Consider the following 141,834-nt stretch of genomic DNA (forward strand, 5'->3'; position numbering starts at 1 on the left):
ATCGTTGTATATATTAGGTGTATAAATTAATTCATTAATCATTTTTTGGAGGGTTGATTCGTCAACTGTCCCAGAAATGGCGTAAATGTGTAGAAAGTAGGACTGTTACGAATAATCGAATAATTCTAATCCTCGTACTATTTGAATACCTATAGTTCTAGCAAAAAGTGATGGGGAATATTTTCAAGATTAGACTGTATTTCCGTTTTTTATAAGTAAACAAAAAATCAATGAAAAGAAAGCCAGCAATTTGCACACCAAATACTTTACATCGATCTTAAAATTCAAAGTCAGCCACCTGGAAACCGCGTGGCACCTGGCAAAACCCCACAGAGGCCCGTACAGTATTTTAAAGCACAAAGAGAAAGAGAGAGAAGGAGCAACACAATGAACCGATTGTACGATCCACGAGCACCACAGAATGTGCCCACGGAAATGTGCATCTTATCGTCCGCGTTGCAACACCGCGCGCGTATTGACCCTGTCGTGAGGGCCCTCGTACCGCTAAAAATAATCCTACCCTTTAAGACTGCCGTCATAACCGCCCATCAATCTGTCGAATAAAACACAGCCGTACGTATCAAACGACTGGACGCATTGAAACGCTGGATTCAGCGAATCTGACCAGCAAAAAAACTGATAGATCCTCTTTAAGTGTTCAACTACAATGATAAAACACAGTGAAAGATACGGATAGCTGGAGGGAATCGTTCGCAATTTTTGTTTCATCGATCTTGATACCGATCGAATCGGATTTGGTCGTTGTCGGGCCTGAAAGAAAAAGGGCAGAAACGGGAAAGCGACCCCGGTGGGATCGTTCTGCGATAAAGAAACGGTGAATAAATAAAAAGCGAGCGGTGTCATAACCGGTCGAGAGTACGATGAACCACTCGCGACACACGGTCCCCTTCCCACCCCCTTCTTGGAACGACAAGAGGAATGGGACATTCCTTCGGTGCGCGTCGTTAATTACCACTTTCACCCGGGGACTCACGCGCGGCCATTCGCATGGGGCCCCGCGTAGCGTATGCAACCGAAAGAGACGGAGGGGTCATCTCGATCGATTTCGGGCACTGGCTGCTGCCGGCTAAGTCGACGGGGCCTTATTGTCGGACCCTTTTGGTTGGCCGACGTTGTTCCACGCAGCGGCACAGGGAACGCCTTCCTCGCCAAACTAGACGGGCAGACTGGTTTTTGCCCAATTTAGATCCCCCATTGTTCGGCCTGGGCTTGGAATGAAAATAGAGAATATATATCCTACCTACGGGTGTAGTCTGGCCGTGTGTCGCATAGGAAAACGCGGATGGAATGAATCTACTGGTAGTCCGAATAAAATCAAGTGGTTTCTCAAGGCCATTGAACGCGTCTGACAAACTACCCGGTGGATCCTCTTACCCGAATCTTGCCTTTGGTTAAATTTTGAAATTAAATCGCTGATTTTCAACAAAAAAATTATATATAGTCAGGTTATAAACTTGGCCAATTAAAAAGTGTCTTTTGTGTCTAATCGATGTATCGATGCATCGTATAAATTGTGTTTGAATGGAACATTGCGCAGGAATTTAAAAATGTACTTGGAATTATCGAGCTATCGACTGCGGGATGTCGGAAGTCGGCTTACCGACAGCAGAAATCTGTCTTTCCGGTGCAGGGAACACTGAATCAACTACCTTCCCAATGGCGGATCACGTCGTATTCGCACCTGTTCTGTACTGTTCAGGTACTTCTCGATTTTTCGTGGCTTCGTGATTAGTAAACCGTCTGTGACAATTAATCGTGACGCCTAGTTTCAGTTTCTAGTTAGATTCAGCGGATATTGTACGAAAGGCTGAACAATGAATGATTTAAACGGGTTACGTCGAAGTACGGTAAATTGATTTAAATTATAATATATTCTGTTCCACGATCCGATCGGGATAATGAGACGATTTTCATTCTATTATTCCCATCCCGGATGAGTTGCTTGACCGAGTAATTTCATGGACACTTGCCCAAGGGGGGCTGCTCCGTTATACACAGAAATGCAATTTTAATTCTCCACGCGGCGTGTGTTGCAACGCGGACAAGCCTCGTGTGTCTCACAAACTTTGAGCGACTAGAAAAAAGGTGCGCCCGTGTTACGTGAGGTCAATGGGTAAACAGAGAGTTTGCCCCCCTCGAAATTACACCCTCGGCGGAATTCTAATCGAAACCTTGAAAAAATTCATTGAAACAGGTCGGAGGAACAATTCAGATCTGTGACGAACAGATCCAGGCTCGAGATTTATCATTCGTTTTTCAGTAACGAATAAGGTAGCATAGTCGATTTATTTCAGCGTGCAGTAAGATCACGATGCAACCCTCCAGGGGCATCGTTCCGAAGATCAATGCTGCCCGATCAATCGGAGGGAGGGCAGCAAGTCCCGCGCATTCCAGCCTGGTTTTACCATACAGAGAAACAAGAAGTAGGAAGAGAAGTAGAAAATGAAGGGTCGAGGGGAGCTGGGTAACTACGCGGGAACATTACACACAGAGGCCATGAACGAACGATCGAGACGTTCCAGCGAAACTCCTTTTTCCGCGAGACTAATACCGGTTGAACTTTAATCAGCCAACTACTCTCTCATTAAATCGATGGTAATAGTTCTTTCCTGATTTTCCTACGCTTTTTCGAACGAAGACCTTTCAATAGGGTACACCATCCGTGTTAACATTGGAATACAATGAGTTCTAGAAATTCAGGGAATGCAGCGACAAGGAACAAATGTACAGGATGAAACAAAACAAGGGTTCATGACTGTACTAAGGATCAAAAGCAAACCTAAAGAAGATCCAACGAACGTTTTCCACAAGAACACTGAGTATGTTCTCCAGGGTCTGGGTTGATCCTTAGATCCTTGTAAAAGTAACAACCAAGTTATGGTCATTTTAAATTTCCAACATTACCAAGAGGGTCAGTGAGATTTGGAGTCGATCAATTCCCGATGCTTGCGCGTTCTGCCCCTAGAATCCCGTTAACCTGCATCGTGCACGCGCTTTCGTACGAGTACTTTTGCACAATTACCCGCATATCCACCAAGCCAATCGTGGAAAAATCCGTTGTCCGTGATTTCCACCGTGGAAAAATCCGTTTCCCTTTCGCGACAGGAAGCCTCGGAAAACGAAGGGAAAAAAAACAGTAAGCGGAGCGTACCGATGGATACCGTGCGCGGCTACAACGATGGCACAGGTGGACACGCTTCGCTGTAGAAACTGCAGGTCGGACAGAGAGAAATGGCGAGCCACGAAGCAGCAACAGCTACTATTACTGTGTCACAAACGGGACGAAAAAGAAGTTTGGGAAGTGATCGGAGAATCCCGAAAGGTAGGTCGAGGTAAAGCTTTGCCAGTCAAAACGGACTTGAAGCAGACATGGACAAGGAGGAACGAGTTCGTCGGGTAGGAGAGATGAAAAGAGAGGAAAAGAGACAGGGAGAGAAATTTTGAGGAAGAGAGGGGAGAAACAGGAGAGTCGAGTCGGACGACGGTAGAGCCTCAGCATGGTGGAAAGCGAGCCACGAAGACGTGACGTATAACCACCTCGCAGAGAATCGTAGTGTATAGTGCACCATGGCATAGTTAAAGTGGGAGAAACCGTGTATGACCGTCCTCATCGTGGTGAGCCAGTCCCGTGTGAACGACCGTGAAGCACGAACCTCGAACGAAATTCGATCGCGAGCCTTGAAGGTTTTCGTTTCTCATCCGAGTTTATTCCTTCCTTCTGGCGTACCGGTTCGATCGGGCCCCGAATCCGTTCGACCAGCGAGGTATTGTCGCGAGAATCCTGTCGTAGGAACAGAGAAATTTTACCGTAATCCAAGTCGCTAGAAAGTTTGATGTCCCATCTGCGAGGTGTTAATTCTGTGCTACACATCGGGTTCTAATCATGGGTGCGATTTATTATCGATAGTGTACGAAAAAAGTCAGTGTGATTCTGGTGTCCAGTGATTCACAAGTAGAACTACTCGGAAATCATGTAAAGGATGTCTCAGAAGTCGGTAGATAGACCAGAGTGGAAATTTAGATTTAATACGAGAACAACCGAAATCGCGTAGGACTGGCCTATCGCCTTTGCTCATGTCGTGACCGTTTCGAAACTCTTGTCCCAAGTGAAACTCTTTCTAATAAGGACACCCGGAGGTGTCTACGCGCGACATCGACCCGCATCGCGAGCCACGGTGAAACTAAGCCGATCGTTTGGGGGACTGGAAAGTTGAAGAATTTAACGAACGAACATTTGGAAAAACGCGAGGAAAAGGTGAGAAAACCATACACAGCGTTGTCGGCCGAAAAGCTGACACGCACGTACACACACACACACACACACCGGACCTGTACGCAGGTCCCAAGTAGGTCAACCGGCGTGCGCGAGAGTGCGAGACCGAATAAAAGAGACGAAGAAAAAAGGCCCCTACACGTACGGGAGGGAAGGATAGGAGGTGAGAAAGAATGGCGAGCAGCCAGGGGGGGCATCAAAGTTTCCACGATGCTCGGCGTTTTTAACACGGCATAGGCTTGCGATCCAAAATGGCGGCGATCGGTTGGCACCGTGGCACGTTTCAAACGAACGATAAAGATTGGTCCAGCCACTGCCGGCACTCCTGAGGTGATTTCCTTCGACGTGTCCTTGACATTAGCCTGGCCTTGTTCCAAGAGCAAACGCGCGGGGGGAAGGTCCCCAACGATCGACCGCAACGCGCCGAGGGAACCAGGATGGCGAGGCTCCACACGGATGGACCGAAGGTCCTGCTGACCTTTTACCTTCTGATGTTTATAGGTAAGATCACGAATCTTGCGAATTTCAAGGTATAGTAAATCCTTCGTGAGTGTTCGAAGGCATCTCCGCACTGACAACAAGAGGTCTCAAGGTATAACGCTGACTTTTTAAGGAGATTTAGCACAATGATAGAGCTTGCAATTCTGAAGCCAATTATATTTCTTTCAGCTGCATATAGCGATTAGTTTATGAAATGTTTTATGTTCAGTGCCGGGGAGCCTTCGAACATTCATCGAGGAGCTATTGTATTTTTGGAGTACATGGAATATGTTACAATTAAGCGCAGACAGTTCTGCAATCACAGGGACCATTTCCAAGTCCTCGTAGGTGTTTTGCTTGAGGGGTATTTAGTCCATCTTTACCACATTTAATTTCCTGTAAGGACTCCCCTGATCCGTGGCTGAGAGATATGTACATACATTTGGAATTCCTCTGGCGAGAGATCATTCGAGGCACACTTTCCAAGCCGACTCTCGCATATGGCCTGTGGTGCTAATGATCGTCACGGATCACAGTCTGATGGGAAACTCGACGATAGATCCTGGGGGTCTGAACGATTGTCCTTTATCCAACCAAGGCCACAAACGAGCGTTGAACGAATTATTGCCTGAACCTGTTCGATAGGTGTTTAAACCAGCTACACGGTCGAATCTTAAACCGGTATCTTGACCTCTGTCGAAAATTTCATGTCGTTCGGCGAGTTTCAAGCTGGACAAGGGGAAAAAACGAAGCAACTATGTCTCGTTCGTGGCTGCCAGAGATCTGGTAGTAATAGCAAATCGGTATACCATGTGAACGTTTTTGCGTCCCTAGTACAGAAATAGTGACTCAAGCGACGAGAGAGTAATTAAAGAGATCGAGTAATTGAATACTCGTAATTGCAGTGGGAAACTGATAACAGCCGATGATGTACCATTTCTGCGATACGGATACGTAAGTAGGTACGCATCCGGTTCCGGACAGGTTGCCCCGCGGCGGGCGCCCACCCGCTCGAGAGATAAACAATTTCCTATGAGAATCTCACGAATGCAACCGTAAAGTTTTAACCAGCACTAGATATCGTGGAATCGTGAAAAAGGGAGGGTTCGTCGAACCGCGAGAAGCTGACCTGCGTATAAATATTTAAAAGTGGAGTAAAGCTCCTCGCGATAATCATTTTTTCGCAACCATGCGCGAAGTCCATTCGGTTCTACATTGAACACACGGCCGTCGAGACACTGTTGGAGGAAAAACCTGGTGAAATTTTTAGGCGACTCGTATTATTTAACGTTTAAGCAGATACGTCATAGGGACGTTCGAGAAACGACAGAGGAGAAAGCTGACGGCATGACGTGCATTCGAGTACTGGCACGTACCTGTTACTTCGAGATTTTCACATCTCCCTCCGCTAAAAACGTATCTACGAGAGTGTCGATGATGTTAAACACATTTGTATCATTTGACAAAAATGAATAATAGGCCCTTGACAGGAAATTTTCATTTTGGTAAATTTAATTACATCTCAGGGAGTACTAGAAAGTTAATAGTTTTTTGATTTGAGCAATCTAGACTAATTCTTTTGTACAATATGAATGCGCGTATATATATACGATTTACGTGCCAGGGAGATCTACAGGCGAATTTCGACTTCGCCAGTTCGTTGACTTATGTAAATTGAACGTATCCTTGGGATCTAGGTGCGATTCGGTCCTCAAGGTTCAGTCATCAACCGGTATATCCCCTATACGGCGAAACGAAAACCTATCGAATTTTGATCAGCTATGTTCCCCGCCTAATTTCATCTCCAGTACCGATGTCTCTTTTACGCAACGGAATGAAATCTGCATAATACGGATCGCGTCATCGTTAATACCGACGAGGAACTGACGCAAAGTAACGTATACCTACACACACCGAGAGTTTCGTCACTCGACTTTCGCCGAACCGTGCGTTAGTTCGTGAAAGTGTCACGAAATCGTCGTAAGCTACAGAACGGTAAGTCGATTGGTTCACCGGGCAGGATTTTATTTGCTCCAGAATGACGCAGGATGGGATTCCCCGAAGTAAACGTCACAGGTAAACGATCAAAATTCGATGAACGATACTTTCTCACGAAAGCAATCAACTTTCGAAACCGTTCGGTCGAGTGGACACACTATGTTCACTTAAAACTCGATAGATCCTGAAGCTTCCTGGGAGCACGTGTCGATGAAGAGTGGCTAACACCTGTCGAATCTCAAAGGAGACACTTCGAATGTCGCGCATTCACCGGCGAAAAGAATAAATATTGGGCTGGAATGACGTACCGTTAACTCTGCCGTTACCGCCTCGAGAGACGGCGCATAGCTCTCGGGTCTACGGCTTCCACGGATCCAAACCCCTTCGACGTTTCTTTCTTCTTGCCTCGTGTTCGCGCTAGACGCTGTTAGAATTGCGTCACGAGGTCATACGAACCCACCTTGTGCCGTGCTCTAGACGAATATTAAATTCACGACGATAGAGCGAGATTTGCGACTTATGTTGTATTAAAGGTAGGGATCTTCGATTCTAATTTGATTCAGAAGAATGTCCAGAAGAAATAAAAGAATAGAAGAATCCCTAATCGTACAGCCCTAGTTGAGGGAGAAAATCTTGTTTCCTTACAACGCGAAGGTGACAATTCGAACAGGTCCAAGATGGCACGGTGTCAACGATATATTGGGAACAGAGGGAGCAGCTAAACGCAACGGAACAAGGAAACCCGGTCATTAATATCGTACACGCGAGATTCCATTAGCGGAATCCAGAGGCTGGTAAATATCATCGTCGTCTACATATCTCGGCCGGGAATCGATGGTATCCCCAGAGAACCGGTAATCATTTTTACGGACGCTTTGTACACAAGTTACTACACACAACTATGTTACCTCGTTACCTCGTCAGACGCGGTGTTTACCGTGAACCTCACGCGATGTCTCGTATTTTCTCGAACTCGCTCGCCTATGAAGCGGAAAACAGTTTTCCCCGCCAAGGGGAATGAAAAATCCGATAACTGGTGTACAGGGTACCACGACAGGCTAGGAATAAAAAGGATTAACCAGTGGTAGGAATGATACTCTTGCGTTAACAAAATTCGAAAGAATCGACTAAAAAGATTCCCAGGTCGTGAGATTTTTCGACGGTCGGTTAGGTTCGAGTAATTATCTCGTAAGTATTTTAAACGAAAAATCGGTAGTTTGCGAACGATTCAGGACACAACGAAGTTTCGAGGCTGGTCAGGAGGAGGCTGCATTCCTTACACGGTGCGACAGAATCAACCATGCAATTCACCTACATTCTCACGGCGGCCCTATATACGATTGCTCTCACGTTGAGAAGGTTATAGTGTGTTCAGGTGAACACCGTTATTCGTTCACCAGCAACCGCCTTGTAATTATTACCTCTACGACACCGAGAGACCGAATTCGAAACGAAAGTCCTCGTACAGAAGGTAATCCGACTGGTTCTACACGGAATCTATCGAATGGAACCTCCTGTCGTCACGCAATCTCAACGACGTGAACGATTAATTAAGGCTGCTTGGAACGATAAATTTCCGAAGGATAATTCGATATAATTTCAAGCACGATCGATGTCGTCGACACACGGAATACATCTGATAGAACTTATTGTCAATTTCGTCGTCGTTACGGTATCAACCACTAATTTACCTAGATTCTCACGCTACCGATCTTTCAGAGCTTCGAGTACTAGGTACGCACGTACTTTAGGAAACCAATGTTCTCCACGTTCTCTCTAATGTCAGGCACAACTGAAACCGTAATCTCGACCGGCGATAATAACGTGTCCTCGACGCCGTAACAACAATACCCCTGTATTTCCATAATGGAACGAGGAAAACTGAATTAAAGTAAGCGTACGCGTATCGGTACGCAAAGATAGCTGTACATAATCCAAGCTCCGTTTGAATTTTATCGTCGATGAATTGTTGGATGTTTATAATGAACCAAGATGGGTTTCTATACCCGAACGACTATCTTATTATATGTTAAAAAGTAAGGATGGGTTTTTCGAAACGTCGAAATCTAAGAAAGTTTCGAAATCTTACAAAATTTCGGATTCGAGAATTTACAAGAGGTCCCAAAAGCTCAACTATTAAAAAGTCGGAGGCGTCGACGAAAGAACAATTTCAAAATGTTATGACGGTGTATCGACGAAACGTTTCTGCTGTTTCCACGCGGGAATCGGAGAGGGAGTATCGAGAGCATGATGCTCGGCGAGTAGAACGAAGCAGCGGTTAACTTAATTGTAATAGCGAGCGGGGCAATTCGCTGAAAATCATGTCGCTTCGTGCACCGCCTAACGAGCAATTAGCGATAGATTTAGGAAAATGAAAATCGTTGCTTCGCGGTAAAACCTTGCCAGCCGTGTTGAATAACCATCTCGCGGTTCTTTCGATTTATCAAGAAATTTGAATATATATTACCGTAGCTAAAAAAAAGGCAGGAAAGTTACGTAACGTTCATGCTTCTTACTCGATCCATCCGGTATAATCGTTAATGAATAATTAATTATCGACGAGATACTGTAGCGAACGCAGCGAGCCATAGTAATATAAATTATACAAAAGCTGCTTGTATCTTTGCCGCGAAGAAGATATAACGAGCAAAGGAAAACAATTAATTCTTGACTCGGCCAAGGGGATAACTTTTTGGAGTCAAACAGGGGGGCTTTGAAGTAAATCGAAGGAGTCTCGTTAGTCAGAGACGTACATGTTATCTCGTTAACGACAGAAACTGTCTCTCGAGGCAAAGTATTCTCGGGATGGGTCGGTCGAAGACGGTGAAAGGTCTGAAAAGGAAAAAGTCCGACAGGAAAATGATACTATAATATGCACGCACTTTCTAAGAAACAAAGTATAGTCGTCGTACCACGGCCGGCTAACTTTCGACAAGATCGAAACACGTCCGTTCGTCTGGTGTCTTCTCCGGCGATCGAACCGATTAAAATCATCTCGGTTAGTATTCCAGGTTTCTACGCTGATATTTGGGACAGCAGATTGTTTATTATCGAATCGCGATCATCTGTAGAACCACAATTGTAGTTTCACTCAAATTGCTTCGCGCGTCGCTGAATTGCTGCACGGAAAGCCCCCGTCCATTGTTTCTATCCCCGTTCGGCCGCGGAATTTTAATGCTGAAACTGTACACGAAGACCGCCGTATAATATTTTTGCGCACGCGTCGTCTCTAACCAGTTGGAATAAAAGTGATATCGAGGTAATTGCAAATACCCAGATCGCGTGATGCAGAGACTGGGCTGTCAGAGATAGAAGGTAGAGAATTCGAAACTTTTCGAAATGGCGAAACTAATCCTGGAAAGAAGTTAAAGATCGCGAATTCCTCACGAGCGATCGAGAAGAATCTACGCGATGTCGACGAACCTTTTTCCTTCGTGAAAGGGCGGAACGGGGCGATGAACGAGAAAGAATACAGAGAAACGAGCAGAGAGAAAGAGAGAGAGAGAGAGAGAGAGTAGTAATTTCATACACGTCACGTCCACGGTTGGTCAAACCACTCGATACCGGCTTCGAGAGAATGTCAACCGTTCGAGTACCGTTTTCATTCCCGATCGGCCATGGATCTCGATTTTTTGCGACTCTCGATCGCGACCCTTCCACGGCCGTCTTCTCCAACGCGACGTTTCTTGCGGATCACCGTCGATGATTTAAGTAAACGATCCGATACACACTTGTCAAATCCGAATAAAAATATGTAGTCCCATTAAAAAAACAAACATAAAGCAACAAGAGAATCGGCCTTCCGTGGAATCGAATCGGAATGAAACATCCCTAATCCGAATCACGTGGCACTCTCTTGTCGATTCTGTGCCACGGAGAGAGAGAATTATGAGTCCGAGAGAAGATATGCTTTCGATCGATCCGCAAAAATGAACGAACGCGAAACGGGACGAGGGGAACGTTCGAAAGTACCGTTCGAGGGGAAATCGTGTTCGTCTCCGTTGAATCGAGCCGGTCGACGGGTTACTCACACGGACGTCGTCGAATGTCTCATTACCGCCATTTAATCACGATACAATTATCTACCCCGCTTGTAGGGCAATTACGGGTCTCGGTGCGCGATGAGGCGCGCGCGCTTCTTTCTTAAACTACGCCGCTTATCCCGTAAGGCGTCCGTCGTTTTCCGTGCACGAGCTCGTTTGCAAATTTATGCAAAGCAGACGAACAACACGCCTTTTCTGAATTGCCTTGTCTAACCTGTACACAGGTGTGTCGGCTATCCAAAACGATCCGACGTCATCGCGTTCCTCCCAAGAAGACATAATTCTCAGCGGCAGCGCGTACACGGGACCGGAAAGGACATCGAACGTGTACCACCGTGATGGATCGCCGACGTTCCAGAGGACTGTTCCAGCATTTCAGCTGGAAAGCTCGAAGAGTGTCCACGGTTTCGATAAAAACGACGTCAGGTTCGAAGATAATACCGGGCAAGAAGAAGCTATCGACGAACTGACGACATCCTCGAAACACGTCGATCATATCGACGGTAACAACATAGAGGTGAAACCGGGGGAATATTATCGGTAAGTCCGTCAATCTTCTTTTCGTCCTGTCATTATATTTTTGTACTATTATTTATTTATTTATTTAACGGGCAACAAGCCGTTTGGTATACATGTATAGAGAGGGGAAATGGGATTACGAAATTATAAAATCAAGGAAAAAGAAAACGAAAGTTGTTATCCGAGGTGTGGAAAGAACCATAAAAGTCTAGCTGATCGGTATACAGGTTAATATAGAGTTCTGTGAAATTCCGCAATACCATTTAGTATCTTGTGAGCAAAACTAACATCATCTGCATTCAAGAGAGTAGATTTCAGCGATTGTCAAGTCATCGATCGTCGTAGATCATTGAGCAGAATACCATTTATTGCACGTGGCTTACAAATCTCCACCGATGCTTCATACGTTTCTCTATGTCTGTACCAACAGTATAGCCCCGACGACAAGCGAATCCATGTCGGGGGAAGGACAAGGGGCTCCGCAGGGACCAAAACTCTTGTCGGAGCCCCATCAGCTGGTTGGAGTGTCGCACCAACGGGCACAGTACCTGCAGGCGATAGATCAACAAAGACAAGCTCGCCAAGAGACACCGAGGATCTATAGCGAACACGCTCCGCCGCCCATCCTGCAAACCGCCACTGCAGGACAACGTCAGGCGAATCCTGATATACAGGACATCATCACGGGGATCGTGAAACTCCTGAATGGGAACGTGAATGTGGCTGCCAACACGGTCAGACCTCTGCGTCCGATTCAAGCAACCAGGCAAGTGAATATACAAGTTCCACAACTTACTACAGTAAATCATCGATGACTGTTCAGACGTCATCTCCACAACTGGAGGAGGTTCCCCGTAGAACCAGTCAAGCATCTAGTGGTGGGGATGACGTCTGAACGCTCAAAGCTTGTATTTCCTTGTTTTTTTAATAATGAGAGCGTAAATTTCCTTTTCGCAGGATAAATAACAGAGGTCCACCAAGAATTTCAGACGTTCCACCTCTACCACCAGATTTTGACACTCCTGGTATGAATCCTCCTCCTCCGCCAGATCATCCTTATCCGTTTGAGAAACCACCAGCTCCGGAAAGACCCGTTGTTAATCAACTACCACCGGAACGACCTATTAGACCGTTCGTGAACGGAATACCGCTACCAGAACAGATTGTGCCCCAAGGAAATCGCCCGTGGAACTGGAATCGTCCTGGTAATGATACTAATTTCGTTTGCTTTTCTTTCTTAGGTTTGTTTCTTGATCAGTTGAATATCAATTTGTCCCTGTTACGTGTGTTCAGGCGGCAATAGACGACCTATCCCACCGTATAAACCATTACCACCATCCCTGGATTCTACCTTCCATCGGGATAAGGATCAGAACGACAAACATCCAGATAAATCTCACTTCGGTCTGAAATACGAAGAGGAACAGCCAGAGGAATCTTCAACGAAAAAGGAAGAGAACGATCAGAACGAGGCCACTACGAACAGTTTAGAGGATGCCATTAAGATCCTCGAGGAAAATAACAATCAAAAGGATAAGGAAAACTCGAAGATCCCTGATGCTCAGGTGTCGAATAAACATCAAAATCCGCCGAAGGACAATCGAATAAGCAACGAGAAGACGTCGACGGTTGGGTCAGAACATAGTCAGCCTAATCATGTGACTGACACGAAGAACGAAGATTCTCCGAAGCCTGTGATACCATTGGACATCAAACCCACGAAATCGTCGAAGATCAACGACTATGGAGATCCTAGTTCGGATGTAAATAACGATAAACCTAACGTCGTATCGACGTTCTCCAAAACATCGACGAAATCCTTTTCCACGTCAACGTTGAACATCGAAACCAGCTCTTCAGTTCACGTAATTGAACCGACAACGACGAAAACTGTTGTTCAGCCAACGGTAGCTTCTACGGACACCACTGCAAATAATTCACCGAGTTCATCGATTACGACAGCTTTGCAACCAAGCACGTCGACTGATTTCGACAGCTCGACGAGTTCATCGAGCGTTCCAACCCCGACAGAAAATTTGCCTTCGACTTTTACAAAGTCCCCATCGATCGTCGAGAAAACTATAATTCACACTCCTGCATCCAACACATTCACAAAGAATTCAGGTAAGGGTATTCGTTCAAGAATCAATTTTTCCCATTCGCCGTGGCAACAATAATTCGATCTATAATGAATTTCTCCCAGTGGCCTCCGCCAATATGTATGGTTAATTGGTTTTCTTTGTACACCCCGCCTGACAGAACCGTCATGGTCAATTAATTCACTTTGTAGCCCCGACGGATCGGTATGCTTACCGACCCCGACCTGGAATCGTCCTCGACGACACCTTGGATTACACAGGATCCCAAGGACTGGCTACTCAACGACCGTACCCGCCGCCGAGGCATCCACCTCTCGGTGATATTTTTGATGTCACGGTCTCGGCTATCCAAGGTCCCGGCGGTGGAGGCTCCGGTAAACATTTACACGTTCAATTACACAAACCCCCTCTGCGTCAACAGTTTTCCTGTATTTCTTGCTTTTTTTTTTCTTCTTTGATCAGGGGAAGGTGTCAGGGTGCCGATAAACGCGGGAAGCGCGGATGTGATACTAACGTCTGCGGTCGAAGGTCAGGGATTCGTCAGCATTGACGGGAAAAGAACGTACTTGAATCTCTTCGAAAATTCCGACAGAACTTCGACACATGTACAACCGCAACCTCAGCCTACGAGGACCCAGCCACCAGCCGTGGTTGGTACAGGGTTCGTGTCTCTTGAAAGTTATACAGTAAATCCTCGATGAGTGTTCTAAGGTGATCATAACACTGTTATAATTGTTTTTTATGTAGATTTGCAGTTCCGCAACCTGATCCACCGACAGTCAGTCCAAGACCGACTGGACCAATTCGACGACTGACCTTTCATCGAAGACCGACTCAACCCCCAGTTCGAATCGACACCTGTATTGTAGGTGACACGAGCACCTGCGACGTCAGTCAACACGAGGCTTGTGCCACTGTTCAAGGAGTGTCCGCCTGTCACTGCAAGCCAGGATACGCCAGACTACAGCATTCGTTGCCTTGCAAGAGTTCGTAGAACCCTTAGATCCATCGCAATTAATCTTACTTTCGCAGACGTATATTAAACTGGGAATTTTTGTCGACAGAAATTATCAGTATCGTGGTGTCTATGAGAGTGGACAAGATCTACGACAGGAAGGTCGTTTGGGATCGAGGATTCACCGATAAGGACTCCGAAGCCTATCAGACTTTAGCCTACGAGGCGAATCGAGCTGTGAGTGAACGCAATTCTAGATAACAGGACGATGGAAATGGAGGTTTCAGGGAATTTCTTTATGTTTCTCAGATCGAATCAGCTATGTCGATGACACCGTTCTCGGACGAGTACATGGGCTCTTTGGTGAACGGCGTGTACCAGGGTGACGTGAGCCAAGGGCAAGGGGGTGTCTTTGTTAATGCAACTCTGAAACTCACTTACGAGCCGAGAACAATTAGGCCGAGCTTAGCAGGGGAATTACAAAGACACCTGCTCGGCGTTATTCACAGGAGGAGCAATAATATCGGGAACAGTGCCCTGTACGTCGACAGTCCACCTGGATCTATATCAAACTTGCAAGGTATGCATGAAAACAACTGTACATATATCACCTCGATTCTCAACTATGTACTGATTCTATGATACATCGTGTTCAAAGACTTGGACGAATGTGTTTCGTCGGAGTTGAACGACTGCCATTCGTCAGCCAGTTGTACGAACACTTGGGGCGGATTTACGTGCGCCTGTAACCCAGGATTAAAGGATCCCCACAAGGACGATCCCAACGAGTCTGGTAGGACTTGTATATCGTGTCCCTCGACGTACTGTAATAATCGAGGGTCGTGCTCGTATCAGGGCGATCACATGCAATGCACGTAAGTATACCAATAACCAATAAAGGTCGTGCAAGGGTTTCCAAGACCCTTCCAATGGTTTTTTAAATGATCACTAATGGCCCTCCAAGAGTTTAACGGTCAATTAATTTTGTTCACAGGTGCACTGGAAATTATTACGGTGCTCAGTGCGAGGTCGACGGAGAGGTTCTGGGTGTAGCTATAGGAGCCTCTGTAGCAGCTTTAATAATTATAGTTTTAACGCTCGTGTGTCTGGTCATGTGGAGGTACGAATAATCATCTCTAGCGCGTCCTGTTTTAGTTAATCAACACATTTTTATATGACCGTTAATCTGTGATACAGTCGAAGATGGTCGAGAGAACAAAAATCGGTTGGCTCACCGGTTTACGGATATATTCAGGGCGGTATTCCTGGTACACTACCAGGAACTCTGGCGAGGGTGGGATCTGTCGGTACACTGGCTTCCGTAAAGCAAGGACCACCGACCAATTTGCCACCCTATATGTGGGCACACTTCGGGGATCACATGGCAACTGCCAATGTATACGCGGTAAGTGGTCTCGATTAATGGATAAAAATCGTCAGAATTATTGATATTTCGAAACTATTGAATTCTTCTCTAATTATAGACGGAGCCCATGGGACCAACTAGACCGAGTTCAGCCATGTTCGGCTATCCACCCATTAACGTCCATGGAACGTTACCACCTGTCCCCCTGCCAAGACTACAGGCACCGCCAAGATCAAGACAGAGACACCAACCAGATCCAGACAGCTCGGATTCCGAGCCGCAGGACAAGGACAGAGCTGATCTGATCCCCCAAAGTAGCGGCTTTCACGTTCCCAGGCCAAAATCTAGGTCATCTTTAGCCGTAAGTATTGTCGACTCATTTTTTAAAATGCTATTCGAAAGACAGCCTCGAGAACAGAGATTGCTTCTGTTTTTCAGAATCAAAGCGGAATCTACAATGACGTGGAGTACGACCAAGGTGACGTGCACCATTTATCGAAAAACAATATCCCGATGTCCACTTACAGGCCGTACTATCGAACCTGAGGATCGAGGAAAAGTTAATTTAGTTATTAATTGTGACTTGCACCGGTTACTCGAATGAAACGAAAAGAACTGATAACCGTGGACTATGAATGTCTTAACTGCTGTTTAATTTGCTACTTTCGACTAAGCTTCTAATCTAAATAAGCGCATGGAAGTCTTTTATTGTTGTGTTTATAGTAATTCGCATCGTTGTATTGTAAGTCAGTCTTAGCATTTACTTAAAGCCTAGTTACTTATTTGTTATTGACTAGATATTTATTATTCTAGCTCTATCCTGAAAATAACGTACGACTTAAAACCCCCCAAAAAAAGATATTGTGGCTGTTTTATGAGAACTTATCAAACGAAGGGTGCATACTGACAGACTAGTATTAAAACTATTGCTCCTTTTAATTTTAATTTAGTTGAATACTCGTATTGCAGATAGTTATTTATATCGTATGGATCAGCGACAAGTACCTTCGAACACCTGATGTAATTTGACAAGCTGAATGGCTTTGGTTTCTATTTCCATGGCAAACTTTCCGTTACATTTTAAACGTCATGTGGCTGTCATAATATTCTCGACAACCAACAACAATTCAGCATACACGTCATATTACATATGCTACGCAAACTTTAAGAATTTACCGCTAACTAAGGATCCTCAAGTGCAAAGGATCGTTTGTGGGACGTCGAAGTATTGTAATTCACCATTATAACTTCTGTAATTGTACATTATATATTTTTGCAAATTGAATACAATATACATTTGAAAATCCATGCGCGTCATTGCTTCTCTCTTTTTTTTCAACTCTCCGATGCCTAAGGTACGATTTGAACCAGTGTTGAATTGGATCGAACGCCGAAATTCTGTGCGCGTAATGAGCAAAAATGTTAAAACCACTTTGTGATTATCGTTATAACTTCAACAGACATCGAGTTATATCTCGTTACGAAGTCGAACGGATATGATAGAAAAATCGACTGTGCGGTGTAGAAAGTATCGGTCAACGCTTAGTAATTCCACAACATTAACATTCAACGAACGGAACTTTTCACATCGCGTCGAAGGAAGAAACGAAAGTGCACGCCTTAACATTTGATCACCATCTCGGAAGTATGTATCTCATTCTCGTATTTTTTTTCTCATTTTCATTCGTCGCGCTCACTGTATCAACGATAATGGTGGCACCTGATCGAGGAAGAGGAGAGAGGATCTCTGAGTACATGACGATTCCTTCGTATAAAGTCTGAAAAAGTACATTCATAAGATTTCAAGCTGAGACAAATGGAGCGCATCCATTTTAGTTTTTATAATAGCTTATCGTATACTCGAAAGACGAAGTTCATAAAGAGGCTTTTTTCCACCGTTTTATATGTATATTCTCTCGTGAACATGCGGGTATCGTGACGAAATATCCGTGATCCTCAAAGTTATTTCGCAGAATCAGAATGACAAGAGAAATATGTCACCGTACGTCGACAAATATAGTATGTGTATAATAAAACATTGTATAATTCAACATTCTCGGCTAAAATCTCTTACTCGTCGTATTGAAATCGATATAATATATAATGAAATATATCAATATAATAAATATGCAATATTGATAAATATATACTATATACGTATGTATGTGTATACAATAATAATAATTTCTGACATATTTAGCAATATTTTGAACGATAGAGAGAGATTAGTTCTTTTTTCCCCGTTTTTACTATTCCGGTGATCAAAGATATTATTATAATCTAGAAAGATCGGTCCCAAGTTTATTCGTATATATTGTACGACGCCGGTGTTCATGCGAAAGCGACGAGGACTTGTTCCGTGTCGTGATTTATGTCCGATTATGCAAGAAGTATACAAGATGGTATATATGCGAATCGGAGAGAAACACATTTCGATGATAAAAAGACAAAGAGAACTAGTGAGAAGATTCTGGAAGGCAAAGAGTGGACGAAATCTTAAACTATCGACAACGACCGACGGTTCTTTCTATTCTTTAATGATTCATCCTTCTCCCCGTTGAAACGACGAACCGACGGTCTCGATTGCGTTCGCTCGTCGAACAAACTTGTACAATAACCTCTCACTGTAACAGTTTCAAGGAATATAATATCGCGTAACAGAGACGAATAAGTCACTTTCTTCTCCAAGTTTTCGTTGTTCACCTGGAATCCAAAGGATACACGCATTCGTTGACTCAAAAACGATCCTTCGATGTGGACAATTGGTCGTGCAGGAGGCTTTTACGATCCCCGAAAATAATTCCCGTCGACGAGCGAACGCACGGTCGTTAAGAATCAGTTGTATTTTCTTTTTCTTAGTACAAACAGTAGACAAGTATAGCTTGTAGGTATTCAAAGTAGAAAGTGTAAAGTATCACAAGAATTACAATAATCGTAATAATTACAGTATTTCGCAAAGACAAAGTTCTTGCCCTTACTATATCGACTGCGTAATAATTAACGAGCGCATTCGGTCGCGTCTGTGCCTAGAACGCGCGCCAATAGATATCTGTATCATTGAAAAACGGTATGCTTTTCCTCGAAATTCGAAGAATTATCCGCTACAAATACAATCAGTCTTTGACGCAATAATGATAACGATATAAATACCATCGATAGAGCAAAGTCGTGACAAAGATTCATTACGAATGGGATGATAGAACGTACGAAGACGAGGACGCTTATTGAACCACAACTCAAAACTTGGAATACGGTTGATCGTAACGTGCTGGCACGAAGACGGAAAGGTCTCCGCGACGGTGTCTGCAAAAGAGACTTTTTAACAAGATGGGAAACAACCATATTTTCAGCATAGCCTAGAAATACAACAGGGTAATACTTATTTTAAGATTATTCGGAAAGAAAGCAGCGCAGCACACGTGATCCGCCGAAATTACGTAATCGCGAGCTTGCGTATCGACACTGACGACACGAACTATTTTCTTTTTCTAGCGATAGATTTGTAAGATTTTGATTTCCATAGAATTACGAACGTTTTCTTCTGGTATCGAATTTTGTGCGTAGCACTCAAGACAATAGTTAAACAGGGTTGTTGGGTCTCGACTAAAAATTCTAGGATTACAATTCGAAGACAAGAACGAAATATGGAAAAAAGTATACGATTAAAAGTGAACGCGAGTATTCGTAATCAGGAATGTCTCGGAGAAATTAAGCGATCCGGTTCCAGTGTATTTTTGCCGGTACGATAGAAACGCGGCTGCGGATCTTGAGCGATTAGCAACAATTAAACGTGAATATTATTATCAACTTTTGACCCCGGTGATTTCAGCTCGCAAAAAGTGCATGCACACCCGCCAATTCCCTTAGGCCATACAATTGATTTTGAGACAATGGAAATCGAAGCGAAACAATCATTTTTACCCTGCAAAACTTACTTATCCGTATACACTTAAGTCGGTGTCGCTTGTGGCTGAGGTGAACGAGGAGCCGTTGTGTTCGCGATCGGCCTATGAAATCGGTCGAATAATTGCTCTAATGTCAACACCACCCCGAACCCAGTTCCTGGATCCATGTTAATAAAGGAATCCAAGTTGTCCTTGCACGCTAGAAGAGTTGCAAAATATGTCATGTAGACTGCATGTTTTTTGTTTTTTTTTTTTTGCACCCTTATCCAGGGTCAAAAAAATCGGCTAGCCTAAGTCCATTGAACATACTTGGTATTGAGATCGGCGGATAATCCGGCGGCGTCTTGATCCATGTGCCATCCTCGCGTTTCATATGATGCCGATCGGACGCGAACTCTCGCAAATACACGCTGGCCGGGATCACTCGGAATCTTCTGTGAAGCTTCGGTTGCACCACCTCGTCCGATCTAAACGTTTCCATCGCGTATTTCCAGAAATGCGTGGGAAACGGCAACGCGCTATCTAAATCGTACACGACCGCCCTTTCGTCGGGTGCGTAGATAAGGATTACGTGGAAGTCCTACGGGATACAACAAATAAACACGTTGTTTTTTCTTTCCCCCTTGGAAAGACGTTTCAATGAAACAAGAAAAGCTAAGATTAATGGAGACACTCTGCGGCTTCTTGGAGTGCCTTTTTTGTTGTTTTTTAGTACACACACACACACACACACACACAAACTAACCCAAAGTACAAGCTTATCGTCGTCCCTTCCTGCCCGTTGTCGCCAAAGCGGTACCCTACGCCAAGGGTTGCTCACGAAAGCAACATAGCAATGCTGTAATTCCGATCCGTGTCTCGTGGCTACATCCTGACACAGCTTCCACACATTTTCCTCACTAGAATAACATAGTTGATTCTTGCACGAGTTCGAGAAAACGGTTCACTTAAACAACGGAAATACGATGCAACGATATGAGCGGAGATGAAAGAGGAATATAGAATAACCCAAGAATCATCCTTCCCTGATGGAATAAATTGAAAATTTCGACAAATTCGATATTTTCAAGTTATCCACCCGATGAGCAGAAAATTTAAACAGAACAGTGTATAGAAGTGGAGAACGCAGGTGTGCGAATGAGTCGAAGCGAAGAACGTTAGTGAAACGTGTATGCAGGCAAATACATGGAAAGTTTACGAAATTAAGCATGGCGTGAAAAGATTGGTTAATACACAGAGACGATGGATGATTCGATTGATAACATGAAACTGACTGAAAGCTTTGTGGAAACAGCTGATGGAAATGAGGGACCTGGTTAAAAAAAAAAAAAAAAGAGGTTGATTAAGGCTGGTATATGCCGGCGTATATTTGTTATTAAACAAAAACCGTCGTATAGGTATACTCGCGTTAGGCGAAGCACGCTGGTATGCGAATTATCTGCTGATAGCGTGCATGCGTTATCGATCGAAGTAACGTGTACATTCATGTATTTCCTTCGCTGAACAGAGGGGTAAAATCGTGTGAATTTTAGGTAAGAAGCAGAACACGAAACGCGCGGGACTTTTTCAAAAGCCGAGCAGCAGACGGTGCACTGTGATTCGTGAGTGTTTCATACATATTAAAGATGGCGGCAGCATATCGCACTGCCGTCTCTGTGCCACTGCAACGTATCGATCCGTCACGGGTTATACCGCAATACGACACGTTTATTTGTTCAAATCGATAATTTCTCGTGGTTCTAGAAAAGTCGGCCTGTATCTGGCTGTACACTTACCAATAACAACTCGTGTATACGCATTCTGATGCGTTTGGGAAAAGCTGGACCAGCGGCTTCGTGTGCCCGGCCTCACGAGGCCCCAGGGCCATTCTTTGTTTATAAACTCGGCTGCTCGCTCAAACTAGCACAGACCCGATGAATTCTTGAACGAAAATACGGGGCTCTCGTGATATTAAAGATCGTTAGAATGTCTGCGATTTCGGACCCGATGAACCGTACGCGTGCATCATTACTGATTCACCGGAATAACCTGATCGAGCTTTACCAACTCAAAACGAACCCGTACATCCGACCAGCCGGAACAACATTGTTTGACTACCGATATGCTCGCTGCTGCCGCTCTATGTGGCCTTCCTAAACCCGACTCGAGTCGTACCTGGGACACGCGGATAGCAACGCGCACGCGTCAAATGAGTCGATTTAAACGACTGAACTGTACTCCACGGAAAACTTGCAGGAAAATGTATGCGTTTTATAAACTCTTCCCGTTGCTGTACGCAATCATTTCACCGTGTAAATCTCCTCCGTGGGGACTAAAATATAGGACATAAAAACTACACAATTACGTTCATTTCTTCAAACATTTTTAGCTCATCGCAATTGGTAGTAATTTCTAAATACTACATCTAAATACTCATACTAGTACCTCGGTTACTCTATGTAGGTACACGCGTCTTGCTTGTGTTTGAAATGTTCTTTTTTGAAAGCATTAAGTTGTATCTAATCTCACAGAACATACATGTATATACGCTGTATGATTTCATGTAGAACCTCATGTACCGGTGCTACTGAGTTATCATTTGTTGCTCTAAACTCTAAACAAATAAACAATTATCGCTATGCCCCGATACGCACAATTATATTGCTTGCGCATCAAGAGGGTTCAGTCAAAATCGATTAAGTGCAACATATCTAAACTTAGTAATGCCAAGACTGACCATGAACTTTGAATATCGCAGAAATACATCACGTGCGTCACGACATGGGACCAAGTAACTCAGAGGGTTGAAATTCGTAGACATTGCGATAGTGACCTCCTTGACTGATTTTCTGTGAGACAAACGAACACTATTTTGAATTCTACCTTAATTTTTTTACGCATTACTGTCGAAAAATGGTAATGAACGCTGCCAGAGCAATCCTCAAACAGGGGAAAAGCGCTTTGCTAATATGCGACGTCCAAGAAAAGTTTGCTAAGGCTATGCTCGAATTTGATAAGGTCACGCAAAACTCGGTAAAACTGGTAAATATACAAAAATATCATATGCAGTATAACTTAAACCTTCTCAACCTTCGTATACTTCTATTTATACTTAATATTCAAGGTTATGTATAAAAGTTTATACACATATAATTTCGATTTTCCAATTAATCATAAAAATATCTAAAATTTGTTTGGACAATTATTTGTATATTTTTGAAAAAAATGAACGTTTATAAGATAGGCATCCTATATGCAACATTTCGCTGTGAAACTACCTACGCATAGGTTAAGTTGTACTTAATGTGCGCAGATTGACGCATTAAAGCTCTTAGAGGTCCCGATATTAGTTTCTGAACAAAATCCAAATGCTTTGGGTAAAACAATTCCTGCATTCGATATTTCTGGTGCCAAAGGACCGTTCCCAAAAACTCAATTTAGCATGTGCACACCTGAAGTAAGTATAATATGTCCGTCACTTCACGAAAATTGTGACATTTTCAATTGTTTTCGTGCTACATGTTGAATATTTCAGATAACTAAAGAACTTTGTACAATTTGTTCCGGTCAAAAACCAGAAGCAATTATCCTAATTGGTCTTGAGACCCATGTATGCATAGAGAATACTGCAATTGACTTAAGACAGAATGGATATGAAGTGCATACTGTTGCAGATTGTTGTACTTCACGTACTCAAGAGGATAGATTATTGGCTTTAGAGGTAACAAGAATGTCAGAAGTTGGTGTGACCTTCAAAAATGGACTCAAATTTAAGATATATTATTTTTACAGAGGATGAGAGGAATTGGGTGTCATATAACTACCTCAGAGAATGTTATTTTTAAATTACTGGCAGATGCCAATCATAAAGAGTTCAAAAATATTCAGCGTTTAGTAAAGACACCAACCTTGCCTACAGGCCTTACCTCAAAAATATGAATTACTATGACAATACTTTATTATGCCATAGTTAAGTCTTTACATAATAATTGAATATTACATAAAACTATTCTGTTTTTGTGATATTTTGTACGAATTTTGTTATTAAATTTTTAGGTAAAGACACACATAAAGAAAGAATTAATTCAGTTATTTCGAATTAAATTAAATTCCCTAGCTTCCTCTTTATATCCTGATAATTCTTTCGGAAGACCAACCGGTAACAGCCGCGTCTCTCAGCATCTTGAACAACATTGTCTTCGTAGTTCCTAGATTCCGACAATGCAAGAGCATCTTCAGCTTCTAGACTTCGTCTATCCTTTTTGCTTTACATTCATAATCAAGGGGATTTCTTTCCACTAAATTTAAGTTTCATTCAAGAAACCGATGCTTCTTATTAGAGAATGACTGACCGACACTTTTCGATAAGAGCTCCGCGAAGGTCACAGGTTTATATCTTATTTGGTCAGATCAAAGTTGCATTCGAGTGACTAAGAAAACGTGTTTAACTCGGTAAGTACAATCTTCATGTTGGTCCAACGCAGTATAATTAGCAAGGACGTAAACATTCGTTTCGAAACTGGTTTAACGTCGGCCGTAAAACAGATTGTAATTTATCTTCGCTTGAAACACGAAAAGTCTTTTCGGTAAACTATCATCTTCTTCAGGAATACGTAGTTTTACAAAGGATTCATTTCACTTAAAGGAGGATCACTCAGCTGTCTTTTAGACTTTGGTAATTTCCATGTTTGAACGAGAGTGTAAATTATCAGGTATGTAAATGAACCAATGTTTAATATTCTAAACATATGATAACAATCTCTGATAGTAAAACCGCGTCAACTATTACCACGAAATTGAAAAAATCTTATGCATTACTGCAGAAAAATGGCAATAAACCCTGCAAAAGCAATTCTTAAAGAAGGGAAATGCGCTTTGTTAATATGCGACGTCCAAGTAATGTTCGCTAAGGATATGCTAGAGTTTAATAAGATTGTACAAAACTCAATAAAACTGGTAAATATAAAAAGTATCCTATGCAATATAAATACGTGTATGGTTTACATACCTTAATAGAGTATAGATCTCTTCAAGCATTGTATAGTTTTACACTTCACATTAAAGGTTATATGTACAGTTCATGCACATATGTTGACTTTTTAATTAAAAATATATTTAATATGCACAGATGAATGCATTAAAGCTCTTAGAGGTTCCTATGTTAGTTTCTGAACATACTGGGTGGGGTAAAACAATTCCTGAATTCGACATTTCTGGTGCCAAAGGACCATTCGCAAAGACTCAATTTAGCATGTGCACACCTGAAGTAAATATATCATGTTTTTTCACCGAACGAATAATTATGACATACTTAATTATTTTCATGCTATATATTGACTATTTCAGATAACTAATGAACTTTCTACAATTTGTTCTGGTAAAAAACCAGAAGCAATTATCCTGATTGGTGTTGAGACCCATGTGTGTATAGAAAGTACTGCAATTGATTTAAGAGTGAGTGGATATGAAGTGCATGTTGTTGCAGACTGCTGTACTACACGTACCCAGGAGGATAGATTACTTGCTTTTGAAGTAAGTAGATGTTAAAATTCGTTTTGCAGAACAATTCAATAATAGATTTAAAGTTTAACTTATACTATTTTGACAGAGGATGAGAGATATTGGGTGTCATATAACTACTTCTGAAAATGTCATTTTTAAAATATTGGGAAATACCACTCGTAAGGAGTTCACAGACATTGACCGTTTAGTACAGACGCCAACATTGGATACAGGACTTACCTCAAAAAAATGAATTACAACGAATAAATTCTTTATTGTGTGATGCGTTGCTCCCAATATCAGTAAAAAAATATTGTTATAGAAACTATTAATCAGACTAATAATTAAATATCACATAAAGCTATTATGCCTTTGGAATATTTTGTATAATTTTTTCATTAAATTAATACTCTGCGGGTAAAGAAATAAATATAAAAAAAAATGAACTTAGTTCTTTCCTGTTGAACCAAACCCTCCATCTCCTCTTTCTGTATCATCTAAACATTCTAGTGCCTGTAGCTCTGGATAAATAATTTGTTCACAAATTAATTGTGCTACACGGTCACCAGGTGAGATTTTGAAGTCCTCATTACTGTGATTAAATAGCACTACCCCCACGTTACCCCTGCATTTAAAAAAAAAAAAATTTCAATATCCTTGATATAAATGTATCGCCGCATGCGTGCACGATATAACCCTTTCAAACCAACACAATAAGAATTTCTTCTCTTTCACACAATGGCTGTTTAAAAGTTTAAAACAACTATATTCGTTCAACGTTCAGTACTATATTCTGATAATTCTTTTGAAAGACTCACCGATAATCAGCATCAATAACGCCGGCACCAACATCAATATGATTTTTCCATGCTAGACCGGAACGTGGAGCGATCCTGCCGTAAGTGCCTTCAGGAACTGCGACTTGTAAGTCAGTTTTGACTAATTCTTTACCACGTGCTGGCACGGTATATTCATAGGCACTGTTAGAGAAAAAAAAAACAAAATATTGATACCATTGATTTGCAAAAATTTGAACCTATTGGTGTACCTCTTTAAATCGTATCCAGCAGCATGTTCCGATGCTTTTAAAGGAGGAAAAGCTTTATCAGTCAATTTTGCATACTTCAACAGATTTTTACTATTTATAATACGCATGATGAACTTTATTCAACAACGTTTCAACCAGATGACCGTATGTAATAAGACTGTGAAGACGAGCGGCAACGGAACTACTGTATACATGATTTTACCGCGCTTTTGGTAACGGAAATGCTACTACGCAACTCATAAAAATAATTCGAACTTCCGGCGTATTAAAATAAAATTCTATATTACAAATTTTTCAGCAAACATTTGTTACAATTATGTCGTTATTGTAAATTTTTATTTGTAAATAATAATACTAGAGATAATACTCTACAAGTTCTCATAAGTAATCGTAAATATTTCGACATCTAAACTGATATTTGACTAGTCTCAAAACATGTATATCAAACTAAAGTTGGTATATTATTATTATTTTTCGTAAAATTAATACGTAATTTATAATAAGTTTAATTGAATCCTTACCACCATAGGCAAAATATAGAATAGACTTATTATCTTATGAGACTTTGTGTCTCATATTCAGAAATACCGATTGTGCAGTCAGAGATTTTGCGCTGCCCTCTACGTTATGAGAATGGTGAATTTGGGAATTACATTGAATCTATTCGCGCTATTATTTTTAATATGCTATGTATCTGCGTAGTAATTCAATACTTTTAATCGACAATAGTAAGAGGGATCCACAGCATTTTGATCATGTTACAAAAATCATATTGGATTTCAGTTCTATCGAATACCTCGTCTATGGTCGTATGGAACCGCGAAAATTAAACTGAAGGACCATAAAATTAACACTTTCCTTAATGTATTCATCATCATGAATTACATATTCAAAAAATTCCAATCTTCACAGTAGCCCAGTATAACATGTGCGTCACAGTCATGATTTTACACCTTCCGTGTAAAGAACCGGACGAAATTCATCGAAATACCTTCATTGAAAGCATTATATATGCAATATCTTTCAAGGAATAATTTGTACCCGTATCTTGTACATTTTGATGTTCAGCCGAGAAGTTACAATTTATTAAATAAAATGTTGACGATCGACCGTGATACACGGAGAATAGTTTTCGAAACAAACGGTGCCTAGTAAACGGGTTAATTCGACGCCAGGTATTTCATAGAGGGCGTTATCGTGAACACCTGTTTAGCGTAGACAGTTACAGCACACAGGTGCCTCCTTAAAAATTTCTTCAAAATTTCTTGCACTAAAAGATGGTGGATCTCAGCGATGGTCCGTTCGAGCATGGCTTTAACAATATCGTCTTCGTAGTTCCTGGGATTATTGTCGTCGGACTTGCCGGTAAGATTTATCCGTGCAAAGCGCGGCACTTAATATCTCGCACACGAATAACGGCTTCTTTGAAACGTATGGTTTGCTATCCGAGTTCAACAATTCAGGCACATCTTCTGCTTCTAAGCTTTATCTACCCTTTCTTGATTCACATTGACAGTCGCGCATCTTTCTTTCCGCTAAATTTAATTTATGTTTCATTTACGAATACGATGGATCACGTTAGAGAATAACTGACCGGCACTTTCCGATTACAAGTGCTTTCTTCGAAGGCAACAGGTTTATACCTCATTTGGCCAGGTCAAAGACCTGAAGCTGCTGCACGTGAACCAGTTCACGAGTGTAGCGTGACGTGACAGACAAATTCAGATAATGTACTGTTAGGATCATTTAATCGACTTAATTTTACGAGTCAACAATTCACTAACGATTCGCTTAAGAAACACAGACGGAAATCTTGGACGTTCAGTCATTATAATGTATCGAATATTGAAAGCGATGGAAGTGTTTTCTCTAACAATAGAATCACTTATTTTATCGGATATTACAAGGATGTAAAGTAAGACATTGGAGTGTCGATTAGTTCATAGAACTTCTAATTAATAAATCATCAAACAGGACGCTGTCGTTCAGTGTACTCGAGACCTACGTAAGCTAGACACGTAGGAGTTACTGGGACATAAGAAGTATTTGTACAACTGAATCACCGATTAGCGTACATACCTTCTAATTCCCTTCGACACACGCAACACAACATGTTGTGTTCGAGTTACGAGAGCAAGGCACGTATTAATCTACATGTTGTAAAGGTCAGGTCATATCGAGTAGGTTAACTCGAGATTCGTGGCTTCTCGGCGAACACGTTGGAAGCGGCCACGTTGGCTCGACACGATAGAACCACCAATAAGATAAGAATTCTCTTCTGGGCCGGCCAATCGTCGGCCGTACGTCAGATCGTAGCTTATCCTCGCGGCAAACACAAGTGATCATTCCAGTGAAGCATCTTCTTCGGGAACACCTAGTTTTCTAAAGGTTTAATTTGACTTTACGACTGCGCAACTCGAAGAACGTTTGATCGTATTTGACTTGGGGTGTCTCTTGGTCTTCGCTAAACTCCTTCTTCGAACGAAAGTATCATTTATCAGGTATGTCTATGAGTCATCGTTTGATATCGTAAACATCTGATAACAATCCTTAACAGTAAAGAAAACGCTGCGACATTAAGAAACAGACAGAGTATAGAATTCGATTTACTATTTATACGTACTTGTCCGTAAATTGTTCCTCTTCCGACGATGAAACATATGGTGATTTACGTCTCGTCCATTGTTGGGCATAATGTCTGTGTAAAAATAGCGTTATCTAAGTTTTGATTAGACAGTCTGCCGATATAACCAGACGATATTTTTATATAGAATGTGGATGACATTCGTAAGTGGCCTTCAGGCTGTTGCATCTGCATCCGCGGATGATGCGGCTAAAGCTGCGACGGAAGGAGACTCTACTCTGCCTCCTGACACTATTCCTAATTTCGAGGGAAAGCTCCCGACGACACAGGAGCTCCTCGAGATGCTAGAGTCCATGACCGACATATCGGACGAGGAAAAGACTACTCTTAGGGAAGATTTGCTGAAAAATATCCGAGGTATCGGCGAAGCTGCCGACAATGGCTGGACTATGGAGGCTATGATCCTTTTGTCCCTACTGAGCGTTGTTGCTCTCATTTTCGGTAAATATCATGTTCTACCCGTGAAACAATAGATCTTCATGGATGTTCGATAAAGATGGATTTATGATATTATCCGTATCCGACACGTAACGGTTCCGTATCGGCATTGTTCAGACACAGACACGAGTACTTATATTATACATTCGTCGGACGGTGGCATCGGATCAGTTAGTCAACACAAAGTCACTTGACGATAAAAATGTGACAATTACAGAACTACCAAACAGTGGTTCATTATACTTCAGTAACAAAAAAAAAAAACATTTTCCGTTGTGTTATGCCGGTACGTGTTTGTGCCGATACGATACGGTACGTATACAAACCTATGTTCAAATGCATTGAAGAATATAGTTGTTCGGTCGGATACGTTCCGTGTCTATGCGAATAAATCGACTAGTCTGATGAAAGGTCCGATACCATTTCCGTTCAACTTCGAATTGCGTTAGGAATTATAATTTACTGTTTCTTTGAAAGCCTTGGAGTCGAAGTGGGCCATATTTTTTCTGTTTTGTCAGCAGCATTGCACAATTATCCACTTGCAGACTGATCGTTTGGATGCCACGTATGGACACTGTTCGATTTATCGTGCTACCTGTTATCTAATCGTCCACTTAACTGCCACCCGTGAACAATCATTTAATAAGTTTAACGCTCCCTTACGATGAAATTAGTATGATTACGGCATAACGCCTGACCTGTATGTCTTCGTAGTTGATAGAAAGTTTCGTGATTTCGCTCGATATTTGTGCATAAACGGCGAGGCATGGCGGAAAATCTTCTGAACGTCCTGAAAAGCAAAGGTTTGGTTACTGAAGGCTTGCAAGAGAAGTTGTACAATTTTCTACCGGAGAATGCTAGGGACAAGTTGTCTAATATCTTCGAACAGTATCAAACGTTGGACGACGAGGAGAAACGGGAATTCGTGGACACTGTGTTCGGAAAGCTTAAAGAAAGTTTGCAGGAGAAAATGAAAGAGGAGACGAGCTCGTACACCCATCTTTTGTACATTCATTCGTACACTGTTTTCTTTTTTGCAGTACTGTTAATAGTTCTTGTTCTTGGTTAGTGGACTGAGTGCTTCGAATTATTCTATGTTCGGTCTCGAATAGAAAATCATCTTATTCGCGCTGCCTTCCGATAAACTTGCAATATTTTCTCCTTATGATTCCAGTTTTCTTCGTCTACAAGCTCTTCAAATGTCTGTCGGAACGGGAGATGAAGAAGCAAAAGAAAAAGAATCTTAAAGAGAAGAGGAAGTAACGCGATTTAATGTCAGAGACGCGCTACACGGTCGTACGAGGTGCAAGGAAATATAATATGCAACGTGTATCGCGACTTACAGAGACACGTTGCGTTGTTTCGTGGATGATGCATCGTATTATATGTCCGACGCAAGGAGGATCTACATTCTATTACGATGTATTCTATTTTGTTAAATAAAATGATATATTTATGAGTAAAATCCTGTTTATTCTCGTTGGATAGTCTATAAATACGCACGGTTTGGCATCGGAGCATTATTTATTGTGCTGTTTTTGTGACATACAATGACATGCGTGAAAGTTTCTAACGGAGTATACAGCATGCAGTTTACCGATATTGCACACGAGCTTCTGTGTGTCAAAAGTCTCGATTAAAATACATTAAAAATTAGACAGTTCCTTTGCATGTGCCGCGCGTAAAATCTTTCAGATTGTTACGCGATTCAGCCCAGTTGCATATGATGTAAACTAATACGCGTTTCACACGTTACATTGAGAGTACTCGGCATGCCATTACAGTTCGATCGTAATTAAAATATATATATATATATATATATGTATATATAAAAAGAACTGTTCACGACCCTATCCTGAATCCTGACACCTAACGAGTGATTCGTATCTATCTGTGGCTCATCCTGGAATCGATTGGTTCTCCACAAAATATCTAACTTATAAGTTAGCATTTGGTAGATACGTTATAATACTTCATACGATTTCCCAAGACCCTCGAAGACATTCAAGGAATAATTTCATCCCCCATTTGCAATTTGTACTACGGAACAGAATAAACATTTTCTTTTCTTCATCTCGACAAAAGCAATCATTATTTTTATAAATTGTCAAGCCCTTATTAAATAAATTCTAATTATTCGCTATTAACGATAAGGAAATAAGGCACTTACAGTTCTTCTATGGACGCACTTTGTAAATATCGAAGAACTGGTTCCTCGCGTACTCTTCTAATTCTTATATTTTTTTCATCGATTAGCAACCTCGTTCCTTCTAGGAGCGATTTATTCACTTTATACGTTCCCTCTCTCTCTCTCTCTCTCTCAGACTTATATGTCTACGTAACATTGTTTATAATTTGTCGAAATAAAGAATATTTTACACCTTGTGTAAATAGAGATCGGTATTCACCAGCAACGTCAGCGATCAACGACACGTCAACTTGTAATAACACCAGACTCGATGCTGATGAATAATAGTAACAACAACAATAATTCGTAAACTAGATCTGCGGTGTCGCTATGTGGCACAAGAATTGAGTAATTGCGGTTCTCGCCGCGACGTAAATATTTCCTACGTATCTTTGAAACTAAGGATTTACTTAAATTCTAGAAACAAAAAGAAACAAAAAGAAAGTTACTTGAGTTTCGTGTAAAGTAATACATATAAAATATATACCTGATATATCTGTATACATAAATAATCGTGATATTTTCAGTCTCATAAAAAATACGTACGTATATATGTTATTATATTTACACGTCTTTTTTATAAGGCTGAAAATGACACATTTATTTAACGTCAGAAGAATTGATAATCTTCGAAATATAATTGTACTGAAAGCGTCTAATGAGTATTAGGTGTATTGTAAGATTTCCATGTTTTTCCTCGTTTCAATTGAATTCTCAACGCGGACTCAATCTACAGTAAAAAAAGAAAATAATTTTGATATGTTTCTAGAGAATATTTCCCAATTGTACCAAATTCAGAAGCGTGCTTTTAAATGTTCTAAATGGTAAATGTTGTAAACCTCAAAAATAGGTTTAAAGTAAAAAAATTTCCATGCACTTGATACAATTCGTTACGCGAAAGTTTGTTATCGAATCACAGATACATTTGGCAATCGAAGACTCGTGGGAGATTTCGTTCACCACATTTTCTGAATTAATTCGTCAATTGCAGTTAGTCGATGTGCTTTTTAGGAACGCGACGTGGGCTTTAGAAGGAGCTTGTAACGCTCGCTCGCGTTATCTGGAACAAATAACAGATTATAATTCCTTAAAATCAGTTTAGTAGCAATAAAAAAACACCGAGTTTTGCACGAACTACGTTCCATCTTACCTTTGATGGTTTCGACAAAGTACATGCTCTCATCTTTCATGTTCACTACCAACTCGTCGGTAACCAAAACGTGGATACCTTGAGGACCGAGAAAGAGCACAGAGTGCAGTCGTTCGTGAGGTAAGTTCAATGTGTTCAATAATTTATTCATCAGGGCGCTGCTGGTCAAGTTGTCCAGGTAGGCGACTCTCCAAAGCGAACCGTTGTCCTCCATCGAGAAATAGAGGGTGAGTTTCGGACCGGGGGCTTTCGAATGTAACGCGTTGAACAGTCGAATCCCGTCGACCAGACCGCAGATTTGGATCAGGTCGTCCCTGGAGAGTCGCAAAATGTCGGAGGCAGAGAAGCTCGCGAATGTTGATTCGAAGGCACCGAAACGACCGGCACGTAGCCACGTGCTCATCTGAGTAGCATTTGCGTCAGGTGACAATTGGGCCAAACACGATGATCCCTATGTAATCAAAGGAGAAGTGTTATGTCACGAATCCAAAGCGGAATGATGCTTAATCCTTAAGGAGCAGAGGAATCTTGAAGCGAGGTGTTGAAACGCACGTGGTAAGAGCATGTTAGATTTCAGAGTTAATTCTGGATATCCTTAGGTTCTTGTTAATTGCTAACGAAGGGGATAAAGGTAACAAGGCAATTGCTTCGGGCTAACAAAATTCTTCGCAAGTAAACTAACTTCGTTTTCGATGCAGGACTGATCCGGTAATATAGCCGCGGGCGATGGTAAAGCAGGTGCGATTCCCACGTTCTCTTTGACTGCATCTGAGGCTGGAACTAGTGGTATGATACCAGGATTGGAAACTGAAAGTGCCAAGGGGGCAACGACGGGCGAAGTGTTGCCGCTTATGGTCGACCGAGATTGGGGTGATCTACAAGAACAGACCAACCGTAAGTCAACATTGCCTGACAGAGTACCAACACTGTCAGATATAGTCCTTAGTCCAAGTACACTCTTAACGGAATTAATCCTGACATGCTGTAATCTACGAATAAATGAACAAAAACAACCATATAACGTTTTCTTCTTATGTAAATGTGTTCATTGAAGCTCATTAACAATAAGGACCCTATTAAAAAATATAATATTCGACAGAACAGAAAACAGAAACTAAGTTGAGCCTAGAAATTTTTATATATTGCACTCGGTAATAATAATCCCAATGGGAAGTTTGATATCCTTTTGTTGTAATAACTTTGGAAAAGGTTAGGAATGCTAGTTAGCAATTTTTCTTAAAATAACAAGTAATACTATACTGATACAGTAAGTGAAATCAAAGAGCGACGATTCGAAACGAAATAACGTGAATTTTTAAAGGTCGGTGCCGTCGACATAAATACCGAGATGAATATTCTCTTCGATTCGACTGGTCTCGATTACGACACTGTTGCAGTTTAAATGAATCTAATGCCCCGGGGGTATTCTTGTATTCGTTAACGGGACACACTGCAAAGTAGACGCGTTACGGAAGACCGATGCATAGTGTGAATTAACGGGTTTATCCACAATGAAAGCAAACACGGTTTAATCGTCGATACTGCGGCCTATTGTGGCGAGCGCGCGAATAGTTAAGTTGTGTAAGGGGCTATCAGAGAACCGGGGTACTATTACTCATAATGAGCGTGTTCGTTTCAAAACGAAGCTCGGAAACGAATAATTAATTCTGTTGAATCGTGGACCTTAAAGTCATCCAACTTATTCGAGTGTTACATAAGCACGAGATCATGAAAAATATGCGATCGAATCCTACGTAATATTCGTTCCTATTCTTTTCGTATTTTCAATAGGGCGAAGTTTCGTCATTCATATTACATGGATCGTCCCTTCGGCCGGAATATCAGCTTCGAGTGTTCCCTCCCGTCGATCCTTTTGTTCTTACGGCCTTTTCTTATTGTGAGGCTGACTAATCCGCCACGCATGAGATTACCTCTTCTCGCTCTGGATTCCGAAATAGAATGAATAAACTTGGCCACCACTTCCACTTGCATGGGACCACCGCTGACCGTTACCTCGTGTTCCAGAAGGTAATCGGTGACATTACTTCGATACTCGGGCATGAATCGAATGGCCCAGCAGCTTTTCAACTTCCACATCGGAGAGCCTTTTGGCATCTCGAGTACACGTCTCTTGAATTCCATCTATGTTTCGGAAAGATTCTCCTTCTCGTATCTCGTCTCTCTATTATCAGGAGCTCGCGTTTCCCTCGAAACCTTTCTTTCGTCTTTTCAGCCGTTCTTTCATGTATGCAGACAATTCGACCGTACAGACGCAGGAATAATCTTTAATCATCTTTCCACCCATTCGTATCGAGTTGTCCCCGTCGATTCACATTCAAACTCGAACGACCACATTTCGAATGGACGATCTTTCGAGGGTTTTCGAATTCTCGACAGCAACTCAGAGTTTCACCTGTTTCCAAGTACTGGCTCGAAGAATGGTTAGTTTTGTAACTGATTCGCGACTGAGCGAATCGATTGTCTGAAAGTCACGTTTCACGAAATAAAAGGTCGATCGTCGGATAAAATCGGTATGAATCAGATCGCTATTGGTACACGCGAGCGACTGCTCCGAACCGGATATCTCCAGTCACGGCTCCCGTCCGTAATTGTCGCGCTAAATTTAAAAAATAGACGATCCCCTCGCGATGATAACGTACTACGTCCTTTTCTCTATGTCTTATCTCTCTTCTTCTTATCGATCCCTTCGATACTCCATGTCTCTTGTTCCAGATTAGTCCAAGACTTCAACAAGTGTCTTCGATGCAGCAGCTGTCTACTGATTTACATTCGTAAAATTGACTTCAATAAGATCGTAGCACGTCTGTGTCTCGTAATATGTTCGTACCCACGAACCAGCCGACAAAATTATTCAATTTTTTGGCAAATCTGTGGAACGCATTATTGGTATCCGTTCCATATTTTTTCAATTGCATCCGTGTTTCCTTGTGTCGCACGTCCTATGCTCTTTTAGTATTCTCAACGCGGCGAAGTTTTATCGTTCGAGAACAATTGGAAACCGTAGCCAGCCTCGTAAGCAAGAGTCCAATCCTTGTTTTGCTCGAATTAGCTGAAAAGCCGTGGAGCAAATCAGTTTACTTTCCCCAATCGTGACACGTTGGATAACGATTCTGCCTCACTTTTACTCGAAAGCTGCTGGGTGTCCGAATGGAGACGCGTACCCTAAATACCCGGAAGAAAATCCAGGTGATTCCTGGCCCCAGGAAGGCCCGTGGGGTGTAATCGGAGGAAAAAAAGAAGGAAAGAAGCGGAAGTTCCTCTCGTTAGACGTTCAGTTCAAGGCTGAATCGAACCGCCCTGGCATCAGCTTTCCGGCGGCCAGGCTGCTCGTCATCTGAGGAAGTGATCCTGCCGCGACAGGAGCACCTGGCTGGCCAGGATCACAAGCGCGTGCATGCGTTGATCGTTCACGTCCGACAACGACACTTCGTGATCAAGGATGGTCGACTCGGGAGGAAAATACGGACGAATAGCCGGAAATCGTGTTTCTACACCGGACGAGGGCATTCCAACGGCGTGCAGATGCTTCACTCTTGATTCGATACTCGATCGATAATACGAAACTTTCGCCAGTCCTGCTGTACGATGATTCTTCGTTCGTGTCGGACGCAGTGTGGCCCCGTATTGGAAAGCCAGAGACGTGTTCTACAGAGAAAGATAGAGGACGCAGGCGGGCGAGCCTCGCGGGCAGAAAAAAAAAAAATTATCGTCTTCGCGATTCTTGACACATCACACGGTTCGGTTCAAAGTACGACGATTTTTAATCGACTCTCGGTCGATCTCTCTTTCTTTTTTACCGGGGTCAGCACCGAGCGAACCGCTAGTGAAACGTAGAACGCTAACAACGGTGTGTTCCGGATTCCGATTTATTTTTAAATTCACGGCCGATGCAGCGCACCCCGTGTCTGTATGTTTCTTCCTGTCGGTGGCTTTATTCGTCGATGAACGCGTACCAAAATCAACGAGAAACTCTCCTCTCTGATCCTCCTGTAGATTATTTCACAAGGCGGAAATGATTGCACTCATTCCCGTGCATTGTGCACGAGAGTCGACGAGGATTCACTTCGGACACGCGTCTCACCGATTTGTCCACGTGGGAATCAATATATTCCCGTTCAGAGCGACGAAACACGTTCACCGTGGTCAGGTCACCGTCGACGTCAGACCGCAAGAAATGCTTTTATCGCGCGGTACTGTATTAAGTTCTGACTCGTGTAGAAACCAGCGTGAACCAGACGGTGTTATCGATTCGCTCTGCGGAGGGACGTTGCTGTAGAAAGGAACTGAACACGGTGGTAACACGTATGGTCCGATCTCTGTTGAAATCTCACTCGAGACAGGTCACCGATCACCGGGTTTATTTATAAACATGCGTCTTCAGCGGTAGATCATGTCTGCGACTCTCACTTGGTCACCCGTTTCACGTGTGGAGACTCTATACGTATCTCTCTCGTTCACTGTGTGTCTGTGACGACTGGTGGCTCCGTGGGCCGCGATCGCGCCCGCGAGCAATCGAACGTGAGACTGAAGTGGAGAGAAGGGATGAAGACGAAACGATAAAAAAAAAAAAACAAAAAAAAAATTAAACGCAGGCAGTAGAATCGCAAGGTTTCGGCCAGTATATATATCCTCGCGTAAAATAACGAACGGACCACGGACTCGTAAGAGGCGGCTGATGGACAAACGAGAGAACCGAAGCGGCTGCGCGGCGACGCGTGTATCGTGTGGCGTTCTGAATTTATTTGTCGTCGAGAGTGTCTCTCTCTTTCTCTGGGAAGCATCGTTGTTGGCTCTACCAGACGCCGGCTTGTGCCAGTTCGAGCCAGTTTCTCTGTTCCCCCGTGCCGGGGGCAGCTCCCTCCTCCTATGCCCAGCGAGCCTTTACCCACAAGTCCCCACGGTATCGTCCATTGCCATTACCATCGCCACCACGCTTCAGCCGCCACCTCCACATCGCGAATCGCTTCCACCTCCATCGACTTCGATTCATCCGCGGATCCCCTACCTCTTCAATTACAGAGAGAGGGGCAGAGAGAGATGGCGATGCAGCCAGTGCATTTCTACTTTGCCCGTTGGATCATGCAGTCCCATTCCTCTTGTACTTATGTCTATAGTTGGTGCGTACGGATACGTGGCTCATTACGAACTGTAGGCGGATCTTTTTTACTCTTTAGCTGTCTTTTTAGAGAATGTATGTTTCTTAAGGGGGGACAGAGAAACCTGATGGTAGCGAAAGCGTGATTAATGTAAGGTAACTCCAAATTCTTGGGAGATTCTGCCCTGACACTCCCTGGTTTCGCAAGTTTTGGTCCTTGGAACAGGTTCAACTGCGTATCTTTGCACGATCCACACGGTGCAAAGACTAAAAGTTTCCTTTACGCATGTACTCCATGGTACTAAAGACGTGGCTTAAGTCGTGAAAGGGATTGGAACCAATTTTAGATGGGCAGTTGTTTTACTTCAATTATGGAACCTTAATGTTTTTCTGTTGCACGACAGCGCGAAGGACACGCGATTTCTCACTCGTTGTTTGCGATGTCTATTAATATCTTGATGTTGGAGGAAAAACATTGGTTCTGCGACGGTAACAATTTCACGAGCATTTAGAATTATCGATGACGAAAGGTGTCGGGCATTGAAACGAAAACGAAACATTCAAGCGAGTAAGTCGGATTGCTCGTTCGAATGTTTTGGCTTGCAACTAAATGGATAAGGTGTGGATAACAACTATCATTTTGTTAAATGGTGCGATACGACCGAAACTTGTCGCATCCGGACTGGGCCGGTTAAAGTTTACGCGACGAAGGATTTATCGAAACACCTGATGTGTTTGAAAAAGATTTAATAATCATACTCGGTATAAAAATTCACCGTAACGAAAAACAAGTAATCTTACCAAGAGATAAAAGTATTAATGACGCGAGTAAAGAGCTAAAAGTCTTCGCGATTCCTGAAAAATCACGAATCTATATCGTAACAATCGGCCGTAAAAACGAAGACACAAAAATCCGTGATAGCGCGTAAGAACGTACCATTGTTATTCAGTGATAAGAAATTACGAGACTTTTTGACCTCCCGTTGAATTCGATGTTTCGTACATAAAACAGAAATTTATTAATACAATAGTACTTACACTGCCTCTGTCGGAGCGTAGGGGCTTCCTCCGTTTTGCGGTATTAAACTGGACGACGATAAAGACTCTAGAGGAATCTGTAATCATATCCAAGAAATTTTTTTCAGATCTCCGTGACGAAACCGTCGTCACGTTGTTTTACTTACGTCGGAGAGAACCGTGCAGTCGTAGCTCGGCTGATATTTGTCCTGCTCGTGGGGCGGTCGTCGTAAAATTTTATCACGATCCTGCTTGTGTTTGCGATCGGCACCTTTCAGCTTGAACACCTTCACCTGGCAAGAGGCTGCGTGTAGACGGGGTCCTCCTGGTAATCGAGTCTCCACTTGAATACGAAACGGTACGCCTTTCTCGCCACCGTGTTTCTTCGGCGTGAATTCAGTACTGATACAGTTCACCTGAAATCCAAACGGGGATTGCACTATGTTATTCAAGAAATAATCCGTAGGGTCAGAACCTGGGGGGTTTAGTGAAAGAGGGGTATACATGCCACAATACTATAAATTTACATAAAAACTACTTTTAGAAGAAATAAGATTAGATTTAAATGTTGCATGTGCCCCTTTCCCATTGAACCCCTCAATTGCCTTGGGCATTGAAAGGTCCTTCGTACCTTTATGTAAACACCGACTTCTTTGGTGGGATCCCACATGAATTCCACGCTATTATTGGACGGGGATGGTTGACAAACGTCCACCATCCCGTAACTCAGCGGAACATCGACCTCCAACAGTCTTTCGCCGGGTCTAGCTCGTTGCCAAGCCAGCATCTGTTCCCGTTCCGTGTACTGAAGTCGCCTCTCGTGGAAGCATATGCGTATCGTCGACTGAAACAAAAAGGTCGGATGTCCCTTCAGAGACGTTGTAGCACCGTTTGGGTGACTCACATCTTTCGAACGTCGAGGACCTATGAGCTCACGCCGAACCTAAGGATTTCTCGAGCTAACGAATTTACGAGATACGATTAACGGTATACCGGGCTCGATAAGCGTTTTTAAGAGATCTTTTAAGAATACCCCAGCTGGCCATATCGGGCGCCTAGTGTCACGTGATTTTAGTCCCGGCTTCTAATTACGTTCCTAGAGTATTTGGGCTAAATTTCGTCTCCACGATTACGACACACCGCTCCTTTCACCTGAAAGGAAGACTAGCTATTCTTTCAACGATCACACGCTGCGACCAGCATGAGCTCGCTTGATTCCGTCGTGAGAGACTAGCACGTTTTTTAAGATGTCGCTACCCAAACATCGAGAGCCGCCTGACCGTGTTCTCGTGGACGGATTGAATGTGCGACCAAGTACCTTCAGAATCTTCCCCCGATAGGCGGAGAGATCGCCGAGTTTCTTCAGTTTGATCTCGTAAGATTGACCCTGGTTCAGATAGGTAAGTGTCTCCTCGTTGACCTTCGTCGCGATGCTCGTCGCCGCGGCGAGAACGTACTGAAAGCTGAGGAGTAATTTCCTACGTGTTAGCTGTCATAAAATTCTACTTTCTGATCGACCGGAATCGTCAGTTTCTACGTAATTCGAGACATATGTCGAGAGATATCAATGACGTACCGGCAATCCTCGTTGAGCTCGTTTCCATGCTGGGAGGAAGAAACGTGATTCCCCGAGGACGATGTCGGTGGATATTCCTCGTTGGAAGAGTAGAGTAACTGATGAAGACTAGCCGCCGTTTGCCCATTATTGTTACTGTCAGCATCGACGGTGCCGTTCGTGTTGTTCGGTAGGGCCGAATTGATCGTTCTTTGTGACACGTGGTTCAAACTGAAGCAAAGATCGAACAAAAAGGATCAATGTTACTGGGTAGTTGAATATAAATCAAGACCAGTCACTTGTTCAACTATACTTACTATAAATTAAACAACACCGACGGGGGAACGACTAGATCCGGGGGAGTTCTCATTTTGTAAGCTTTCGCGTAGAATGCAGGTTCGTACGTTAATACATTTGAAATGAAATTCAAACAAAACGATAATCGATCGAGGCCACGTGGTACACGACGAGTATTCACTGATTCGACGAAACGATTAATGCGGTTACTCGCGCGTGGGTTGCATTTATCACCAAGTTCCTAATTGGCGGCAATTTCTAGAGGAACAATTTATCTATTACTCGCGACGGCTTTCGGCGTACCCGAGTCCTCGGTCTTCGCATGTCTTTCTTCGGGAGAACAATTTCCGGAAACGTTGCCTGTAAACGGAACGTTCTAAATTTCGTCGAAAAGATTGTTCGTTCAGCGAGCAGAAAATAGAAGGATGCACAAAGACGATTCCCGGCAAACGAATAAAGTCTCGGTTAGAGTAAATATAGAACCAATTGTCAAAACATTTAAAAATAGTTCGCGTTCCCCGGCTATCATTCGAAGCTGTATACTCGAAACTCGCGTTTCAACAGTGTACTGTGGAGTCTCGATAATCCCTGTTCAGTTAATACATGAATCCCACTTACACCGTGGTCATGACGCGATGGAAACTTTACCAACGTATGCAAAACATTTCCCCCCGGAGAAGCAGGGCACTTTACTACGAGAGATGTATCAGTATTGCAGATTACTCTTGTTATGATTTGCCTTGGATTATCGAACCTCTAACCGTACTCTCGATCCCGAACTGGCGCCAGTATTTTTTAAGGTTTGGTACCGCGGTTAAGATAAGGAGAGAATCGAAACAGCGTACGAACTGCCACACACGCGTCACGGTCCCTGAGTATCGCTGGGATTATTGAAGGGGAATCATGTTTTTCCGCAACGGTCGATCGTTCTCGGACGACCAACTGGCATTTAACACTGACTGAATGACGCCGCGCGATAACTGCAATGGGATCCTCGGTAAGAGTAAAGGTCTGACCTCTGTGCCATTTTACAGATAGTTCTCGCGAAGAAATGGCACGATATAGCGTTATCAGACGCGAGTCTCTGCGGGGGAGTCTCGCGGCAAATTCCGCTCACGCTTTTGTTTTCTTCCTTCGCGAACGGCCTCCTTTCCTAGATCTATCGCGACCGACCGTATCGTTTTCTGTCGATCGACCTACGATGACGACACGGCACAGAAAACCGTGGTGTTGATTCTCTGCCAAACCTGTGTCCATACCTTTGAAGGTGGACGACGAATGGGAAAAGGAGAGAAAAAGATGGATACTACGTGTCGTTTCTTCAATGTACCATCGCCGACTGCTGTACACTGACGAGCAAACTCGGCATCCGTTAGGGGAAAAAGCAGCGTAGGGCCTCCTACTCATACCACATCGTCGATCTAGTTGTTAAGTGTTCTATCTCCACTAGTTTCTAAACTGAGAAAACTGAGGTTAAAGTTTACAAACTTGAAATATCTTATTATCTACATAAATTTTTAAAAATTCAGTTAGAACAGTTAAGAACTCGGGCGACGAGTTGGTGAATTTCTTTCAAGTACTAGAATAAATGTTAAACGCGAATTTGGCAAAAATTTGAGTAATTCCCGAGACCAAGTAGTAGGAGGCCCTTCTGTACTTTGGAAGCCGAGTTTTCTCGTGAGTGTACATACACCGTACCAGCGGAATACAGAGATCTCCAACAAGTATGCGATTACAAAATTTTCACGCTATGTTAGCCTCGAATAGCTGAACTTACATTGGAGAACTTACTTGGAATTTTGTTGGTTTTCGGGCGATGGTGCTTCTTGCTTGAAGACCGTCAGCGATGGCAGGGCGAGCAAGGCTTCGCTGCAAGTAAACGAGATTCTCGTTACAATTACGATTCACCGATGATAGATTTCTCATGCGTTCTTAAACTTCGTCTTCCGAGAAGGATGATCGTTTTACGATTATCCGATAGATCCTATTCAGAACAGTTGCATTCACTCTCACGATTTTTATTCGAGAACAACGAGAGATCGAAGATGATTTGGGTCTTCGATCGGAGGATGTTTCAACCGATAATAACCGTTAGATTCCGGTTTTCGTTATCGACGTTTATTGATTAGAGTCTGGTGACGCAACCAACGATCAAGAATAATCTATTCGGAGCACTTGTGAACGTGCGTTTTTGTTCGACGATGTCGCGATTTAATGGTATATCGCGAGCAAAAAAAAAGAAAAAAAAAAGAAAAATACGATTCCGAAACGTCGTATCGTCAAGTACCTTTGAACATACGCATTAATAATTGATGATACAATATTTTTTGTTTCTCATGAAATGTGTTTGTGCAGCATAACAAAACACGATATGGAATGTATGCATACGTCGCCAGATTTGTGTAAATACATACTTACTACGCGTAATTTACGTAAAGATAAAACTGGACGTAAAAACCGACGTGTACCAGAATAAGATTACATAAACCATATTTTTACGCAAACGACTAAGAAAAAGAAACACTTATCGTATGTTTTCTTCGTTACGTAAAGAAAACTTTATTTAGATAAGAGTCTACAAAAACAATCGAAGTAACGAAACAGCATGAGATGAATTAAACAGCCAGGTAACTCGCGAAGATTACGATGTCGTTTATTTGCTAAGACGTTGGAACGTGGAAAATAGTTTGAGAACCGCTTTGATAAGGATTGAGTCACTAAGGTCAACCGTAACCGGAACGTACCGGTTCACCAGTGCAGCGAAATTAATATCAGCCACACTCGAAACACCGGGGATAAGACGTGATCGTAAATATGTCTTTCAAAATTGTTTCCAAAATTGTCTTTCGAGCGAATCGAAAAACAAAAGTCAATGAGCCTTAGTTTACAACTCACCTACTTTTCAAATATTGGTGCATGATTCTGTTCAAATGTCACGGGCGATTCTTCTTTCTCGGAAACATTAGGATTTACAATTCCGATAACACTACGTAACACAACTAGCGGACACTACCTGGTCAACGATCGTTCTCGAGTATCAAAGCACGTGTTCCTTTTTCGTCACGAATTTCACCGAGCTATTTGTCACACGTGCACGCCAAGAAACAACTCGTGTGTCGTCTGAATAGGAAGAACGGCTAGAAAGTGGAAAGTGATTCACCGCAGCGGACGGAAATTCGCCAAGAATAAACCGGTGCACGCGGACTATCTTCACGGATCGGTCCCCAATGGTCCTGTGTCACGATATCAGTGTTACTCGCGATTTTTCATTCATAAATCGTCCACCAAAACTCGGGTAATATTCAAAACCACGAGTGAACCTACACACGGTGCCACGTGGTCGTCGATCGTCAGCTGATTCCGTATCTCTTATCTCGTGCTCACACGTGGGATTACCGTCTGTTATCGAGACGGGGCGAGAGGTGCTCGAGCAACATTCTGTCACACTGATCTGAGATACTTCTGGGGGGCGACGGCCCCGATACGTACGTCACTTTGAAATATTTTTTTTGCTGGTCGTGTAGGCAGCGATGTTACAATGAACTTGTTAATCGTTACTCCACGACTTTATCACTGAGGACAGTGGTCGAGAGGCGATCGTTTGGCGCGCAAACGCCGCGAAAAAACAGACGCGATAAGACGTGAACGTGACCATCTAAGATTGCACGGTGACGGTCCGCTAAGGAGTTTCTTTTTGCGGAACGAAATCAAATCATATACTTATAGAGAGTCTTTCTAGATGTATACAAATAGATTCGGTTGATTCAGGGCAAAAGATCCGTGGAATAAAGTTCACTTTTTCGATTGTATCGGAGCGATACGTGAGTTTCGCGCGTGTTAACGGGAATCGGACGTAGGTACTCTCCTTTGACGAATTTCGTCAATTGGTTTCGGAATGGAAACGCACGTGGTCTCTTTCAGTACGGTCGAACACTCGGTGAAGCGTATACGCGTCTGGTGCCCAGCGTGTGATTTCCCAGCGCACGCCGTCCAAGCGACAAAACACCGACAACTGTGGCTGGTTCGAACCGGTTTTACACGCTCGCCACACGCTACGTTCCCACTACTCTTCGTTGCGGCACGTTTTAATCGAGATTCGATCCAACGCGCTAGAAGCTCTCGGATCAACTGAGGAAACCTACTTTATCGGCATCGGCTTGCTCGGAGAGACAGAATCCCTTCGTGATCGACTATCGGTTGAACTCCAATAAGAGCCACTGTGTCGTAGCTGTTTCGTGATAAATTGCACATTCTCGTACCAGACATTGGTCCCAATGAAACAATTCTAGTTACCTCATGTTATATGAGGCGACGGCTGTCGCGAGATCCGATGCTGCAAGTGCTGACAAAGATCCATCGAAATCAGCGGCGAGGTGTTCTGCCAGTTCTTCCACTTGGGTCGACCAACCCTGTCCGGAACCATTACTTCCCACAGATCCTACGGACGAAACGTTTAAGTTGCATGTATGCTACAAGTAAACAGAAGCTTATGAAAATCTAGCAATCACTTAATTCTACAAGGACTAATCTATTGTGCACATTTTCGAATCCCCACGTCGACTAAATTTGTCTCCTATCGCACCTTGTGCATTCGCATAATTGATGTAGAACTGATGGTGCATCGCCCCTATTCTTGACTTTGCACCCTGTAACGTTGTGACCGTGTTCCTTCGTCGGTCCTTCGAAGCTATCGGTGAATATCGTCGGTTCTGTAGCAACGGTAGCTTGGAGCTATCGACTTCGCACCACTTCATTCTTGTCTACAAACGTGAACTAAAAGGAAGGGACCACGAGAAGGAACAACACCGAAAATCGAAAACCGTAGACGCGAGAGCACCACCGCCTAGTTTCTCTCGGACGAAGGACTAGTATCGCGGTCTCCTCTCTGTCTTTCTTCGGGGCGAACTTAATCTGCGATACATTGTGTACTCGGGAGTTATCAGTTTCCGTGACCACGTGGTCAAAAAGGCGTCGAACATAGCGAGTTGGATGCTACTCATAGATCAGTCTCGGTGAGATGTTCGAAGCAGTATCAACTGTGTGATATCTTCCCGATATTTCGCTACTTTGTCGCGAGAAGAAGGATCATTCTGTGTCGATGGACACGATCGTTATGGGATGTCTTTATTTTCATTCCGATTAACTAACCTCTCGTGAAATGCAACAATAACGCCACCAAACTCGACAACGCGGCGGCTGATAGAAGTTTCGTGAACGTTCAAATATAAAGTGTATCAATATCCAGTCGATTAATGGACTAACGGAAAAATTTTGTTACAGAAGCGTGTAAGGTAAGCGTATGAAAATTGTCGTGGCTACGACTGTGTATCTGGGGTCGTTTGGACACGACCTTTAGTACGATATATCTACACAGAAAGCTGCACGATAGCGATGGTAGCAGGGCAATTCAATGGTGCGAATATTCATCGAGAATCCATCGAACAAAGGAACAGGAATCAGTCGATACCAGAAGAATTTTTACGACTCATTCTGTTCGAGCGAATAGACAGACTATGAATGTTAACGATTGGACCAGACGAAATGCACTTTCCGAATGATTCAGGTTATTAGAACATTCGATGAACTTTAAACCCTCGTAAAGACCAAGAGATAATGTACGCGTTGTTTCTTAGTGGAACAAAACAGGAGACATCCACGATGGAGAATTTTTACTAATACTAACCATCTCTCCTAGCGTGCTTTTTCTCGAGTTCGGTGATCTGTTGCAACGGCTCCCCGGCTCGTCGTTTCAGGGTACTCTGCTGGCAATTCGGTGTGTTCTCGGACGATGGGCTTAAGTGCTGTGGCGATCCGTTGCTCGAGCATATCTGGACCCCGTCCTCCGGCGAGTCCTTCGGTGAGTTGTACTTGTCCTGCCATAAACAATTTTGTGGACTGTGATATCCCATTGACGCCTATAAAACGATTCATTCGCCGTCAGTTCGCGGGGACGACGAATCGCGTGGAACTCGACCGATTCGGCCTTGTTCACTCACGGGGTTGGCCATTTGCCGTTGTTCTCGATTTCGAAAATTTTAGAAAGTTTTTCTGGGGCCGACCAATAGATGAGGGGACCGAGGAAGGACAAAGGGAGGGGATCCAGTGCCTAAACGAACAGTTAATACTAGCGTTTTGGAATTGTCTCTTTCAGGAAGCTAATGAAGACAAGCACGTCAGCGAGACAATATCTTAGAAGTGTATGTTTTGTGCTTCTTCGAGCTATAGTGACTTCGTGAAAACAGCCAGGGTTTGAATGGGGAAAGGGAAGGTCCCTAGGTGTAACGCTGACTCTTTAATGAAATTTAGCACAGTGATGGAGCTTGGAATTCAGAATTTAGTGATATTTGTTTCAGCCGCATATGGCCATTGGTTTATGAAATATTTAATGTCCAGTGTCGGGGAGCCTTCAAAGGAGGTACAAAAATGTATGTCAGAAGTATGGTAAAAGAAAGTGAATGGGACGAAATAAGTAGAGCTCTGAGGAAGTAGCAAAGGACACAGTTAGTGGCTTGTACCCTCAATGGTATCATACAGCATATCAACTGAGAGAGTCACACTTAAAGTCAGTATAGCTCGGAGAGGCATTATAATTAAACGGAACAATACTTACATGTTGAGTAGCGATGGGGTCGCATCTGTTTTGACGAACCGGGGACTGTTGCTCGTACGGTGGCGACGGCGTGTTAGGAAACCATATTGTCCCGTTCATAGCATCTGCAGCGCCGTCCATGATGAATTGGAGCTCCATTCAACGGCCTTAAAATCTCGAAGCACTCGCTACCAGGGTTCGTTTCTTTTTCCTTCCGTTACACTACCCTCGGGAGCATGAATTGTTTCGATCCTGATTACGATTCCACTTGTACCTGTTGCTCGAGTGCTTGAAGATTCGTTCGGAGAACGCTTTGGTAGAGGTTTATTCGAAAGAGAAGGCGATAAGTCCGGGTTTCGATGGTGATCATCGACACGATCATCCACGATGAGATTTCGGGGGTTTTCAACCAAGACTTGGGGACTTCTCTTTTTGCTACTTCTAACCGCGTTTGTACATTCTGTGGCTGATTTAATTTTATCCAGTGTTTTTTTCCCCTCTCTTTCGGTCGTTCTCTCACAATTTCCTCCTCGGTTTCGATTTTCTTTGTCTAGCTTTCGTCTAACCAAAACGTCCTCCTTTTTCGTGCGATCTCCGTGTATTCTTCTGCTGGACCCACGAAGACCCCGGGAATGCACGTACCATCACTCGACTAACCGTCAACTAAGAGCCGAAATTATTTCGCGAAACGGTTGGGGAGTTATCCTTAGAACATCACGAAGAAACTGTTGTACAATTTCTTGATGCCTGTTGTCTCGCGCTGCCGATGGGTCTCCAAGAGTGCGCAACCCCGCGACTTGAGGGACAAAAATCGCGAAAAGACGACGAACGCGTCCTCGAATACCATCGCCACGCCTTGGCTGCAACGCATCTTGTTGAGATTTTTCCGTGGACACGTGTGAAGTCGCAGAAAAGGATGCCGGTGTTGCTCTTCTCTCTGCTATCGGCCGTTACCCTTGCGATCCTTTTCCGGCACGAAATCTCGCGAAATGAAAATCCGTACTTCGTTATCACTTCCTAACGGGATCGAACAAGAAACTTTAGTCTCGATGTTTTGAGAAAAAAAAAACTTTTCTGTTAATCCTTGGAATGTTTGTGTTTAGTATTTTATTTTTCCTTTTTCTTTTTTTTACTATGGCGACGAAATATTGCTCTCTTGCGTGTGTCACTAGACACTTGAAATATATCTTGATTGTTTTCTAACGACTATGGCTCACACACTCGATAGTGTCTTGATAATCGAAGGCCTTCGCCTGGCACGTCGTCACCACATTTTCAGAATCCTTCGTTCCATGGTGCCGATGGAAATATAAACTTGATCCAGAAGTGAAAAACGAGGCTTCGCACCGTAAAACCAAATCGTGTGGGCGTATCGTTCTTCGATGTTCCTCAAAAGTCCTTACGACGACGAACGGAGAGGGGACCACTTTCGAAAAAGATCACCCAGAAACAGATTCCTCTTGATCGGACCGAATGAATTTTTTCGGTATCTTCTTACGAAACTGTCTAAATTACTTTCTCCAAACGGTTCCTTCGGTTCTTCCAAGCCAGACGTAACAATCAAGATCTCTCAAAGAGCAACAACCAATAAACATGAGCCATCCAATTGGTAAACGAGACTGTAGGTGTTATTCGAGACCTCTTGCTTATCGTGTGTTATCAAACGTACAGCTGTACTCGATAAAACTGTCTCTTTTGAAGAAAACTGGCAGAGCGATGTGTGTTCGATCCGCGTACAAGGAAAGTTTCTCGAACGGAAGAACGTTGTTTGCAAGTGGTGTTCTTCGTCGGCGGAACAATTCACCAAAGGAAATCTTGTGCTGCGTGACTGATTGCGTTCGAGGCCATATGCATCGACTTATTTTTTATTTTCCTACTTCCAGAGGTTTATTTCCCTCGCGGGTTGTACCGCCTTGATGCTTCTTCTCGCGGGCTCGCTGCTACTCGTTGACCGACTTAAATCAACTCCGATAAACAGAACAGGCGGATATGTCTCTTGGATCCCTCTAGTTCTTAAGAACACGACCGTGGACAGCAAACTGCGCGACACTGGCGACGTTAAAAGTTTCGAACCGAATGCTCCGGCGATGTCTTCTGTCTAAGAACGATCTGGGTATCTGATCCAGTCACGACCGCCGGTATTAAAAGGCTGACCAATAGTGTCTACGCTGGAGGGTCGACCCGACCGTCAATTGGAACCACTCAGTGCTGATGAGCAAAATGTGACTAGGTTTACCTCGTAGAATCGTCCTGTATACAGTTACGCACTGAATTCGAATTCTGATTAATACCTGACCCGTTGCCCCTTCTTGTTATTTGTTTTTTTTTTTTTAATTAAACAATTACTATGTCGTCGAACCGTTCGACATACCCAATTAAACTTACGGAATTTCTTTCAAAAGATTCCAGACCGAGTAGCGTCCTGACTGATATCTGAGAGGATGACGATGACGACGTTTACGTCGACTTGAAAAACAGTCGCGTCGTATAAGCTGTCTGTTTGCCACGTGGATTAATTATTATAGAGATGTTATCTTTCGTGGCAACGCGCGTTTTTTCGTTTGCAAACGAAACGTGTTTGCACCGGGTATATCGTTGTATCCTTCCCGTTGTCGGTTCTTCGATCGCAAACGAAACGAGCTGTGGCTCGTCGAAAAAAAGATACGATACTGATGCGTGTGTTCCGGGTTACGGTTATCGAAGCCACGTGCCCCCGTTGTTTCAACGAAGGATGGTGAACAACTGTTTAGCGGCGGTCCACGGTGCAGCTTCTAGACGGTCCACGAAGGTGTGTCCGATTAAAAATTCTAGCCTATTTCCGATGGAACATCACGAGGGACGCGATCAACCATATATTTTTTTATTGCCGTCGAACCAACGCGTAGATTGCTCTTTACCGGCGATCCTCAAAAGGCTACAAGGTTGCTGTTTACAATGCCGTTAACACCTTTGCCCCGAGAAATTCGACGTGCCTAACTAATATCGCTGAAGCAGAACCTGAAACAATAAAATTCATGTACGAACATCTGTACGCGCCGACCCGACGACAACAGCTAAGAAACTTTCTATAGGACCTCAATCAACTCTTACAACATCCACATTTATTACAAATCGTGTTAACAGATGAATTCTAAACAAACAATCATCGGCGTCTAATTCGATATACTACTAACAACAGGATAAGATCACATTGGTACGGTTCTCATGCATTCTCCAAGAAGTACATCCAAGCGCCATCCATCCTGACCAAGCAAAACGGAATCTTCTTTTCGCCTTCTTGTTTCATAACTCTCTTTACCATCATTCTCTCCCGAGCATCTTCCCGCGTTCACCGCGTCTCTGCGCGCACATCCGTCCGGCAAAAGCCGACCAGACCAACGGGGTTAGACGTCTGAAGTTTCGCTGATTGATGTTAATCCGCGAGGTCATTGTTATACGCGCTACTCGTTTCTACACAAATTAAACCGTGTCCGTGTGCCATGTACAGGAAAGATCGCAGACGCCAAGAACCGGAGCTGGTGTGTGTCGGTCGGGATGGATTCTTGCACGTTGCCCGTCGCGAGAAGAGGAATCCGTAGGAAGCCTTCGGCGATGTTTCGAGCTGTTTCCGCGGGGATCAACGACCACTTCGGTCCACGACGTGGAATTGCCTAGCGGTCTTGTCTCTTTGCCGTCGAATATAATACGCATGCACCGGTCGTCTCCTCTTCAAACAAACGAGGTTATTTACTCGCGTGACCGTCAGCCTGTACGTTTTGCAGGGGTAACACTTTCGGATCAGACCGATCGACTCGCGTGGATACCTAATAGAATTAACTTTCGGTGTCATTGATTCGTCCGACGCTCCTCCACGGGACGGCAATGCCCGTCACTTTAGATTTCGCCCGTCGTAGACACGCGTCGACAGCAGAGAGAATAAATGATTTTTTTTTTTTTTTATACCGCGGCGCCGTGCAGGTTACGTCGACAATTCCAGCTTCGATGATCTCGAGCGTCGTTTGAATATAGTCGCGTGGATATTTTTTACTTCTGACGCGATGCTTTTAACCGTCTTGATTAATTAAAACTGCACGTTGCTTGTCCTGATCCGACCGTTGATCAGCGTTTAAGAATTCTTATACTGGTCTCAGCCAGGAAATTTACAGTGCGACCAGAGTGTCGTTTAAGTTTGTTTAATTGAAACGACACCGACGATACGAATTTACGAAAATGATTTTCTCAATCCTCGACCGGGGCAATGCGTCATTGTGTAACGGGGAGTATAAGTGCTAACTCGCCTCGTGAAATGACTGCGGACCCGGACACATATCTCTATTCCCGCAAATTATACCAAGACATCAAGGTCGTACGTATATCTGCCTTATAATAGGCGATCACACGGTCCAACCACGTGTAACATCTCCTGTGCACCGCCTGACTCCGATTGAAATTGTAAACCGGTAGTTACAACTACGCCGCAGCATCGCCGGTCGACTTCATGATTGTACGTGCTGTATCTCTCGCGTGTACCATCGCTAGGAAATCGATAAATCATGCAGCATCAATTACGTTCTCCATTCAAACGAACCGAATAACTCGTATCATCCTCCGTTTGATTTTTACAAAATGCAAGTGGTGTGTGTAGGAACGTTTGTCGGTACAATTATAGTTTCTCTGAATTTTCTAGTTGAATCTGTCGTTAGAAAATTACGATCAATTGTGATTAAAAACGTCTAGTAAGTCAATCCACGTTTCTATGCTGGATTTCATCGAATGCTTGTCTGCATTCTTCTTCCAGGACGTCGCTCCAAACTTGGTAACGATGATTCAACCCTGGCACAGCGTGTAAAACAGCCCTGGAACCTAATATTCCCGTATATTCATTCGATACGCCGTAAAATATCCTCGATACTCTTGAGTGCACTAGAGCCATCGCACAGAGGGGACAAGGTTCTCTGAGCAGAAAGGTCCAGTATCCTGTGCAGAGATAAGGTCCGCATTTCTCGATATCCTCCCCGGTCTTTTCCGATTCCTCTAAGTATATCGTTTTGGAGACATTGTTTCTTCTTCCTCGTTGAACGACGGTCGACTTCAGAGGCTCTTCTTTTGGTAAACGAATAGTGGACAATGATTCTGGATAACAAAGAGGTGCTTGCTCGATATATATTCTTTTGATCCTTTTTTCTCTCGCTGCATAGTATTCGTTGCCCCTTTTATCGGTGGGATTTGAAGCTTCTGATTCGGTTAGATTTTTCTCGAGTTTCTCGTCCAACTTCCAAGCACCACCACCCTGGAGTTTAGCGACAAGGTCCACCGCCAGCATAGCTGCGTGCCACATCGGGTGTTGATTGATTCTCGACGCGGATATTGCCAGGATTCTTCCGTCTTCCGGATCGACGATTACTGCACTACCGTTACAGTTCTTTGTACCAATAGCTTCTAACCTGGCCGCTTCCACTGCGACTTTCATGTATCTTTCGATTTGTTCCAACTGGTGCTCTGTGAAAATCGAACCGTCGATGAGTCTTTCGATGTTAGGATCTGGGTGGAAATTTAATGGCCATATTTTCGAGGCTAGCGCTGCCTGAGCTTTTGTTTTTGCGGGTATACTTGGTATCTTTATTATTTGGAAATCATCCTCCAATAAAGTTAGATCAAACTCTCTGTTCTTTAACACGGCCTTTAGCTCGTCTTGGGTCAAAGTACGTTCTTCTGATGACGATTCTTCCGATTTTGCTAGGAGATCTAAAGATTTCAGAGGTGCCAATAGAAGTTTATTCGAGGAGCAACGTTTCAGATGACTAAGTCCTGGCAAGATAGACGATATAGTCTGAATAGCTGTCGAAATATCCTTCTTCTGTCGGAGTAGACCCACGTAGATGTCTTCCAGAGGTGGATCGTTCGTGAACTCCGAGCTTAAAATCGGTTTCGCTGTCCAGCTTCGCGTCATGGTTTCCGTTTTGTCCTCCTTGGCACGTTTCGGCGAGATAATCGCCATATTCCCTGAAAAGACGGTGCCTTCACTTTACGTTCAACCATCTTTGTCCATGAATTTATCTTCTTCTATTCGAAGATCACGGTACGTAACAGGTTTGATGGGGTGTTTATTGAACATTATCTAGTATTTCATCTTCACGTTTCATCGTCAGCTTTGACGGGGACCGACTTCGAACGACGACGTAAAATCACAGCGAAAGCTGTTCGTTAATGATCCGCTCGGGGCACTTTCTCGCTCGTCACTCGTGGAGGAAACACGGTATGCCGTTTACATCCGCAAAAGTGACGGAAGAATCATCGGTGAGTGGCGCTTCGCGGGAGAATCTTTGCTCGTGGCCGGTGCACTTGATACGGTACGCAGGAGAAGCGATTTTAAATTGCTGTCAAGTTGGGCCACGGTCGGATCGATTGTCGGAGTTAGGCGCAATTGTACGACGTCGATTCGCGGACAGAAGGAGTTAGGCCTTTGTTGCCATGCCGCTAAAGCTGTGATCGCTTTTCAATAAAATCGAAACTCGATCGTTGTGGCGCGAAACAATAACGCAATGCACGAATACTATTAACGTTCAAATTCCCGTTTAACAGATTGTATGATTATACACATATACGAACTATATTCTGTGGCTTTAAACGATTCAGAAAATTTATGAAATACTAAGTGTTCTATACAAGGAATGATCTATTACTTTCGGAACAGAATTTCTGGGATTCACAAAATCTAAATGATATTGGGGAAATATCTGTGAACACAATACTATCGTATCCATTATCAGATACCAAGATATCACGTAAAGTAAGTTTATTGAAGCTGTCGCCGTCCAACTGGGTCGAATATACTTTGGAACATCAGTGTTTCGAGAGAAAGTTAAGACAGCCTACGGAACAATTACTCAAGTATCCAATACGACGGATTGTTAAATTTTATATTGTATTTTAAACGAGAAGTTTCATTAGTAATGAAAACGCGATTTAATGACGCTGGTTAGGAAGTGACTTCTTAAAGCGTATTAGCCAGCGGGAGGAAAATATGCCACGGTCGGATGGTCTGTGAATGGATAAATGAGTGGACATGACAGATTAAATTATAAAACGTTCATAGCGTAATGGCATACCGTGAATACGGGGTTATTGTTAAAGCTGGTCATTAAACGAATCAGAACTTCAGTATACATTCTCAAAAAACACAAACAGTAAAATTTGATGTCAACTAATTATTGAATATGTTGTAACTTCTCCAAATGTAATCACGAAAGGAATTTTATCATGTACAACGTCAAATGTTTTAACAATGTCTTTACTATTGTTTACAAAACCTAATCGAAACTGTATTAGAACGATTGTATCGGTATAGAATGTCATTCTCACGAATCAAATTTCCCGCTGCGCCGCGTCCGCCAAGATGGTGGTGGCACATTCGTGCAAAGCGTGTTCCTTATATAATAGAAAAGGAACAACAAACGAGTCGAGTGACGCAGCACACGCAAACGTAAACTCGTCAGGCGAATGCACTCTGCGAACCGAGTGACAGATGCAACCGATTTAAAGTCGTATATATGCACTGGCAGATCGAAAAATCGTGTTTTCGTTCTGTCGGAGCGATTCGCGTTTTCAATAGGTCCAGTTCACGCGCCAATATGTCTTCCCTGGCCTTGAAACGAGACCTGACACGCGTGACCCGCAACTTGTCAAACAAAACAAACAATCTCGATCGAGGGAGGAGACAATCGGCGTTGTGAGACAAATGTGGAACATGAACGTGACATATGAAGTACACGTGTTTGCTCTTTCTTTACGGGCGCAACATCGGAAGCAATGAAAATTTCTTACCTGCTGCTGTGAGAATGCACTTTCTTTACGCCACGTTCCTCTTGCTAGACTCTGCCCGTTACCGACAATCGAAGGAAAAAACCGTTCCTGTCAGCCACACCTTTTGCGAAATCTCTGGATACACCGCACTCGATCAACCGACACACGAACACGACGAAAACACACGTGAAAATATCCGCGGAGATGGACGTTTAGAGGAGGTCGACTTATACCTTTCGAGTTTGCGAGTTATCGAAGCGACGTTCACACCCTCTGACGGTCAACGGCACAAGCTCGCGGACTGGAGGAAGGGAAGCACGCCCGCGGTACGCGCAGTTTCTTTTTCTTTTCTTCTTTCGTAAAATGTAATTATTCAATCCCGTTAACGACTCGTCGTATCTACCGATGCCGTACTTCAAGAAAATACGCCAATCGATGGTTTTTCTGAATGCAAGGCAACAGAAAATCATGCGAAATGTAAGTATCCCGTTCGTTGAACTTCTTACGCGCGTAACGCAATTAAACGTATCACACTTACGCGCCAAATTCGATAGTTAATGCATAGTAATTTCTTCCGATACTATTCCAAAAAGTTCCCAAAGTTCTTTAATATGGATCGCCGTTTCACGGAAAACTTAATATTCAATATCATATTTGTAATGAATACTTTTTTTGTCTGGGTAGACCGGAGTTCTAACGGTCGTTCCAATTCGCGTGTTCCGCGTTTTCATGCTCCGTTCAAATTCGTTACAGTCCAATTCGAATTCCGTATGCTATAATACTGCTTTCATTGGACACGTATTTGAATTTGAACCGAGTATCAACTTTTGATGGTTGCTAAAACCGGCGAATTTTATTTTATTTAAGTGTTTCGATCGGAGTGTTTGATATGTCGTCAAAGAAGAAATGGTTCCGCCCGGCGAAAATTCCTGCGAAAATCATATAGCTAATGGCGTCGCTGCTTTCGGCGTTCGGTGAGTACCATTTGAATTAACTGTCCGCATTGTAAATGATCTCTCCTACATTGAGATCGATGATTAAACGTCGACATGAAACTTTTATGCTCCTGTTAACCGTTATTACGATTACTTAACGAGACGAAGACGCTTCTTCGTATGAAGTGCAGATATGAAAAATGCAGGGAAGGGAGGGGGGTTAGGGGAATCACTATACAGCGAGGTCAATGCTGTATGTAATTATGATAAATCACGATAACGTTCGTGGGAATGAAAGTTGTTTGCCTTGTGTCTGTGGAAAGCACGGGAAAACGGGAAAATCGAGAGCCAGGTAAGTCAGTATTAATTACGTAACGGTATAATTGATGGGTCGGGCGACACACATATCGAGAAAGCCGTCTCAGTTCGAATATCGATTCGAATCGATTCACACTACAAACCGACTGATCGACGAAGGGCGGGATTATTCAAGTGAAGTTTGCATACGTTTCGAAGTACTTCAAATACGTTATCGCAGCGTCGTACAAATATTCCAATTGTTCCTGCAATGACAACGGGGGTATAAATGAATTTGAATGTACAGGATATTTATTAATATATCGGTAATTCGATATCAGGCTTACCAAACTTTCTACGAAATCCTCTCTCGATCGTCTAACTGCGCGGATAGATAAGCATACATCGCACTCTCGTTCCACTGCCATTCTTTCCAAGAGGAAACATAAGGCTAAATAAAGTCCACATGCAGTTACACCGTCGCTAAATGAACACAGGAACACTTTAATGAGCATCACGCTAATTGATTTCTTTAGAGAACTTTATGAAATCTTACTGGCAGAGAACGACAGTCGGTTCATCTCCCCTCGCGATTCTCTCTGTGGCTTGCCACAGTGTCACTAAAGCAATCGTCGTCGGTGGATTCTGCTTTCTGCCAGCTTTCCATTCCGTACAGGATAAAATTGTTACTTGTTGCTCTGCAACTGGTTTCTGAAATGCAATATACTCAATCGGTAGAATCGACAGTCGATCACGAATTCGTTTGCTTACCGTTGTATTATCGACGAGAATCAATTTCTGCGTCGTGGAATATTCGTATCTATCGAAAAGTCACATGGAACGATCGGGCAACAAGTCTGGAAAATAATAAATTCTGCAATATACCGGATGGATATTGGTTCGTATAAACTATAGAAATTCGCTGACCGTGTCCTCGGGATCAGGTGGTTGCAGCATGACGATCAATTCGACTTTGTATTCGGCCACCAGTCTCCAAAAATCGCCCAAAGTACCAGGTAACGGCAGTTGCGTTGCAAAATACTGATTCTGTAATCTGACACCATCCACAGGCACAGCGCATATGTAATCGCTGTACTCATCTGTCGGCGGATATCTTTTCAAATACACTCTGTTCACTTTCACTGCAAAGAAGAATCATTGCGTTAGTGCAGTCGCGTCTTCGGAACAGGTGGAAATCGTAGAGAGATGTTTCATTCTGAACCTGAAGCCAATTCTGGGAATCTGTGTTTGGCAAGGTTGCGTTCTGACAGTGACACTTGAATGGTCGATGGCCTGAGGGCTTCGTCTTGCCAGGTCCCCTTTTCCAAACTGATAAATTTTGTTCCCTTTATATGTCGATTAAGTATTCGAATCCCGTCTTTCTAGGCGGATAGATACATTACCTTTGTTGTTGAATCGTCAATTGTTTTTTCAGCTCTGTAATCCTGGACGGTAGAGTTTCATCGCATGGCAGTGACGTTGAAATCGAAAGTAGACACTCTACTAGAGTTAAATGAGCTAGGACATATTGCTGTTTGGTATCGACCATGTTAGCCCTTTGACTTCTGATCGATTCTGTTTCAGCGAACACGTCGACTACCTGGAGACATTTTCAAGTATTCTTTTGGACATTTTGGGAATGGTTTTTGTTTTTTGAGAATTCTTTTTACCTTCTCGGCGGCAGCCCGCCGCAGACAAATATCGCACAAAATTATAGTTCCAGTTCTGCCGACGCCTGCGCTACAATGAACCACCACAGGTCCGTTTCCGGGTGACGTTGCCAAGAGCTTCTTTAAATACGTCACTACAGAATGCGTGGAGAACGGCACACCGTGGTCTGGCCATGCTGTGTAATGCAAATGCTCGACCTAATTTTTAAACGCCATTCGAGATGAATAATTCGCTGATTCGCTTGAATTGATCTTTAGTGAGATTGGCTACCTTACGGGTCTCTTCGTCGCGTGTCACGTGGAGTACACGGAATGTATAATCTGCGAATACAGTGTGTTTAGCGTTGAACACCAGTAGATCGCCGTACTTCTTTTTCTTTCCAATGTCTGGCCAATATTGTTCACATTTCGTCTATTAAAATACGTTTTATCGTCCATCATTCTATCGAATTTAGGTAGTTTCGTAACATTGGGAGAACTCAAACCTTTCCAGTCTCAACCACATTAGCCAGCATGCAAATGATAAGAGTCTCTTCCTGCCAGATCATCCTCCAGAAGTCGTTCACTGTATTCGGTTTCGGCCCTTGGGTGGCTATGTAACACTTTTCTTTCTTGTAACCGTCGATGTAATTAGCGTTTATGTAATCGGAGTGAGGCTCTTGCGGAAGTTTCTCCAGTATCACACGATTCTCATCGTCTATGAAATATGACTAAATGTATCAAGTCCACTGAGGTTATTGAAACGTTAAAGGGAAACTTCTACGTACATGCTATGAGATTTCCGTACCGATTCTTTGGTTTGTTTTGTGGTAGCTTCCCGTAATCCCATGGTTTCGTTTGTCCTCTGGGCAGTATCTTTCGAAATATTAAATAATCGTTAACATTAATAACGAAATTGTTCACTTATGAATAAGAAATACTTACATTGTATTGCTTCTCGAGGAGTCCAGAATCATTGGCATGTTTCACGTAATCTTCGAAATCCTTCACATGTACCAGAGACGTTCTTTCCTCTTTCCCATCAAATTCGTTCGCAGGCACTGGAAAATTTTGTACGGACGTGCTAGCGCTTAATAAACACTCTTTCTTCGGAGGTATAGGCGTGGTGCATAAAATTCGATTGGAATTTAACGACGCTATGTCGTCGCGATTTTCCGTTGTCTGTGGCAATGCCATGTTTTCCTGAAGAATCACGTTTTTCAGTGGTTCCCTTTTTCTCCTGTCGAATACGCGATAAATTAAGGAATTCACATTACATTAACTTTACTGATTATCATTAAAATCATCTGTACCTTCGATAATAGTAGAAACCCGCAACTGAAACGACGAGAATTACTGCGGTGGGAACGAGCCACGCTTCGTCGTGTCGCTTCGGTACCTCGCCGATTTGTATCGACATTGTTTTCACGGCGCTGAACTGACTGTTCATCGATTCTTCCTCGGTTTGCAAAATAACCGCTACCACATAGGATTCCTGCGACTTCAACGGGCAGTTTATGCTACCGTCGTAGATCTTATTGTCGCCTACCACGAATGTTTTACCAGCGAATTTGTCCGTCTATCCCATAGAAAACGTGTTTCTCACGATTATACATATAACAATAAATGATTTTATTAAATAACAATTAACAATTTTATTCAGAGATACTGACCGAAAACATGGCGGCTCGCCACGACATATCGTGATCTTTGATACCCGCTTTCGCGGAAAGAAAAGTATTCAATTTCGCGTGATTGTTACAGGGATGTGGTCCTTCCACAGCTACATACGTTATACTATTTTTTGTATCGTTTAGAACAACAGGTATGTGCAACAGTACCGTTGAATCTGCTGCACTTACTTCGAATGTTGGTTCACTCTCAAATTCCATTGCCAGAGGTGTTTCCACTATCGTTGATTTTTCTCCACTATAAGTCTGATCGATCGTCTTGGCGAAAATCGTGATCTTGTAAGTGGATGATGGCAATAAGTATAACTGATAGTTGTACCAAACCTGGTATTTTTCAACGAAATACTGGGCGTATATATTGTACTGTGATGCGGTACTTTGTGTTCTGAGGTTTGACGATATCATTTGTATATTGATCAGAAATGTCTCAAGCCCTCTACCTGTTCTCCACGGATGTGACCAGGTTACGTTCACGACACCTTTCGCGAGGGCCTCAACGTGAAAAATTTCAGGCATCAGCGGGTTTTTATCGACAGTAACTGACAGGTCTACTGCGTCGCCGGGTGTAGAAACATTTACATTTACAGCTGAAACCTGTAAATTCAGATTAATAGTGTTGTTTAAATAGCAGATTCTATTCTTTGCTCACCGAAATTTGTCTTATCGTTGACCTGAAATACTCTATTTTCGCGCAGAGATAACCGCCTCGATCCCAAAGATCGCAATATTCCGTTGGTAATACTATCAATAAAGTACGTCTCTTATTTTTCACGATGTAATGCCCTATTTTCCCGTTGGTGGGTACTTTCGGTTTTTTCCATCTTAAGTAAATGATGTTATTCCTAGTATCGTGTTCATATATTTCTAGTTCTTCAACGGGTGGCGGGGCTGTTACAAATAAAATAGTGGTTAGCGATTTAAAAAGTCTTGTCGATCGCGAAATCGTGAAACGTTTCGTACCTTTTGGCGGGGTGGTGAAAGTGATTCTTTGAGAAAGCAATTCGTTGTGGCTTTTATTGTAACCTCTGATAACATAAACCTGTGCCTCGTACGTTTCCGCACCGGAAAGGAACGGTTCGCAATCGATTCTCTGATTCCAAGTTTGTTTCGTAACACTCAAATTCATAACGGATTCGCTGATACCGTTAATGATAATTCTCGAGTACAATGGACCAGAAATTGTGGTGCAATCGTTCGGTGGATCCCACGTTAGCCAATAGTTCTGTTGTCGTAAATTGCTAAATGTTTCAGTCGGAATTTCTACAGAGTGAATTCGTGGGTTATTCAATGAAAACGTTTGTTTGGTAAAAAGTTTTGACACTGGCTTACCAGATTCTGGGGTCTGAAACGTGTATTTTTGGACGGGGCCACAGTAAGAAGTACAGGCCGATATGAATACAATATATGTAGCATACGGAGTAAGGTCTGGGTATCTTATGCTGGTGACCTCACTGAATAATGTACGATTCTTCTTTGGAAAATTTCTGCCCAGAACGTTGCAACCATAATACTCTGCGATCTAAGAATTATAATACAATTATTTCTATACATCCATTGTTTCTTGCTTTTGCCTATTTCATTACCTGCATTGTAATTTCGTATTTCTTTATGATTCCATTTGCACGCCCAGGACGGCCCCATATTATTGTCACTTCTTTGTTTGAAATCCAGTCCAGTTGAATCTTTCTCACGGCAGTCGGTGCTGTTAAATGTGAACAGCTATTTCAAACGCCTAGTCAATTGAAACATTCGAAGCTGGTTGCATGATATTCAGTCTCTATTCACCTGCTTCGAGAGTTCGGATTGCTTGAGAAAAATATGTCTTCGACCCTTTACTGATTGTGATATTATAGGGTGTATACGGTTCCAAACCTACAAATTCGTGTGGCAAGTGACTCAGAATCCCCTTAGTAATCTTTGCGTGCGTTTCACCGTTTTCGAAATCGAGATCGTACCACTCGGCTGGGCAAGGGTACGGAGCGTCCTGAAAATCAACACTTCTTACCAATATATTGTATTTTCAGAATGTAATTTACTGAGGATCAAGCTGATTACATACGGTTTGTGGACTCTTCTTCAATATTAAGCTCGTATTCCTCTGTTCCACTTCAAAGTCGAAAGCTGAAAAATTTATTTTATATTAACAGATTCTACATTTACTGAAAATTACATATAATAATGCCTTACGTGTGCATTTAGTTGTGAAGTTCGTCCATTTCCCATCAATTTTCCCGTAATCGTTGACATGCAGATTGCACCAAATTTGATAGGAAACACCAGGTTGTAAGCGATCGGTGTATCCAGTAATGACAGTACTATTTACAGATACTTCGTTGTCTCTTATATAATTAATTTTCCTCTCTCCTTCTTTCTGGCAAACTCATAAATTCCATTAGAGCCGTTATCTCGCGGTATTTACGTTATTAGCCATTATTAGAATTACCTGTATAGAAAATTCGTAAACACACCGTACCAATTTGTATTCATCTTTCATCGGTAGAACAACACGGACGGTAGTCTCATTAATAAAATCAATTGTCGGTGGCGGTGGTCCATTAATACCTTGGGAGGTGGAATATAGAAACGATTATCGTTTAATCATGGTGAATTTCTTTTATCGTGCACAACGATTATCTACCTATTTGACAAAGAGGCGGTACTTTGTATCCGCTATCATTATCGCAACCATTTTCACAATCTCCGTTCCTAAAATTACATCCGTGTTGCCTGCACGAGCCGCAAGTATATTTACAATCGTGTCCATACTGATTGCTAGAACAACCTGCAAATAAAGTTTATTTAACAAGGCATCTTAGAACTTTTGTTACACGTATTTACTGCGATAATTCTTACGTTTGTTGCAATATCCATTGATGAAGCCGGGCGGACACGTGCAACCTGCTTTCTCGCAGATCACAGTATTCTGGCAGGTTTCGTCGTTTCCCAAATGATTCTGACAGCTGATGGAACAGTACGGTCCCACCATTCCATCAGGGCAATCCAAGTCATCTGCGACGGGGACAAACGAATCACTATTGGCACCGACGATATTCGCGGAAATAATATCAACCATTAGATACCGAATGTTACGTTTCGCACGGCATTCAGCGCCGCATTTACGACGATACTTTCATTGTAAAAGAGTTTCTGGCAGGTGACATCCGGCCAAAAGAATCCATTATTGTAATCTTGCGATGCTACTATACTACCAATTCGCACGGAACCTACATACCCGAATACGATACCGTAATTATTACAGATTCTCTCGTACACAGGGGTATCGTACTACCTGATGGGAGCATTTTAATATCTCATTTAGTATTGATGATAGAAATAAATGTGAGAGGAAAGTATTATTAGATTGGAAGGGGAAAATGCTGTGATAAGCAAAGAATTTTTCTCAAGGTCATATTTTTCGAAACTTCGTCATCGATGTTTTTTTAAACGGGACTATGTATTTTTATCATCGTAGTGTAGTAGCTGAGGTGAAAACCAATCCAATGACCAACGAAAGTGTGACCTTTATCAGAAACATTTTCTTCTTGTCCCTCCTAACCAAATAGTATTTTTCTATCGTCAAAAACAGGTGAGATATTAAAGGTGCTCATGTTAGGTAGGACATCTTGTATATAATTCATCGAAGTTTCATTGATCAGTTTCAAACATACCTATTGGTGGACACTCGCGAAAATTTGCTACAGCCCACAATGGGTTGGCACTTGTCCGATCCAGCATCGGGATCATTTTCACTTCCACATACGTTTCATAGTTGGACGAGATCGTTCGATTTATTCGAATGTATTGCCACATGGCCAATCCATGAGCGGCGGTTACTGTGGATCCACTTATTATTGCTAAACTTTCTTCCTTGTTTTTCGTCAAAGAATTTATTAAGGCCAGTTCCATTTTACACTCTACACACAAGCCAATAATCATTTCTATACAAAGACTTGTGGCGCTTAGAAAGAATGCGGGACTTGTAAGGGTCGCCTCCGGATTGTTTGTATGAATGAAATTGTCTGGAATACAATCTATTCAGTTATAAAGTTTCCCATGTTGTTTAAATCGAATCACACGTTCGGCGCTTACATGTGTGAAATCGAAATTGTATTATGGCGTTGCTGCTTATAAACAGATTGTAATTGACATTCGAGTTTGATTGCTTGTCGGTATCCTCGAAAGTTAGAATCAATTTTTCTGTATCGTACAATAATATTTTTCTCATGTTCTCGTTCCATGTCACAATAAACGTTCTCCATTCGGTCCGGGAAAGTGGTTGATGCTGTATTACAAGTAAGAAATATATGTACATTCGCAATAAGTGATTTAGAAATGAAAATATTTGAGCGTAATTGAAATTTGAAAGAAATTACAATATAAGAAACCCTTAAGGGAGCACATGTTGGATCGCTCGTGAGATACATGGGTGAATTCGGTACGCCATTCGCACATTTTCGAATCGCAGATTTAGTGTTCTCCCATCCACCGATGATCATCCAGTAACATAAATGAGTTTTGTAACTCTCAGTCTCGCAAAGCAATATATGAGCGTCTCGAGATCCTCGAATAGAGACCGCAAATGCTCCCGACTTTCTCACTTTACCCATAAAACGGTATTCAGTCGGTGTATTAAAGTTGTTGTACTCTACGAATCCTACAAATTCAAATATTAAATTCAGACTACATATATATTTTCCTAATATCGATCGATCCGCCAAAATCGAACCTTCCCATCGACGATCAAACACGGGACCCATGGGCGTTTCTGTAGAATTCGTTATGTTCCATCCCACTGTACTCCATAGTCTTGTGCATTTCTCGTACGGATTTAAATCGCAATCTATTTGCCCTTTTTGAGTTTCCTTCAAACTTTTAAAAGCTGAAATTTATGTTACATTCTAGTTTTCATTCCGAGTGTACACTTTCTTGTTGAAATAGTTTCAATGCTCGTTAAACTTACCGGTAATCTCTTTTCTATCAGAAAACTGATAAGAACTATAAAGCCAGTTTAAATTACTGTTCCATATTAAACCGCCGCCATCGTCTTCCGACACGCACAGTAACTTTCTGTTATCGGGCGAGGAGTTATACTTTGACTCTTTTCCTCTGAGGGTGGTCAATCTTCCAGACACAACAGAACATTGTAACGCAAGAAACAGTATCCCTAATGCACTCATTATCGAGCTCTCCGAACTGAGACTCCAGAATTTCACGTTGTGAATCGAACGGTCGATCAATTGTTATTGCACTATCACCTTCACAGTGGTTTCTCCACGTAACAACATTTTATTATTACGGTATTACGGTTCTGGGGTCGTTACGCCGCGCAACAGCGTGCGTTTGGCTCGCGTGAAACTTGAAAATGTGAAATTCTGCGTGACGCAAAGGAAGTCGATTTCCTTTCGGCATATCTACGACAAGGAACACATCCGTTAACCGTAGACAAAGATGGTCGTAAATTGCGTTTCGCTAAAATGGATCAGACTTCGTGATTGTTGGATGAATTTTTATTCGAGAATCAGTACAAAATATATATATGTATATACTCGGTACCTACATAATTGTCCATCTTCGGGGTATACAGTCTTACGGTTAGGTACATATTACGAGCACGTTTGAAAATCTTACAACTTACAGAATACATATTACAAATTTATTTGGTTTCGTTGTAAAAGTCCTATGTATAGACGCCACCGACTTAAAATACCCTCTTGTACACCCAATGAAAAAGCAGACTAGGATTTCGTTCGTGCTGGATTAAAAACCATGTATATAAATAAAGATAGCTTCCACGTTATCGAGAAGTTTTCGAAACGATCTTTACAAGTCGCAATCTCGTCCAAGAATTCGCGAGAACAGTCTACGCCACAGAGCACTCTTACAGAAGCGAAGCTTCGCCCTCTTTTTCAGGTCCTGATCTACCGTGCGCATGCGTTTCTAAGGACCACCATGAACGTGGCTTCAGGGAGTATCGCGATATCGATATCTAGACTACGAACGAGATTCAAATGCAAGCTTTGTGTGCAAGTTTTGCTTCTTTACGAATACTGTGTGTCGAAACTAACTAATTTAAGGCGATAGACGAGGTATCCAGGAATGCACCCGTCTGTGTCGGCCCAAGTTGCATCTTGGCGCCAAAAGAGCTAACAACGCCAAAGCAGCGCCCAATAGAGAAACTCCACACAGTGCTCCAGCTGTAACATCATGTAGAGGGGTGCCAGCTTTAGGGGATTTCGCAGCGAGCAACAGAAGTCCTGCGCAGCTCAGCGCTGAAAGTCCAGCGAGTCCAAGTCCAGTCCAAGTTCTTCTTAACGTTCTACATGCTCCTGCTAGGGTGCAACACGCTCCACAACCTGCTGCGCTATCGTAGTAGTATCTGGAAATATATATTGATCCCTTCAGTCTTGTTACGGCCCTACTCCCACAGGAATAGAGGAAGGTTACCAAATATGGATCACTACTATAACTTGTTATGCGTGAGCAATTCGAGTTGTATTGCATTGCAGTAAATCATCGATGAGTGTTCAGGACAAGAAGATGTCTTCAGGTGTAACGCTGACTTTTTAATGCGGTTTAACTTATGAAATATTGAATATTCAGTGCCGAGAATCCTTCGAACATTGATCGAGGATTTACTGTAACTAACTTAGTATTTATGCAAGACATATGACACAAGTTGTAGTAGTCTTCCATCGTAGGCAATGAACCAAATTCAACAACATTCCTCTATTATTCAATATATGCGAAAGAAACGCGTGTGTACCTTCTTCCTTGCGTCCAGGATAAATATAACGCCAGACCGCAAGTCAAGATACCGACCAACGCCAACAGAAGCGGTGCGTTTCTCCTATCGTTCTTCTCCAAACCGCTGGCCAAGGTTGTGTTTGCGTCACTGTTCGGCGGCGAGAGAGGAGGAACCTATACGACCGAGTAACGAAGTTAGATCACCAACCACATCTTCCTTTCCAGCTCCGATTGCGTCATATCACGACACAGAGAAACACATTTAAACCAAACGAGAAGGACTGTCCTTTACTCACCACCGCAGTACGAGCGATGAACGCGCTTTCCACGCTTTGGTAGCCGTTTCGTTTCTGTCCTGCGGGGATCACCTGATACCTCGGCGAACCGGACACCATCGGCATAGACTCTGGCCCGTTATCCATGTACGCGTAACGAGGTGGTGGCTCGCCGTGACCCATCGACAGAAGGTCGACTGGAGCGGTACCGACGTATCGAAGTCGCCCGCAGTTGCTGGCTGGGCAGACATCCTGCTGTGGAGGATTCTCCAGCAACGGTAGACACCTTCTGGCCGAGGATTCTTTATTCGGGGTGGAAGTTTGTGGCCCTGTTGGCGGGAATCTACGGTTTTGGGGTGTTCCTTGGGGTGTAGAGCGGGTAGGGCTAAACGTTCGTCCTGAAGGATGCATTGGTAAATTGTACATAGGATATAATATAGCTTAGATGAAATTCGCGAAGACTAATACAGGAAATCATCGATGAGTGTTCGAAAGCTCATCGGCACTGTGTGTTTAGACGTCATTTCTACCACTGGGCTCTTAATTGTTTCTACGGGGGACTCCCCTAATGGTGGGGATGACGTCTGAAGACTCAGTGGTGAGGAGTCTTTCAACACTCATCGATGTTTTACTGTAGTATCTATGGCGTAGTTGCGTGGAAGGTATAAGTACATCTTCTATCATTGTATACACAATCCACCCATGAAATACATACCGGTTGGCGAACCACCTGGAGTGAGCGCTCTTCTTTGTGGCGTACCGGTTTGATTGAACGAGTGTTGCCTCTTCGGCGACAGGGTTCTCTCCTCGGACCTGGATCGTGGCTTCCTGGGAGTGGTCAATATCTCGTGAAGTTTTTGCGTGGCTAAGTTGTTTCGCGGCGAGACCGACAACTCTTGCCCGTTTCTTTCTGGTAGCTCCGGAGGGTCCTCTTCGTGCAGGGGCACTCTGCTGTAACGACCTAGTAACACGCTACTGCTTAACTATCGCGATCTCGAGACGTAAAGTACCGTAAAATTTCCAGCTCAGGATGAAAAATTACAGTTTTTTATTTGTTTTTCAAGATATAAAATATAAAATTGGCGATCGATCGTGATTGTTGAAATACTGGTCGAGAACATGCGATTCCTGAGAATTTGACGTATCGTTAAGTGGTAGTAAAAAGTAGGATCTGCTGAATTATTAAATGTTAGTGCTGAAGAAGGGTCAAGTGAATATATTGTTGTTTGGTTTAACTATGGGCAATCCATATTTATGCAAAAATTGTGTCGAGACTTCAGTTCTTAAAACAAAACATTCCAGATACAAAACCAGTACTTCGAGTTTCGAGAATTTCGAGCATTTCCAACCCACCCCTAATTTTAATCGTCGATTAATCTCGCCAGCCTTACCTTGTGGTGTGTCGATGTGTTGCCTTCGTACGGGGGAAACGTGATTGTTCCCTGTGCTCCAAACGGCCTCCTCGTCGTGAAACTCTTGATCACCCGGTACAACCGCGTATCTTCCAGCGTTGTTCCGGCAACTTTGCATCTGCGGTTCCCGGCCGTGGTCTTGGTTGGCCGACAATGCGGAACGTTGTTGCACCTGCTGGTGCGGAATGAACTCATACCTTGAGGAGCCCCTTCGTTGGATCTGACCTCTTTGCTGTTCCTCCTGTATGTAATCGTACCTCGAATGCTGATTGTACGTCGGCCGATGTTCTTCCACCGGAAGGCTTGCATATCGTCGATGACTTGAAATCCTGTTCTCTTCGAGGTAACAATATCTATTGTCTCTACTCTCACGATTTTCGATTCTGCTACCCTCCGTGTGTCCCTGAAATGCAGGATTACTTTGACCCCCGTTGCATTGCGCCTGCAAGATCAACGGTGGTGGCGGAGGTGGTAGATCGTCTGTACTTTGAAACTGCGGGGGTGGCGGTAGATCATTAGCTTGATCCTCTGGAATATATTCCGATTGTTGACAAAACGATGGATTGGTGTAACAATGCACTGGGACGGGTTCACTCGCCTGAGCCATTTCGTTTCGTTCTAGGGACTCACAGTACAAATTTTGATTAATGTCTTGTAAAACGTAGCGCGTTTTTTTCCGTTGCGTAGGCTGCTACGGTTACGCACGAGACACTGTATTGATAGTTCACGTGCTGGGGACCGTAAATGGATGATTCTCTATTAAGACACGCACGACATACGTTCGTCACCCGCGTATATAGTTACTCCTGGCAAGAGAGGATTTTAAGCGCGAGTTCGTCGATTTCTGCTGATCATGTAGAAGTTGCTGACGTAGGTAGGGGCTGCAGATGGTTGCGGGGTGATAGTCGTAGGGTATATATTAATGGCCGTGGCACGCAACCGTACAGGTATCGAGGCGACGTCCAATGAAGGATCTTGGATTATTTTGCACATTTTCAATCATTTCCTATCGATGGATAATCCGTTGTCCTTTGCACTTTTCGCAGATATAACGCATTGTCCGAGAAACTTGTTCCCGAAAAGGTCTACCTGCGACCGTTTGGAACCTTTCGGAGGGAAACACTACACTTTTTGTTTCTGTAGTCTCTGCGAGCTTCGTGGGTTTGGAATATATTCTCTGAAATGTCCACGAGTCCGTGGGGGCGAAGTCCAAATGCTCTGCAATTGCGTTCGGTCCGTGCGGCACGATCGCCTGCAACAAACTGCCACACGAGTTCCCTTAAGAGCAGATGCACGAAGGGCGTTTCTCCATGCGTTTCTCCATGCGTTTCCAGCGAGTGTACGTGTGTACGTGTATGTTTCGTTCGCCGTGGCTACCTGAGGGGTTGTCAGAGGGTTCACATAATACGGGCCCGCTGTCCCATCGCAGGGTGGGGGCCCTTTCGTCTATAGTACGTTCCTTCCAACGTTCTCTATGTTCGTGCCTACCCTTGACGGTATGTCGAGGAATTTACATGACCGCCTTAGTAGCCCTCGTTGCTCTCAGGCCGCGACATTTAAACTTTAAATCCCTCCCGGTATTAATTTGTACAATTTAAATGGTTTCGGGTACGTTTTTATTGTCGATTATATTTTTCAACGGTTATTAATGTTTATTGAACATATATCTAATTTACAAGTAACATATGTATCGAAGCGATACCTCACGATTCACATTGAGTTAGTCGTTCTTAAATAATCAAAGGGGTACAAGTTTATGTACCATTCTCGATAAATAAGTAATGTATAGAAAAATAATGTTTATGCATTTATAGCATCTTTTAACTTGGAAAATGCAATAAGAAAAAGGTTTTGATGAAGTTTTTTATTATGTGATATTATTAACGTAGTAAAGCCTCAAGTAAAGAATTAAAAATTTGTGGATAATAGTGCCTGAAATCTTTAATCTGAATGACCTTTCGAAGTCGAATAATATTAATAGGAACAGAACTTCGATTTTTAAAAAATGTAACTATACACACTAATCTAGTGAAGTTAGGCACATATTTTGAAGTTTCTCGAGCTATATTAGTTAGAGATACTTATTGCAAATGTAATGTGAAGCAGGATATTTTATAATATGCCTACGCGTGTGTGCGTGTACGTATACACCGCGAAAGAACTCCAGTCGAGGGTACTATAGATAATTTTCTGGGCAGCTGCCGCGAACCGTTGGGACGCGTGCCCCAGTCGTAACAGCTGCTCTAACACAAACGCGTTTCGATCACAAACGCGCTCTTTATCTCTCACTCTTCGTGCACCAAATGCACTGTTGGCTCTGTACGTACCGATGAAACGGGCGTTAACGGCCGAAAAGTCGTTTCGAAGAACACTACGTGCGTTAGAATTGACGGATCCTCGAGAACGAAGATATCGTTAGAACAGCAAGGAAATCGCGGAGACTTTAACGCCTGGCCAAGAGACTATAATAAACGATTAAGCGTGTCCGTTGCCGGAAACGATAGTTTTCCACAAGAAACGACTGGTTTCACGCTTCACCGAACAGATTGATTTTGTCCAGGAGATTCGAGAAATCGAGATGTAAAAATATTGAAAGGTGAATGGCGAAGGAACCATCGATGAAAATAAGGATTGGGGGGCAGGAGTGTCTATAGTACGGTATCAACTTTCCTTTCGAACGCCGCCAACATATTTTCTGGTTCGTTTACGTAAGCGATAAGGACTAGAGTATCTCTATTAAAGCGAATTTAAAATCGTCGATTTATTCGAACGATCCTTCTTATTGGCTCCATTGAACAGCCGTTTCGTCGTTATCGTTCGCGGTGTAACGATCATTGGCCAGGAAAGTTGTAGCAGATTTTCTGCTCCAACGATCGATCAACGACGAAACAATTCTCTTCCAGAAGATCGAGAAAGTTTAGTTTTCTCTTTTTTTTTTGTGCGCAGTGCTTCTATTGTAATTTTTAGCAGCTTCACAAGGTTTCTTGTGAAATGCTTTTCAACAATTTGTTCTTGCGGTATAGTTTGTTCGATGATGAATATCTGAAAAACGGGATTGTGATTGCTCGCGGTGATGCCTCCGGAGATCGATTTGGAAAACACGAGCCAGCACGTGCGTGGCCATTCACGTGACACGCGTCGAAACGTGTGCTTCGTTCCTCTTTTGTGTCGGGACGTTTGAACCCGTGTGCTCTGAGTCATCGAACATTGTTCCATTGCCAGTCCGATGTTCGACCAGTCCCCGTTCAATTATTCCCATTGATGATGGGGGCAGAAGGTCGAATTCAATGTTTATGGAAGCAGATGCCTGCTGAAAATTTGGAACAATTGCCTCGGTAACCGTAATTAAAGATGCGAAATGAGATCTTACGCTGTTCCGTCGGTCTAACCAAGGTTTTACAACGGTACAATTGACCCCGACGGATTATATTAATCCCCCTTTTAATTGTCCAGTTAATGCAGGCCATCCAGTTACCGTAATTACTCAGCGGTGGTTGCTGGGAATCTCTTCGTACGACTCGATGTCGATTGGAAGTTCCAACCCTTTCTTGTCGGATAGAAAAATCGGTGGTAAACTCACCTTTGTATCGTTGTTTGGCAACAGCTCAGTGAAAAGGTCGACTGCCGAGCCTATATGCTTCCACCGTAAAAGAATAAAGGTCAGAGCGATCCTTTGTGACCATGTTGGGATTTGTTCGAGCCCCTAAAGTTGGACCTAAGACTATACTAAAATATTTACAAACTTTCTTATCGAAATTCACGTATTTTGACACATCTTCCTGTGAATTATTTTACGCTCATTAAACAATAGACAGTTGTCGGGCTAGGTTGCATGAGAACTGGAGCCACCAGACGACAGTTTTACATAATGCATGGTTTATGAATATGCAGCGGAGTAAACTTACCGCTTTTTCCTCCACGTTCGTGAGCGTGACATCGTTTCGCGACCGCGGAAAGTGGTGTGAAGAAGGCTTGTAACAACGCGAAGGTTCATCTATTCGTTCGGTGTCCCTTTCACTGTGAACCGAGAGGCGCGTGGGAGGCCTGTTCAGGATCTCATAGCGATTTCAGCCAGAACTAGTCTTCGCGGTTCAGTCACTGTCGGAGTGTCTCCCGCGGATAATCCCCGTGAATTACACCGGGGACTATCTTGATCAAGAATTTTCTTAATTCAAAACACGTGTATTGTGTGCGTAACGTTACTGAAAGAGAACATAAATTTCATGAATAGTGACTATTCCCGGAGGATCTCACCAACGAATTTTAAACGACTAGAGTGTCAACGATACGTTTGCGTAATGCGTTCACAGCCTTCGATGTTCATAACAATGCTAATTGCTGGACCAGCGTTCGATTAACTGACAGTGACCTATCTAGGGAAGAAGGAGTGCCTTATTCGCTCCAACAAGAACCCATCACAATCATATTATCCGAACTAGGGGACAATCGATTTATCATCGACACAGAATCAAGACAATTCTCTTCCACGGAAACTGGATCAGTGATTTCCCAAGAGGTCGAAAAGCCAGGCAGTGGTTCGCTAGGAGGGGGAGCAAGAAACAACTGGAGAAAACAGAGTCTGAGGAAACGCTCAGGGAGCAGACACACGCGTGTTCGCTCGGATAATTGCATTGCCTCGTAATCGACCGAGATTGCATAATATTTAGCCGGCTAGGAAAGAAAAATAGAAGTCTGAAGCAACGTAGACCGCGTAGACCACCGGGTTGTTAAACCTATTCACCGTTCCGCGTTCACGCTCATTGGATACACTCTCGTCGCAGCTCCTCTTCGTTCTCTCCTGCGAGTTTTCGTCCTCGTTCCATTGTTGGCTCCGACGGATTGCACAAGCCCACCGGTGTCTGAACGATAGTCACGAAGAAATCCGTGGCGATGGCGGGACGAAGATTTCAATTAAGTCGAGGCGGTTAGCATAATTGACCGGCTGCTTCGCGTACTGTCAGCCCGGAAATTATTGAAGACTGGATTAACGCCGGAGGACGCGGTCGGTCGCGGTTTTGCGATGCTCGGTTGAAGAGGAATCACTCGTCTGGGCAGGCAGACGCTGCGAAATCAGTCTCGGTTACGACACCTCTCGAGAAGAGTGAAAATTCTGTCCTGTACGTTTTCCGTGGTTATTATTAGAATAAATAGAATATCATCGTTGTATTTGTCGTGACACCCGGTAGATTTCGTTCACGGTCAAGTGCTTTTCATTTCCGAGGCAGCAGGAAGCGTCCGAGCAATTTCCGTTGGAGGGATCCAGCTCGATAATTTCATTTTTGTATGCGCGTCTGGGAAATTAAACAGCGATGCGTTACCACGCGACAGGTGCGGTGAACTTTTCGCTGGAGACATCGATGATTCTCTTGTCTTAATCCAGTTGACTGTATTCGAGCTACCAAGCGTGAAGACTCTAACGATGGAGAACGTGTACGTGATAAAGGTGAAAACGAAACCACCTTTGTCTTCTCTGTACCCATCAGAACGACGTTACTCGGCGTCGACCGTGGGCGGCCTGTCCTTCGTGCATTTCGGATTAGGTGCGCTTTCCCTTCTGCTGGGTAGCTTAGCCTTGTCCCTTCAAGGACCAGTTTTATCTGTTGCGTGTCTAGTACCGTTCGTTACGGGTTTGCTGGCCTGGAGACGCTGGTACATCGATCGGAACATCGCTATATTCTTTTACGGAAGCCTGTTCTCCCTGGTCGCGGCAATCCTCTGCTTCGTCGCGACGGCTTTCGATATCGCAGCAGCAGCAGAGAGCAACGGATCATCTCTCTGGTCCTTGGAGAAGATTCTCGAGCAGCCACGTGATCATTCTTACCTGGGCAGACATCTGGACAACGAAACTCTGACGAACGAGACGACATCTTTGGAGACGTTCGACCAATTACCGAATATCAATTTGAATGCAGCTACCCCTGGAATTGTACTGGACAATATGTCAAACATATCTGGCTACATCCTGAAAGCTTCGACAGGTAGTTTTGGAGGGAATGGTTCAGAGAATTCTAGAGAATTGTTACCTGACGATGGTACGGTGGATGAAGATACTCGGTTGACGTTCAAAGAGGTCGTGGAACAAGAATCTAGTAATGTTACCGAAGAATCTTTGGAGTCTGTGAAGAATAGAGTGATGTCCTTCTGGCAGAAGAATTATCAAGACTCGTCACACGCTAAAATTCTGCTCACCGTGAACGTGCTGGTCGCGTCACTTTTGGAGGCCTTTTGGTCGGCCCTCAGTGCGAGGATAGCGTTACGGGGGATGATGAATCGATTGCCGGAATCAGGGTATGCGAATGGTTCGAGTAGTCGAGGAAATTCGGAGGGTATGGGAAAGAGGAAGGCACCGATTCCAAGGCCGGATATTCTGGATCACGATCGAAGGCTGTCGGAGAGCTTGCAGAATCTGACGGTGTTGCACGGGCTGAAGAGCAGTGGGCCGAGGCTACCGTTGCCGGAGTCGAGCAACGAATTCAGGGAACGGGTGGAGAGGTTTTTGGCGAACCAGGCGGCGCACAGAGTCGTCGAGGGATCCTGTTCGTGATACAGAAGTGGGGCCAGTCTTGTGAAATGACAATGAAGACTGAAAGAAATATGTGTCTAGAATCGATAGCGATATCTTGATTATTGTGAATGATAATTGAGCAATTTCTCGTAGCGTTTTGTGTCGATCTCACACTTGTAGGATAGTAGCATCTTGGAAGTTCCACGTTTATTTCAGTCGTCGATCATGCGAATCGCAGTATTATGCAACGAATCTAATAAACTTCCATGCGACAAACGGCTAATTTCCTTCGTCCCCTCACTCCAGCTCCGTTAATTGATTCGTACCGAAAGAAACGTGCTCCGTAAATCTACTGGATGTAATTTGCGAATAGCGTCCCGCTAACTCAGCCATGGATTGCGTCACAGCTGACGGTGCACTCTCGATTCAGACTGTGGATACAGTTAAAGAAACGGCAGTTATTTATAACGAGTCTTCGTTCTAGGAGATCGTTACGAGCACGACGTAATCCTAGAAAATGGTTAATTGCGATTTATCGCCATGGTTAATTGCATCTTCTGCTTGAGTATCGTATCGCTTCGAACCGGTGGTTGAAAACTATTATAATATTGATTTTCGGTTCGAAATTTTCGTCTATATCTATTTCGGTTATAATAGTATCCATTTTTATATAGGTTATTTCAGTGTTTTAAAAATAAACATACATGTAATGAACTTATGAAAAGGAAAAGTATACGAAAAAGAAGAAGAACGAAAACTAATAATAATAATAACAATAATATTGTAATATAGACGAAAATTTCGATTCTTTGTACATTAATTAATTATTATTCACAATAAAGTCTCTTCATAACTATTTCAGTAAAAACCGACATACAACAGTTGAAACAATTATTTTCGGAACCGTTTCAACTCCTGTTTGGAACTTTCGTCTGAATTACGAGGTTGCAACGGTGATATACTTGAACGCAAAACCGTTTATTTACAGTTACACGGTTGTTGAAACTGATAAACGAACTCCACTCTTCCGTAACCGGTTCTAATATTCCGACTGGTCTTCGCGCTTTTTTCGGTTCATCGAGATAAACCCCTTCGTAGTAACGTTCGTTTATTTTTGTAACCACGGTTAAACTTGAACATAAAGATGAAATAATACGCTGGGAAAACATAGTCCCGATTTTCATTCGACCGATCGACCTGGATCGCGCGTGATCACAAACGTTGCCCACAATAGGATTTAGTCTCTCGTACGCGCGCATACGTGTTGCGAAAGTTGAACGGAATCGTGCGCCGCCTGTTACGAAATCCCATAATCTGATATTGGCCAATCGCGGAGACCGCGGGAGTTTACCAAGAAAATTGCTGACAATAGCGCTCACCGTGACTGTGGGTCCCGCATTCCGACGTCAAATGCTTACCTGGGCGTGTTTCTGTGACATATCAACCGCCGATGGAAACGTTGACCGAGGAACAATTACCGTCTGCTCTCTATTCGTTCTTTTAATTGGACCATAAAATTTTTTTCTAAATAAATAGATCCTTTGGGAAAACGAGTATGTATTCATTACGTCGTTCTATCCAATGGTAGAAAGAAAGTGAAGAAGAAATCAGGAAGAGACGTGCGTCGCGAAAATCGATATTTTATGCTCTTTGAATTTATTATATACTCGAGAGAATCGCTACAATTCATCGAGCTGTGCGCGGTTTCTTTACAAAACGAAGCTTTATTTCTCATAGTTATCAATTACATCGTTCGACTTGCTATGTAGATCGCTCTTAAGGTACACTTTATTCGAGTAAAGAACGTTAAGCTACTCCTCTTAAGCTGGCTCTGTCTTGTTCACTCTTGAATCCCGATCAGAAAATATGCTATTTGTTTTTCACATGGTTACGTGATGTACAGCTGAGAGTCTAGTAATAGACGATCGACGATAATCCTAACTTATCGGACTCGACCTAGCGATGTGTAGTTTTCTTCTTTTTGGTCCACCTGAATTTGTATGCCTGGAAGCGAATGCGACCCTACGCAACGTAAAAAGTCTCGACGAAGGCTAGCACAGAACACGAGCATCCTATCGAGGAATTCTGCCCACAAGCGCGAATAATGACAGTCTATCGAATTGTTAGCGAATCACGATGCGTGACGAATGTGTGATTCCAGGTATGTTCGTTAAAAAAGCTAATCGTTAAGACCGAGTATGCAATGTAGATTCGTGGAAGTCAGAATTCCAGGCATGCTAAAACGTTTCGTTAACCCTCCATATGACCAATCGAGAGGATCACCGACGAATGGCAGTATCCGTGCATTCAGGAGCCCTAACGAAGCCTCTCGACCTGTGAATCCAAACGTAACTCTCTTAATGGTAAATCGTTCTCGCAAGAATCAACGCCCGAAACGTGAATTCGAGCAGATGTCCAGCAACGTATTGGCAAGAATAAAGCACACTTTTGTACATGGACGTTTCTAACGAGTGCCCGACGAAATGGTCCCTGTCAGAACGGCAACGTGACTTTGGAAAACTTTCTGACCTCGTTCAGGGACCTTTTCTTCGATGGTTTCACCTATACGAAACTAATAATTTCTCTCTTTCTTTGCGTACGTGTTCTCTTCGGCATACATCCATCAACGATTAACGCTACGAACAACACGGGTGACATTAATCAATAAAAAATACGTGGCTACGTAGGATTCTTCGTGAAAACACTATGACGTAGAATTTCCATCTCTAATCAACTCTTCAGACTTCTAAGGTCACGACGATCACGCGATTCGTCATTCGTTCGCTTATACATCCTAACGATTAAGGTTTACTCACATAGGTGTCTTATCTACTAAACTGTACCACGACAAATCACATCGCCTTACAACACTATTACGGATACGGTAATCGTCGACTCGCACTTATCATCATTTTTCTGTATTCTACACAAATATCCCTCTGCCCGATTCCACGGTACTCTCCAGAGTGGATTCCGCTAGACTTGGAGGTCTCCAAAGAGACACAATAAAAGACTAAATGGACACGGTTCACCACTGATTCTTCTCTAAGAAATCAAAGGATCAATTGTACTCTGAGTTCGATTTCGTTATGTCATAGTTTTGAAAATCCTTCAGTTACACATTCACCGGTCGAACATTGTCGTCAGACTGTTGCTGTTCACCGCTCTGCCAGCCGGAATCCAGTGTCGTCGAGTCGCTCAGACAACACTGCGGCGTTTCCTCTTCCTGGCTGCTCCTGTAATCTCTGTACTCTCTGCCTCTGTCAGTCTCCTCCTCTCTGAAATAACCTGAAGTCGCAGGACCTTCTGGAAGCTGTTCGTCGTCCTTCGACGCGTAATACGAGTATCGACCCTGTTGTATCACTTCGTACTGGGCGTCTGGAGCTAGGAATGGCCCTCTGCCGCTCCTCGGTTCGTCGCTGTTCGCATAATTATCAGACGGTATGTCACCACCTTCTGACGGCAACGGAAGAGGCAGTCTGGATCGCTTGGATAGTTGTCGTTTGCCTAAACGGGCTGCCAGATAGTCCACGTCCTCCGAATGTTCGGTTCCTAATCGGGTGAATATGAAATTTTGTTCGATCATTTCTCGGGGCAATGGATTACTCAAAGTACGGTTTTCCGTTCGTGAAAATGTACCACTACCTTCTTTCTCGACGGCCAGATCGTAGAAACTGCTCTCGGGGCCGCAACACGAGGACACGTCGCCGAAGTAGAGTTCACTTTCCGACTGTTTTGGTCCGGTATTCGGTTCCTGCTGGAACGCACCGTTCTCCACACCCTTCAGGGGCTTTCTGATCCGTCTGCTTTTCATCGTGCCCTCGTTCCCGCCCTCTGGATCGGTGCTGTTCGATATTTCTTCGGCGTTCTCGTAATTGTCAGACGGACGTTTCGCTGGTCTTGGCCGATGATCTGGCACCCAAAATATACGAGTTTTAAGGTACACGTTTCTCCCTTATAATTGGCCGGTGTTTAACACGCGTAACGAGTGTTGTGAACAGTTACCTTCGTTGTTCTCGAAATTCTCTATTCGTTTCGCGATCCTGGGCCTTTGTTCAGCCACTTGCGGTCTTCTGGCTGGGCTGTTCGGATCGCTGTAAGGTGGAGGAGGACCCCACATGGGCACAGGAGTCTCGAGAACGCTGTAAGACGCTGTGCTCGGTGTGTACGGTCCGTTTTGCGTGTTCAGAACCGAGTATGGGCCGCTCGACTGAGAATTGAGAACACTGTAAGGACCGTTTGTCGTCTCCACGTTCACCTCCGTTTGTCTGGCTTGGGTGTGAAAGCCGTAATTTGAGTCGGGACTCGGGGCTGGTCCTCTCGATCTGGACCAAGGAAGTCGCCATCTTCTGCAAACATTAGAAAGACATGTGAACAGACCTTTTCGTTCGTAAAAAATTCCCGACGAATCGTTCCAGTCGAATTACGAGGCACTTTACTTTGAAATTAATGTGCCACGAAGCTCACACATTATTAAAACAAATTTCTATAAAGCACTTCCACTTAAAATACCCATCCGTCTGACTGTGCGACGTTCTCTCGAACGGGTGGAAGAACTGTTTTTCCCCGAAGACGGGGACGGAATTCGTGCACGCGCAAAAATATCGCCAAGTTTCTCTCACGACGATCGTATCTTTCCGCGAAAGGACGCGAATCACGAGGCGGTTTTTTTATCATCGATCCGGACGAAACCAGCGAAACTTAAAAAGACCAAAAGCGGACGATCCGTCATAATTTATCTCGAAGACCCGAAGAAATAGCCTCCCTCTTGAATGTCAGCGGCGGAACGGAATGAAGCCGGCTTAATTAATGCCATATATTAACGGATTACAGGAATACAATGTTCACTGTCCTGGGAGCCGTCTGGAACGCTATTCGGTTTGTTTACGGAGTTTATTGCACCCTGTTTAACTCACCGTTGCCGCGCTCGTGACACACGTGAATGAGAAATCTATTGAATATTTATCCGTTCCGCTCGCGGAACAAACGTGGCACACGTTTCAACATCTGAATTGCATCAATAACTCGGCTGAATGAAGACTTTCAGCTGGGGGCCCTCCTCACCGCGATGAAATTACAGCGATGCGAACGTTGTTAACAGCCAACCCGTTACGTGTGCTCTTATGCAATCGGCTCCGGGAAAATTTTCTGGGAAGAACGTCGCGACTAGCACCGATAATTCAACCGTTCCCCACCCTCTTTAAACGATTCACTCCGTGGGATTGATGCAATTTAAATTGTTGCCATTACAATTCCGCAGAATTGATCCCGTTGACACTGTCGGTTGAAATGAAGAATGGTCGAACGACCTTTGAAGGTTAAATCTATGTATACCTGGACGGTGCCAGATCAGGATTCGGTGTGTACAGGTTCCCCGGTGTCTGCGCCCACCACGGGCTAGCACCACCGCAGTCGTTGCAACATCCACAGGAACCAGTCGGCGGTCCCACGGTGCCTCCCTGGCCGTACAGAGATCTGCATCTGAGCTCCAACTGTTCCCAATACATCTTCTTCTTCTCGTGACTCAACAACTGGTACACCAGCATGCACGAGAATATGCAGGCGAGGATTCCAGCGACCGAAACACCGAACAGGGCCCTCAGGCAAGCGTGCAGGGCACCGTGAACCGCCTCGCAATGAGGTGTCCCTTCGAAAAGGATCCCAGGATCACCTTCGGGGGACCCGTAACACGTGCACGACCTGACATAATGATCGTTACAGGTTCTTATTAACTTCCTTGTCTGCTAACCTGTCCAATGTATCGGTTTGCGATCGCGACACACCTACCTGGCTTTCACTGTGTAAACGCATTTTCGAAGACCTTGCAACCGTGACATGTGTATCACTGTGGTCGTCACGGTGACGAGCACGCACACCAATGCGCACACCACACCAACGGAACCGCAGACTTTCATCTGGGAGATGGAAAATGTTATTTATGAAATATAGTACAGTAAATCATTGATTAGCGTTCGAAGGCTCGTCGGCATTGAACATTAAATATTCCATAAACAAATGGCCAAATATGGTTAAACTTCATTAAAAAGTCAGCGTTACACCTGGAGACCATCTCCTTGTCAGTGCCGTGGAGCTTTCGAATACTCATCGAGGATTTACTGCATTGAGAAAGATGATATCTTTGGGAGGGATAGATTACGGTTGTATACGTACCAGAAGCCCGTATCTATGCTTCCGTCTTGCGAGCAGCATCGTGAACAGGCCCATTAAAATTAACTGCAAACGACATATGTGCATTGAATGTAAATGGATCGTTCGAAATAATGTTATTCCAGTTCGAAATTATTTCGAACGGGACGTTGCGGAGTCTACGTATAAGGAAGACCCCTACGGTCCTGTTAATCTATTCCGATCTTTGCCGCTCACCATTATGCCAGGAATGTAAGATGGTACAGTCTCAAAGAGTGCTAGGCTGGCCGTGTGGGCTGAAAGGACCGCGTGCACCGCCAAAAAGAGACTTCCGACCGCAGCGCTCAGCCCGCCACAAAGGCAACAAAGGACAACGTACTTCTTGCAACAACCACCTTCCCCGGTGTGGCCTGTAAAATTAAAATCGGTCACTGATAGCGGACGACCGCCAAGCCCAGTATGTAGAGAGCATTGAAAAAACAGGGAACGAAGAGTCATTATTACGCTCTGAAAATCTTTCAAACATGAGGGGGGATGGGGAGATATTTTTCAACATCCAGAAACGGTAGCGTTCAGGATCGAGGTGGAATCTCGCGTTGAATCTTTCCGGGCGTTTATCGTTTCAAAAAGATCTCTGAGAAACCACCGAAATCGCTCGAAGGTTAGTTTTCCTTTTGGTCATAAAACGGAATCCATTGTACCACTATCGACCCTATTCAGAATTGGTCCCGCACGACTTATTCCCCTGTGGTGTGTTAGTTCCTTCATTCGGAGGGATAATGATTGTCCTTGCGTGAGAACCCGACAACGAGAGACCCCTGATCGGGCCACGAACTGAGAAACGTGCCGCGAACGAAATTCTTCGAATCTTGTTGCTTAGTGATTGCCTGGATAGTGGATCTACAATCGATTTTTACTCTTCTTCGTTAACTGGATGCCTTGACCACGATCGAATCGATCGAAATATACTCGATAATTAAATAATTTAATTACTTCTCACGTAATTGATTCCATATCCGAGCTGCACTTAAGGTTTCTTGCGCTAATAATCTCAACGGTGGAGAGAAGGATTTTAAATATTAAATCACGTCATCGTACAGAATTGCCTCTACTTGTAAGGATCGTACAAGTGGCGATTTTTCGTGGTATATAACAGAGACATTCTATTCTAACGCTCATTCAGACACGACTTCTGTTGTCAAAGTTCACAATTCCGCCGATCACGCTGTATTGGAAATTTCTTCAATGAATGTTGAACGATAGAGAAGCATTCGGTACCCTACGTCGCTTGAAAGACAATAGCAGATTCTTTCTCTCTCTCTCTCTCTCTCTTTGTGAAGAGGGATAATAGTTGGAGCTGAACTTTTTAACCAGGTTTCCCCCATTAATACAGAAGGGTACCGAGCTATTCGATAGCGTCCGGAGAACAAGTGGCGAGATCATCTTTTGTAATTAAAAATCTAATTATTTTTCCCCGTCGACCGGTAAAATCTGCGACTGTTACATACAGGGGAATTGAAACATGAAAAGTTCTCTAGAAATGTGAATAGTCCGGGATTATCACTCCCACGATCATGTTCAATTTATGTCGTCGCTTTCTGAATGAAAATTTCAGAATAATAGATCTGGTCAACGTGACTCATCCTGCCTTAACTTCTCGAAAATGTTCAGCTTTGTTGATGCTCAATTCTTGGGAGGTGACCGATTCGAAGACCATTTCTTTCAGGAAACTGGCCTCCTTTGGAGTTATTTTGTAAGACCTTTTGGATGGTCAGGATTACCTTTTCAATAGCTAGAAAATCTTTTTTTCTCCGCTTTCAATATAACGCAACCTTGCTTTAACAAAGTTTATCGCCCTCACTTTTGATTGAAACCGGCCAAGGAAAAGCGTTTCACCGAGAGAACCATCGAATACCTGCTACCTCTCGTGAATGCAACCAAAAATTTCAGACCAAACCGTGCGAAACCTGTACCGACTACCTGAATCGGTATACAGTTACGGTTCGGGAGAAACCGTAACCCTCGGAAAGTATGCATCAAGATTAAAAGGAAAACCGTGGGTTTTCCAATTTCCTACAAAAAGGCAACCTCGATCCCGCTATACATAGTATCCCACGAATGAAACGACTCCCTATTTTTTACCTTCCGTTTAATCCCCCTGCACTCGTTACATTCGAATTCCCGAGCATTATCACCAGCTCGAAATCTCTACGATTCTCTCGACGTGAACGAAATTGAACGCTTAAGATTTGTATCGAGCCACCATCGGTACGGTATCGAACACCTTTTATTAAGGAACTCGTCGATACCTATTTATACGGCAACCTTTCCTCGTCCGCGTGACCTTCTACGGCGTTGCAACGGATTTTTTTTACGGTCAGAAATAGAACGTGGACGTTAGAAAATACATTGGTCACGTTAAAATGGGGGTTTCCCCACGCCTATAACTTGCTCTCGCATCGTCCTGGGTAGAATGGTATACAACGTGTTAACATTAGAACTACCAGCATTGAATGTATGCTCAGTTAAATTGTTTAATATATTAATACATGCAATATATAATGCAATATAGCTTAGTATACTATAAGTGTATAATAAATTAAAGGATTAACGCAAATTCCGTTGACAGTGTCTTTAGGATTTCAGCAATTGTTAAAATAAAAAATCTGAAATCCGTCATTTTAATGGGTTTGGTTGTTCTAGTGTTAAATTGTAAATTTTAATTACTGCAACGTTATTGTCCCCCTTTTCCGTGAGAATATCAAGTTCACGAGTGTTTCGGACAATTAATTACACCGCGGATAGCTCAGCTGTACCGGTAGGCGACTTAATGGAATTGCTAATAGCGGATTATACCTACGAGTACGCGGATTAGGTGGTGGAGACAGAACAGGGTCGGTGGGGACCGATAGATAAATTAACAAGAAGGGTTAATCGGCATACCACAGGGGTGAGGGTAGTGCGATCTGAGGAAGTGCGGGTGGTTTGCCGGATGTGGCAAGTAGGAATGAGAGTGTGCCGCCATTGTGAACGGATAACCCTGGTTATCCATCTCAATTTCCGTTCCGGGCCGGCATCGCACTATCGGCAGCACTGGATAACCATCCATCTTCTTCGCTTTTCACGTGTCCTTAACGAACTTAGGTTCACCACTCCCGTACGATCCCCGAGCACTCTATTGTCTTTGTCGACTAACACGTGGCTGCTGCTACTGCCATCGGGCTAATGTTTATCTTCACCGAAACGTCATTCAATGTGACAATTTCACGATTTTTTTGTTGCACAATTGGTCCAGTTTTCACGGAGAAACTCTACGTCCACGTCAGAGTTGAAAGGGATAAATCGAAGATAATGACACGCATCGACTTCTTCGACCCTTTACGGTCTACGTTTGCGCATCACATGTCATCGCGAGGGGATCACTTTTCCCAAGGTCAAGTTCCCGTAACGACACTTTCTCGATTCACGATTTCGCATAACGATCGCACGTCGATTTATTAATGTTTTCTCTATTGTTAATTCTTTAGAGGAACTCGATGGTGTTCCGAAAAAAAAATATCACAAGCAATGTCTTTTCGGCACAGATCACTTCGTTTCTTCACAGATTTAGTTTTCCCCTGCGTGTTCGTTAGCTGCTTGAAGACGAATGCGGCAGCACAACAACCGGAATGGTACTCCACGAGATCTGTGTTGACCTGAAACACGCTGGGGTGTCCCACAGGTGGTGGTGGTGGTGGTTGATTCCAGTGTCGAAGGCTAAAGCTTTGAAATTCCTTTGAAAGGACCTCCGAGCCGGCGTTCCTCCCACGTCCATTCAGCCAACCAGCTACGAATTTATGGCCCAGGTTCGTGAACGTATTCCAGCTTGTTGTTCGATTCGTAGAGTATTCTTCGACACGATGCTCCTGCTCTCGGTTCGCGTGAGCGCCGACTGGTCGATATACCGTGACGATTCGAGCGACTCGTCGCGGTCGAGGGTTGAAATTCCGTAGGGGTTGTGTCCCCATGAAGTAAGTAGAATCGGTCAACGGAGCGCGGACTTTTTCGCGTCGATAAAGTATGACCGCAACTGATAACGGGGGCAAAGTTATGCATGGCTCGTCGTGCAGATGATACTGCAGACAGTTTCGACGATTTTCAAGTGAAACGTCGAGGGGTGGAGCTAGGCTCTACCATCGTGTTTAAATTCAAGATTGGTTGAACCATAGGTCGAGGGTGGAAGTTCGATAAAAACGATGTGTCGAGATTGATAAACAATTTTTTGTTTGATTACCTTATCATTGTTTCTTTTTCTGGTTATAGAAGATTTTTTACAATTTTTATTAGATCCTTTTTCAATTTTCTTTATTCGAAGGAAAGAGAGTTCAAGATTGTAACTTTGAAATTAGTAATCTTTCGACCCATGTTTATTAGAACTTTTTTTCAAGTACTATCTACCCTAAAAGTTATAAACCCTGTTTTCGATCACTATGTATAGAAGAGATACTTGATTCTATACAAAGATACGAAGTAATATTTATTCTCGCAAGTTCTAGTACGAAACTGCATGTATAAAAAATGTGTAATTATAACTTCTCGAATGAAACTTTTCTTTTACGATACGGGGCACTGTACACTTAAGATTTTTGTTATACTTACACTGATTGGCAGATGTTGTTTCGTATCGCCTGGTCGGTCTAGGGGGTGGCCGAGGGGGTAACGCAGGCGGTTGATGCGTTCTCGTGGCCACTTCAACGCTGCCATCGCTTTCACCCTCTTGTCCTCTTTTGTTTCCTCCAGTTTGCATCACATGGCATTGACATTTGCTCTTGGAAGGAGCGGACACCTGAACGTCAAAAGATAGTTTTAACCCTTTAACGCTTAAACCCCAAAATCATTATTTCAAAATTATGAGACTGACATATATGTTGTATCTTGTTATATCAAAGTCGAAAATATCGATATTAAAATAAACTATATTTTTACTTTTTTAAAATTTACTTTTATAACCCTTTAACGCCCAAACACATCTACCCAACAACCTTCCGGAGAAAGAAATTATTTATCGCGATTAGTTAACTCAAAAATGGACCCAATACGTGTTCCTTTATTTTCACGACAAAACTAATCAAAATATGATTTTCTAAATGTGACGTATACACTGGGCGTTAAAGGGTTAAACGCAAAATTGGATGAAACTTATATTTATTATACGCGATATCCACAGTACAAATCATTATTATACCTGAATCGAATCGACTCCGATGAGGGACGAGTTTTTGGTATCGTTGCTCTGCGGATGCTGATGCCCGTGACTGTGAATATGTCCATGGTGATGACTGTGGTGTTCCAGGCTCGAAGGAGCACGATCTCGTTGTCGAGAATCAGGGTGGTTGGCGTGCAGCGATTGTTGCAAATGATGATGATGATCGTGTACATGATCCAAACGACTGTGCGTTCTCGTGTTCGCGTTCGATGACGAGGACTCGCAGGATATTCCGGAACTAACGTGATGATGGTTCACGCTCGAGTGTCCGGTTAAACTCCCCGACGAACTTCCATGATGATGACCAGTCAACGGCGTGGTCGATAGACTACTGTTTACGTTCACCACGTGTCGATGAACCGCGGGTGAACCACCGTGATTCAACATACTCGAATTGGACGACGCTCCACTCATTGCACTGGAAGTGCCATGATGATCGCTAGAGAAGCCTGAATTCGTTGGATAATGACTGCTCAATCCGGTAGCACTGGCCAGCCGATGATGACTCGTCGGTGAAGCCCTGTGGCCCATCGTGGCGGACGCAGACATCGGATTGGGATGATGATGCGCACTTGGATTGCCAACGTTCCCTTGACCCCCGTGACCCATCGTTGTCGAACTGGAGTTGTTTAACGGGACAGAATTTCCATGACCGTGGCTGGTGAGGCTGGGTGCCAAGTTTCCATGATGATGTCCCGTCATTCCTTGGGGTCCATGAGGATGATGCACGGTCCCAGGTCCGTGATGATGGCCCACATTCGTGGACTTCGTGTTCCCGTGATGATGATGAGTGTGTTGCCGTTGGTGTTGCTGAAATCCCATCAGGCCGTCACCAGCGTCCAAATTCCCGCTAGTTCGGAAATTCTCGGCGTGTTTGTGCACGTGCGCGTGGGCATCCCCGTGGAAATGTCCGTGCACGTTTCGTTCCGCTGACTCGTGATGATGCTGATAAGGATTCAGAACCTGCTGAATATTCTTCAGTTTATCTTTGCCGGAGGCGGCTTGCTTTTGCGATAACCCCGGGTGATCCTCCAGTTGCTTGTCCAGATCTTTCGAGGATGTTTCGTGGATGGCCGTGCTAGACTCCAACAAAGGGCTAGGGCTGGAAGTTAGGCTGTGTTGGTTATCCTGCAGGCCACCGGATTCCTGAACTCTTCGTGCGGCCTCGAACGCCAAGTTTCGAGAGAGATCCAAGTTCCTCGGGCTGCACGTGATACTGTGACCGTGTCTCGACAATATCGTCCCTTGACTATCCATCGATCTTGGATTCGACGACAGCCCGGTCTGATGCTCCATGATATCGACATTCCTTGTGTTCTCTAAATTGATCTGTTGGCTTTCCTGATGAGATAGCGGACTTTCCAGTCTTCTTATTGGCTCGAAAGCGTTCTGCAACGCCTCGAGACCCCTAGGGAGTTCTTGACTGTTGGAAATTCTTGTACTACCCACGCTTCTCTCCGTCCTGTCCCTCTGCGCTCTCATGGAATCCATACTGCTCATGGCGGAGCATTGGCAAGGGTGTTGCGGACTTTCCGGAACGTCCAGGTCGGTGGTTAATTGCGGCTGGGACATTTTTCCGCCTGGAAAATACATACGTAGTAGTTTAATAACCAGCCAGGTAATTGGATATCATAGATCAACGCTGGTAAATAGTGTTTTCGGTTTCTAATCGAAGGATCTAAGAATTCAAGACATTCGTCGACGCGTTCGATTTTCGCGATCACGATCGATCACGAACGATTGGCCAGTCAGTCGCAACGCATTTCTCACATCTCGTCGGGAAGCGATTTATTCGCCGTCTAGCCGCGCGTCGCTGCAGCCTCGTTGAACTTGATAAATCGTTTCAGATTACGAAACAGCAGGAGCGAACGTAAGCAGCGTGTGTGTACACGCGGGGAAAAAATATCAAAGCGATAATTTCGTCTCCAGAAATACTCTTGTTTCCTCTGATGTGCAGCCACAAGAGCTCAACGAGGTTCACCGGTATATCGATGATCTACGGAGATGCTGGACTTATTACTAATCATTCGTAAAAATTACGACTAAAAGGAATCACGTGGCATTTTAGAGAAATATCATTTCTATTGAGGTAAAAACCTACATTACAAGTATTTATCTATATACAATAATTATTCATCTAAACTTAGACACATAGTTACAATATTGATTTTTGAGAATCGCGAATTCGAGGTCGTAATTTTAAGTTTATTGATCTAGGGTTAAAAAATTAACGAATTCCCCCAATTAAATAAAGACTCTGGCAATGGTACCTATCCTAACTATGGATATCGTATCTTCGTTCTGGACGCGGAAATGCGGAAAACTTTTGCGTCCTATTAGCGCCTTCCGTCGTTAAAACTTCCCGAATAGCCTCCGCCGAAACTTATATAAATATCCCAGGCGAACATTAGGCGATATTCTTCTTTCGAATTGTGAGGAGTGGCCCTTTTCATGGTCCGGTATTGTACTTATTTAAAAGAATTCCATCCCCCTGGCCATTGCCTTGTTAAGAAATTCTTCATGAATCTCGATAATAAGCATCGACGTTGAGCATTGTTACGTCTGGTATATCGTGACTATCAGGATTCGTACCAAGTTGATCCACCACAGATAGGGAAGACCAGGGAGAACCGTAACAATTTATTTTCTTGAGTCTGTAACTTCTAAATTTTGTAGAAACTTTAACAAATTCGAAAAATGGAATTTTGCTACTTCTATAGGGAGTACAGACTCCCAATAAATACGATCAAGGGATAAAACAAAATGTTACACTATCGTGTACTTTTATCATCCATTATCAGGCGTGACGTTGAACGTGGGGCCTATTTACAGCTACTTTAAGGGAAGAATCTACTTAGCCTAATGGTCCCTTTGCATTTCACCTGCAAAATCGATCACGTCGACGGCGAACCCTTAAAGCACGCCCGGTATCCGAGCATCTAGTTACAAGCAAACCAGACCAAAGTAGTCCTCGTAAATACAAACCGGGGGGCGACTTCTCCTCGGCCACTCGCATTCTTCGTATCTCGTTATACGAGAGTGCAAAGACTCCGAAGGCCACGGTCAAGTTCGATGCCGATGGCGTTGCTCGGACCCGCGGTTAACTTTTTCTCCTCGTCGTTCGAACAGATCACGTCGATCCAGGGGGGGGGGGGAACAAGAATGGGAGAATGTACTTCGCGGCACGTGGATTTAATTTCGTTCACGCAGAACGAACAGACGACGATTCCCTGGTTCCCCACTCCTAAACTGTGTCTCGTTCCACAAGATTCTCATCGGATGTCTGACCGGTGAAAAGAGAAAGAAGAAATTTTTTTGCACGATCGTGGAATCGGTTGTGATCAACCAAGATCTGAACTGTTCAACCGACCAGCAGTGTGTTGCATCACATTGGTTTCGCCTCGAAACGAAAGGGACAAGAGTGGAAAGCGACGGTCGGGGCTCTCGTTCGAAGATTAACGCGACGTCAAACGCGAATCGACAGCCGCGACCTTTATCGGACAGTTAGGAGCTGTTAATTTCTGGTATTCAGATAAGCTATCTCTACCGTGGCAGCTTCCTTCAGGCACCGGGATACCGGTTTCCTCGTCACGGATAAATGGAACGGTCGTGTGTCAACAGGTTCGAATCGTCGTCACGAAATACCAGGATTGTCGATCGTTTCCTGACAATCCGTGGAATTTCAGCGTATTTCGATGGTCTTTCTTCGTTACTTTCGTGACACGATAGGAACAAAATAGAAACATTTCTCCTGAACCTGGCAACCACTAGCCCCACTTTTCCAACCCGCGTAATCCTATCCGTTTCGTTCGATACATACGAAAAAGAAAGCCCCACACGCGTTTTCGAATCAGCATCCAGTTTAAGCGAACAAGATAGCCACGGCTCACCTGCTCGATCGAATATTCAAGCGCTACCCTCTGCTCTTCCCGGATCCTCTCAATCACTGTCTCCCGGTGACGCTCCTTCCGCATGCCCGACCATCTGAGAACGAATCTGTACACGAGGCAACGGTCTATTTTCGCCCGGGATAATCTGTTCCTTGGTCTTCCCACTGGAATACCGGGATATGTCGGCAGGCGTGCGCATTTTCGAATCGTCGTCGTATCGGCCACGCGTGGCGCCAAAAAAGACGATCGCGAGCACACTCACACACACCGAACACACATTAACTTTTCTTTCTTGGCACACTGAATCGCAGGAAACGTTCGGGCATCACACACACGCGGCCGAATGTCTCCGTTTGTCACCGTGATCTCTCGTTAATCCGATTCCGCGACCTGTGTATCGCATTGCAACGTAGAACGGTCCCACGTAGAGACGAGCCGAGCCTAGAAGAAAGGAAGCGACTGTAGTGGATAGGAACGGAGCGCAATATCGTGAGAGACTGAGTCCGGTGCCTTCCACCTTCACTGGCAGCCGTTCTGCCTTGGAATGTGCCTTTGCCCCCTCGAACCCCCCTCCCTCTCTTCGCTCCTCCGTACTGGGGCCCAAGTGTACCCAGGTGAGGGGCCCTCAGGGCCCCCGACTCTCTTACACTGCATTACCCCGCTACGCCCCGCCATTCGTAACCCAGCCTCGTACCCAGACCGTCGATTCGGTCCTGGGACCGCGAATGTCAGGCCCACCCACTCCTGTGAGCTACGACCGGACTCGCCGTGGATAGGGCAGATCATACGGTTGCGTCGTTAAACGGCAGCAGGACCGTATTAACACTAGAACTACCGACGATAAACGCATATTTGCTTCGATCGCACGTGGCAAACTTTTGAAAATTAGAGAAATTTAGAAATTGACTAATTTTTTCACTCTCAAATCGTAGTAAAAGGTGCAAAACATCTGAGAAAATGTATTGTCATAACATTTTAAACGTCGTTGTAAGAGTGTATTGACCAGTCACTTTGACTGGTTTGGTAGTTCTAGTGTTAAATTGGCAATACCTTCCAGTGGATTGTTTTCTTCGAACCTACATGTATCTATCTTCATTGATATCGTGTCCATCGGAGTTGGTTACGTAGAAGAAAAGAGTACCGTGAAGATTTTCGGAGATTTTTCATGGGCCAGGTATTTTCCGGTGATTTCAGACAAAGGATACCGAGCTTCAGGGACGACAATAGATTAGGTAGTATCTGAAGCCAGGTACGCGAGCTCACTTCGCAAGCGTTTAAAGCGTAAGGGTATAATTTTCAGGGAGGAAACAGTGAAGCGATTCTCCGTGGGGCTTTCGGGGCCTTCGAGTTCGTGCTTTCTGGTCTACCTAATGCGACTGCCTCGAGCAACGGATGTAATGGAGGATAATAGTCGCGATTCTGATAATACTTTAAATTTAGTTGTAAAAATTCCTTAGCCGTTTACCGCGTCGAAGGATCGAGAATTCTTCCTCTTATCTGGCGAGCTTCTGCTAGAACTGGACGGTTTCTTAGCGATTTTAACGGCTTCCGTAAAGTGTTCGAGTCGGTTGATTCTAAGCATCGTATAATGGGAAGGGTTTTTGGTCATGCTTCGAACCGTAGCGTTCGGGTCGATTGTTAAGGTATGAAAAGTGGAAGGTCAGTATTCAGAGTAACGCAAGAAAGGGTACCATTTGTGAAAGCAACCTGGAATTGCAAATGTTTACAGACTCGTCGATGCAAACAATCGTTGAATAGCCATTCCTACACCGAATGTAGACAATGGAGATTATAACCGTGTAGTGAACCGTACAGCCATTATTCTTACAGAGGTTTAGGACGTACAGATTTTTCGGAACTGTTTTCGGTCCTAAAAAAATATTTCGTTTCATGTTGTGTAGAGGTCAGATTTTAATAAATCTTGGAACTTCTTTAATATTTATGTTTTTTTTTCCATTATAAATGTGCAATTACTAAACATCTAAAACAAAAATCCCGCGTATATAATTTATTTGAGGAGACATTCTTTGATTGCGATATGGTCCGTATTCTTTATTCGCTTTCTTACTGTAGGTACTCCGTAGAAAGAAAGAACTCCCCAAGTACAATGGACAGCGTAATTAAGGGTCAAAAGTTTTTAGCTTCATTAATTCCGCGAACACTTCAAACGATGCCATTATCATCCTGAGAATGCTGCAAGCAAAACGGTCGCTGTGCAAAATCTAGTTTCATTTCTCCTTCGCTTCGAGGACCATTTTTCTGAATCGGTTCAGTGGTGAATGAGTATAAGAATAATAAATCGTGAGTATATTAAAAGAAAAAAAAATTACTCATTTACTTTTAGTACTCTATTCTTGACATAAATTTTTACTTGTGAGTTGTGTAAGGTGGATGTAATATTTTCATTACTTTATTTATCTAATTTAACAGAATATTCTAGCGCTACAACTTTTTAACATTATGTACGTCGACTGCTATGTAATATTTATTGTTAAAAAAAAAATGAAAATCCAACAATGCGATCGATGACTCGCAGTAGATAATTTAAACACGCTTCTTGGTTCGCGACGTTGCGTGGAGATGGCGACACAAACGCCCGCCGGTTGCCACGTTTGATTTACAGTTTTTATACTCTAAATTCCGCCTTTTTGCAAATCAAATTCATCCTTTTGCAAATCGAATTCACCATTTTGCAAATAAAATTCTACCTTTTCCAGTTTTCGAATATTATAGTATCGAAACTAAAGATACAAACCACAACTTATCAAAATTATGCGCCCAACATTCAACGACCTTGTCTTTGTGATAATTTAATCAGAAGATTGAATTTCATTTGCAAAAAGTTGAATTTGTTCTGCAAAAACTGTATTTGTTGTATTTGTGAAATGACATGTTCCAGGATTTCATTTTCCAGACTGTTCATTTTTGTTTCTCCTGATCCACGTCGAGCAGATCAATCCGACCGGCTTGTATATATTTTGAGAGTATACCCATCCACGGTGTATCTACGTCTTTGTTGACGTTTTTTCCCTCTCGTTACGTTCGACCGATATCGCTACCTAGCACCGCGCATACCTCAGTCCCATTTTCTCTTTCAAACAAGATACATACATATATGTGCGCGTGGTCTCTCTCTCGTCCCGTATTCTCACCTCCATTTCGGAGATTATGTTTCGATCGCCGACTGGAATATTTTAAGAGACAGTTTGATGGAGAGACCTACAATCTTAATCGACCTATTTCTCTTAACTTACACCCCGGGTATTTTTGTGACGTTGATTCTTCACTCGGCATCGCGTTCTCGTTCAGTGAATGCTGTCCGATCCGAACGTGTGGCTTCCGTGAAATCCAGGTGGGTACCACACTACTTATTCATTATATTTTCACAAAAATTAATTTCCAATAAATCGATAAATAACAATCTCCGAATAAGGTTCAGAGCTACGAAAAAGATTTTTCTAACATTGATTTTCAAGAAGGAAACCAAACGGAAAAAGAGCCATTTCTTTCGCCATTGATTCGGCAACATTCTCGTTTTTTTTCTTTCTTTCTTTTTCTCCTTCGGTTTCTCCAGACCGAAATGGCGGAGAATTATGAGCGGGTTATAGTTTTACGAGGGGTCAACACAGTTCGGCCAGGAAGCCGCGAATCAGGAGCCACCGGGCCCTGGGCCGGGGTGCCTTCGTATTCGGACCATTAGTCCAATACGGTAATTCGTCAAATCGGGAGAAATGTAGTATCAATAACGTCCCGCAGCTGCTGCCATCGGAGCATGCATTTTCCTGACGCGCAAATTGCGCGCGCACAACCTCCCACTCTCTTTCCACGGAACCTACACACGAGCGACAATTGTTTCCGATTTTCCTGATTCCTCCTCCACGGCCTTCCCCCGCGTGGTCCACACGAGTAGTTCTCCCTCCACCACAAGCTCGATCCGTTTTTGTCCCGTCTCGATGTTTTTTCCAGTTGTTTTGCCACCGGGTAATCTGCGAATCGATCCTACGATTGATATCATCCCCTCCCCGGAGGTGGAATCTTCGATCGGTTTTTCATTTTGAATTTCCGTTCAGCGTGTAAACGCACTTTTAATGACGGACTCTCCGAACGATTTCCGAATTTCCAATTCATTCTTATTCGTTCGTCAGACTTCCCAGATTCTACAGGGTGAGGTACCCAAAAGAGGCCAACAAATTTTCTTGGCTGTTAGAAAAAAATGTGTCGGATCAAATTTCCATGGTATCAAGGAGGATATAATTTGATGTGAGTAATTTAGAGCCCTGTATATCTTTTTTGGGAATGTTTCGGTGGCTCCTGTGCGTGTGTATTCCCATCCAGTGTACTATATGAGTAAGTCCCCACGATATATAATAATATAAGTTAATCTCGATCGAATCGAAACGCGGACACGATGGCTCATTTTTCATCGTTAGTGGCCGAGCTAAACACGTGTCTAGGATCTGCCCACGTGTCACCGTTAATTTCCAGCGGTTTCCATTCCCCGAAATCGTGCTCGACGGAAGTCTCGGACCGATGTGTGATGTTTGCGGATAAATCCTCGTGTGGCCTGCCCCGTAGAGAGAGATGACCCTTCCTCTCGCCGTTGCGTACCTTCTTTTTCTCTCTTTCGTCTTCTCGCCACCACCCCCTTCTTCTGGACCCCCTTTTCTCCCACTCTCTCCCTTCTACCGGTATCCTCGCTAAATAATAAATACGAGAGGGTTCTCCGGGAATACCCCGAGGGTGCCATTAGCGGGGTACAGGCCTCGGACCACCCTCTCGCACCCTTCGAAAACCGTCCTCCGGCTCCCGGAGCCACCCAACCCCCGCAGCTTCTTCCACGACCCGAAACGCGAGTCTAATACACTTAGAGGCGAGACGCAGCATCTCGCGTCTATGGACGAAAGAGAAGGGAGGGGGTTTGGAGGGTCCCTCCGATCGCTTTATGGGAGGCTGCCTTCTTTTCTTCTCCTTTCTTTTCGTTTTCTTCGGCTCGGTTGACGAACGAGCCTCGAATAGACGAATGTCTTAAAGTTCACGGAAAGGCCGTTGGGGAGGTAGGGGGTGGATCATATTTTCCACGCCACCAGGGGAAATTCGTTTTCATTTTGCTCCGTTTCGCCGTCTTCTTACCACCCCTTCTCGTCCTGGTGCTTTTCTCCCCTTTTTTTCTTTTCTTCTATCTCGATCGATTGTCCCGAATCGAAGGCTGATATCGGTTTTTGGGTTCGTACAAGGCTCGAAAAACAGGCCACGATTAATCCTCACGGCGATCGATCGACACCGGGATTCACCGCGGAAGGAACGACTAACAATATCGAGCGGAAAACTTTTAATCAGTCGGGGATGGAGGGGATTGGGCCAGCTAACTTCTCTGGTCTCTTGGGCTTTTTTTTTTTGCTCGATCTTGTTCCTTCGGAACAAACCCGACCCCCCGGGTCAGAATTCGATGCAAAGAAACATTGAAACGGTACGTCAGCCTCCGGATATCTGTACCAGGCTTCCAGTAGATCTAATAGGGCGAGCCCGGACGCCTGGGAAACGTTGACCACTCGCTCTAGCCGGTCAAACGGTTAATCGAAGCCATTGCGACCGACAGCGGTTCTCAGCTCTTACCATCTTCGATTTAAGCTCGGAAGCCCGTGTGCCAGCTTTCGTAACTTCATCCTCGACTCTGTATTGTATTATTGACTTGTTCTCGTTCAATATAAACTCAAACGCAGGAGACAAATATTTCCATAAACGACAAATTACAATTATTCACCACCTGAATATAAAATTCTAACCACCAAATATTTCCATAAACGACAAAATATGATTTTTGAATCCTTAAATATTAAATTGTAACCAGAGTAGAATATAGATACTAATCAAAGAGATGTAGAACTTTATCACAATGATATAAGAAAATGTAAGTCGATCCAAGACTAACTTTTGCGTGCAACTTTTTGGAAAATGTTCGTAGATCTTCAAATCTCTGGATCCTAAGTCCTGGAGAGAGGCGTTTCCGTGGACAGGCTGCTCGAAGGACCGAACGCATCGGGAACATGCAGCCAGCAGAAACTCCTAGGCGGCACCGAGGGGTAAGTATCAATAATTGAGCACCATGGGGGTGGCTCCGGTTGGCCATTTAGCGGTCGAACGAAGGGGATGGTCCGCGGATACCCATAGTACGGGGATATCGGTGGATGTATCGCACGGCGAGGCCTGCTATCGACATGTCGACGATGCCAGGTCGGGGCTGTATATTCCACGATATAGGAAACTATCCTAGCCGCGATCATGATACGCGAAAATACCATCTGTCATTCGGGGGTGCGTGCCAGACCCTGTCCCAACGGGCGACCACCACCCACATTTCTCTTTCCAACGGGATTTTCACTTCGTCCGCCTTTTGCTTCCCCTTCGTTCGTTGCTTGCTTTTTCTCTGCTTTTCGTCTAATATTTGTTTCTCATTATATTAGATGTAAATGCTCGATAATTTGAAATATTACCTTCCTGTGTAAAATGAATGTTTATCGATCGCTGTGCGATTTTTGTCGCCTGAGTTATTCAACTTTGAAGCAAAAATCGTCCTTTAGACTCTAATTACTTGTAGGAATCGAAGGTATCACCGTAGGACGTTCAAGAAAAAAACAATAGAGACGTCAATTTTTCTAGAGGTGATTGATTAATTTTTTTGCGGAGTGTATTTTATATATATCATTAGGAAACTGTATACTATCATCCTACAATATTACGTTAAAATCAAAATCAGATAATTGGAGTCCTTTCCTTATTAGAACAATTCTTACGGTTGAACCGTAAACTATAAAAGCCACCTCGTTAGTTCTCGAATTAATTTCACCATTTTGAACTAACGATAGACACCGAAAGTTCTAATTACGAGATACGATATTACCGATCGACGAAGTGATATCTTTGGTCTGGAAATGTATACATACATATATGTCTGTGTTCTGTAATCGATTCAGGACCAAAAGTTCAGACGTAACACCCCTCCCCCTCGGACAGATTAAACGTGGATGCTGTTTCCTTAAATAGTGTGACCGGAAAACCCACTTAGTTCCGATCCTGTATCCCGTAACGATTGCCGTAAACGGTATCGAAACTAGTTGCCATTGGAAGTCGCGCGCACTCGTGAATAATTGCGCGGCGTAGTCGAATTCATTCTCCAATTAAGAGGTACGATTTGCATACGACTCTCTCTCTTTATCTCGATCGATAGGCCCGCCTATAAATTGAGGTCGTCGACGGGAATCACTGGTTTTCTTTTTTCAACTGATGGCTAAAGTGTGGCTAACGAAAGGCTCCCCCGATAATGTGTCGAACAATGTGTACTTATCATGAATATACTGAAATATTCGCCAGGTAATCGAGTCTCTTTTCTATTGTACGGATTGTTCGTCTCCATTCTCCCGTTTCCCTGTCCTGAACCGCATAAAAATCGTATCAGCCGCCTTTAAAAGCTAGCGAATTCGGTATTAATACTTCACGCTCGCTGACGCGTTATTAAAAATTCCTTGTGCTCCGCAACGAGTGGCTGTTTCAACGATGAAGCCCGGGGCTCACCGAGAAATCAATAGACTACACCCAGGTAATAATAGATCACTTCTCATCGTGCGTGGATTTTCGCGAATAGAAGAAAAAAAGAATAATATTTCGAACGCACGCAGACGTTCGATTCGAACGTGCCTCGTGATTTGAAAGGGTTTTTGTGAATCGGTGATTGTCACATTGGTACGTTTCCTTGTGAAATTTAGAATTTTTTAACAGCTACCTACAGTGTGAGTCGAAACTAAGTATATACCTTATAAAGGTGGAGTTCGTGTAATACTTCTATAGCATTGTCGACAAGATCGGGTTCCAAAGGGGTTTTTTTCAGAGGGTACGTGTATGGTAACTTCGGTTCAAGCATCGACTGCAAAAGGGGATGAAAGTCGATCGGTAAAATTTCCTCCCGATGACGTTGTCATGTATATACGCGCGTCTGGTGGCTCTGCTTCCGCGTTTTAACCCCCATTAGTGACCCAACCAACCTCCGCAGTCGACTAGGGCCAGCGACGACTCCGTTACGCGAACAACTTAATGTTATGTAAAAATAGCAAGCAAGGGGGTGGGGGTGTTTCCGGATGGTCGCAGACACGTCACATTTTCCCTCTTCCTCCACCTCTTTCTGGGCCTCCGTGTATATATTAATTCCGGGGGTGGAAAGAAGAAAACGAAAGGAGGAAGTGCGCGACGGGCAGACAAGAGCCAGTCGAACCTCGAGCAGATGCTCACCGACGGAATATCTAAATAAATCCGCGTGTCGGGGGCCCGCCCTTTAAAATCCTCGAGTCGAATAAGTAATAACGTTCCACTGGGCGCGCGTGGTTGTTAGAATCCATCCCTTTTCCGTATTCCATCTTGCACACCACCCCTCCCCCTGCTTGCATAAGCGAGCGCTTAGTCCGATTTCGGGACTTTAATTGGCCCGGGGGAATTCCACTGCGTGGACTTACTTTACGAGGAAACTTTCGAGATACATTTCGTTGCCACGGTCGGAAACAGAGGCTGGGGGATGCATATTTCCTGCTTTTTTTTGTTGTTGTTCCAAACCCGTGAGTTTTGGAAGATACAGGCGTGGGTGGAGAAAGAAGGGGGAACTAGAACCAACCGCGCGATGAGATACTCTTTCTCCGTGGCGAGATTTAATCAGTTTCGCCGTCGGTATTGCGGCCGATCTTGGCAGATTATGGAATCGTTTAGGCAGCTGCGGGGAGCTTTTTTCTCTGTTACTCCTCGCGAGGCTCTTTACGCGAGAAGTGGTATTAAAGATACATGGATTTCCTTCGGTGGAAACGTCTGATGTTGTTTTCCCGCGATTACCAGCTACGAAAATTTCTGTCGTATGTTGATGCACTGCGAGGTAAAGATGTCTTCCGTGGCACTAATTCCTCTTGGTTCTTCGGGTAAGAAGTTTCATGATAAAACCGGATATGTACACCCTTACCGGGGTTAATAAAGTTGTAAAGTTTACGGGATGTCGTAACAGAGAGATATACTTCTCGAAATTTTCCGTCCTCGTGTCGTATATGTTCTCCATCCGAAGCATCTACTTCTGTTTTTCTTTTATCCACTTTGTCGCTACGCTCCAAGAGTTGTCTACCCCCACGATCGGATATTTCATTAGTTATTAAAGACACAGAAGGCGTGTTCTAATTTCCATAGACGACACCATCACCTATTTAAGAACGCCCTGTACACGGTAGCTCGCGATTTGTGGTTATGCAAGCTTCTCGTTTGACTCCGAGCTCTTATATAGCGAGTGAAATTCGTAGAGGGTGGGAGAAAATTGTCGGTCTGCCTTCACCGGGGACCGATAATTTACTGTATAAATGTATTCCGGGCAAGGTGAACCGAACCCCTCGCATCACGGTGTCAATGTTAAATGAGCTCGTGGTGCAACCAGGAATCGTCCGATACAATTTTTATTCGTTCAAGCTATTCACATCCTGTCCCGGTTACCACAATTACAGCTTCCGTAAATATGTCGAAACGCGTTGAAAGTACGTAGAAACGGAGCTTCTTGCAACATTATTAAGACATCATCACTCTAGATTTTCAACCTTTACGTGCAGTCTGCTAGACATTATCGATCATACAAAGTCTCATTTCCTTTGATGACGAAATTTCCATTTCCTTAGATTAAAATAATGTACTATTTGTTTCGTTTAAAATCAAGAGTTACAGTAAATCATCGACGAGTGTTCAGACGTGTCATCTGTCGAGGAACACTGGTCGATGATTTACTGTATTGTATTCCTACTTCTTTTTATACTTCAGACTAGCAAACGACTGTATTCAATAAGCAAACACGAGAAAATTTTTTCTATTAATTATTTCATTCATTTAGACGTTTCACACTATAAAGGAAATTTTGTCACGTTAGCGGTTAAAGGTTAAGCATCGAGCGTAAATCGCGAGAATTGCACGCGTCGAAGGAACGTTCGGTGATTTTTAATCGAACCCTCGGTTCTATAGGTCTGACAGGAGGGTTTCTGAAGTGCAATTAGCCCCCAGTAATCGAGGGGTTTAGACTAGTTTTCGTACGTAGATTAGCGCGGGCGTTGTACGCGCGTGCAAACACGCGAGAGAGGGCCGTTCGAGTTGGATCGCAACGACAGGACGATTTACGAGGTTTCGCACAGAGGACCCGGGCGGTCCGCTGTCCGCCAGATAGACCGAATGTGTCAATTACGATAAAGCTCATCGTCGATCGATGTATCTGATGAAATTATTTAGACGCCCGCTGTCAAGCAACGACACGGACCCTACCCCCGTCCCGGTTTACCACGATATTACGCGGCGTCGCACCGTTCTATCGCCAAATACAATTACTCCGCCTGTAAATGCTTCCACTGTTCCACCGCCACTCGTTGCCGCTTTATTTATGCGGGTCGGACGTACGCGTGACTATCTAGGATAAAATATCCTGTGATTCAGAAGAATAATAATTATTCGTGGTAAAATTTATTTATAAACTTGATCCCGCAGAATTATAAAAATTCGGTTGCTAGTTCGATGATACCTTACTGCACGTGTAGAGTTAACATTATTACAGGTTAAAACGATCCGGTGATGAATTTCTGCTCTTTGGTATTTTTTTTCTTTAAAGTTAAATGAAACTTCGGATGGATGTTTGACATTCTTCGAGACTTTCCGTGCGGCCACTTTTCCGTGGAACTTTTCGATGAAACTTATCGAGTGTTCCCATGGACTCAATGTCGGTTTTCTCAATCGTTCGCTTAATTTTCAGTCTCGTTTAGCCTTACGGTACCTTAAACGAGTCTTTTCTCTTTAAAATTTCAGTGAAGCTTGTAATTTATCGCGGGTGGTTCATTCTCGGTGAACTCGTTGACTTCTCGCCACACCTCGTAACTTTCTACGTGAACTTTTTGTCTTTCACCGGTTGTTCCCTACGGGTATCGCGGTCGTTATCCGAATAAACATTTATCTTCTGTTCGAGCATCCTTAGTTTGTCTTCATCCGATAAATAAGTATCATCCGCGGAATCTTTGAGACTGTAATCCCGCCCGTGTCTCCCACGTGAATCATTCCCTTCGCTTGTGCTCGAACCGATCGACGAAGCAATGTCTTTCCTCTTGTTCTCCGCGCTCCTCTCTTTGTCCATTTCGGTCAGTTTCTCGAACAGCTCCTTCTCCAACGAACCCTTCCTCATGTCCTCGCCGAAAGCAACTTCTTCCAGTTGCTCTTCGTTCTCTTTTTTCCATGATTGCCGTTTGTTCAGCAACAGTATCTCGTCCTCCACCAGGTTTTTACCGGTTATCGCCTCCTCTTTCATCGTCACTGGATCTGAAAACGATATGTCCATTTAAAAATACATGTTCAACATCGAACATGAAATTCACTTACATCTAGTTACCTTGACTCGTAGAAATACTCGAACTTTTCGCTTCTGGTGTTTCGCTTGTTTGATCACTCGTCCTGGGAAGATTACCCTCGTTTCTCTCTAATCCTTTAACGAGCACCTCCTCCGTGTATCGAGGCCTATACTTGTATGAAAACAAGGTGGCAGTAATCTATTCTACTATCTATTATACTCTTCTTATTCTACCGTCATAAATAGAACTATTTGTGTAATAGAATAATCTAAGCTGATCACGTTTTATGGTCCACTCTGTATATTTTCTAGAAATTCATGGATACATACTCCTCTGGACTTTTCACCTCCGAGTTCGCCTTTCTTTCGAGCTCGCCGTTGCTCGTCCGCGCGTTGATCATATCCATAGAACTGTAAATCACCGGCTGCTCGTATCCCGTGTCAAACGAGGCCCAAAAATCTTTGTCCAAGTAGTCGCGCTTCTGCCGCGAGGCTGCAGCTTTGTGGCCGGTATCTTTGTGTCGCGTTCGATCAATAGTACTTGCACCTTTGTGACGTTTGCGGTGCTTTCTCCTTTTACGTTTCCCCTTTACTTTTCGCCTCTTATGATGCTTTGCCCGTTTGGCCGCGCTTCTGGGAACCCTAAGTCCTGACGCACAGACGGGGAATCTTTGTACGTATGAAAACGAGATTGCGCACGGGAAATTACGTTATCCTAGTAAGACTTACTATCGTGAAAACGATTCCTGTTCCCGAAGATGCCTGTGTTCCCCACTTTCAGCATGTCCGTGACGCTGACAGCCGCGGAGAATCGTGTTGGCCTCATCAACTCGTTGCCATTCGTCGCGTTTCTTATTCCTGCTTGAAGGATCCGTCCAGAATTTCTTTCAGCTGCCGGGTCCGAGACCGACGATTTCCCTTTCGTTTCCTCCTCGTTTGCCTCGATGTACTCGAGCATCGAGTCCAGTTGTTTTCCCTGCAGAGAAACGCGACCAGAAACAGCCGTAGAAACAGAGATTTTTCTTCCGGGAAAGAAACGGAGGAGAAGCTCGAAGCAAACTTGCCAAGTAATCCTGGACCGATTGAACTTTCGACTTCTCTGTCTCCGACAGCCCGTTGTACTCCTTTATCAGGCCTTCTATTAATCGAACCTTCTTATGAATTTCACCGACATCGACCTCCTTCCCCGGGCTCGCCTGAAAGAGGAACTTGTCCCGCGGAAAGTGCTCGGGAGTTTCTGCCGGCTGGACCAATCGCATAGACGGTAGCTGAAGTGAAATATTTAACGGTGAGCACTCGTGCGAGAAATCATTACAGTAAATCCTCGATGAGTGTTTGGTGGCTCCTCGGCATTGACAGGGAGAGGTCTCCAGGTGTAACGTTGAATATTAATGAGGCATAGCACAGTGATAGAGTTTGGAATTCTGAAGACAATAATATTTGTTTTAGCTGTATATGGCTATTAGTTTATGAAATATTTAATCTTCCGTGCCGAGAAGTCTTCGAACATTTATCTAGCATTACTGTAACGGTCGTAGATCGTTTCGTCGAGTACCTGTTCCTGGGACATCCCTCCTGGTTCGACGTCCAGCACCCAGGTGAGAAACTCCACTAAATCGGGCGGCAAAGACATGCAGGTCTTTCTCTGAACTTCGTCGAAGACCATTAGATTAAGGAGTTGCATAACTTTCTTCAACAGCTCCTCTGTATGCTTGCTCTAACGGAATTAAATAATTTATATTTTTCTTCTGTCAGAATAGAAAAGACTGTGATGTTGATTCACCTCGTCGTCGCTAACAGCTTGACGGTATTTCTTGTTTGTTGCCACGGCTTCGTCAGTTTTATGCTTTTGATAAAGTCCTGGACCCAGCGATACCTTCAGATCCTCATTATTTTGCACCTGTTGTTGTATAATATTTGTTAGACTTTTAGATTAAAACTTGTGCATATTCTTTCTTACGGTTTTTTTAGTATTGTTGTCGAACTAATGGTACTGAACTTCGTTTGTGTCGCCAGTGTAGGTAATGGAAGTAGCTAAGAAAACGTGTTCGACCAATACCTGACTGAATATTTGTTCTACGATCTTTCCTGCGAGCTCGCCACGAAGAGCAGAATCCATTTGCGATTCGTCCTCCACATTATCGGCCGCCAAAAGCAACGAGACTGCGTTTCTGTGCGCATCGCTTTCCGCGTTCGGTGTCTAAAAGATTATCCTTTTTTCAAAAACTAAATCACATATTTTCTACCATTACTTTCTCATTGATTGGATAATCCACGGTTTATCACTCACATTATCGTGACGCATTTCTTTACGATGTCTTTTTTTCCCTTGTTGACGATGATCATCGTGCAGTTTTCCCTGGACTTGATCAGTTTTGCTCTTCTTAACATTAGTATGATGATTCACGGTATTGGATACATGTTTATTATGCTTCTTATGATCGTGACCACTGGTTTTCGGATCATTTGAATGTTTCTTGCGATGTCTGCGTTTTCGGTTCTTGCTGCTGGTATATTTAGACGTATCTTTTCGATGCTTTTTTTTCTTCTTCTTACGTCCTCCACGATGTTTCTTCTTTTTCTTATGTTTATCATCTTTCTTTGCCTTAGCGCTTCTCGCCACTTTCCTGTAATCGTAATCTTCGTCGTTTCCGGGGTAATCGTACTCAGCACTGTTGTGCGAAACTCCATGATGCCTATCGTTCACGTTTCCATACGAGTTTAGAAGCTGCAATCGATTGGCCGTCGCGTCTGTATTTTTCAGGAACCGATTATAGTTCATTCTCTCAGAGTTCCGTTGATGTTCGTTCATATCGTCGTAAAACGTCTCGTAACGAGAACCTATTTCCCTCTTGACTCGAGCATTGTCCCTACCCGATGAACTTCGACGGTCCTTAGCTGAATTCACGATAAAACCGAGCTCCGAAGTTTCAGGTGTCGCAGTCGTCACTAACGAACTGGCCTTGGTTCGAGAAATTTCAGTGGACACACTAATTACATCTTTGCCAAGCATCGTCTCTGACGATTCGTGGTCCTGACCCTCGTTCCTCGTCACATTCGAATAAATCATCTTCTCGATTGTCTTTAATCCCCTGCTAATTCTCACCCTTATATCGTTATCGGAATCATCGAGCCAATCCAAAGGTTCCACAAAAGACTCGTGTAGATCCTTCGAGCTAATAACCGTACGTTTCTCTTGATCTACATTTTGGACGCATTCCCGTGGCAACGAAGCCGCTGGTTCCTGATATTTATGATTTTCGTAAGGAGAACGCGAATCTGTGTCAATATATTTACCCCGGCCTGTTAATGACCCGCTCGGGGCGTCTTTCTTCGCGATCACGTCGTTTCTCCCTTCGTTCACCTGCGATTCGGGGATTTTTAGAGAGAGAGAGGGCGAGACACCGAGTCGAGGAGCAATAATTTATTGGAAATGCTTAAGTTTACTTTTTGCACGTTTTTTGCCCGCGATTCAGCACCACCGCTGGTCCTGATAGCGCTGCTCGGTCCTCGTAACTTTTCCTGGGTGCTGTTCACTTGCTCCGACCCGCCTTTAAACATATCGTCCGTGCTTTTAAGGGCGAAATAATTACTTTGGGAACGGTTGCACGGCGCTGGTGGGCTTTCCAGCTGCTCGGCTGATGCGACTGGGTACGAAGTCTCCTCGATCTCTGTGTTCCCTGATCCATCATGAACGAGCAAAAGGGGCAACAAGTTTGGGCTAGAATCTGAACGAGAATAGTTGATCTGCATGCGTGTCAACGTGATTCAAAGAGGGGCAAATTCATTATCTAGCAAAAGAGTTTCGAATAACAAATAAAAGAAAAAGGTACTTTGTCATTTTTAACCGTTTAAACGTGGAAATTCTAATTTTTATAATAAAATATTTCTATTTTTTGAATGAATGAAAAACAAACGTTTGGAGAACAATTATTTAATCTCATTAACTGTTTAAAGCTCAAGATGACCTTAGATAATGCTGATTCTCAACTATCGTATTATTCGTACAAAATGCTACCCAACTCTCAGTGATTGTTAATATTTACCGGAAGCACGATACGAATTCTGCGTTTCTGGACTCTTCAGTTGATTCTCGAACGATTCGACGAACGTATTCGTGGTATCCACTTTGTCGCTGGGTTCGTGGTACATTCTCTGATCACCCTTGATTCTCGGCTTACTTTTCACTTCCTCGTCGTTCCAATCGTACAGCTTCTTCAGCTCCTCGTACAACGGTTCCACGTCCTTGGTCATTTTATCGTCTCTGCAGAAATACAAACAACGGCGATGTCACGATTAGACTGCGGATATTTATGCAAATGTCGATCTTTAGAGATTTATTTCCAGAAACTGTATACAAACAACAATTTCTTTACTCCCTTGAAGTATGAAGTCTCACATGGAATAAAAATCATACTAAAATTTATTAATCCAGTACGCCATAAATACATAAAATCCGCAGTATAGTTATGATACAAGCATGGAGCAGGACGTACTTGTGTTCGATGAATTGAAAATCGTCGATGATATTGTCGACAGATTCGGGAATCACCCTGTCATCCACGGTTATAATATATTTCACCGGTTCCACGATGACTTCATCCCTGTCATTGTTCGGTAAGTTCTCATTCTGTCCGTGAAACGGTTGATTTGACCTTGAGAAAATCGTAGAATCAACCGAACGAAGCTCGCGAGTAGCGATCATTCAATTCAGCATCACTGTTTAAAATTCGACAACTTTGAGAATTTACCGCTGACCTCCCGCGATTCATGCCGTTCACGTTGTTTTCGCCTTGATTTGATCTTCCCGGCTTGCCCAGTGATCCATCCAGTTCTGGTGACTCTATTTTGAAAAATTCGAAAGACTCATTTGGATTCTTCGCAGTTTCGGTGTAGTTCGACGACTCCAACTTGTCACCAGGGGGGACGTAAAACGTTACTCGGCCTTTGTTTTTTAATTTTTCCTTCCGTCTCTGTTGCTTCCGCATCTCCTCCTCTTGCTGGTCGACCTTGACCGGTATATGGGCTCCGTGGGCAGCTTCTGTCATGGTTGAAAAGGAAACGTGGGCTTTTTCTTTGGTTTTCTTACGTTCAAACGTGAAACGAAAACGGGAAACGTTCACTCGAGATTTGACCAACGCGAGACCTTAGGAGTCCCGGTTCTGAACTTTCGACGATCGGGAAGTGCACGCGTCATTTACCGAGCCCCACGTTGGATTCGATCACGTCCTGCTGGGAATTTGAGTTCACTTGTTCCTGTACGCCGCCGTGAACGTCTTGCTCGGTGTCGTCGTCGTCGTCGTCGTAATCGTAGTACGCGATGAAGTTGATAGGATTCCGTCTCTTTCTCACGTTCTCCCGTTTCGTTTTCTGCTTTTTCTTCAGCTTGTTCTTTATCAGCATGTTTACCTTCGCCTTGTCTTTTTCGCGCGCTGTGAATCGTTGTTTCCGTTGCAACGGTGTATTATCTTCTGAAACCAGTTTTTGAAAGCAACAAAGTTTTTTAATTGAATTGTAGAAAACAAAAATAAAAGAGATAAATAGATATAGATTATATTATCATATTTATCCCCGTTTATTCGGACACCATCTCGCTCCCTGGAGATGTAATTTCAAGAAATCATGAAGTTAGGAATCAGTCAGGTCATCTTCTGTCATATATTCAATAGATTACAGCTAACATTAAGATCACTTACCAACTTCTCCAGCTTGCTGTTTATCCTGTTCCTCTTTATCGTTGTAATTCACCTCAGCATCCTCGACGTCGTCGTTCGCATACTCCATGTACTGAAGTATCCTCCTCTGACTGTATGCATGGTTCAGTTTTCGACCCACCGTATTGTCGTCAACTATCACTATCTCATGATGTTTCTTCTTTTTAGTTCCATCGTATTGACGAGCTTCGCTTTTTAGAGCAGAAACACTCGTGGCAGTCGAGGAAGAAGCAATCTCAGACGATGGAGTGATATTCTCTACTATTTTCTCTTTTTTATCTTCACCACTTTGGTCCTCTTTATTCTCAGGTTTATTTTTCACACCTTCCTCCTTATCCTTCTCTACCGAAGTCTGATCCGAGTCCATGCTTATCTGGTTACTGCCTATACTCTCGTACAAATTTCGAGACTGCTCAGCATTTACGCTTGGAATAAATTCTTTAGCAACTTCCACGTTCCTTGGATCATCATTTGGATCATCTTTTTTCGGTTTCGCCTCCTTGACAAATTGGAACGTATCCTTAAACAAATCTTCCTCGGGTTTACTCTTCCCAAAACCGAATATACTTGAACCATCGACAAGTCGAGTTCCATCCCCAGCTTGGACGATGTCCTCGCGCTTTCGATTATCCTTTCCAGGCGTGTCAACCTGCGTTTTCTCCAGTTTCATGTTGTAAACCGTGGCAATCGTTTTACCAGGTTGCCTGTCGTTCTCCACGATCAGCTTCTTCCTCATGTCGAACCTGTTCAAGACGAACGGCTGTTCATCCGAGGATGACTGGCCGCCACTGTTGCTGAATTCGATCAGATTCTTGTTCTCGGATTTCACAAGAATATCAATGTTTCCCGATTCCTCCGACGACCGTTTGTTCCCTATCGATTTCTGAGACAATTTTCCAGCCTCCTCATTCGACTCGATTCTTTGGACTTCCTTTGTGCGTTCACTGTTCTGATACAGACCCCCCTGAGGTTCAAATACTTTGATCACCTGTTCCCCGTTGCCCATGTCGACATTTTCCTGATTCTTTTCCGTTTTCTGCGTTCCTGCCACACTAACGTCTTGCTCGCCGTCTGTACTCCGACTACCCGAGGTTTCGATGGGAACAGGCTGCACTTCATTCGTCAAGGATCCAAAGGTTTGCAAAGAATTTCCCTCGAGATTCTCACCTGTTTCCTCGTTCTTCGTCAACTTGTTCTCCATCACGGTCAAATCACGCTGAGGTGGATACGATTGTTCGAAATTTTCATTTCCATCCGGGATTTTCGAATTTTTCGAAACATCATTGGTATCACTTGGCTGATGGTTTCCTTGGAAATCGTTGGAAGAAGAATCACTTTTAACGGAATCATCCCTATTGTTGCAATCAGCTTCTACGAAGATTTTCATCGAATTTTGTTCCTCGATGTTGTTCTTGTCCGGGACTTCGTTATTATAACGCTTCTTATTCGACGGAGTCCCTTTGCTGCGTCTTTTACGGTAGTGCTGCTCTTTCAGGGCCTCCTCTTCAAGGTAAGGCTCCCCAAAGAGTTTCTGGTTACCGTCGTCGTTATTAATTTCGGTCCTCTTCGTTCTCCACACCCTTGATCGAGCATTTCTATCGTCGAAATCTTGGTCACGATTTTTTGAATCGAACATAGCCTGACCTGAAGATTCCAGCTGGTCGGAATCTGCAGAAAACGATACAAAATTTAGTACCACTGACTCAGCTCTTTCGCTGAACGAAAAGTGAATTACTCACGAGTACTACTGCCATCGTGTTCTGTCGCTCTGTGTTTATTCTTTCCCCGAGTTCTTCGTTCTTTCGACTCCCCTTTGACTCTTCGAGTCGCTACATTCTTGTCAGAGTCGTGGAGCTTCTTGGCAGGCCCGTTAAGGCTTTTTTTCAATTGCAGCACCGTCTCTTTAAGAGATTCTAGCGACAGTGGTTCATTCTGTTGATTTTTAGGTTTGTACTTGTCCACTGAACATTCATCGAAATCTAAGGTTAATTCTGTTAGATTTATTTCCAAGACCTATTTAAGGTAATATTAAAATGATCGAACCCTTACCAAGATGATTTTTCTGATTGGCCTCGAAAGCACGGATCCATCGTTCGCCTCGCTTTTCCTCCTCTGTCTCGGGCTCATTGTCCGAATTCAACCAGTCGCTCAAGGAACAAATATCCTCGGTTTTGGTCCAGCCTTTAGGTATTTTATCGCCTGTTCGATCTCCTGCTTCATTCTTCATGGAAGAAGGATCTTCGTTTTTATTTCTACTGTAACATATGCATGCGTTTCGTGTAACATATAATTAATTACATTCACTCGACTATAATGATTTACTTTTCTGTACCTATTCTGTGACACATTGGGATCATCGAAGTCGACGTTCGTTTTAATCACGTAGTCGTTCGAAACACGAGGATCTTCATTCCTCATCGACATCGTCTCGAGGCTCCGATCGAAGCCCCTTTTTCCCCTTAATTTATTGCCACGATTGACATTAACCGGCCTGGAGGATCCTGCTGCACGTGGCAGCACTGACGGTGATCTTATTGAAAAAGAGTGTTCCGTCAGAATTACAAAAGAACTCGAACACTCTAATTTCCCATTTGTTTATTCACCAGACGTGACGCTAATAATTACTACGAACTGATCAGACTCACTTCTCCAAATCCTTGGCGTGATGAAGCTCATACACAGCCCGATCTATCCACTTGAAATCGTCCTTAGCTTTCAGAACGTTCTCCAAGAATCTGTTCAACGCGACACTGTTCCCGTTCTTGATCTTTGGCGACTGAGCACCGCTATCGATGTCGTTGTTCTTGATGTTCTGAGACAAATTCAATGGTACACAGACCAGAAGAAGAAATAACACTAAATTATTAGGCAGAGTTAAATCGAGAACTTCGATTAAAAGGTACGAAGAAATTAAGAGATTGCCTTATAGAAGGTCGTAAGATTACTATGATACAGATCAGAAAGGTAGATAGTTACAAAACACCAGAGTACAGAATATTCTAATTTAACGAAATTACGCGGTGCAACCTGTTGTCGTCGGGCCACAGAATCATGGTCCACGAGAAAAAAAGACGTTTTACTCAAGAACGAAAAAGAAAGTTCTCGGGTACGTTCCCATAGACTCGGGCATGTCCTGTCGCTGACAATTCTCCTCGCTGTAATAATAATACCAGCCGCGGTTTCCGTTACGCGTCTCGTCCTTTTTCCAACGTGTACGACGGCGGCCAAGACAATGGGATTGTACGCGGGAGAGAACGCGCGGGGCAGCCGCGGATACGGGCACGGTGTTATTAAAAATTCACTCCCTCTAGCGGCTGAAGTGGCCTCTGGCAATCTGCATCTCATTCCCGGCGGGCCCTTGTGCCAGCCAGCCATCAGGTGGCTGCCAGCACGCAGCGGGAAAAAGGGGTGGAAAGCTCGACCGTGGAAACGCCAGGACTGCTCTCTGTGTGCCCCTCGCCAGAGAGAGACTTCCAGTTGGCCCTTTTCGTACCACCCAACCGACCGTTGTCGTCGGTGTCACCGAACAAAAAAAAAAGTCTTACACCCAATTACACGCGGCATTTAACTAAATAAACACTCGCCATCTTCCAACCCCCTGACGCGCAGAGGTCGTGTCTGCGGCCGGCCTCCTAAAACCATCCCCTGAATCTCTTCCCCACAATTTTTCCCTTCCCGTTTCTTCGGACCTTAATGAAGTCGTACCCCCCCCCCTCCCGTTTTAATGTACTTTACTTTGTACCTCTTTTTTTTCGGGGGAGGGATATTGTTCGCCACGGACTGCTGTAAAGATTTCGTTGGTACTGGGATTCTTCTCGCGAATGTGGTCTTACCTTCATCGTTCGTTCCCAAATGAAACTTGATACTCCCGCCCCATCCTACCTGTGATCACTTGTTGAATGTTATGTAAATCCTACCGTTTCATTTGCATGCCGCGAGGAATACGTGTGAATCTGTTATTGGTTTCGTACCGCGTGTCGGTCGGACCCATTAGCACTTCATTTATGGGGTGGTGGGGAGAAGGGGCGTGATTCGATATCGGAGAAACCTTTTATCCCTGTATCCACCGAGTCTCTGGTTTGGAATGTGGAGTGTATACGATCCTCCAAACGTACTTTGTGCACACCACTACCGCGAAAGTTGAAGAGAACCACCCCTCCGTTTCTTGAAAGACTCGCTAACGACATCTCGATCGTTCGTCGAGGTGTGGCGGCGGTTCCTTTCGGTGGTCGGTTCTCCATCAATCGAGGAGAAGAGGGACCGACGATAGGAGCCAAAAGCGCGGCGAGCATAATCAATCACGAGACGTTTTCGGCCGGTAATACGCGGCCCGGAGGGGGTGTAGACAGTTCGCATAGTTCCGAAACGGAAACGGTAATATCGCTGGCCCCGGGGCGACCACCCCTTTGTCATTTTGTCATCCGGGCGTAAGGACGAAACGCTGGGGAAAGGAAGGCAGTGAACGGGAGGAAGGGGGAGGGGGGTGCCGCGGCGAAGACAAAGTGAGACGGAACAATATGTTTCCATGCGAAAAAGGAATTAACGGTTGAGATATTAAAACCGTGTCCGAAGGAGAACGTCTGTCCGACTCGTGTCGGTCACGTGTTGCACGAACCAGAGTACTCTGACTCTTTGTCGAACAGGTGAATCTTTCTGGAACGTTTGAGAGAGTCTATCTTCAACATTTTTATCCCTCGATCAGTGACAGGTGCAAACCAGGTACAGAATCATTCCACGCGAAAACGCACACTTTTTGGAATAACATTTCGGATTTTGTTGAAACTTGGATATGTTGTAGTCTTTAGTAATATGTAAATGTAACTCAAAGGATTTTTGAAAATTTTCGGAATTGTTAATATAGTGGTAACTTTTCTTCGATGAAAGGTTTGTGGGTGCAACCAAAATGAGCTTTACATATCCAAGTTTCAACAAAGTCTTAAATGTGTCCGATTTCTCTGGGAATAGTTAAGATTTACTTACTGAGGCTTCGTTGCTTTCATCGTGCGTGGAAAGCTTCGGTTTGTTCAGGTTTTTCGCTGATCCCTCCTCAGTCTTCTTCTCGTACGTGCTCGCGTGATCATTCTTATCCCCATGGCTCGAGGCGACGATCGGTACCACGATGACGCAGATGACGCAAATAAGAAAGTAGGCTCGAGAACGGTAATCCAAAAGATCGACCACCAGCCTTATCGTCCTCATCCTTCCACCTGCGACACGTTTGTTCTCGCGTTACTTACGACCGCGTGCTCAAGCTCGAATTAAGCTCTCCGGACGAGGGGGACGAAGGTGAATAAATTCGCGACCGAAACGGGGGCGAGCAACGATCTATTAAGTCGGCCGATCTCGGAAAAGCATTAATTTCACGGCGCGCGTAACTTTCCACTGTCACAATTTGCATTCGGCCGGTTCGTTCTTGAGGTGTGCGCGCGCGGGAAATTAAAAACGTCCGATCGTAAAGCCTCGAAAGCAGGTGAAATATCACCGGACCTGCACCCTGAATCGTAATCAACCCTTTCTGGCCGAGAAAAAAAGACAGAAAAACGCGTGTCTCGTTCGACAAGGTTCATTTCGAACGCAGAAAATTTTCAGGATGGAATGTATTCGTGATTTTTGGATCGTTATACGAAATTATATAATTATTGAAGTTCTTAAGGTTCGTGGGTGCCCAGGTCGATCTTTAATTAATTCGCTGCTCGGAATTCGAGTCGATGGAGTTACTAAATTAACGCTCCATAGACGATCTAGCGGGAGGTCCGTGAAGGAAACGGGTTTTGGCCATGAAACGCGAGACCAAGACAAAGGAAAAGTGGGACAAGTAATATGAAACGAGCCAGGAGCTATTTCCACGAAAGGGTGTACGGTGATTCGGACCAGAAGATTTTCAATGAGAATAATTCCCACGATGATTCCTCGCCCATTCCGGGTCGGTGACTTTCACCGTGGTGGAGTGCCTGGATATCATCGGAAATTTGTCGCTCTCAATATCCGTGAATCACGCTCTCCCTCCAGAGTAATACCCTCTTTAATATTTCAAATATTTCAATTCCCTCTGACCGAAACGACGCGACACGTTCGGCCGTAGGTTATTAATGTAACCTGAACCGATAAATGAAGTGTAATCATTATAACCTGAATTGATCGTTAAACGGCTAACTGATTCTCCTGCGAAAACACAGCGCTGAAAATTCAAATCGACGGGAAGTCGTGAAAATACTAGGGGTAGGGCGTAAATGGAACATGATCGATTTAAACGCGGTTGAATGGCGCGGTCCGTATCCCTCTTGGGGCTAATTACACCAAGAGATATTCAGTGGCTTTATCCACCCCCCTGGCCCTTTCAGCGCGACCAGGAACACGGGTGAATTTCTCTACCGATTGAAACCGGGAAGAATGAAGAGTTAAGCGTGATCGCTTCTTCTTCGACCGATCCGTTCGAACGAGTATACAAAGTAGGTGGGATGGGGGAACGGTAAAGGATTTTTGTTCGATTCGAGAAAAAGCACTCAGTTTCTCCTCCCTATTCTGTCTTGTTTACCCCGCGCTTCGTCCCCATCCACACGTTCCTTTCACCCTTTCGCTCAGACAAAAGTTTTGTATGCCGCGAGCAAGCAAGCAAGTAGCCAGGCAGGGCGGCGAGCAAGTAGCAGGAAAGGAGAGAGAACAGCCGGATATTTTTGTCGTTTCAACGAAAAAAAAAAAAAGAAAAATACGCAAATAAAAGAGCGTAGACACGAAAAAAAAAGGACACAAAGAAAGATACCACGGGGTGGGGGTTGACGGACCCGTTACAAGGGGGTTAGGGAAAGGGACGCTGCCGACATAATGTACCGCGTAAGAGCCATTAGGTTATTAAAAACAGTGTGCCGGCTAAACACGAGTAACGAACCGGATGGTGGCCACCGAGGGATGCGACAAAGGCGAAAAATTAGCCCTGATAACTTCGCGTTCCGATGCGAAAAGGAGGAACATTCCGACGGGGGTTGGGTTCTGAAACTGGAGGGGGTGGACGATGATGGTGGTGGAAGAGACCACCCGGAATCGGAGCCATGGAACAAGGAATAATCCCGACTTCCTTGAGCGTGCGTTTGCGGCGAGAATCGTTTCTACGGTGAAATGCTTTCGCTTTCTTTCCAGGCTGGACGGTTTTCCCGAGCTCATTTTTCTACTCGCCAGACGTTCACGAGCCGAGGGACTTGTTAACCCTTTCGTTCCTACTATTGCCATGTGGATACGTATTTTTAAATTACGAAATAAAATATTAGTATCGTGTAGTCCTTCATGTCTGTGAGTATTAGACGGTTTCAAAATGTTAAAATCATTTGTACGTCTTGTAACATACGGGAAAAAACAACAGAATATTTATTTGGTAATTTTTATATAATTCGGGAATGAAAGGGTTAAGAGAACGCGACCTTCAGCCCATTGACTGTAATTCTACGGCCTAGATACGTTATTTACGATTAGTCCAAGTAGAATCTGAGTTTGAGGTTTCTTTCCAGAAACGTTTACCTGGCTATCGTCTTAGTACCCCTAGGATCCACGAACGAGCAACCTCGTGTAGAAATACGTCGGAAATGCGTACGTCATCGGTGATAATGTTGGCGGGATCGATTTACGTCACGATGCGCCAGCGAAACTGCATGCATTGACGTTTCGCATAACAAATTCAGGATTGCACGGTCGACTGTCACCGCGACCAGGGCAAAATCGATACCTCTCGTTTCTAACGCTTCTCGATTCCTCCCCCCTTCCCTGAAGGCCTCACGAGGTATGCGCATTTATAATGTTCGATAAATCTTGGCCGACGACGTTCGCGCTTGTTCCCATCGGCCATGGAATACGACGAGCGTCGCGTCGCTAACGATCGTCGAAGCTCGAAATTTCCGTTTATTTCGTCATATGGCCGCGTGCATAACCGAAACTTCTTACGAGTTGAATGGGAAGAACGCAGGAGGCGAAAGCAACGAAGTTAGCCGAGAGAATTTCGTTACGAGGCTGGCAACCCTCGCGAAGAAACATTCAAACCCGACGCGTCTACTGTAAACCCATAAAATAGCGTATAAGTCTCTATATTAGTTTCCCTACCGCCCCCACGCTCTTTGGATGAACGAGAGCTACTCCACCCCAGCACATCGTATGGCCTGGCGATTTGCAGGTACATTTTCGGCCCGAGAACTCATTAATACCCCGGCAGAGACGCGAATCTAGGCTAATCGTTTGAAAATGTTCATTTCTATATGCATCCAATGGGTATACATATACGTAATCATTTCAGATCTTAATTAAGTAAGGTGATTCACTTGAATTCTGGCTTGAACCGCTGTCATTATTGTACGGATAGGGGAGACGAATGTGACAATTTTTATAAAACAAATACCAATCGACCAACAATCTTTAGGTTTCATCTACAAATTTTTAGGCTTGTCATCTTGCACGAATTTATTAAAGATTTACGTTGAGAAGCTATTTGCGCGCAATCATTTTCCTACAATAATTGTATAGATTCTGGGATTGTATACAAATCCTGTGTTACGTAGAATTACAAGCAGGATGATTATGCAAACACGGTTTCAGTACAATTGTAACGTACAAAAACGTAACTAACTCATCCACGAAGAAAACTCACCGTTACCCATCCGCACAATGCGAACACTCCCCCGCTCGTAATGATTCCTCCCGCATTCGGTTCTCCAATGTTAGGGGAACAAAATGAACCTTTTTTTTTTCAGTTCGAAAAATCACGATGATCCGGAGCTGGAACGATGATCATCCGGTCGGTCTCTGGCCATGCCGGTTCGTCTTTTCCGCTCCGGCTGATTACGTGTACACACGTGCACGATGGCAGGTCTCGCTTTTGCACAGGTTAACGCAAATGCAAAAGGGAACAAACAAACGGGGAATACAAATCTAGAGTGAAATGAACAATGCCTGGGAGAGTTACTGCCTCCTAATTGAAACCAACCCCCGACACACCCTCCGTTACCTCTTTCCGTTTCCCTTTCTCTCATTCTCTCTCTCTTTCACCTACGCGGCTCTGTTCCTCCGTCGCGTCCGTCTCTCTGCGTCCTCGTTTTTCCCTTTATTCGCGTTCCTCCTCACCCCCTGTCTTTCCCTTTCTGCTGTCCCAACTCACCCTGCTGGTTTTCACCGTGCACCGCCTAATCGTCCCGTACAGATGCGTGCCGCGTTTTCTCTCTATCCGCGCATAAAGCGTATAGTTTACGACAAAAGTTCGGGCTCGAGTATATAACAAAACGGCTGTTGGCCCGTTGCGAAACGCGCCTGGGCCCGGTGTTTACATGCGTGGAATGAACAGGTATCGATCTAGGGGAGGGGGTGGGCCTGTATACAGTGAAGCATCGAAGGTGCGCTCAGGGGAATGAAGGGGAAACAAAGAAATGAAAGTAACGCATTATTTCCTGGTATTTCCGGCGTAAATGCGCCCGTTGCACCGTAATTCGATGAAAACGAATCGCTACCAACCCTACTTCATCCTGTAGCCATCGTTCTTCCTCTTCCATCGACGCGTCGATTACCCGTACACACCAGGCTTCTTATCCGATTCGTAAACAAGATGAAAATTACGCATACCGGGACGGCCAATCGATTAATTCTCTTCGATTAGATCTGGTTGAAGGTTTATGAATTATCTTCTGCTCTCCACGTTTCCCTACCAGTCGCAATCGATAGAGCAGTTAATGCCCCGTTCGTTTCCTCGTTCCAGAGCTATTCTCCTCGATACGTTCGCCAATAATCTCCGCTTCTCGGACTTATCCTCCGTCTCTTCCCGCGGAGCCATTTAATAGTACGCGAACTCGGTCACGACCCCACGGTTCCGTAATTACCCGGTCCTTCCAGTTCGATTAACGAAGAAAATAGCACTCGAAGGAGCGAATTTCGTTGCTCGTCGCGGGACCGTTGCCAAAATAACTTGCATCATCGGGTGAGTGTATCCTCCTTCGCGATTGGGGGCTGCACGAGGACGCGAGAAGAGAACAGGGAGGCTGGGATCCGACCGAAAGAACGACACTCTTTATAGACAAAGTTTCTTCGTCCTCGAATTCGTGTATTCTGCCACGTGTAATTTTATAAATAATTCCAACGGTGTAAGGCTTGAACAGGGCGGTCTTGCTCGGTCGCCAAGTAGAAATGGCGAATAGGGCGAAAAAGAAGAGGTAGGAAGGAAGGAAGATGAGGAAAAGAGTGAAAGAGTAGGGTCAGGAGAGGGTGAGTTTTATCCAGGCGTAGTTTACAGTGGATATTACAGCTAGCTGCTCGCGGCAGCGAGCAGTAAACAATTCGAGGCATTTTAATGCAGCCCCCAGTGGGCCGTAAGGAGGACTCGAAACTAACGTACCTTAGGTGTACCCACCCCCTCTCTCTCTCTCTCTCTCGCTGCAGAGTCTCTTCTTTCGAAACGAACGAAAGCGCGAATGAAAGAGGAGGTGGAGAGGAGGCCTTATCCCTTAAGGCCTTGGTACGACCATCGAAAAGGCATACTATAAGGAGCCTTCGATCTCGAACACCCGGGTAAGCCTACTCCCGGTTTCTTTATCCCCGGCCTCCTCGTCTGCGGCTCGTCCCATTCTGTGGTGCCTCTTCTGTGTTTGGCATCTTCCTGCCGCCACGTCGAGTCGAAATCCTCGACAGATTTGCGGGTAACACCTGGTCACGCGCTGGCACACACTACGTTCTTTATTTAGGCGACTGTTTCTTCTTTTTTTTTCTTGATAAAGTCACACAGAGAAAAAAGGGAAGAAGAAATCCAGCCTACGGTTTTAATACCGTGGACTGTAAGCTGCAATCATATTCAGATTCTCTTTATACTGTGGGATACTTAAATCCACGAATGAATTCTATCAATTATCATCGTTCGAATCGTATAATGGTTCAAAGAGCCGGTCGATTATTAATGAAGCGGGTAACGTCGTCTATCACGCGGAGGGGTCCGTCCACCCATGGGGTGTTTAATGGGTCGTTAACCTCGCGAGATGAACGAAATCTACCCCTTCCGTTCTACCCTGTGTGTCGAATAGGTATTCCTATTGGGTATTATCAATCATTGCAAGAAATCCACGACAGAAGTACATTGAGTACGAAGAATCCACAAATGTAAAGGGATTTATTTTAAAAATGTGTCGAAGTTGATCGACATCACTCTGAGGATTTGTTAAAATAATTTTTCTGAAAATCAAAAGTAAGTGAGATATGTAAGCTTCTCACGTTAGGTAGGACACCCTGTATAGATATATTCCCACTCAGCGAAAATTCACTGTTTGCTGGGTCTGCAATTCGGCCGATCCCTAAACTCGTGTCGCTTTTAAACCGCGTTCACAAAGATCTTTGCTGCGAGCATAGCGATATCTAAACGAAATACGATAAGCACTTAGCCTCGGCCGTATCTATCAAATATAACCCTTATACCGGCGGTTAGAGGGTGTGGTGCACCCCTGGGAGAGCCAGGAAAGGACAACCTTCTGGAATTTATACTACGTCCCTCACCCCCTCGGTCCCTCCCACCCGGTTTATCACTTATTCATATAGCGTTGCGCGTGGAAAAGTTGCCCTAAGTGCCTATAAACGTTTAGTCGCCGTGTGTTTCTACGTTTTCGAAAAACAAAACGCGCTCTTCCTGATTCGATATCTTCCTGCGTCTTTTGAAACGTAACCAGACTCTGTGTACCCTCTACGAAGAGGTTGAAACGTTGAAAAAAAATCGACGAACCTCGTAAAGAAATGAACACCGCCATTGAAATATTAACAAGGAGTGGACACTCGAAATCGTCATAGGTAGACAGAGGAGCACGAAAGAATATACGACCGTTGGACGTTGAAATCTCGCTAGGCTCCTCCGGGGGATAGTCCTCGAATCCTTTCTTCTTTTCCGCTCCCGTCATCCCCGTTTCCCCAGAGTTTCAATTTCGTTCTTCCATCCCCGCGGAAAATTTATCACGTCCCTCGAAGTAACACCGATACCAAATGTAGAATTTCTTGACGAACGAATCGGCTCGTTCGGAAAATTCGCTGTCTACTCCATATCGTTTTGCACGCCACCACGATAATGGATAATTAATTCGTCAGGATTTAATCGATCGACGAAGAACGTCACTCGGTAATCTCGTTTCAATTATCGAACCCCCCGGAATCGTTCCATGGAAAATAAAACATAGAGAGGGAAGGAGCAAATGAATGGCAAAAGGAAAAGAAGTTACACACGACCCCACGCTCTCTTCGCCTCGTCTTTGGTCATTTTCCCCCTACGGGAAACCGGGAACTGCAAATTATTTTCCAGTCGTTCGTCGAGAGCTCGACCGGCATCCATGGATATAACGGGTGATCCCGATATTCCCACGGGAGTCGGCGATCTGCCTCGTCCTGGGCGACCGTGCGCCACAGATATACAGACAGCCTCACGAAATATCCCACCTTATGGTGATCCCATGGCACATCCACCCTGGTACTACATCCCCCATAACTCGCCCCCGCGGCACTTTGACCTTTCGCTTTTTCTCGTGTGCGCGCGTTCAGAGACCTTATGCAGGAGCCCCGAGAATGGTATTAGTTCCTCGATCTTCGACCGGGTGCGTCGTGATGCGATCAAACGGGAAAACACGGGGAATTTTCCGTTTTGTTCGTGTTTTATGGGATAATTCCCTACCAATGAAAGGTCAAAGATTTACGAAGGAGAGTAGAGGACCGTTGATTCTTCGGTTTGCTCTGTATGATATTTTTTTATACTAATTACATGTGCTATGAAAGATCATCCTCTACACAAACCGTTGAGTATAATAGTTGTTATTTCTAAAATATTCGATTTTCCGACATTTTCAATCCCTTACCGCATACAATTTTAATTCGATTAATGATCATAAGAATCAATTACGTGAATTCTAATATTTCTTTTTATTTCTGAACGATTGAAAATAAGTACCCATATATGGGTGTGTGAACGTCGATGAAAGTTCACTGCTTTTCTCGTTGACAATGTACTTTGATTTCTATGCATAATCGATATCTCCGCCTAATCGGGGCCAAACCACGCTCGTAACCGTGAACGGATAACATCGGGACTGAGGGGGTGGTTGTTGTAATACGATCACGCTATCTTGACGTTCTGACATCGAAGCGTGAATTGCATGTAATCAGCAGTACCTCTCGTCGATTCTGATACGGACGTTTCCGGGATTGTCAAGTCTGCTGTCGGTGGCAACAGTAGCTGTTAATTCACTCGCAGACGATACACAGTGTGTACACTTTGTTTATAGAATTACCGAAGAATTACTAGTTATTAGCGATGGGATCGAGCAGGTCGAATAAAACATGAGTTAAAGACCATGACAATAATTGAATGGGTGTCTAGAAGAAGGGCATATGATAAATTTCGCAAAATTTACAAGAAATTTCTAACATACGTTCTTCTAGACATCTATTCAATTACGAAACGAAATGGTCCTGCGAATCGACAGAAACAGTCGATGGAACAGCGAGATATTTCGTCGTGGTGACAAAAAAATTTTAAAGGCGCCCGACCGATCACCGCCAAGGTATCGAAACATCTGTTTAATATCGGGGGTGAACGAGGGTGGGTGGAGGGGGTGGGGACGCTATAGCAGGCAGATTTTAATCCTTGTCGTACCCCTGTGTAGGGGAGGGGAACGATGCTGAAGTGACTTGAAGTCTCTTCAGGCGAGATGCTTAATTCCACCCCGTTCTTCTGCGACCACCCTCCGGCTTCCTCCTCCTCCCCTTCTCCTCCTTTTGCACCCCCGGAGGAATAATCCTCTGTTCTTTAATTCCTTCCCGCCGTGTCGGGCACCGACTGCAAAATTGTATCTAAACGTTGTAGAAAGTAATCGTCTGCTGTGCGGTCTTTCGATTTTTAAAAATACAGTCTGCATGCCTATAGGTGATACTCCACACGGAACCAGTATCGGAATAATGCTACGGCGGATGTATAAATTCCTTGTTGCGCATAAAACATAAAAACGTGCTTGTTGATCACCGATACCCGGTGATTACCTTTCGCGCGGTACCAATTTCCTCGGGTAACGTGCCACGCGAAACGAAAAGATTTCTCCAGAGAACGGAAAATTCCGGCGGACTGTCGAGCCACACTCACTCTTTCATCCTCCCACCCCCTTCTTCTTCTTCTTCTTCTTTTTTTTTTTTCATTATTTTTCAGTATCCTCTCTGACAAATGTATCTGTGTCCTCGAGCGCGCTGCGCCTTTCATCTCTCGTCTCTGCAGTCAGAGCACTTATACACTCCGCACTCTTTCTCTCTCCCTACGCCTGTCCTCTCCTCTGTTTCTCTCGTACTCCTTCCCTTCTACACCGTCTGTTTTCGGTCTCTTTGGTTATACCCCGTCCTTTTCTCCGCGGCTTCATACCACTCCAGTCTTCGCGTTCCTCGTCTTTTCCGGCCTCCACCCTTGCCGTTTCTCGTGCCTCTTACTGTCTCACTCTTCTGTGTGTTTTTTTTTTTCGACAACACCGCACACGCTCTTTCCGAGCATCCAGTTTTAAAATAGATCGTGATTTTAATACTTTTAACATCTTTATAATCCGCTTTGCCACCTGCACAGACCGAGATCACTCCATCACGGACGGCTTCTTTTATGCTTCGCCAGACTCTTCTTCATCGTCGTTTCCACAATGTCCTATAAGCGCGTCGTTCCAGAGCGGTAGGATGGACCATACCGAATTGTTTCACCGGCGTAATTTTCACCATTCATTTCTGCCTATCCGGCCAGTCTACGAGGGTACAAAACGAAAGAACCAAGATACCAGCGAGGGCTGTGGCCGTTTGCAATTTGGGTCGAGGAGCGGTTTCGCCCAGCAGTATCGCGACGGTTCGCTGAAAACGCATTTGTTGTCGGGGTCTTTATGATAATTTCGCCCGGGTACGACGATTTTTTCCGTGACACTCGTGTTATACACCGAGCCTTTATTCCCATTATCAGGAACCGCGGACAGCTTCGTCCTCTCCGGTATTCATGGAAAGAGATAATTGCTCGCGACGCGTGTTTATACGCATTTACCTCCGGGTGATTGTCGTGGGAATCAGGGATGCTGGAATTATTATTATTATTTATTTATTTAACGAACAATCAGCCCTTTGGTATACATGTACATGACGGGAAACGAGAGTAGTTACAGTAAATCCTCGATGAGTGTTGAAGGCTCCTCGGTATTGAACATTAAATATTTCACAAACTAATGGCGACATACGGCTGAAACAAATATAAATTAAAAAGTCAACGTTATACCTAACTCAGATCTGGGGACCTCTCCTTGTCAGTGCCGAGAAGACTTCGTAAACTCACCGAGGATTTACTGTATTTGGAGAGTACTGAGATTACATTACGTCTGAAGGTCTGGAAATTACCAAGAAAGTCGAGCTGATCGCTATACAGGTTAACGTTGGTGATTAACCTACTTATACAATTATGCTGGCCGTATAGAGTTCTGTGAAATTCCTGTTCAACAAGTTTTTTATAAAAAGGATCATTAAAAAAGCATCCCCCGCATTAACTGTGTGACTTCTCGCGGGGACCACGGTGATACAAGTAAGACGCAGGTAAGACCGAAGCAAATCCCACGATTGGCTCGAGCGACTCCTTTAAAGGGGTGGTTTAGCAGAAGCGTCGTACACACCGTAGGCTTGTCCGCTAAGTAAAGATTGCGAGACGAAGGGGTTGCCGTCTTAATCCGCGGCAGTGTCTGTTTGTGGTATTACCGTGTTAAGGGATGAGACCCCCGAAACGCAACCGTTCCACCCCTGACGTTACTCGCGAACGATTACAGATCGTCACTTGCTTCTGATCCTAATAGACGAGTGAAGGGACTGTGCTAATTCTTCGTAGACATTACAGATCTAACATCGTGTATACTCCATATATTTATGTAATATTTTTTATAAACTTGGCGTATACTACACACACTTTTTATTAAGGAATTATCTAGTGAATATTCAATTACTATTTCCGAATGATGCTTCATTAAAAGAAAAACTAGACATACGTGCCAGTATCCCTCGAGTGATTAATCTGATCCCGATTCTTCCAGTTAATCCATTTCAATGAATCGGTGGTACGCTTAACACAATTCGTTCAGCGTGTAACCAGCCTTCGGGATCGGACCGTGTTATTATTGGTAGCTCAGCAAGGCAAGAGAACACCGTCACGACAGCTGTTGTCGGCGTGAAAATACGGTTGCAGCGTCGTCGTTGGCGACTGCGGCCGCGTTTCTATTCGCGGGGCTCCACGCGATAGTTCGATAGGCGGTCGCGATATTTTGAATGGGTGGCTTTCTACCAGACGAAGAGAGAGAGAGAGGTGTAGGCCTCGCGTGGCATACATTCCAGTCCGCGAATCAACGCTGGCTGACACGTCTTCTGACGGGGACGAGGACGTTGCTGCTGCTGCGCGGCCGGAAACGCAACGTCCGGCGATAATGTCCGTCAACGGGTACGATGCGAACGTCCCCGGCAAACAATGCACCATTGTTGCCAACTTATTCCATTACAGATAACTCCCTCGTTCATTGTTTCTTCTCTCTCGCTCCGTGGCTTCGCTTCGGCTCTCCTTTCCACGAGTTCTCTCGCTCGTTCCCTATTTCTCTCTCTCTCCATCACTTCGTCGAAACCGTCGACACTTGGTTCTCTTTTTCGTTCTAACCCCCTTCCTCCACCCCTCCCCCTCTCCTTAGACTCGATCGTCCTCCCCCGTTTTCACGGAGGTGAAGTTTCCTTGGTTAAGGGGATGCACCTGGGATCGGGAAGATAAAAGAAATTGTGCCAATAAGTTCCCGAACAATTACCGCGATCGGTTGCTGGGCTGGGCGGTGGATAGAAGTGAAAAAAAGCAGCCCCCTCCTTAATGCACTCGTCGATTAATGTTTCATGGAGCCCCCGTTCTGGTATCTAGGTATTAGCCTGATAATAATGGAAGGAGTTTAATCCTTTCGAGCAAGAATATCTCCTAAATTCTCTCTCTCTCTCTCTATCCACGTCTTCAAAGGCGAACCATATCCCTTATGCATCAGTCGTAATGTTTTTAGCGGTCGCTACCGATTCATCGTCGACAAAAGCAGAACTTCCCCCTGTTGGTAGCCCTCTATGTGCTTTAATCGGGAAACAAAATGATTGTTACCAGAGAAACGTATCCATCCACATCCCCAGAGAAACGACGGTGAACCTTTTTAAATGGAGAACCGTCTGGCAAAGGGACACCGTTACTCCGTGTTCGAACTCTTTGATGCCATTCTAGCTTCTTCTCCCGATAAAAATTTTGTAGCCAGGGCGAGGGAACACGAAGAAGCAAGGGGAACAGGGACGGAACCGCGAGAAGGGGATGAAGTATCCATCGGGAACGGAAGGGGGGACAATCCCTTCACTCGTGGATTGCTTGTTCCGCTATTTAAAAGTGTCCTCCGCGTGTAACGGGGTAAGTTAAGTCCCTGGTAGTCGCGTTAAACGCGGCGTGGCTCGATCGACAATAGCAGAGCGGTCTTTCGGGGGGAAAGTGGCGCTGTTTAATATTAATAAGCCGGGGTGGCTCTGCCCTTGGCAGGGCACGTAGATGCATATCAGACCAGGCATTACCGGAAGACGAGCTCCAGGCCGGCGGCGAGACATTTTTTTCGATTTCGAATTTGAATAGCCGTGTCGTAGCGCGCGTTCACGATTATCGCGACAATATCTTGGACGTGTCAGCGTTCTCGACCATGTGCTCACGGCGATTCGAATGCATCCGTCAAACTAATGTTTATTGGACCGATTTGACAATGGTCCAGAATCAATTTGTATCCTTATTTCGATGGAAGAATTAAAAATTTTAGAATTTATAAATTTTATTCGAGCAGAAGTAGATAAAGGAATGAATTTGTATAAATTTTAGGGATTCTTTTCGATAACGTAATCATTCACTCAACAGCGTTCTAAATATTTTGAAAATTTTGTTGGGAATGTCTTTCGTCGAATTTTTACAATGAGGGCCCGTAGAACATCGCGTCCCGTTGCAACGTTAGATCAGAGCAAACGAATCCCCGAAACAATGCGTGCGGCGGTGTCGCGGAAATAACTTCGTTATTTTCCCAACACCCGTATGATCGATATCGCGTCCAAACACCGGTATTGATTTAATCGCGGTCGTGTACACCGCACGGTAATTAAAATTAAAATCCCGTCCGCGACTAGCCGGGCGGTCTGCGGCCTCGCCGAAACACACCTTCAACGCCCTCGAAATCGTCGCGGTACCCAAAGAAGACCCTATAAAAACGAATATATGTACGTGAACACCTTTTTAAACGGAAACAACTCTTTCGAAGACTAAAGGGAGATCGTGTCGGTCATTTTGAAGTCTTCATTCGTCAATCATCATCCGACTCTCAGACGAAAGAGGGCGTCTATCGCGAGAGCTGAACCACGTTAAAATACGCGATTCTTTTTTTCCTCCCCCGTATTTTTCTGTCACCCTTGGTTCGCGATTACACACGTAGCGGCGATTTAATGCGAAACGGTGCTTCACGGCGAACCGAGAAAAGAGGGAACCGAGCGACATCGAGGCTGAAGGATACTCTCGGACGCGCGGCGTGTGTCACATGCGGGCTCCATTTGAAATTATTTCTTTTTTTACACGCTCTCTGTCTCTCACCGTCGTGCCATTTGCGCACAAAGCCTATTTCTCCCGTGCCATATACCCCTCCGATGACCGTCTGAAAGAGAACGAAATCGCGTGTGATCCTTCCGAGGGAATAAGAGTCGACGTGTAAGTGACACGATCCTGAGTGAACTATACTTTTTGCTTTTGTGTAATGCGTTCTGTTGTTTCTGTGCGAGCGTCGAGGTTGTTCAGAGATTTCACGCGGCGAGACAGACTGGAGAACTTCCTTGAGTTGCGAATTTAGAAGATATTCGACAGTGGTATAGAATGGAACCAAATTGTTCGGTATTAATTTCGGAATGAATGTTCTTTGTGATTTCAATTGATTTATCCAGATCGAAAAATATGATCGCTGTGTGTTCAACGATTTCCTGTAATAGGAACCAGTAGCGTTGATCAATTAACAGCGGGTTGACAAATATATTTTCTCACTGGCGGGTGATCACGAGTTCTCGGCTCGAAGAGATGCCGCGAGGCTTAAAAGCCGATATATCAGAATAAGAATTTGTCCATTAAAACGCTTAAGTAGTAATAAGTACGCGAGCCTAACTGACAGGCACTTCGAACTTCGCCCCGCGGATTAAAGTGTCCAACTTTCTCGAATTTATTCGTGAAAATAAATAGTAAACGCGCGCCCTTTCCCTACGCTGTGGGACTACCCAAGATATTGGATGTTCTCTTTTTCTCTATATTTTCTTAATTTATTAAGTACTCTCAGGGTATCTTGTTACACAGAAAAGAGAACACAGTGTTCTGAAACTCGTCCTTCGGGGTAAACGCCACCTTCGCCCTAGCAGATTCAATTTTCGATAGATCAGATTATGACTTTTAATCCCGAACTGAACGCGTGTACGTGCTTTATTGATCTTTCTCGTATCGCGACGATCTTAATACAATTCGGAAACGTTGCGGTTCGAACTCCATTCTTTTCGCGAACAATTAATTACCGTATCGTATATTCGTCGAATAATTTCGAAAACGTAAATACCACGTCCGAGGGAAAAACGCTGTCGGAATTCTTCACTTGGAAAAATTGTACCGTAACACGAAACAGACGGTGGAACGGGGAAAAATTATTTAAGGATCGAAGGTAGTCAAAAGAGTCTACAGCAGTGGTTCCCAACTTTGCGCGTGCACACCACCACAATTGCAATATTTTGGGGGACAATTAGCAAATCATTGATATTCATCATCGACAGCAGTTTTATCCACCCCGTTTTTTATTTGAAACAACTATCAATATTAAACTCTTTCAGAAATTGGTTTTACTCTTATGCTAGAGGGGCCATCGAGATGTTTGAGGCGTGGGGGGGTCATGATCCAAAAAATGGTTGGGAAACACTGATGAAATTCCGTAGTGGTAGAAATTCAACGTGCGGGTTACCATGTTCAACCGAAAGGGGCAACGAGGAGCACGGGTGGGTAGATCAGATCAGTCCAGCCGCCATTGCGGCCCCGGGGAAAGAAATTTCGCCGAGGCTCCGGGAAGAGAGCACTCGGGAACAAATCGAAAATGGATTTCTCCGGGCTCTTCGCCTCTCCTTGTGGCCCCGCGAGAGGCGAACGAAAGCATTTACCAGTTTATTCGCGGCTGGCTGTTACCCCGGCAGCCATCTTCCAGGCATCTCCGTGGCATGAAAGTTGCAGGCGTCTTTCGAGGTACGCCCATACGTGGCCCAAGACACACACACACACACACACACACACACGGTGTAACACACACATGCACCATCCACTACGCTTCCTCCACGCAGGTATCCACCTGTCTGGTTCCACCACACGGCCAAGTTCCTCTATCTGCCTTCTTCCACTCTGTCTTCCGGCCACCTCCTCCTTTCCGAGACAGGATTCGGGGGGAGGGAGGACCAAAGAGGTATTTCTTCGTCGAAATACGTATCTACGTGCCTCCATATCCCCGACTAGTACGTGGAATACTCGAGACTTGGCTGTCGTTTGGACAGAGGAAGGTCTCGAAGACGTTTCTTGACCTTTAAAACCCGGAAGGGACGTAACGGAATTTTACGTTCTGGAAACGGAGACCTTGTGCAGTCTGGGAATTCCGTGTCGTTTTTCCGGATGGAACCTTCTTTTCATGTAAGAAAAATCTGCGGTGAATTATAGTTAAAAATAACATTTATAATATTCTCTCCGATAAGAGAAATGATAGGAGAAATCACGTGTCAAGTAAAGATCCGATATTTTTTTCCGTGTCGGCGCACAAGAATAATAATGGTATCCGAACTGAAAAATAGCTCGCTCCGTTGGTTCGTTGCCATCAAGAGCGACGAGCGTGAAACCGGTCGAAATTATCGGTAGAGGAAGAGTGGGTGGACTCGGACACTTAAATGAAACATAAAAACAATATAAATATAATCGATAAATTGTAATCAATTACTCTTTCAGAAAAATTCTACAATATTTAATTTAATTCAATTCATTACCATTAACCAGAAGACTACAGCTTATTCTCTCCGTAGGAAATCGTGATTGGATCATTTACGGTGAACAGTAGCGCATTTAGGGATTAACATCGCCTATTTTTTTTTCAAGAAAAAGGGTTCCCCGCGTGCGTCGCGAGTCGCCAGGATGAAATAGGGCGGGTGGTACCGCGACAAAGGATTCAGGGGAGGGGGTCGGCTCGAAAAACAGAGGGTGGGGAGGTGAAAAAATGGGTGCACCGTATACGCGTCACGAATTCGGCGTCGGTCCGTAGGAATCCTCGTGTTTCACCTGCGTTTTCCACCTGTCCTCCTGGGGCGTCGCTCTTGCAAGCTCCACCTACGACCCTCCTAGCAACGGGCGTGCGTCCAACGACGTCACGGGCTCCCCCAGATTCCCATTGGTCCCGTCGTATCGACGCGGCCGAACCGACGGTTGCTTGTATTTTATTATTTCACTTACCTATCCGTGCCGCCTCGATGCATGCGCCTTTCCTTACTCCTTTCGCCTAACGCGTTCACCGCGTTCCACGGTTGCGCTACTTTTTCGAAGAGAAGGGAGGACGATGGTGGGTGGCATCTCCTTGGAAAATGCATTCCCGACCGTGTTACCTTGTGTACCCTAACCCCCCTCTATCGACGTATTTTCTTCGTATTTCTTCGTAGCCTTGAGCCCCCTGGTATCTTGCAGGAATATGCAAGTTATTAGATTGGATTCTTAGGTGTGGGTCGCGAGTCTTGCTTTCCGATCGCTTCTGTCCACCAGGTGTCTCGAACGAAATAGAATCTTATCTAGAGATAAATTATTCGTCATTCATCGGAAGACTTTTCTACTGAAGAATACAGACATCACTTGTCACATCTATAAACTAGGTTCAATTAACACTGGAACTACCAAACCCGTAAAAATGACAGATTACAGATTTCTTTTTTTTAATTGCTGAAATTATAATAGTGCTTTTAGTGGAATATATACTGATTTTTACTTTACCATACATATTTTGTTATACTAGATCGAATTATATATTATTCTTATCATTATATTATACAATTAAATTTGGGATGCATTCTACGCTGGTAGTTCTAGTGTTAATGCAAGAAATTAATATGGAAATCTGCATCCCTTTCTGACACGTCATTGGGCGAAGTAAATAGACAGTGTTACATAATATCAAAATTTGTGCTCAATATCTTTCCTTGATAGATTGCACAGGAAGGAAGTGAATAAACAAAATAACCCCTCTAGCTAAAAGTAGGCTGTGATTTCATCAAGAGGAATGAAACGTTACGAATTTTAACTTGATAATCACCGTGAAAAGGACCAAGTTACATGATTAAAATGCAGGAAGTATGGTTCCAGGTGATAAAATAAACTGATACGGCCCTAACGAAGCCGGTCAGATTATAAACGATCGTATGTTTTCAAATTCCACCCACGTCGCCGCAACCAGTTACCTCGTTGCATTTCTTTTCGTTTAATGTCCAGAAAACGTCGTTCGTTTCGGGGTTCTTTAGAGGCCGCGCGGGAACACGCCGGCGGATACTTAACGGCTGCGGGAATAGCGTATCGTTCAAGAATTCATCAAGAACGAGTCGACGTTTTACTGCTGGGTGAGCTTTGAAGGGGACGGTGTGACTTCCGCGACTGTCCGATACGTTAATAAATTTCCCCGTTCGCGTTAAGTCGTATATAAACGTTTCCCTTATATCCTCGTCGTATCGAAATTTACAGTATTCCCCGTTTCCAGACGGAACCGCAGGATCATCTTCTATGGAACCGTCGAAGAAGAATGACTTTCCCGGTCACGTATAGCACCGTTCGCCTCCCTCTTCGCGGTCTAGACACACCGCGTACACCTTGTTCTCCCCTCGTCACAACTCCGTCCTTGTCTCAGAGCCTTCCCCAGCCACGAAGACCTTACGGAAACCGATTGGTTACCACCTTCCCGGCTGCGAAACGACAGGGTAACCGCGCGCCGCCTAAAGACATCTAAGCCGCAGGGGTTAACCCGGCACCTGGTGCACACTCCCACGAGACACTGCTTGCTATTCGTCCTGCGCATCTCCACCCCCTCCCCTCCTGTATCTCTGCGTTCTTACCTTCCTTCCTTCCTTTTACATCGTACTGCTCTTACACACACCTTCCCCTTCCTCCCCCGATTGTCTTTTCTGTCGCGAGGACACGCTAGACGTACTTTCAGGAGGCCCGACAAACAAGTTACACGGCGAGAACTTTGATATTTCCGAAGATAGGGGAAGGTTGCCGAATTTAGAACATCGCCTAGGTTGGACAGCTACTGTACCTTATCACGTGTAATCAATTTGTGGAGTATGATAGACAATATGTGTTTATGCCCATCTTTTGAAGAACAAATAATGTTTTTTTCTTCTAAACGAAAGAATCATTAAGAAAATATCATTTACTTACACATTACAAGTTAGATTGTTGGTCCAACTTCGGTAACCTTCTCCTATTCTGTGGATACACGTTCGAGACCTCGATGCTCTCCAGCCATTGAACAGACCTCGAGACCTTACCCCGTCTTATTGCGACTGGATGCAGTTACCCGGTTCGTTTTATTCACTCTCCCGCGAATCTTGACGTGGTACACTCGCGTAGGCTGATGTGTGCACGGAAAACACCGGCACGGGTCCGTTCCGCCCACGTGTGTCGGAATCCAATAAGACAGCTGATGCAGCCTGGCACGCTCGTAAAACAAACCAAACAAATTTCGAGACCGATATCCCCGGATACGAGGCACGTCTACCTTCGACATAAAGCGACAGCAATAAAGATTCGTGCAAATTAGCGGAGGTAAATCGAAATGCGAAACTCGATGAAATTGATCCTCGAGATTCTTCGATCTTCAAGATCCCAGCTCGTTTCGTTTCCCCTTGGACATTAATGCTCTCGTCAAAGTTCAAGCAACAGGAGATCGATCTGAGATATTCGACCAGCTAATTAATTATCGTTCGGACCGTAGGGTTGAACGGCATCGAGATTTCGAAAATTGTTCAAGTTTAATCCCGCGGAGAGACCTTCAGGTCGCCCATTTACTTCGATATGGCTCGCCCTGTGAACCGGTCTGGGAAGTTGAATTGCGTTTAATATTACAAACACAATCAGGCGGTCGGGCATCGTCTCAGGACCAATGTGTATTAATGATATGCTTGTTGATGGTTCCAGTGATTCCGATCGAAATTATAAAGTCTCCCTGCCACCTCTCCGTATCATAAGATATTGATAGAACGTATGGGCGACCCGGGTTGATAATGAATCGCGGGGCGAGCCGTGGCGTCGATGAATGTTTGATGGATCCAAGGAGGCGTGTGCGCGCGAAGAACGGTTTCCGTTGGGCATCTAAATCTTAGAAGGAAATTCCGGGCGAACCGGAAGAGAAATGTGTATCGGGGATACCTGGAGAAGGTAGACACCCACGCGTAGCCCCCACACCTCCGCAAGATGGACGATAATCGTCATTTCGGTACCGCCGGGCACTCAGCCACTCCCCTCGAAATGCATGCAAAGCGACCTCGATGCACTCTCCATAAAATCCCGTGTTATACGAGATCACTTAGGGGCAAACCCTACCTAACGAGCACCACCGTCACCTTGCGCGTCCGTTTAATCGTCCCCCCTTCCGACCACAACCTGGAAAACTTCCGAACCTCTTCTTCCTCTGTCCGTGTCGTATCTTCACTGACTTCCCTCTTAGGCCGTTCGAGAATCTCCGGGACACATTAATTTCGGGGTATTACACGGACGTCGAACACGTGTTTTAAAACACGGCTGCGGTGTCCCGTTAACGGTGACTGGTATCGACCGTAATATCCGTCGTAACGGATAAGAAAATTGGTAAAGATTATAGGGATTTTATACACTCTTTTTAATAAATAAGTATACTGTTTAGTGGGGTGTTTTCATTAAATTTTTACTTTTCTTATTCTAAACCAAAGAAACATTAAGAAAATATAATTTACCATAATTGATACGATGTTCAAAATGGTGTTCATCAGCTGCAATTTATGACGTCTGCACTGATGGTTAAGCATCCAGAAAGATTTTCGAACGCACAGTTAGCAGTAGAATAATCCAAGCTGATCACGTTTCGTAGTCCACCCTGTATAACGAGTTAATTCGATCCGTGTTGTTCGTAAGAAAAGTCATAGATTACCCTAAAGACAGCTAGCCCCTAACTAACCCACTAATGTTGTCACCGCAGCTGTATAACCGGTCTAGGTGGGACAGGAGAATGACCACTTTATTAGGCGGCCGAGAGTAGATGGCGGTTAATTTAACGGGGTTGGACGTTTAATGATCGATTCGCCAATTTCACGCACTGACCGCCCTTCTGGCGATCCCTTGTCCCTGATTTGCTCGTCGATTTTCTCTCAGAATTGAACGAACCGGTGCTTGACAGATCTTAGGATTGGCAAACGATTCAATCTACACAGAGACAGAAAAGCCCAGACGCGTAATGAGGGGTTTAAAAGGAATAAACAAAGCACGCGCAGAATGTAAGCCGTCGTTAGGCTCACGGAATTAATTCAGCAGAATAGCCAGAGGAAGGGAAAGGCATCCCCGCGTCGTCCCCAGGGGAACTATTCGCGAGTCCTTCGGGGTATCAATTGGCGTGCTCGTCCAGGTCGACAGCTGCGATAGTGAGGATGCATTGTCCGGCTCTCTCAGCCCGGTCAGTTCCTTAATATTGAATAAGAGACCCGACCCCGGACCAACGCTTGAACCGGCGGCGAAATATTGACGACTTCGTTGCGCGATCCTTTTGGACACGCGAGCTGTCGACCGAAAAAGGGCAGGACAATTTAAAAATGTAGATCATTTTTTGTCTTCGTGGTAAAATTAACGTGGAAGGAATTTTTTAATCGACTCTCGTCGTATCGAGGTTTTGAAAAATTTTTGATACTTCAAAAAGTATCTATAGACTTTCTTTGAAATTTTTTCCGATTCATCATTTATAAAGGATCGAGTAATTAGTTCGGTGTTTCTAATTTAATGTCTGAGCTTCACCCCTTGCTGTCCGTCCCTCGGGGGTAAGGGACACCCCTCGAGGCCGATAAATTGTCGTTGGTGGTAGGCAATTACCATCTTTCGTGTATGAATTCGGCAGTCTGATCGTAATCCAAGTCGATGATTCATTGGTTACGATCGTTCTTCTGTCCCTGGAAGTGATCGTTGCGTGGAGGAATTCCATTAGAAAGATCGGAAATCGGACCGCGGAGAATTTCTGTCCAAAGACTGTACCGCAACCGACTGGCGATCACACTCACAGATTTTCCCCCGACAAATGAAATTTTCCGTATCGCAAGACACACCGTGTCCACCGACGCGAATATTCCTCTCGATAAATCATAATCAATCGGTTCACCTCGAGCGTTTGACTCGGACACATCGTTTCCCCTTCCAATTGCTTTGCTTCTCGGTTCCTAACGGTGGTCACTTGATCGTATCGGGTTCTCTTGGTGGATGAAAATTTGTCGAGAAACGTCCACGTGGATGCATGTCGACGACACTTTCGAAATCCTGAAATCCATTCCCACCAGACCGACGATCGATCGGTGCCTTAATTGCGATAAATGACGGGGATGAACGCAAGACAGATTCTTACGATCTTTCACATAAGTTCTTATAAAACTGACCATATAGTCAGAGACACTCTCTATAATACATATATCAGGACATATATATTATCTTTCATTCGTTATTCGAAACTTTTTATCTAGATAATAAATTTGCCCATCTCTGTGTCAGGGGTGGGCAAGTTCTTCGATAACAAGAGCCACATAAATAAAATATTCTAATATTGGTACGTACCATAACCAAAATCTCTGATAGACAATACACTGATATATCATCGTACACATATTTTCTATCATAAGCCCACAATCATTCGACTGATTTTTTATCCATACCACACGATCGTTAGAAGAACGATATCGTTTCGTATCCGCGGGAATTCATCGAGTGAAATTACAGTCTCGAGTATTCCATACCCTGAAAAGCAAAGGAACGTCGACAGGACAGATTGTCAGTCAATAGAGATGTGTCTATTCACGAGAAACGCACTCCCGAAATCTCCGAAGAGAGAGCTTTTCGGAGAGAGACACGGGTGTACTGCGAGCGGGGGCTTTCTCGCAGACACTCTTAAATTTGCGTCCCATTGTCGTCGCACGACGAAAAGGAAGACGGAAGTCGCTCACTTGGCAGAAGTAGCGATACCAGAACGTGTATTATGGCGGTTCGGTAGCGGGCAATAGGAACGGGGAGAAAAAGAGAGAGAGAGGACACCCCCGAGATCCCTGTATACACGGTGGAGGGAACGCTCGACTTTGGGCGAGACCACCAGAAGCGGCCATTGTTCGTTACGAGTGGCTATCTCGCTGGACATTTCCGTACCCGAGTAGGTACATACTCCTGGACCAGTGTGGGCTACCAGATATTTCGATGTCCTGCTCGAAACCTCTCGCATCGGAATATCATTGTCATGTTCGATTTCTCGATGTCGGTCGGTGGGTCCGAGGGATTTACTGGTAAAAAAAAACGGCGAGTACCCGACGAGCGAAACAATTTGCCTGTTCTTTTATTATTTTTTTTAATTCCTACCTCGCGATAGAGTCGCGCGACGAACGGTCGTTTCCCACCCTCTTTTCCGGTATCTCTTTTCACGGAAAAGTTGAACATCGTTGCGATGCACGTTCATTAAACTATTTTGGAAGCTAATAAAAATATCCATGCATACTCTGGTGGTTATCGGAAACATATAATTCCGTGGCCGGGGTGTTCGATCAACGCCGGCCGCGTTCCCGTCGTTGTTACAATGAAAAATTTGTTGGCTCGGCGCGCATAACTATAACACATTTCCGGGGGGACGGCGTATACTCTGTTGGTCAGCGCGGCTTACCAACTATTGCTAAATCGTGCTCGAAATTCCCGGTCACCACGACATTATGGAATTCAGCGAGCCGATAACGACCTATTTACCAGTTCGAGAGAAGTTTATTATTTATGAAAAATCCGTCCGAGTAATCCGTAAATAGGCGGACATTCCTCGCGTACTGTAATCTACAGAGTGAAAGAAAAAAAGGGTTAATAGCATCTGGGGTAGATAGTACTCGCGAAATGATGAAAAAATATTTTCAAAGTTATAAACCATTTTGAAATTGATCACTTCTGAAAATTGTAGAAAACCCTCTGTAATCAGAAGAAGAGCAAAATAGTAAGGTAATCGAGGTACGAAAATTCCCAAAGCAAGAAAGTCAGTCGTTTTAACCGTAACAAAAAATTCTTTATAACTTTGAAAGTATTCATTTTCTGACCCACGTTTATTAGGACGTTTTTGCATCATTTGGCAAGTACTATCTATTCCAGAAGTTATAAACCCTTTTTTGTGTCATCCTATATAAAGATGAGTACAAGAAACAATTTCACAACGTGTTATCCGTGGCTGTTGAAGCGTGAAACACAGTCAGTTGATCCGTCTGGGGATTTCCGACGTTGAAAGATGTAATTGGCCGTGGATCGTTAGTCGTAATCCTTGGTAATTAAGGAGGCCGATGCCTGTCCAGGATGGACGTCGAACGAGCACGGACAGGGCGTGGTTGCAGTAAACGTCATCGGCAGGACACTAGACGTCATGGGCCACACGAGTATCCCACACACGCGTCACATTTGCATGATCCTGTATACGCACACCACGTTCCCCCACTCCCAGGCCGGGAACAACGGATGCACATTGCGATGCAATGTGTTACCCTCACCGTGTCGAGTGGCCCGACACTAGGACTCTTGCGCCGCGAATTTTGGTACGGCACTCAATGCTCCATTGCGATAGCTCGCCGACCACTGCTGGACGCGGTTTGGATTTTCGTTTGGATCCCACGAAACACCGCGATAAGGCAGGCCATTATTCATCTTGCGATTCGTGATTTCGGGGGTTGTCGCGCGATTCGCGGGTACGACGATAGAGCGCAGGTGCGCGGAGATGAATTTCGCCCGAATATTTCAGGATGATCGCTCGTTGATAATTTCAAATCGTATCAGACAGTCCTAGAGAACTTAGAGTTTCTTCCGAACTTCTAGATAAGTTCCGTTTAACCTCTTAGCTACGGTACACCATTATAGTGGCTTCCCTCGACTTCATCTTTTGAACGGTACGCCACTATTGTGGTTTCCCTTGATGTTCTCTTTTCGAACGGTACAGCCACTGTAGTGACACACTTATTTATCGCGTGTTTAAACCCGTGTACATTAAATATAGAGTAAACGCATTAATGAATGAACACTTAACAGATTTTGTAACTATTAAAGTCGACTTTCAAATGATAAGTAATATTAATAAATGGCACATGAAATTGGATGTAGTTTTTACGCAGTCCACGATAAAGTTCGTAACCTAATATTTAACCTGAAAGGTTAAAGTGAACCTAGCGACAGAATACACAAAATTGATAAGTTTCCTGATTTTCAACAGAAGGATCGATACACTATCGAGTCCTTTTATCTACTCCCCGATGGACGATCATTAATAGCCCATCGCGACGATCCTGGGGATGATCGCTATTAATTTAATGGCATTTCTGAATACTTTATGAGACGCGGGTTCTGATTAACGTCCGTTTCAGAGTAGATCGCTCGCGGCGATGGATTATCGTTTCGAACCCAATGGAAATATTTCATTACTTCATACGAACAGTTACCGTGTGTTCTCCATCTGGCCAACAGCATGGATTCGCGTCGCGGCGGCTACGATACGCGATCGACAGTTGGACACTGACAGAATCTGAAATCTCTACCTATCGTTCTTTCCACGCTTTTTGCGCCCATTCACAGACATATCTATCCTCCGATTCGTGTCCGAAACACTAATCCCCCCGACTGGTGCGTCGTCATTCCAGGCTCGATAAAACATGTCCGACAGTCCTGCTTGGCAAAGTAAGCGGTAATAGCGAAAAAAGTGGGGGCTGGAATATCAGATTCCGCGTTGGAAATGGCTCTTTGCGGTTCCCCCGGCCCACTAATACTTAGCTCGACGGTAAATCTTGGTTGATTCGTGCCTACGAGGCCGATTCCCCCGACGTGCATCCGCGTGGTACAAAGGCAGGCGTTATTCCGCTCGGGCAAGATCGTCCGTGAAGCTGCCGCTCCATTCTAGTCATTCCACGCCACAGGAATGTCAATACTACCCACCCGTTGCAATCGTCAAACCCACTCCCCTTCCACCTCACTGCTACCATCTAGTCGCATCGACGTATCCGTTCTCGTCGAAGTCATCCGGAACCGCTCAACCTGACCCCTTTCTTCCCTGAACCATCCGGCCAGAAGCTAGGACCCAGGGAAACGCCAGTCGAGGATATACAGGACTCGTCAGTTCGTCCTCGATAAACCCAAGTACCTCCTCGCGGCGGTGCAAGAACAATTCCTGCCCCCGATGGAGGGGTTGAGTCGATGACACGAAATCGCAAGTACTCGGCATTGTTTTCGCAAGAGGAAAGGACAAGAAGAGAGGACAGCCGCTTGGTACCCGATGGTGGTCCCCCTCCTATACCCTTCGCCCACGTTCATTGGTCTCGGGTATCGGTTACGCGTTCCACCACGCTCTGTACCCCCCAACCGATAGGGGTGAGAAACGTAGAAAAAAAAGAAAGAAACATACGCCGTGATAGGGGGTGGAGGGGGAAGGGGATGAGCGATAAAGAAAGAGAGGAAGAGAGTAGTCGCGCGGTAGGCCGACTTTTTAATATCCAGGGATGATCTGTAGCTGCGGGATGCTGCGTCAGCCGCTGTCATTGTTATACGCCCGGACCTCTTCAGCACAATGACAATTTCTCTGGTTTTATTCTCCGCTAGGCACTGCCTTTTTCCCGCCCGTTTCCGTCTCGCGTATTACCGTGCCCTCCTACCGCCCCCCTCCCCCTACTTCTCCATCGTTTTCCCTCGTTCGCCACCCCCCTCCTCACTCCCCAATCCAACCATCGGTGGGGATCCCTTCCTCGTTTTCTAGCCGGTCTCACAGCCGGGTGCTTCGTTTTCGTTTGTCTACGCCGCGCCTCCGTCTCGTCGACCAACCGCGTGTCCATCCGTCTACTGTTATCGCCGGGGAACAGTTCCCACGGATCGTTTCGTGCAGTTCCGTCGACGTTTTTGTCCACGACAATTGCTCGGAAAGCGGTTTCCTCTTTTCCGTCCGCTACCAGGCGACCGTCGGATGAAGTGGCGCGATGACGAATGGAAACGTTTCAGGTGAATTTCACCTCCCCGTCCAGCTGGGATTCGGAAACGATGACCCTTGGTTGTGTTTCTGGATAATAACCAATCGCCTGGACTACAACTTCCTCGCAGGAATCAGTATAGATACTACCCAGATAGCACATGACGCTTAATGGCACCTTGAAGACGGCTTAAAGACGCCTTAGACCTGAAATAGCTGTAAAATTGGCGTCTTCAAGGAGTTATATGCTATCTGGGTAGAGATCATGGGTTAAATTGGAAAAAAATCGGTGACTACAACTGCAATCCCTTCTAGCATTTCAATGTGGAATGACTGAAATCGTGATTTCTAATAGATACCCAGTAATCGTGAAATGGAGATCTCTTTATAGATAGGAAGGAAAAGTTGGTAGAAAGATGAAACAGTGAAAGAAAGGACAGCGGAAACGTGCGTACACGTGGGAAAAGGTGCGCGATCGGATTTCGCGGTGCTCGAATGGAACTCATAACGGAGATAGACGCGCATCGGAGCAATCCCTCATGCAGTCTATACGCGCGCACGCGTGTATTTGTTCGTATGGCACCCGCCGGTTTCAGCCCCACGGGGACGGGTAATAGATTTATTGGACACCCGGTACATGGGATATAGATATGGATGTTATAGGCGCTCGAGTTAGAGATACAACCCCCCACCGTCCAAACTCCAGCCACCACCATCGCTACCGCTGCCACCCCCGTCGCAAATACGAATGGCACATCTAACTTTATGAAATGTACACCCTTGCCCTCTCGGTCTTCTCCACCCTTCATCTTCGTTCGCTCACCTTGGCCCCCATCGTGACGCTCGTGGATGGAAATGCGACGATTTCTCCGGAGTTTCGGTCTCTCCGCGAATAATATAAGGACGGAGACGCCTTGAACTGTTGTTCTTCTGCGGTAACTTTGTCACAACTAGACGGTGTAAAGTATCGTTGGCCGGTTGGTTAGATTTCGTGCCAGGTGATTTCATTGATCTGTTTAGATTGGTAATGACTAATGACTTGACTGCGGAAAGTTATGCAAATTCAAAATTTCGGACACTAATATCTAAGTATTAAAATGTAGCAGTATTTTTAATTCGGATGTAACTAGTGATTTGTAAAAGAATAAAACGTTCATGGACAAATATCTCGACCAAAAGCGAATCACCGCGCAGAACGGTTGCGTGTCGGAAATTAGAAGCATTATCTGTCTTTCTCATCTATTCTATCGTTTTCGTCCCGCAAATGTAGCACAACGAACGATGGCTTCGTCGGGCGTCGTAACAGCTCTGTAATCAACCGCGAATCTTCCAGCGGGTACCATTTTGTTTGTTCGTCGTGCATTAACTGGGAACTGCGGATGATTTAATAGCGAAATCGCCGACACACTCTTTTCCCCGCGCGTAATAATTACGAAACGTTGAAACTCCATCAGGGGGCGGGGGATACAAAGCGGACGTGGTGGTGAAAATTCATTCGCGGCCTTTATTCCCTGAGACATTGTCCTCGCCCGGAGACTTTCATCCTTTCACCCTTTCATCCCCCTCCCTACCCAGCAAACTTGTCGACCATGAAATTACTTGCGTACGGAAAGGAAGAAAAAAAAGGTAAGCCCGCTCGAAAATATTCCAGTACGGATCCCTCCCCATCCTTCTCGAGCGTACACGCGCGCCTCCTCTGGCGGCCCCATGCGGAAAACTTAGAGACGACTCTTATTTGCCCTAGAACCAACCGGTCACCAATAAGATCGCCCGACCGTTTCCATATGTACAACACACACGCCTAAAGACGCATGTGTGTGGAGACCCGTAAGGGTAGGGGGAGAGAGTGGTCCGTTGAAAGGGCTGGTTTTGATTAGCTCTGTAGACAATACCCGCTCTCTGATACCGCTGTGATTCTCTCTACCGCTCTCTCTCTCTTACTCGTAGGCTACCCATCTCCACCCACCGTGACACCCTCAACCCTCGACTCACCCCCTCATCACCCACCCGGCTCCTCCTTCGCCTTCGCCGCTGCGAACGCAGCAGCAGCAGCAGCAGCAGCCACTTTGTACGCCGACTGTTTTGTGTCTGACTAACAATGGGCCTGCACCACTGACAGTGCACCACCACCGACGCGGCTATCATCGTCGTTCTATGCACCATTACCAGGCCAGATTTCTCACTAATACCGAGGAGAGACCACCTCGTCGTCGTCGTGGGCGAACGGCGAGGTATTAAATGGCGCACGTGGCGGACGCGTGCATCGAGATAACTTTCTTCTCGCCCCGAGTAACGACATTTCGAACCGCGGCTGATCGAGTTCTAGAGAAATAGGTAGCTACCACTAGTTGCGCGGTTTCGCGATCACGGTGAAACAGAAATTTCCCTTTAACCCTTTCGATACGACCATGTCTGCCGCTGAATGTATCGCACGATACAGCTACGCGAACCACACGCGTATTTTGGCGCAATACGAAAGTTGACAATGCTTCCGTTTATTTAGATATTAAATTGTAAGTAATCTTTACATAATTAAACAAACGTTCAGTCAAAACTTAAACGCAATAAAATTTCATATTAAATCTATTTTAATAGTTTAAGAACTGTTTAATGGGCAGGGTAGTTACTTCGTGGCGAACGACTATAGTTGCCCATAGTATCGAAAGGGTTAACTCTTCGAATGAATTTGTCAATCGTTCCTCTGGCAAGATTCAGGAGTCGACTCCCACAGACGAGGACAAGTCGAAAACGTTTCCGTTTAAGCCTGGTATATCTTTGATTCCATCCATTCCGACGTCATCGCCGCGAATATTTTTAATGACGTTCCGTGGAACGACGACGCCTAAGGTGCAAAACGGTTTACAAGATGAAAGAACTTCTTCTAGACTTTCTGATATTTAATCCCGTGAAATGGGTACCTCAAACTTACCTGAGCCTGTCGGTGTAGGTATATTCGCAGAAGACAGTAAGTGTTTCGCGATATTTCATTAACTAGAGAGGACTCGTAACCGAATGAATAGCACGATTAATAAGTGACACGCGTAACCGTGAGCATAGTCGACGTGTTAATGCCTTTGTTACACGAGCGATTCCACGCCAAGTCACTCACTTTCTGGCAACGTGTCTTCCGATTTCGATGAAACTATAATATGTTGTAGTCTATGTGAAATAATGATGAGTTTATGTCATCATTTCACTGATTTCAAAGTTATTAACAAATTATAACATGTTGAAAATCGCGAAAAAGCATATTTTTAGCCAAACTTCACTCTATCAACGAATTTTTATCTCGGAAGCCATTGCACTTAGAGACAAAACTTTTCTTTCCTTCGCATCGCAAAATATTGGTCTTTCTAAATATATTTTGTTTATCCGTATGCAGATTAAAATTACAATTTAGTCACAGAACTATTCGCCCTCTTTTCCCCGAAAACAGTCGAACTGTTTGTTAGTAAAATATTTTTCAGTTTCCGTTCGTTGCTCTTTAAACCGACGCACACGGAAGCCTGTTTTCATTCATCCCTGAATTTCCCCGCTGTACAAGCGGGCCTCTTTCCTACCGGAAGGTGCGCGTCTCGAACGGGAGACATCGCGGGGGAGATATCGCGTTGGTCTTCGAGATTTAATCGCGCACAATGCCAGAGACGATCCTGTT

At 44.3% G+C, this 141,834-nt stretch overlaps 12 protein-coding genes across 14 annotated transcripts; 4 read left to right on the forward strand and 8 right to left on the reverse strand.

Annotated features, from left to right (window-relative positions):
• The first annotated feature begins 4,731 nt into the window (after window positions 1-4,731).
• LOC107185363 lies at window positions 4,732-16,300 on the forward strand. The gene is made up of 15 exons (XM_015573028.1): window positions 4,732-4,795; window positions 11,040-11,355; window positions 11,765-12,100; window positions 12,292-12,539; window positions 12,628-13,458; window positions 13,625-13,807; window positions 13,896-14,094; window positions 14,181-14,419; window positions 14,498-14,625; window positions 14,698-14,968; window positions 15,047-15,263; window positions 15,383-15,508; window positions 15,586-15,793; window positions 15,873-16,115; window positions 16,193-16,300. The coding sequence occupies exons 1-15, from the start codon at window positions 4,732-4,734 to the stop codon at window positions 16,298-16,300; spliced, it is 3,717 nt and encodes a 1,238-aa protein (XP_015428514.1).
• Window positions 16,301-17,998: 1,698 nt separating this feature from the next.
• Window positions 17,999-21,792, reverse strand: LOC107185483 (protein N-terminal glutamine amidohydrolase). Its single transcript, XM_015573173.1, has 4 exons — window positions 21,435-21,792; window positions 20,405-20,558; window positions 19,969-20,239; window positions 17,999-19,858 (listed from the first exon to the last, which is right to left on the reverse strand). The coding sequence occupies exons 1-4, from the start codon at window positions 21,524-21,526 to the stop codon at window positions 19,704-19,706; spliced, it is 672 nt and encodes a 223-aa protein (XP_015428659.1). The 5' UTR covers window positions 21,527-21,792; the 3' UTR covers window positions 17,999-19,703.
• Window positions 21,793-22,421: 629 nt separating this feature from the next.
• On the forward strand, window positions 22,422-23,696 carry LOC107185484 (isochorismatase domain-containing protein 2-like). Its single transcript, XM_015573174.1, has 4 exons — window positions 22,422-22,680; window positions 22,952-23,095; window positions 23,174-23,359; window positions 23,431-23,696. Exons 1-4 carry the CDS (start codon window positions 22,552-22,554, stop codon window positions 23,575-23,577), a joined length of 606 nt encoding a protein of 201 aa, XP_015428660.1. The 5' UTR covers window positions 22,422-22,551; the 3' UTR covers window positions 23,578-23,696.
• Window positions 23,697-24,282: 586 nt separating this feature from the next.
• Window positions 24,283-25,396, forward strand: LOC107185485 (isochorismatase domain-containing protein 2-like). Its single transcript, XM_015573175.1, has 5 exons — window positions 24,283-24,350; window positions 24,462-24,594; window positions 24,767-24,904; window positions 24,985-25,170; window positions 25,247-25,396. Exons 2-5 carry the CDS (start codon window positions 24,466-24,468, stop codon window positions 25,391-25,393), a joined length of 600 nt encoding a protein of 199 aa, XP_015428661.1. The 5' UTR covers window positions 24,283-24,350; window positions 24,462-24,465; the 3' UTR covers window positions 25,394-25,396.
• A 20-nt stretch (window positions 25,397-25,416) lies between these two features.
• Window positions 25,417-26,359, reverse strand: LOC107185486 (deoxyuridine 5'-triphosphate nucleotidohydrolase). The gene is made up of 3 exons (XM_015573176.1): window positions 26,189-26,359; window positions 25,959-26,120; window positions 25,417-25,765 (listed from the first exon to the last, which is right to left on the reverse strand). Exons 1-3 carry the CDS (start codon window positions 26,293-26,295, stop codon window positions 25,588-25,590), a joined length of 447 nt encoding a protein of 148 aa, XP_015428662.1. The 5' UTR covers window positions 26,296-26,359; the 3' UTR covers window positions 25,417-25,587.
• Window positions 26,360-28,620: 2,261 nt separating this feature from the next.
• On the forward strand, window positions 28,621-30,735 carry LOC107185488. Its single transcript, XM_015573177.1, has 3 exons — window positions 28,621-28,689; window positions 28,960-29,273; window positions 30,445-30,735. Exons 2-3 carry the CDS (start codon window positions 28,961-28,963, stop codon window positions 30,531-30,533), a joined length of 402 nt encoding a protein of 133 aa, XP_015428663.1. The 5' UTR covers window positions 28,621-28,689; window position 28,960; the 3' UTR covers window positions 30,534-30,735.
• Window positions 30,736-32,441: 1,706 nt separating this feature from the next.
• On the reverse strand, window positions 32,442-49,407 carry LOC107185491 (transcription factor CP2-like protein 1). 3 transcript variants are annotated; one of them, XM_015573183.1, is made up of 12 exons: window positions 47,204-49,407; window positions 46,277-46,466; window positions 44,887-45,031; window positions 42,385-42,462; window positions 40,318-40,527; window positions 40,060-40,204; window positions 39,373-39,609; window positions 38,909-39,157; window positions 38,763-38,839; window positions 33,291-33,483; window positions 32,609-33,059; window positions 32,442-32,518 (listed from the first exon to the last, which is right to left on the reverse strand). In XM_015573183.1, the coding sequence occupies exons 1-12, from the start codon at window positions 47,339-47,341 to the stop codon at window positions 32,466-32,468; spliced, it is 2,166 nt and encodes a 721-aa protein (XP_015428669.1). In that variant the 5' UTR covers window positions 47,342-49,407; the 3' UTR covers window positions 32,442-32,465. The 3 variants fall into 3 exon arrangements, with proteins under 3 accessions (XP_015428669.1, XP_015428668.1, XP_015428667.1); XM_015573182.1 differs by having other exon boundaries at window positions 39,373-39,585; window positions 46,277-46,508; XM_015573181.1 differs by having other exon boundaries at window positions 46,277-46,508.
• Window positions 49,408-51,899: 2,492 nt separating this feature from the next.
• LOC107185364 (probable inactive tRNA-specific adenosine deaminase-like protein 3) lies at window positions 51,900-53,159 on the reverse strand. Its single transcript, XM_015573030.1, has one exon. It carries the CDS (start codon window positions 53,157-53,159, stop codon window positions 51,903-51,905), a length of 1,257 nt encoding a protein of 418 aa, XP_015428516.1. The 3' UTR covers window positions 51,900-51,902.
• A 3,135-nt stretch (window positions 53,160-56,294) lies between these two features.
• On the reverse strand, window positions 56,295-64,713 carry LOC107185365 (receptor-type tyrosine-protein phosphatase F-like). Its single transcript, XM_015573031.1, has 30 exons — window positions 64,497-64,713; window positions 64,263-64,415; window positions 63,910-64,190; window positions 63,626-63,818; window positions 63,205-63,555; window positions 62,617-62,760; window positions 62,390-62,545; window positions 62,175-62,318; window positions 61,980-62,098; window positions 61,724-61,907; window positions 61,596-61,657; window positions 61,322-61,520; window positions 61,120-61,238; window positions 60,866-61,055; window positions 60,497-60,796; window positions 60,186-60,424; window positions 59,519-60,130; window positions 59,159-59,424; window positions 58,791-59,085; window positions 58,634-58,721; window positions 58,352-58,563; window positions 58,138-58,278; window positions 57,867-58,064; window positions 57,600-57,796; window positions 57,419-57,525; window positions 57,124-57,338; window positions 57,039-57,053; window positions 56,753-56,907; window positions 56,544-56,679; window positions 56,295-56,462 (listed from the first exon to the last, which is right to left on the reverse strand). Exons 1-30 carry the CDS (start codon window positions 64,711-64,713, stop codon window positions 56,388-56,390), a joined length of 5,763 nt encoding a protein of 1,920 aa, XP_015428517.1. The 3' UTR covers window positions 56,295-56,387.
• An 892-nt stretch (window positions 64,714-65,605) lies between these two features.
• LOC107185442 lies at window positions 65,606-68,574 on the reverse strand. Its single transcript, XM_015573116.1, has 5 exons — window positions 67,947-68,574; window positions 67,271-67,516; window positions 66,577-66,953; window positions 66,300-66,454; window positions 65,606-65,912 (listed from the first exon to the last, which is right to left on the reverse strand). The coding sequence occupies exons 1-5, from the start codon at window positions 68,572-68,574 to the stop codon at window positions 65,606-65,608; spliced, it is 1,713 nt and encodes a 570-aa protein (XP_015428602.1).
• Window positions 68,575-77,587: 9,013 nt separating this feature from the next.
• On the reverse strand, window positions 77,588-87,436 carry LOC107185429. The gene is made up of 9 exons (XM_015573101.1): window positions 85,844-87,436; window positions 85,258-85,444; window positions 80,857-81,029; window positions 80,644-80,706; window positions 80,260-80,387; window positions 79,807-80,172; window positions 78,478-78,821; window positions 78,118-78,384; window positions 77,588-78,024 (listed from the first exon to the last, which is right to left on the reverse strand). Exons 1-9 carry the CDS (start codon window positions 87,434-87,436, stop codon window positions 77,588-77,590), a joined length of 3,558 nt encoding a protein of 1,185 aa, XP_015428587.1.
• A 22,056-nt stretch (window positions 87,437-109,492) lies between these two features.
• Window positions 109,493-112,050, reverse strand: LOC107185366. The gene is made up of 2 exons (XM_015573032.1): window positions 111,832-112,050; window positions 109,493-109,663 (listed from the first exon to the last, which is right to left on the reverse strand). The coding sequence occupies exons 1-2, from the start codon at window positions 112,048-112,050 to the stop codon at window positions 109,493-109,495; spliced, it is 390 nt and encodes a 129-aa protein (XP_015428518.1).
• Window positions 112,051-141,834: the final 29,784 nt, after the last annotated feature.

The sequence above is a fragment of the Dufourea novaeangliae genome, unplaced genomic scaffold (genome assembly GCF_001272555.1).
Source record: "Dufourea novaeangliae isolate 0120121106 unplaced genomic scaffold, ASM127255v1 scaffold57, whole genome shotgun sequence".
Lineage (NCBI taxonomy): Eukaryota > Metazoa > Arthropoda > Insecta > Hymenoptera > Halictidae > Dufourea > Dufourea novaeangliae.

Coding starts and splice junctions, on each gene's coding strand:
- LOC107185366 (XM_015573032.1), bottom strand. CDS start 112,050: ATGAGGACGATAAGGCTGGTGGTCGATCTTTTGGATTACCGTTCTCGA. Junction 109,664..111,831: donor ATGAAAGCAACGAAGCCTCA/GTAAGTAAATCT, acceptor AATTTGTCTCAG/AACATCAAGAACAACGACAT.
- LOC107185485 (XM_015573175.1), top strand. CDS start 24,466: ATGGCAATAAACCCTGCAAAAGCAATTCTTAAAGAAGGGAAATGCGCT. Junction 24,595..24,766: donor TACAAAACTCAATAAAACTG/GTAAATATAAAA, acceptor TAATATGCACAG/ATGAATGCATTAAAGCTCTT. Junction 24,905..24,984: donor TTAGCATGTGCACACCTGAA/GTAAATATATCA, acceptor TGACTATTTCAG/ATAACTAATGAACTTTCTAC.
- LOC107185491 (XM_015573181.1), bottom strand. CDS start 47,341: ATGGAGCTCCAATTCATCATGGACGGCGCTGCAGATGCTATGAACGGG. Junction 39,610..40,059: donor ATCGGGGGAAGATTCTGAAG/GTACTTGGTCGC, acceptor ACGTCTCTGAAG/GGACATCCGACCTTTTTGTT. Junction 32,519..32,608: donor CTTTGTCGAAACCATCAAAG/GTAAGATGGAAC, acceptor TATTTGTTCCAG/ATAACGCGAGCGAGCGTTAC.
- LOC107185364 (XM_015573030.1), bottom strand. CDS start 53,159: ATGGCGATTATCTCGCCGAAACGTGCCAAGGAGGACAAAACGGAAACC.
- LOC107185484 (XM_015573174.1), top strand. CDS start 22,552: ATGGTAATGAACGCTGCCAGAGCAATCCTCAAACAGGGGAAAAGCGCT. Junction 23,096..23,173: donor TTAGCATGTGCACACCTGAA/GTAAGTATAATA, acceptor TGAATATTTCAG/ATAACTAAAGAACTTTGTAC. Junction 23,360..23,430: donor ATAGATTATTGGCTTTAGAG/GTAACAAGAATG, acceptor TTATTTTTACAG/AGGATGAGAGGAATTGGGTG.
- LOC107185483 (XM_015573173.1), bottom strand. CDS start 21,526: ATGGCCCTGGGGCCTCGTGAGGCCGGGCACACGAAGCCGCTGGTCCAG. Junction 20,240..20,404: donor ACGATAAGCTTGTACTTTGG/GTTAGTTTGTGT, acceptor TGTATCCCGTAG/GACTTCCACGTAATCCTTAT. Junction 19,859..19,968: donor TCCGCCGATCTCAATACCAA/GTATGTTCAATG, acceptor CAACTCTTCTAG/CGTGCAAGGACAACTTGGAT.
- LOC107185365 (XM_015573031.1), bottom strand. CDS start 64,713: ATGAGTGCATTAGGGATACTGTTTCTTGCGTTACAATGTTCTGTTGTG. Junction 64,191..64,262: donor GTTTGATCGTCGATGGGAAG/GTTCGATTTTGG, acceptor TTGAATTTGTAG/GATTCGTAGAGTACAACAAC. Junction 60,425..60,496: donor TTTCACCACCCCGCCAAAAG/GTACGAAACGTT, acceptor TATTTGTAACAG/CCCCGCCACCCGTTGAAGAA.
- LOC107185486 (XM_015573176.1), bottom strand. CDS start 26,295: ATGCGTATTATAAATAGTAAAAATCTGTTGAAGTATGCAAAATTGACT. Junction 26,121..26,188: donor GCTGGATACGATTTAAAGAG/GTACACCAATAG, acceptor TTTCTCTAACAG/TGCCTATGAATATACCGTGC. Junction 25,766..25,958: donor GTTATTGATGCTGATTATCG/GTGAGTCTTTCA, acceptor TTTTAAATGCAG/GGGTAACGTGGGGGTAGTGC.
- LOC107185442 (XM_015573116.1), bottom strand. CDS start 68,574: ATGGCTCAGGCGAGTGAACCCGTCCCAGTGCATTGTTACACCAATCCA. Junction 67,517..67,946: donor ACACATCGACACACCACAAG/GTAAGGCTGGCG, acceptor GCGTGTTACTAG/GTCGTTACAGCAGAGTGCCC. Junction 66,954..67,270: donor TCCAGGTGGTTCGCCAACCG/GTATGTATTTCA, acceptor TGCATCCTTCAG/GACGAACGTTTAGCCCTACC.
- LOC107185488 (XM_015573177.1), top strand. CDS start 28,961: ATGTGGATGACATTCGTAAGTGGCCTTCAGGCTGTTGCATCTGCATCC. Junction 29,274..30,444: donor CGTTGTTGCTCTCATTTTCG/GTAAATATCATG, acceptor TTATGATTCCAG/TTTTCTTCGTCTACAAGCTC.
- LOC107185363 (XM_015573028.1), top strand. CDS start 4,732: ATGGCGAGGCTCCACACGGATGGACCGAAGGTCCTGCTGACCTTTTAC. Junction 14,420..14,497: donor GCATTCGTTGCCTTGCAAGA/GTTCGTAGAACC, acceptor TTTTGTCGACAG/AAATTATCAGTATCGTGGTG. Junction 14,969..15,046: donor ATCTATATCAAACTTGCAAG/GTATGCATGAAA, acceptor TCGTGTTCAAAG/ACTTGGACGAATGTGTTTCG.
- LOC107185429 (XM_015573101.1), bottom strand. CDS start 87,436: ATGTCCCAGCCGCAATTAACCACCGACCTGGACGTTCCGGAAAGTCCG. Junction 85,445..85,843: donor TCGGAGTCGATTCGATTCAG/GTATAATAATGA, acceptor TTTGACGTTCAG/GTGTCCGCTCCTTCCAAGAG. Junction 80,173..80,259: donor GTTTACACAGTGAAAGCCAG/GTAGGTGTGTCG, acceptor TCATTATGTCAG/GTCGTGCACGTGTTACGGGT.